Source organism: Oenanthe melanoleuca, chromosome 3 (genome assembly GCF_029582105.1).
Source record: "Oenanthe melanoleuca isolate GR-GAL-2019-014 chromosome 3, OMel1.0, whole genome shotgun sequence".
Lineage (NCBI taxonomy): Eukaryota > Metazoa > Chordata > Aves > Passeriformes > Muscicapidae > Oenanthe > Oenanthe melanoleuca.
The window spans coordinates 99004872-99147426 of record NC_079336.1 but is presented as its reverse complement, the minus strand read 5'-3'; the positions used below and the strand labels follow the sequence as shown (position 1 = coordinate 99147426).

General features: G+C 43.2%; 4 protein-coding genes across 6 annotated transcripts; 3 read left to right on the top strand and 1 right to left on the bottom strand.

Moving 5' to 3' along the window:
• Positions 1 to 25511: 25511 nt before the first annotated feature.
• Positions 25512 to 71572, top strand: EFEMP1 (EGF containing fibulin extracellular matrix protein 1). Of its 2 annotated transcripts, none has more exons than XM_056486643.1 (11): positions 25512 to 25867; positions 26293 to 26380; positions 29260 to 29308; positions 29486 to 29746; positions 58283 to 58405; positions 61720 to 61839; positions 65006 to 65125; positions 66501 to 66620; positions 68226 to 68349; positions 68469 to 68664; positions 70377 to 71572. In XM_056486643.1, the coding sequence occupies exons 2-11, from the start codon at positions 26300 to 26302 to the stop codon at positions 70533 to 70535; spliced, it is 1353 nt and encodes a 450-aa protein (XP_056342618.1). In that variant the 5' UTR covers positions 25512 to 25867; positions 26293 to 26299; the 3' UTR covers positions 70536 to 71572. The 2 variants fall into 2 exon arrangements, with proteins under 2 accessions (XP_056342618.1, XP_056342619.1); XM_056486644.1 differs by lacking the exon at positions 25512 to 25867 and adding an exon at positions 25997 to 26181.
• A 16969-nt stretch (positions 71573 to 88541) lies between these two features.
• PNPT1 (polyribonucleotide nucleotidyltransferase 1) lies at positions 88542 to 101914 on the top strand. Its single transcript, XM_056486356.1, has 28 exons — positions 88542 to 88742; positions 89904 to 89964; positions 90271 to 90345; positions 90742 to 90847; positions 91192 to 91241; positions 91727 to 91790; positions 91879 to 91926; positions 92675 to 92788; positions 93003 to 93189; positions 93368 to 93419; positions 94140 to 94197; positions 94346 to 94442; positions 94538 to 94640; positions 95328 to 95398; positions 96012 to 96048; positions 96787 to 96853; positions 96955 to 97044; positions 97367 to 97420; positions 97518 to 97624; positions 98136 to 98207; positions 98302 to 98365; positions 98900 to 98983; positions 99457 to 99540; positions 100146 to 100252; positions 100341 to 100396; positions 100940 to 101018; positions 101391 to 101438; positions 101756 to 101914. Exons 1-28 carry the CDS (start codon positions 88567 to 88569, stop codon positions 101909 to 101911), a joined length of 2367 nt encoding a protein of 788 aa, XP_056342331.1. The 5' UTR covers positions 88542 to 88566; the 3' UTR covers positions 101912 to 101914.
• A 4884-nt stretch (positions 101915 to 106798) lies between these two features.
• On the top strand, positions 106799 to 126512 carry PPP4R3B (protein phosphatase 4 regulatory subunit 3B). Of its 2 annotated transcripts, none has more exons than XM_056486354.1 (16): positions 106799 to 107229; positions 108495 to 108550; positions 113590 to 113688; positions 114146 to 114766; positions 117590 to 117667; positions 117818 to 117934; positions 118525 to 118641; positions 118998 to 119129; positions 119546 to 119648; positions 120250 to 120291; positions 120521 to 120679; positions 120867 to 121036; positions 121567 to 121706; positions 122129 to 122313; positions 122842 to 122966; positions 124076 to 126512. In XM_056486354.1, exons 1-16 carry the CDS (start codon positions 107088 to 107090, stop codon positions 124169 to 124171), a joined length of 2382 nt encoding a protein of 793 aa, XP_056342329.1. In that variant the 5' UTR covers positions 106799 to 107087; the 3' UTR covers positions 124172 to 126512. The 2 variants fall into 2 exon arrangements, with proteins under 2 accessions (XP_056342329.1, XP_056342328.1); XM_056486353.1 differs by having other exon boundaries at positions 106800 to 107229; positions 122764 to 122966.
• Positions 126467 to 136198, bottom strand: CFAP36 (cilia and flagella associated protein 36). The gene is made up of 10 exons (XM_056486355.1): positions 136029 to 136198; positions 132567 to 132631; positions 131574 to 131675; positions 131066 to 131180; positions 130236 to 130323; positions 129547 to 129598; positions 128573 to 128699; positions 128158 to 128327; positions 127604 to 127756; positions 126467 to 127321 (listed from the first exon to the last, which is right to left on the bottom strand). The coding sequence occupies exons 1-10, from the start codon at positions 136141 to 136143 to the stop codon at positions 127235 to 127237; spliced, it is 1074 nt and encodes a 357-aa protein (XP_056342330.1). The 5' UTR covers positions 136144 to 136198; the 3' UTR covers positions 126467 to 127234.
• Between the last annotated feature and the right edge of the window lie 6357 nt (positions 136199 to 142555).

Sequence of the window (142555 nt, the reverse complement as noted above, 5' to 3'; positions counted from 1 at the left end):
TTTAAGTTTTAGAAATCATTTTAATTACTTCTTCTTCTTGTTATCCTGCCAGAATTACCTTTCACACCTCCACCTTCAGAATGCTGCCATTGCATTAACCAAAACAAGAGAAAAACAAATTTTTCGGCAAGTTTCAAGAGTTCATTAAAAAAACCTGTAGTAATTACACCAATGACAACAATGTGCACTTATTATTTGCTGGATAAAATCCTGCCTCAGTGAAATCAAGACAAGTTTTTGCATTATCTTCCATGGGATTATTCCAGAAGCCTTTCATCCTTCCTCTAATGACCTCTTTCCATCTCCCTATTTACGAGCAAATCTTTTTAAACAAGACATACAAATGAGCACTAAGGCTAGGCAACTAGTTGGAACCCATCATGCTGCAATAGTGGAAAATTAAATAGCACAGACTAAAAAAAACCAAACCTTTTTGCAGAACAGAAAGAAAATACTTAAATACTTTCCAGCAGTAAGGAGAGTGTGCAAATTGGTAACACAAATCAGCAGCTGCAGCAAATCACCAGTGAATGGAGAGCTCTTTTCCTGGTGAGCTGCTCAGGTTTCAAACATTGATTATCTCTTAATTACTGACTTTTTTAAAAAGTCTGAATCTTTACTTTTAGCCACATGTAGAGCTGGAGCACCACCTTCTATTTATCCAACTCCAAATGTAAGCAAAACCTCATTTTGTCTGAACTTTTCATTAAAGGTTTGCACTGCAAATCACAATACAAAAAAAAAAATATAAATTGAAGATTCACAGTTTAAGTTGGAAGTTCTAAATTCTCTTTGAATCAGTCTTGCACTCATTCCGTAACCTTATTACATTCATGCAAAATAAAAGATAAAAAAAAAGCTGTGCCATGGGTTCATCAAGGCTGAAGAGCTGAAGAGTCAAGCAATGAAAAAGTCAAGTGCCAGGGCTGAGGTTGCCTGGGTGCAATTGCTCTGTGCCCTCTGTGCCTCTGCAGCATGAGACAGAGTTTAAATTACAGGATTACACGTGTTAGAGCAACATTCTTTTACCATAAGGCTTTCAGGCACCAGAGATAAGGGATAGTCCAAGCTTTCAGGAACTTGGACCACCTTCTCGCTCATAGGGAAGCTATGAGACAGAAAATGGATATCAGCCTTGGAAAAACATCTAACCTGTGCAGGGACCTTCTGTGCTCTTAATCCATTTCTATTTACCATGCTGTTGTAGGGCTTGTCTAAATTCCTGTCTAGAAATGGCCTCCTACTCCTTTGGAGCCTCTGCCTCCACAGAAGTTCCCCAATCGTACACTTGGAGGCCTAAATTGAAAAAAATCCCAATCTAACAGCCATCCTCCACCCACAGCAACCTGATTCTGTGCCAAAATGGTATTTTCCTGATAGCCAGCACTGCATGCAGGGCTGGCAGCAAGGAAAGGGCACCAAACACCACTGAACAAGAGGAGCAGCTACAGGAACTGACTGCACAGTTGTAACTCTTTTGTCACCAATGGAAAACAATTGAAGCACTACAAAAGAAACACAAAGAAATCAGAATTCTCCCCAGTGCAGGGTTTAGTAGCCTGCCACACAAGAAGCAACAGAAATGATGCATCTCCTGCTCCTTGTGCCTCCTCCTTTCCCTTCAGCTTCCCAGATTTGCAACAGATGAGGAAGTCTGGTCATGTCTGTGCTCATCTGGAGCTTTGTTGGGGACTTTCTGTACCACCTGATGCCTTCTTTTGTCTGGTAAATACTGTGGAACTGGCTGAGCAAACATAATCAGACCACCTGCCAGGCCTGCCCCTGGTTTGTTCCAGGGAAGCTCTGTGTTCCTGAGCATTTTCTGAGCAGCTCCCCTGTCAGTATGCTCCAAGGCTGCTGGGAGTTTATTCCAGAGAAAATCCAACAGCTCCCCACCAGGGATGGCCCAGGCTGTGCCCTGTGGCCTCATGGCTTTAGTGGGCAGGCTAAGGGAAGCAGCTCAACCTTGCACAAACCCAATCCCAGCACATGCCCTGTTGTTTGCTGGAGGGCTCAGGCAGGGTGAGGATTTCCCTGGAATTGCCTGTGGGTCCACAGTTGTCCCTCCAGCAGCCAGAGGCTTCCTGCAAGGAATGAACAATTGGTTCTCCTGGCGTCAGCTTGCTGCTCTTGCAGCAAACCATGAAGAAACACACAGGGAAGGATCTTGCAGGTAAACAGCCCTAGGAAACACCTTGATGTTTTATTTTATCTTCCAGAAAACTTTTGTATGGCTTTTCTCCATAACAGTCTCTCAATGCCTGCTTTTCTTCTAATTTCATCAGATGTCTCCAGCACATCCAACTTTTTTGATTCTTTTCTTGTTTGCAGTTCTGGCACTTTACCCCTAAACATTTGAGATGTAGTGCCCAACAGGAAAGCAGGGTTTGGTTAGTGCCACCCTGGCTTGAGGGCACTGCTCAGCAGAGTTCCAGGAGCAGCAAAGGAGGTAAGTGAAGGAGCTGAAGAAACTGGCACATCACTTTTAGATGTTTTACAAAAATGGTTTTTGTTCAGAAGTCAGAGAGCTCCCTGGAATGAGTATTTTATTGTATTCCTTATTATACAAGGGGAGCCAAATAAGCTGAACCAGAAAGAACAAGTCTGCTTTATCAGTTCACACCCAGACTGGGGCATGCCAAAGATCACCAAATAAACCAGGTTTATTCAGCAAGTTGCTTAATAATAGTTCTCTCAGAGAAGATGCAGAGAGAACCTAAATGTTTTAATGACAGATATCCACAGCACCAGGTGTTGTCTGTGGAATTATGCCATTTTTTTCTGTATAGGACATTCAGGGAAGAAATTTAGCTGACATGAACCCACTTGCAGGCCTAACCTGGATGGCTGTGAGTTGGCTTAATCTCAGCTGGCAACTGTGAGCAGTTAATAACTCTCTCACAGTTGTAGCTGGGATTATGCTAAACACAGCAATTTCTTTGCTCTAATGGATTAGCAGACCTGCATGGCACCTTCATTCCAGACCCAAGAGACACCTCTGCAGTGCACAAAGGCCAAACATGCCACGCACACAGGATGAACCCCATGGACTTATCCTGACCATACTCCAGGCTTTGCCTTGCTGCCTCCTGCCTTTCCCACTTTCCCTGGTGCAGCACCCTGCAGCAGCAGAACAATCTCTTCATTAACTGTGTTCACAACTTTTTCTGAAGTCCCATTTCATTTCAACCACCCTGAAACTTGCCAAAATATCTCCTGAAGCCACTGAACTGTAGGGCTGATGATGACTTTTCTGTGTTTAATCCTCTGTATCTGCAATTCTTTTAGGATACACACAGTTCTGTGTCCAGAATTTTCACAAGTTCAAAGACTGTTGTTGCACCAGAACCACCCTCTATGCTGGATTTTCCATTACCCAAAACAATTGCAATCCATTTTCCCCATGTTTATGACCTTGGTAAGGTCCCAACTTAGACCAGTCAGGATTCTTGTAACTTGTCTACATTTGAAGTTCCCCAGCTCAAGAGGAAAAATCCAAAGATGCAGAAATCCATACAAGATTCCCATTAACATTAGATGGCTCTAGTCAGCCTATGGATACATAGCAGAAAGAAATATTATATATAGACAGAGCACATAAAATATATTTATTACACCCCAGTTTTGTGGCTGAAAGCTCCAGATGGCCAATCCTTAGAGATACATCTCTAAGTTTTATTTATGTGTGAGGTTCCAAGGAATCTGTAGACTGCCAGAAAATATTCCTGTTTTACACTAGGGATGAAAGGAACCTGCTAAAAGATGGCTGGCTCTGATGCTCAGGAAGTTGATGCTCAACAAGACCAGGTATGACCTGAGTTCTTTTCAGTCCTGCAGAATTTTAGAAGGAAATTGTTCTGAGATAAAATTTGCTGTCTGAAACAGCCCTGGTGAAGGGACACCATTGCTGTCTCAGAACTGCTAACAGAAATACCCCTGATGTGAAAGTGTAGCATGTGCAGGACATTTATATGGATTTAGTTCTCATTCTCATTATCACTACATGTCACCTGACACTCCCCTGACCACTGTAAGCATCTGTCTTCCATACCCAGAGTTGAAGTTAGTGAAAATATCTGTGGGAGAGAGATTGCAGAGTGTTTTAGGACAGACATGTGTGCCATGAAAGCAGGAACAAAACAAGTTACCAGTTGAATACAGCCCCTGTGGGAAGAGCAGCTCCATTAAATCAGTCAGACACACTTCACATTATTTCTTTGTCAGGTCTGAAACAGAAATACAAACCCCAGCCTTCTCCAAAATCAGTGCCCTTCAAACAGAAGTGGGTGAAAGCAGAAATCCTGATGTCTGAGGGCTGTGATGACTACTTAAGTGGGGTGTGCCATTTGCTCTCAGTACACCCAGACCTACAGCAAATGGAAAAACACCCCTGGCACACACCCATCCAGAGGACACTCAAGGCTCAGGTCTGGAACTAGATTATTCCTTTCCAATGCAGTATTTTCTCTAGGTCCAGCACAAGTGTAAGAAGTGGGACAGTGACATTAGGTCTGTAGCTCTCACTGCCAAAGTGCTGCACACATAAAACCCACCCATGCTGGCACAGGGCTGGAGCTTCCTCAGAATTTCACAACTCACACACAGTGAATTTGCAGACTCGCCCTGCTGCAAGCATACATAATTTCCTGCCCTTTGGAGAAGCACAACACACTTGCTGACTAATTTGTGTTCAACTATTCAACCAGGAAACAACAGGTTTGAAGAACTAAAAAGTAAAACTTGCACAAGATGTATAATGGTCTCCAGCAGTGCTGTCTAGAGTGATTCTTGGTAATATTTATTCTCAGCATTTCTTAGATAAAAGGTATAAATTTCCTTTAAAAACTGAGCAGTGCAATTAAGTTAGAGGTTTTTTTCTTCCTAGTACACTGACCTTGTTAAGATTCAACATGTGAAGTTTAAAATTTAAAAATGGCAACCAAAACCACTGCAGAGTTTTTGATGTCGCAGATACTGCATCAGGAACTGATTGGATAATAATCACTCACCATCAGTTCCTAATGCATTGCCTTCAGCATCTAAACAAGCATCCAGGAGTTCCTAACAGGAACAGCTGCAATATTGTGATGGTAACACAGGAGCTAAATGTCATCCCACTAAAACCTTGACAGCTCTCCTACAAAAACACAGCCTCACCTCGAGGGGGAAATCTAAAGGTACTGGTGCTGTTGGGTGGGACACCTCACTCTCCCCCAGATCAGGGTGCTGCAATTAGAACCAGACTGGGAGAAAAAAAATGGAAGAAGAAGAGTTGTGTCCTTGCCTCAGGTGGTTACTTCAACTATGTATTCTCTTCATGCAAGACTTAAATGACATATCTAAAATTTAAAGATAGTGATAATGGCAAGAGACACTTCTGTCCAAAGGATTTCAAAATTATTTGAAATTATTTGAAAGTATAACAAAATCTGCCTTGTATTATTATAAAATAAGCACAAAAATACACCTGTGGATTTGTATGTCTGATTCCATGAGAGAAATGAAAAAGCAGAGAGGAGCCCTTTGCTGATGGAGCAGAAGCCACATGGAACTGGAGCACAGTGAAGGGCAGTGTGTAATGTTAACACCCAACAATTCCCTCAGACTGAACAAAGCTATCCTGTTTTAATGGGGTGTGACACCTGGGCAAGTGCAAGATATTCATTTGACAGACCTTTATGGCTCTTTGGGTTCGGTGCCTCCAGAAGAAATCTGAGCATCACCTGCAGAGCACAGCCCTCACCAACACATTTTCTATTCATACCACAGTTTTCCAGCTAAGCATTGGCTCAGAGCAAAGCACCTGGACTCTGCAGTCCATCCATGGATATGTTGGGGATCTTTTATCTCCACTCTGAGCATCCCAGCCCACATGAATTTGTGACCTTGAAGCTGAAGGAAGCAGCAAGATGTCAGCTCTATCACAGAACCTGCTGGTATCAACTGCTCCAAAAGACAAGCTGGCAAATCTTACCTGCAGCCTGACAGACAGAACATCACCCCCACAGCTCTCTGAGGGGCAAGGGGATGCCTCAGAACATAATTAGGATATAGCAGAGTCAACTGACGTGGTTTTATTCATTATTCCTACTCAGATCTGAAGCTCAAAAACTAAATGCAACCTCCTGGCTGTCTCCATGTGAGTTTCACCCATTTCTTCTACACAGAGGTGAGTCTGGCCACAAGCTTTGAATAAGAATGAGGATCTGGAACTCATCCCCATCCCACAGATTGGCGGCATTTTTTAACCAAAGGCGTGTTTCATTATGTTCCATTGGTAGGAAGTTAAATTGGTATTCAGATCCTCAGTCCATGTATTTGGAGATGAGAAGTGCCGGCACAGGTGCACAGGTTAAATCCTTGCAGTGAACCATTCCCCAGAGAGAGGAATTTGCATATCCCAAAGCTGTCTGGAGGTGCTGCTGAACGTGCAGAGACACGGAGCACCTTCCAGAGGCAGGAATCATGGCTGGGGGCAAGAGGAATTCCAGGAGTGAGACAAGGAGCCTGAGTAAGCAGATGTTGTCTGCAAGGTTGGAAAGGTAAGTGCCAGCTTCACAGCACTGATCTCAGGCAGCAACACTGAGCTCATTCCAGCCCCTCTGGAGAATCCACACCTTGGTTTGTCTGGGAATACATGGAACTGGGACCTACAACATCCACACACAGCCTGGATTCCTGCACATGGAGATCCACACTGTCTCCAGCTGGCAATAAGGTTCTGAAGGAAACCAAAGTTGTTTCTTAACCCCATTTTTTCTCCTTCCTGGAAAAATAATTCAAGGTTACCAAGACTTAGAAACACTGGTCTTTCACTGATTTTTTTTTTCTCCTTCTATTGCCCATAATTTTTAAACAGTTGTATTAAAGGGGAAATACACCAAACATTTTTATTTATTGCTTTACTTATTTTGACCTTTACTACTGCCAAAAATACATCCAGCACATCATTCATGAGTGAATGGCATAGTTCCACAGACCAAGCACACACAAAGCATGAGAGGAGCTAGAAGTGAAAAACCTTATTACTCCTTGTAGGTTTTGTTTAAATTTACAAGACTTGAAGGTTACTATATCACTTGACAGTAGTTCTGAAGTGCCCTGAATTTTGGCTGGTTAGATAAATGCAGTTGCCTGTGCAGTTCAACATGCAGCTCTCCATACTCCTGAGTTGCCAGTCATGGGGAGGGGGACAGGCAGCTCTGGCCCTTTGGACAACAAAAGAATTAGCATTTTATTATGGATATCTGCAGATCCTGACCAGCCTAAGCAGAAATGCCGTGAGAAAGCCAATGGGTGGGAAGACTGAAGGGAGCTGATGTCATGGAGTTCATACTGTAATCTAATTCTAGATTGTTTAGGCCTCCCATCTCTCAGGCTCTTCTTCTCTTCCTGTTTCTAGGAAAGTGCAGAGCCTCCACCCTGCTAATGATCCCCCAGGGGAGGCAGTGTCAGGAGGCAGCACTTGCTGCAGCACAGAAGAGCCACGGCTGCTGCGGCACACGGCATCAGGCTGGGAGCAGCCCCAGCCCAAAGAGATCAACCCAGCCAAGGGGGAGGAAGGAAGGCTCCTCCCCTGGGAATGCAGCTGATTCAGGGAGGGAGGGGAACAGCTTTGCAGGGAAAACAAACCACTGAGCTTCTCAGAACCCCAATAATAATGTCCATGCATTCTCCAGGGAGGATTTGCAGAAAGACGGGAAGAAACATAAACAGAACGATGCGCGGTTGGAAGCACCACTTGAAAATGACATTTCACAGCGAAATGTCAGGGCAGAGTGTTTCACAAGGTGATGGGGTCCTCACACTTGGTTTTTCCATAACTTCTCTGCTTCCCTCCTCCCTGCTGAATGCTCATGGCCAGCTTCAGAGCTCCCTCACTGAAGCCTCACCAGAAAGAGGATAGAGGCAAAAAAGGGACCATTTCCTCCTCCATATTTTTCCCTCCTCTCTCCCACTTCTATCCCAGTTCAGCTACTGTCTAATCAGCCTGCAGTGAGAGCCACAAGAAAATGGCATTAACTGTATCTCTCCTCACTTCCCTTATTCCAGTGCCAAGAGAGCATTCACCAGCTCTTGCCCTGGGACTCCTTTGCCATCCCAGAGGGAAAGCTCCCTTGTCATTACTTGCTGCCACTCCCTGGTTCAGCCTCTGCCAGAGAATAGTGTGCAAATGAGGTGCTGCACTTGAACCACAGAGCACCACACTCACTTACAACATGACAACCTGGCAGACAAATGAAGAGACAACAAGGAGGAAGCATTTGATAAGGCATTAATTAAATACTCACGTGTTTAATCTCTCCTCTGCTCTCACTGCATTTGAAGCAATAGAAACCAGACTGGTATTTCCTAGAAATCTCTATACAAACAAAAAAATTATCTGAGGTAGGCATTCCCTACAAAAACACTTATCTTAATGATAACAGCCCAAAGATGCAAATAATTCATCTGACAGCAACTGAAACAAGGTGCAAGTACAAGGTAAACTCAGAGGTATTTTCCCAAATGCTCTGCAACAATCTGTGGCTCGTGAACTCCCTAGGACATATGTTTCCATGCATTCAGCATCCCTAACAAATTGGTTTTTCACAAACCTGTCCAATATCCCCCCAAACCCACCTAAGCTGCAGCATCCATAATGCCTGAGGCAAGGAGTTCTACAGCTTTACTACATGTAGTAATGGAGATTCACCTCTTCTTGTACCTCTGCTCAGTAGGAGCTCCTTTGAGCTTTACCTTAGTTGAAAATGTATTAACTGAATGTGCATATGAGAAACAGTAATTCTTTCCAAAAATCATGTAAATTTTACTACACTATTCTACAATTCCTGCTGGTAATGGGAGAAATAAAGAAACATTGGTGAGGGGAGGAAGCCTTGGCAATGAGGAAAGATAATAAGGTGACTGTGGGGAAACAGGTTATGGTATCAAAAGAGAATCTGGAATTCCTCCTTTAAGAACCCAAAGAAGACTTCCAGATAACTTTACACATCCTCTGAATTTCGGCCCAGGTATCTCAGCAAGTAAGAGATGTTTTAAATGAGAGCCCCTCTCTCCCCTGACTGCATGCCTGGAGATGTTTAGATGCCATGTTTATTCCATCAGGCTCATGCAATCAGTTACACCCAGAGCTGTGCTCCAGAGATGCCCATTGCAGGCAGCAGGCTTTGAGCAACGAGCACGGAGGTCTGTGGGCTCCCAGTTTTGGTGAATCCACCTCCCACTTGGCCCATTCCTCAGCACAGACAAGAGCACAAAGCTGTCCACCCTTCTGGATGACTCCACAGTCCTGATGGAGCAACAGCTCGGGGCACACGCTGCAGTTTAGCCACCCACACACATAGGTTAATGCACTTCTTGATGATTCATAAACCCAGATCTAACAGCAGAATCAAGGCTTTTGTTCATTATTTTGGAATGAAACATCAACTAACATTTTTTACAGATGACTGTCAAGGCAAAATCCTGGGCTGCAGAGTCCTGCTTATCTGAAATGATTTTCAGCTACGCCCTTCAAGGCAAAGCCATGTCTATTAAAAGAAATATAGAAAATCCCAAAATCATAATCCTGGAACATTCAGCCATGTACTGTACTCCATGCAGTTCATTATGTTCAGATTTTGCAAGGATCCCCCATACAGAAATGCTATTCCTGTGCTACATAATCCCTACTCACTACGGGCTTGTTAAGGATGGATTTGTACAGTCTTAACTGCAAATTCTTCTGCTTTGGGGTGTCCTTGCTGAGTCTTTAATAACAAAGCTTTGAAGTTTAATTACTCTCTTAGCAGCTGCAACCATTATACTTGAGACATATACAAGGCTAGTAATAAGGTTGTAAAGTAGGAGTTAACTTTAATCAAAAAGGGAAAACATGAGGAAAGTTTTATTCATCAATGGCTTTGACAAAATTTACTTTAGTCACACACATCAAGGCCAACTTTCAAACCAGCAGAATCTGCCCTCTTGCTCCTTCCAGCAAATTCTATTCAGTGCCCAGTTATGCGAGGCAGAGTTGCCAGCCAAGGTGGGGGGCAGGGTGCAAGAAGATTCACAAGTTCCAGTTCACTTTGCTGCTAATATAATGGAAAGAACATGTGCAGAGCAGCCACCCAGAAGAGGAGCTGCCCACAACATCCTGAGGGAAGAGTTACATCAGGAGGGAAGAGCCACACTGGCACAACTCCTGAGATGTGCAGAGCCAGAGTGAGACACCCTGGACACAGAAAACTGCTCTGACATAAAGATATATTGCCACACTCCCTTTTTCAGGGAAAGGGGAATGATTAACAACCCATGTGTCAGCTACCAAGGGAAGCACTTCCAGAATATTTTCTATGATTGATCAGCTTCTTCGACCTCCCCACCTTACTGAGATACCCTGGGAGCAAAACTGCTCATGTTTGCAAAGGGAACACAAAGAAAGGCAAAGGAAATGCAGACCCAACTAGAAATCCCCTTTTCCATCATTACTGTTGTTTGCCTGATGACACAGACACAGTTTTAGGTGATAATGTACACAGATATAAGGAATATCCCATCTGGATCAATTTTTCTTACTCTGCTTGTTTGGTATATACACAATATAAATACCAAATACAAACTCCTTTTTTTCCCTCCTCCCATTTTCCAATCTATTGTGGCAGCCATGCTATTTTTAAATATACATCACATATTCTATTGGTTCTCATCAATTTATATTATAGATGAATGCTTAGATTTATAACTACACCCCTAAAAAACAATGCTGAAAGAATATTAAAGTTGCAAAGTCCAGGCTCCAAATGTCACAAGATTCAACTTTTACATTTTACACACTTAGGAAAAAAGTTGTTTCTACCCCAATGATCTCTACAGAACATGAAAGGGAAAGACATCAAGGTTATTTAGAACCCTTTGATGCAAATAGCTGATGTAATATAATGCCTGCTATCCATTAAAAAAAAAAAAAAAAAAAAAAAAGTTCAGCACTTTTATACGTTTTTCTAACAAATTCTCCAAGTGTCAGATATTTTAAGAAAACTGGTGTGTTTTTTCTTTCTCAGTGCAGTACCTACACTTGATAGGGTACTTGTAAACTCTGAGAGACAAAACATGAGGGTAAGATGTGGTTTTAGCCAATTTACCCTGACTATCAAACTAAAACTCACCCTCTTTGCCATCTAAATACATCACGTCTGCTCTCTCACCAGAAGAAAACACTGACAGAATTTAGAAACTGCTGCCATCCAAATATTTCTGCAGAAAAATCACAAAGATCATATTCTCATTATTTGATAACTTGATTTTTCTACCTTCAATCTCCCTTCACATCAAGATACTACAGAGAGGTTCCAAACTTGCTGATTGAGGAGCAGAATTTATTATCTCCCCAAACAATCAATTTTAGGCTCCAATAAAAGTACAAGGTCATTAGAGATGTGCTAGATTATATCCCATCCCTGAATTGCTAAATCAACAGGAGGGACACGCTCCAAATCCCCCTGGCCAGAGAGCACCAGGTTTAGAAGCTGTGCAAGAGCTCCAAGATCTGCCTGTGCACTGTGCTGGCTGTGACTGCAGCCACGGAAAGCTCCGGCTGCCTGTGCCAAAGCTCTTTACGCAGATGCACAACTGGAACTTGTAAATGACATGGAGAAACAGCTAAAGCTCATGAAACTCCAAAACACTGCTGCTTCCACCAGTGTGGTCAGCAGGGTTGTAATTTCTGTGAATCCAGTATCTGGGCTTCTTGGAATTTACCAGCCCTGCTGGCAGAGCAGTCACATCTTGTAACTTCCATGCGGGCAGGAATGAGGCTCAAGGAACTTGCGAGCTCCCCAGGGCAGCTGGAGGAGCTGGCAAACTCAGTTCAGCAGATACTTGGTGTGTGTGGGGATGTGCCAAGGGCCTGGAAAGCAGCTCCTGCTCCTGCCGCTCGCAGCTTTGCGCTGCCGAACCGACAGAGCTCCGCCGCAGGGGTTCCGCTCCCTCCCCCTGGAGCGGGAGAGGGAATGGCTGTGCTGGGAAGCCAAGTCATGTTCCTGGCTCTGCAGCTACAGGGCAGCAGGAGCTTCCTGAGACATCAACTGCTCTGTCTTTACTCGATGCCTGAAGGATGCTGCCAGTGCGGTTCTCACACAAATTAACCCGCGCAGGTAGTCTGGGGAACATCCTTGTCACAGACTGCATCCACACAAAATCAAACAGACACCAGAGGAGCCAGCAGCTACTTCTCATTCCAGCCTCAGAGCAGCTCTGCAAGGCTTGATGAAAGGTGAAGATGTCCCTAAGCACAGAGCAGTTGTTTGCTCCTCTGTTGAGTGTTTTTCTTCTGTTTAAGATATCCCAGACTATCTGCTGAACTAAAATCAATGAGAAGCACTGAACCAAAGTACCACAGGGGCAACACTGAACCCTGGAGAGCCAGGTGGGGTCAGGGGGATGGACAGATGGGAAAAGTAAGGAAAACAACACCTACTCCAGGATGTGTTATACTGTGTGATGTGGGACAAAACATCCACATGGAGGGACAGATGTAACAAAATATTAACAAATTACCATTTCACTCTTGTTTCATATGTAGTATCTTCAGCTGTCATGCACTTGAGTCTAATCTTTTATGCTCAGTAGTCTGATAAGGTTTAAAGCCTCAGGCTGTCATTATCAGAGTATTACATGTACATCAGTGTAGTGAATTATGAGTTAGCATCTCTATGAATTAACATCTATATGAATTGACATGATATTTTACTCCCTGCCCGTAACTGGATAACTGGACTTAGTTATCCCTGGAAGTTTCCATCCAACTTACCTCCAAGAGTCTATAAAATCACTAAGCAGTTTCTGCAGAGCATCTGCATCTCTCTGCATCAACAATCAGCCTCAGCTACTACAGTCAGCCTCTGAATCAACAAGATTCAGGACAGGCCAAAGAATACCCTGACCAATGGAACTGAGCCACAATGTCTAATCTTACCTTAACAGAAAAGAGTGTCCCTTGGAGGAGAACAGTCATGGATATGAGTCAAAGGTCAGCCCATAGAAGGAAAAGATTTTGCCTCATTCACTGCAACTTAGAGAAAGTCAGGATTTTCTGGAGGGAGGTCTTTGACTGTGGCCTCCAGCACCATGTTCTGACTTCCTGGTCCTCTTCTCAAAGGGGCTCCTCCTAACTCCTAACCCCAGAGATTACCTGCAGCATCTGCTCTGTGTAGCTTACAGGGAAGCCTCTGCAGAAGCCATGGAAACAGAGCAGGGGCCACCAGAAAGGCTCTCACACAGCTGCAATTGCTCTGTGTGTGTGTGTATGTGTGTGTGTGCAGGTATGTGTATGTTCATAGGTCTGTCCATGCTTCCAGGGCTTCTGCACCCACAGAAACTGTTTTTTTGTCCTCCAAGCAGCATTGTTCTCATTAAGAGCAGATCAGGAGACTGTAGGAAACATGAACAGGAAGGAGATGTGCCCTATAAGCATAGATAAAGGGAAGCCTGATTCATCAGTGCTCCTTAGAGTCTGCCTGTTACACTGACTTTCCCAGCAGAAGTCCCCCGTCTCATTTGGGTCTTTGAAGACTCCACACAGGCAACAAACACTGATAAAAGTCTTTGCCATCAATGCCATCTTTACTCCTCCTTTTATCTACACTGACATTAATACACACAAAGAAACTTTTCAACAAGACCCCTACATACCCCTCCCCTCTGGATCTCACTCCTTCCCCTCACGGGTATACAGTAATCTAAAACACACAGTGGAGTAACACAGCCCCTTCCCAGATTCCCTTGTGGTGCACTCTGTGAATCTGAAACCAGTCTGGTATTCCCAGAACCTGAAGCTTAAGACAAATGGCTGTATTTGGGATTCCCATCTTGCCGGGCTCAGATTCATTGCTTGAATTTTGTCTTACACAACTTTAACCAAATGGAAACAGAAACCATATTTTGCACAGAAGATGAAGATAGAGCAGCAGCCTCAGGAAACACCATATCAGGACAGAAAATTTAACACTCAGTAAACAGCCCTGCTGCTAAGATCACAGCATTCCCTAATACTGTGCTACCTATGCTTTCCCTAATATCATAGAGGGACTGCAACAGCTGAAGCCTCACACAGGACACAATATTTGTATGCAGCAGCTTGCCACATCACTTATATAACTTATTCTTCTCTCTTTCATGCCATGTTAAAGAGGCAAACTGACTTAAGGGGTGTGGAGGGGAGTTATTACCACAGTTTAAACAAGAGGAAAATTAGTTTAATTGCATATGTTAGACTATGCTGGCATTCTCCACAAAGACATTATCTCCCTTTTTAAGGTGAGTCTGCTCAGACGATTCATAATTTTGGCTCATTTCATCCATGAACACTCCTTTCTTCACGAACTAGAGCAGAAGACTTTGCAAACTTGAAGTGAAGAGGATTAATGTAGCATGCAGGGAAGAGTTCTTTCCTCTGGCTGAGAATGCCCTTGGACAAAGCCACCAATCCAGCACTTCCAGACTAGGGCAAGTTCGGCTGTGTATCCCCTCCTCTCCGCTGCTGCCCTGACCTTTGAGCTGTAACTACCCAGTCCTTTCGGAAACACTCGCACGTTCCTGTTTGCCTTCCCGCCGACATCCTGCGGGCACAGGACACAAACCCCCTCACGCCGCCACTGGAGGGCAGCACTACATTTCTACATCCCTTTCCTTATCTCCCAGAGGAATTAATTTCATCTCATTCCAGCACAATGGATCCACAACTTACCACTTCTGCTCAAGACTCTCATAAAAGCCTCCTTTGTTTTACAGCAAAGCACGGTGATACCATTTAATTCCCCACTTCGCTGTGCATTGCTCTTTAAGAAGTTTGGAGCATCCCTGCGTGCAGGGTTCAGAAGGAACTCTGCTGAGCCTTTTAATGGACATCCATTGAGGAAACATCTCTTTATTTTGCCAGGGTGCTGTTTGTTTCCATGGTGCCTTCCCAGGTTTATGGTATTTTCTGCTGCCTGTAAGTGCATATGCTTTAACCAGCAACAACAGCAAATCATCTAAACTCACGATCTTAAAGGTCAGCATTCTTTTAATGTGCACGTTCAGTTAAAACCACAAATCTAAGTTAAGCAATTTTCACCCGAGAACTGGATGGTTCAAATTTCCTCGTTTTTTTCTTCTTTTTCATTTTCTTGCTATCAACTCCCCTATCATTTGGATAAATCTCCACCAGTGCTGGACGTGAACATTTGCATTTAGATTTGCCTGTTTGCACGTTCTCCCCCGATTGCTGCCAGCAGGGAGCACGGTCCCATTCACCACATCCTCAGTGGTACTCCCTGGACAAGGATCCAGGGACAGCAGCTCCCAGTACCCTCACATATGGCTTGAAGTGTTTCCACGGAGGGGTAGCCACAGATGTGCATGGACAGAGCCCAAAACATCACCAAACAAGCCCCACACAGAGGTTTTGTATTCCACTTTTTCGATCGAAATGACTAAACAGACAATGCATCACAATAACACATCTCTCATTTACCTTAGCTGATAAATTCCCCTAATTCTGGTCTCTCATTCCTCAGAAAACTCTGCCAGGGGCTGCAAGGATTACTGGGGCTCCAAAGCCAGCTGTTAGTACTATGCCACCACAATCTTGGGAAGCAGGGATTGAATTTCCAGCCCCATTCTGGTCCCACTTCTGACCCCGTGCATACCCATCTCACACAACTGCATGGCACTTGGTGCAAGGCAAAAGGGATTTCTTTCTGGCACTGCCATATTAAATTGCTATGAGAACACCCCACTAATAAAAACAATATGTTGTACAAGTTCCTTTTCCTATTAGAAGCCCTACAAGTCAAGCCCCATAACTAAATACTTGTACTGGAAATCTTCCAACCATGACTGGAAAAACACGCTGACACGAAAGTTTATTTTATAAGACACCAGAGGGGTCACTTCCAGATTAGACCAGATTGAATTCTCCTCACATTTAGTGAAACTCTTCAGGAGACTTGTTGTGGCATTCCACAGTTCTGCAGGCAAAAAAAAAAAAAAAAAAAAAAAAAAAAAAAAAGCCAAACATACTGTATAGAGGTTGCAGATGCAAGAGTTGAACACTTCTTTTTAGAGAATACCAACCTACAATAACAAATAATTTTGCTATTCACAAGAGAATCATTGAGTATTGCAAAACTTGATAATTACTGATTCATGACAGATTTAGGAAAAACATCAGCTTAAGTAATCAGGTCAGGGCACTGCTGTTGACCACAGTGTTGGCAAAAGAAACACTTTCTGTCTTTGTATCTTTCATCAAAGTTCAACATTTTACAGTATTTAGTTTTTAGCACTTCATTGGTCCAGACCAGTAAACAACTGATAGCTTGAGAAGTAAAGTTCAATTGTGAGCAAACATCTCTAGTTACTATTATCTTGCAATTCACTTACACCATTCATGTTTTTAAATTCAAGCTAATAAAATCACTGAGGATCCCTGAGAGCTCTAATTTATTACTGCTGTTAATAAATTCACCAGATGATTAATCTCTTTTGCAGCCTGTCACCAAAAGTATGCTTTGTCACACATTGCCAACTGAGAATAAAGATTTCATTCAGATCTCAAGGTGGACAAAAAAACAACCCTACCTTTTTGTGAAGGAAATCTGTGTGAGCTTTGTTTCCTCCTGGAAAATTAGGAGTTTTTCTCTAAAAAGGATTACTGCAAATAAATCCATTCCACTTTCTTCCATGCCTCCCTGATATTTTTGCCTGACACTGGGAGTCATTCTGAAAAGGCAGCAGTGCAGTGAAAGAAGGCCTCCTGACTCCAAATGAAGTATTGTAATAGCACTTTTTTCCCTTCCTAAGGTACACTCTAAAAACCCCAAATTTCTAACACTGAGAAACTGTTAATCCACACCAAGAAAAGATTTGTTTTGCAGTGGAGAGGATCCTGTCCTTCCCCTTCACCTATCAATGCTAACTGTGGCACAGTGAAGTGTGTGCTACACCTTGAACACCACACCCTGCCACACTTGGGGCCTCCCTCACAGGTACATTTCCTGCACTGCAGAAGGCTTTTACTAAATAATGACAGCCCTGCTGGAGATGAAAGTCAACTGAATAAAGAATCTGGAGTAATTCTATCCAAAAAATCCCACAGACATTCTCTACATGGAAGCTTTTTGCATGCATATTATGTGATTGTTAACTTTGAATCATTATTAGCTCCAAAGGAATGTTGTAAACCCCCTCAATCCTCCACCTTCAGAGAAACAAAATTGCATTTCTCTTGTGCTTTTAGCTGATGTCCTTTTGAATCCACTGAAGGAGAGCATGGGAAAAACACAGAAAGGCCCTTCTTAATAACTGCAGTGCCACAGTCCTGAGGCCAAAGCCATCTCCTCTGGTTTTGTGCCCTTCCTTTTAAAGCAGCAAGGAATTCACCAGCAATTACAGGACCTGTCCCCAAAAGCCACATGCACAGCTACCCACAAAAATGGAACAGGCTCCCAACCCACTGCAGGCAGACCACACAAGTTTTGATGCATCTCCAGTGCAAGGCAGAGAAAGAATCTGACCCTTAGTCCTACAGCAATAAGTGCCAAAAAAGCTATTTTACAATCACATAATCAAACAATCTGCTTCAACAGACTTAAATCATCCGTCTTCAGGATGACACATTTCCACAGCTTCCTCTGAGATACCAGTCAGGAGCACCAGCAACATGCAGTGATTTGTATATTAAAGGCCTTCCTGAAAGATTTACAGATTCCAGGTACTTAAAAACTGAGACAGATAATTAATAACTCAGCCACAATTTGCTGACAAAATGTTGAACCAAGAGCTCTCCTTTGATTTAAGCTCAATCAATTCTGCTTTTTCTGCTCCAGTGTTTTCTTGCAGAGGTGGAATTTCTATGGTAAAAGCTCTATTAAGAGATCTACATCTGAAAAATGAAGGATGAATGTGAGCAGAAATGACCAAGCCCTAAAACTCTGACACATTCTAAGTGCTGCCTCTAGAAGTCAAAATTTCTACCGGCACAGCTCACTGTTTAAAGTGCTGTCAAACATTACACTGAGAAAGGCACTTTTTTCCAAGTGCAAGGGAGCTGAAAATCAAAAACCTTTTCTACATAAAACGGGATAAAAACTAATAAATAGGAAGTCTGGAAGTGAGTGCTGGTAAGGCACTGAGTAGGTAAATGCTCTCCCCTCCTCTGCACTGATACAAGTGGCTCTTGCTCTTTCAGTTGGGATTTCATTAAAGCCACGAGGACAGAGCAGTGCTCCAACTGCAGCTTGGTCTGCACAAAGCATCCAGTGCTTTTCTTAAAGCACCTACACCTCCTCTGCCTGATGTTCACTGAACTCCTGCTCAGCAAACCTTTGCCACCAACCTTGTGGAGCCTTGTGCAGGAAGTGGGAGCCTGGAGCAGCAAACACCCCCTGGCTGGCAGAGGAAAGGCAAACCACGCCTTTGCTGAGGACAAATGCTCCTGTGGGAAGCTCTCCAAGCAGCACCTGACATCCCTGGGAGCCACCAGGCTGCCCTGGGGACACGAGGAACACCTCAGGCCTTGTTGTGCAGCCCCCAAGAGGCACATTTTAATATCTTAATCTCCAGAACCGTGTTTACGACCTGCAGCTGTGGTGCCAAAGAGGCCCATGGCCCCTGACACACTGAGACTATTGTTGGCCAGGGAGAGCTCTGGGGTTTCTGGAGTGACATAACAGACAGAACTGAACTGCACTGGGCTGGAGAGGGGGATTGGGGGTTTTTTGTATCCATCAGGTTATTTTGGGCCTTTATCACTTCTAAGTCATAACAGTTCAAGCACAGTAATGGCTGAATGAGCAGGAATTAATTTGCCAGGGCTTTGAGCCCTTTCAGGGAATGATAACTTGAAGTGATTAATTAAAAGAAGAATCCCTGTGTTACACGTGACTTCAAACGAATCTGTAGTAAGTGATGTGTTAGTCTGTGACACAAATGACATGTTGGGGTTGTTCTGCAGCCTCTCCACCTCCATGACTTGGAGATGTGGTGCTCCCACTGCCTCACTCCCAGAACTGAATTTTTCCCTGATGTGGTTAAACTCCTACAGAGAGTATTTTGGGAGCATACAGGGTTATGGGCGTTTCTGTGCCAGCTCTTTGTGGTATCATCTTCCAGCCTTTTCCAGAATTCTGATCCCTTTCAACCACAGGTATCTGCAAAGAGGGGTGAGAGGATAACCCCATCAATCTCACAAAGAGGAAAATCCCCACTGGTATTTGGATTCTGCTTTCTGTATGACAGCTTAAAGACAAGCACTAAGCTTATTATTCCAGGGAATTCAAATGCTCTGATATACATCCTGTGGTATTAACATGCTGATATGGAGCAGAAAAGTTGAGTCTCTGGACAGTAATTAATAGGTTAACTGGGCAGGTTGCTTGCCAAGTTCACCCCCCACACAATATAAACAAGAAATGTTTCTGCTTTTCCCCTATTACTAATTTTTTTTTTTTTTTTTCTCCTCAAAAGAGAAGGAAAGGAAAATTCAGAAAGTTCAGAAGATGCTTCTGGAACCAAATTATTGTTTAATATATCTACTGACCCTGATGTTCCTGAATTGTAAAAAGCAAAACAGTCCTTAGCAAGAGCTCTGCCCACAAATCTGTTCCTCTAAGGTTCTCTTTCACCACAGCATTTCCAAGAGGTCTCAGGTTGGTTGTGCTGAAAGATCCTAAGTCCTCTTAAGAAAGAGGAAATTCCCAAAATCTGGAGCTAAATACAAAGCTGGAAAATTGTTAAAAAATGAGAACTAGGGCCTGAACAACATGCTGGAGTTGAGCTGCCAGTCAGAAATCCATGCTAGTGATGCACAGGTATTCCATTCATATCAACCCACATTCACCCTTCTCAGAAGTGACAGAGGAAAGGAAAGGGATTTCCTACATGGAGGGAGGATAAAGAGAGGGCACAAAGTTTTTACTAATTCACACCCATGAATGCTGCAGGAGATGAGTTCAGCCTGATTCTCCTTTCAGCTGAGGGGATACTGAGTGTCCACAGCAGGCCTGAAGGCAGCCTCACAGACAAGCATCCAAACTCCTGGACTTGGAATGGGATCTGAGTATCCAAGACAATGAACTGGCTTTGGAAATCCTAGACAGGTAAGTGAATGCACCCACCCCACTGCCCTGGGCAAGAGTGACATCTTTTCCTCACTTCATAGAGAGTGTACCAAGAAATAGATTCAATGATTTGCACAAAGCTTCACAGGAAGCCAAAACTAGAATTGAAAGCTGTCTCCAACATATTCTGGGTGATACTGGATTTGAATTCTGGCATTTCTATGTTGCCTCTTAGCCAGAGCAAGGCACTGCACTGACACAGTTTAATCAGAACAACAGTATATATTCCAGCTAGGATTTTCAATATCAGAAAGGCAGTCTGCTCCTCAGATGGGTTATATTTCTGGGAAAAAGTTCTCATTTTAACCAAATTGGTTGAAACCTAGTACAGTATCAGACTTCAAGTCCCATGTACAGCAAGGCTGGTTTTCCAGAGGAAAAAGGAGAAGAAATGACAACTCTAGTGTCACAAAAACCACACGTCTACACTGATGAATGTTTTCTGGGCTGTTGTTTCTCTTATCTGGCATGAGAAAGAGAAAAAAAGACAAGGAAAATCACTGATAGAGAACAGAAAAGAGTTGCTGCACAGTATAAAAAGATGGAAGAAGTCAGAAATACAAGCTAAAGAGAGGAGGAATATTTAAATTGCAAATACAATTTCTTAGCAAAAGCAAATCATCCCAGTGCAATTAAAGCTACAGCCCAGATTTGCCATATCTGAAATTCTCACCACATCAAAGGGTCTTTACCTGTATGGTTAATCCATAAAAACAAATATTCTGGGGTTGTGAATAAACTTGTGTAAGTTACAGCCTTAAAAACACTGACAAAACACTCACTAACCATATTTTCTCATTTTCCAGAGGGGAGCATAAAATCAACATCACCCCAGAGTATCACCAGGAAAGGTTTGCAGCTCTGGAAAATCCTTATTCCCTGAGATGCAAGAGGTGATGAACCACACATGGAAAGTGAAATGGGCTCATCATCCCCCACACCATCACACCCTCACACCCTCATTTCTTGTGCTGTTTTCAGCTGTTTCTGAAAAACACTCACTCTTCCAAAGCCCTTCAATTCCCAATTTACTAGGGTTGCACAACTGCACCAACAAAAAAGATGGACAACCTCTGGGAGATGCCTTTCCCACTCACTCACTCTCCCTCATGTTTCTTTTACTGACAAAGGACTCCAGTGGGAATAGTCACCACCTTATCTGGGCATCCAGATTTCTGCTGGAGTCCACAGAAACACACAAAACACAGGATCACATCCCCATAAATTGCAGCAGACAGGCAAATTGTATGCTTGACAAATTGCATGCAGACCACAGGCTTGATCTTTAGCAAAAATCAAAATAAAAAATGGCAACAACGTTGTACTTTAATATCCTCAGAGCATTGTTAGACATTTAAAAATGAAAGCACGGGTTAGCCCAAGTTAGCCAGAGGCCTCAGCATAACAAAACTCATGAAAGAGCTCTCATACAGGAGATAACTTGAAAATAAAGGCTGAAATATTACTACTAGATTTTTCTAATCCTGCTCTCATGCCTTTTCTTTGTCAGTTTTCTCTAATTCTGTGTTTGCATCATCTGTTACCTATGAACTCCACTGCAAAGCAATAAACAAAGAATAACAACAAATATATGTTTAGATTGAATGGGAGGATTAAGCAGAAGGAGAGAATTTGTTCTCTGTCCCTTGCAACTGACATTTTGGTCCTTATTAACATTTTGTCATTTCAACACCTGTGATAAGAAACTGATATGGTGAATTTTTACCTCTATGTCAGCTCTTTATGAAAACTGAGAGTAACTTCCTAACATAGACTTTCTTTCAAATTAAGTTAAGTTCACAGTACAGTAACACCTCATGACACATAGAATATGCTCAGGATACCTCCCTTGAAGATAAATAAACTTGTATAATATTACCTCAAATAAAAGTTTAACATTTGTCATGTTTAATCAGCAATAAAAAATCAGACATCTAATTCTTCACAATTTATCCTTCACCATCACTATGTCATTTCCAAGTAGAAACATGGAAAAAAAATTGACATTTGCAGGCAGCGTGGCAGAAAGGCAGCCTGCCATGTTATCAAAATAATTTATGTTCTAAAATTCCTGCGAGTCCAACATGAAAATAACATCTCCACCATTCCAGCTCTGAGTTTAGACAACTCCAGTGTTTCTGGATATGACACACTCAGGGACAGAAATCATCTTAAACTGACACCCATGGTCCCCTGAGCTGACAAACACGAGTTGCTTAAATTCTCCATGTGCTTCATTTTCTGTTCTAGGGAGTGATGTTTGAAACAGGAAAAGGGGGTCAGATCTGGGAGTAGAAGAGATTAAACTGCAATTTTGTTTTCCTCCTCTTCCAGCTAGCCTCTAGTATCAATCTCAGCCTGCTCTAAATTATGTCCAGCTGTCTGTTGCCCCCAGGGACAATTCTAGCAGCCAGAATTAGTTGGGAGTGCAGTGACATTTTAACCACACACAGTCTTCCTTCAGCCTACCTATCCTTGGGTTTTTGAGGACAATGGGGGGTGGCAACACATCCTGCCAGGAGGAAAAAATGCGAACATTGAAGTCATAAACACATTCAAGCTAAAGAATTTATGAAAACTGTGGGGTTTGAAGAAAGCAAAAACTGAGATGTGACAAAGAGTTCACTAAAGCAGTAGGGAATAGAGTGCACAATTTTCAGAAGGAGCCAAAAGTGAGGAAAAAAGGAAAATTAGGGACCAGCCAACAGGGCTTCTTCAATTGTTGTGGGGGTGGCCTCAGCAGTGCCAAGCTGCTCGAGGTCAGCACGGAAGGAGGGATGGTTTGGCCACTGGGACATCTTCAGACACCTCAGATATGTAAATAAGTTGTCCTTCAGCTCGTTCACATACCTCACACTCCCATCAGCAATTCCAAGTGTTTAAGTTCTGCTCTCCCACACCAGGCAAGTTTCCAGTTGTCTCAGCAGGGAATATCTGAGCTACCAAATCATGGACTGAGCCTCCTACCTCCATTTAAAGGACTGACAACGGTCCTTGGCAGAACAGGGCACTTCAGCAAATGTGTAACGCTGGCTGAAGCCAAGGGAAGGGGGTCCCTGCTCAGCCAGCACTCACACACCCTCCAAAATGATGTTCCTGCTGTTCTCTGCTTTGCAGAACATCTTTCCAGAGGGAAAAAAAACAGTTGCAGTCATGTAATACAGGCAGTGTTTTCCTATGTGGTAGCTTAAGACAAGAGTTTTAAAAATTTTTACTTAAACAACTTATATCCTTTTCTCTTTGTGTTACATGGATGACAATGCCACAATTCAAATGACAATTCAAAACTCACTAATTAGTGTTGCCAAGTAGATAAAAGCAATTGTGATGCTATTTTTGCATTCATTAGGTTATTAGAAATACCCACATTTCTTTCTATGAGCAAGAAACAGTAAAGTTGAAAATATATGAGGGACCACATCACAAAAAGGAATCAAATTTACACCAACAGAAGTGAACAACTCAGAACCAATCTATCACTGTGAAGCTGTATTCCTAAATAATGAAATGCAGGATTTAAAGCAATCATTTTGGAGCAGGAGAACACGTGTCAAAAGGCAGTCTGTTAAATATGAAATAAATATGCACATGAAAGTACATGTAAAATGTCCTATAATGTAGTGAACTTAGATTTTCTTTATTGCACCATGTTGTTGCTTCTGTTCTTTATTTACCAGTGAGGTGTGTGGATTGTAAGTACATTTTCAGGAGTCCCACTTACCTGTAAGTACAGAAACTGCAGTGAGGGAGGGAAAATCCTGCCTTCTCTCACAACCACCTAAAAAAAATAAAAGATAGGCAACATATGGTTGCAGCTACAAGTATTCTAAAACTACCAGCTTGGCTGATTCTAGAACAGATAAGATGCAGAGAACAAAATTAATGAGCACTGCATGGCTGTCCAAAAAAGAACTCATGCTTTATGTAAGATCAGCTATAATTTAATGTTAAGAATTTAAGGGATTGTATAGGAAAGGCATTCTCTAGGCCAGCAGCCTAGGGGGGCATTTTTTCAGATTTCCAGTTCTCCAGGCCCTTCAAGGTCTACATTAAGGAGGCAAAAACTTCTTTTAAAACTAAATACCTCCTGTTGAATAACAGGAAGAGAATAGAGTTGCTCTATTGTGTCACAGGCCTCTCAGAAGAAAAATTTGGGTATTAAATAAATATTTAAAGCAGTGAACACATTCGTGGACACCTTTTCCCCACCCAGACCTGCCAAACCCCTGCAATGTCACCTCATCCTTCCTTCTGTCCATGAACTTGCCCTCTGGAAATTGCAGCGTTTCATTGCCTGAAAAGGTTGTTTTTTTTTTTAAAGTGATGATTGCTGAACTTAGGTGGTGTCTGAGGAACAGGCATTGCCCTGTGGAAGGCTCCTCATGGCTTGGATCTACCAAATTTTTAATGGCCACAACACATCGGTTCTACTATTTTAAATTTCCAGGGGAAGTTTAGATTAGAAATCTCCGAAAAAAAATTTCAAGGAAAGGGTTGCAAAGCACTGAAAGGGGCTGCCCAAAGCAGTTGGAGTCACCACCCACAGAAATGTTCAAAAATGTGTGGATGTGGGACTTGAGGGCGAGAATATTGGAAATAAATTCTGTTTACAACCAAGCGAAGGGCAAGAGATCTAAAGGCCTTTTTGAAAGTTTATTGTATTATAAATCTGCTCACGTTCAGTGTTTGGCTTGCATAATGCATGTCATGGAAGGAGAGGGAATTACACAAGCTTGGCCTGGGGAAAATCCCTCTTTTCCAGTCTCATTTCCACATCTGGCTGCGGTTGTCATTGAGAACATGGTAGTGATGGTCCCGATAACCTTCAAGTTCTTTTTTCCCAACCTTAACGATTCTACAACTGCGTGACTCACGACGCATCCCGGAACGACGGTCGGGCCGCGCTCCCTCGAAGATCCCAACTGGGACACGGCCACCGCACCGGCGTGAGGGAGCGGCTACCGGGGCCGCGGCCGCCTTGCCCTCACGGCTTTCCCGCGGTGCCGGTGCCGGTGCCGGTGTCAGTGCCGGTGCCGGTGTCGGTGTTGTGCCCTCACGGCCGCCCTAGGTGCGGCGCCCGGCGCTGCCCTCACGGGTCCCCTCACGGCCACACCCGGTGCGCTGCCCTCACTGCTGCCCTCACGGCTGCCCTGGGTGCGCTGCCCTCACGGCTGCCCTCACTGCTGCCCTCACTGCTGCCCTGGGTGCGCTGCCCTCACGGCTGCTCTCACTGCTGCCCTCACTGCTGCCCTCGGTGCGCTGCCCTCACGGCCCCAACATGGCGGCGGGGCCGCACCTGCCCTTGCGCGGCCGCGGGGCCGGCAGGGGGCGCGCGCGGCGCCGGCGGGACAGGCGGCCCGTTCTATTTAGCCCGGGGCCGGCACCGGGCGCGCTCCGACAGCGGCGGGACAGCGGCGGCCGCCGGGCACGGACGGACAGCGCTGCCGGCAGCGGCGCAACGGGCACGGACCGACAGACGGCTGCCGGCGCCGCACGGCAGCGGTGGGGAAGGAAGGACAGCGAGCGGCCGTCGGCACCGCACGGACACCGCGGGAAAGCGAACGAGCGGCCGCACCGGCACCGGGGAAAGGGCAGGAGCAGCCGCCGGCACCGCACGGGCAGCGGGGCAAGGCGAGCGAGCGGAGCGGGCAGCACAGCACAGCGCAGCGGAGCGGGGCGGCAGCGGACGGAGAGCGGCCGGCGCCCGCCCGGCCCCGCAGGTAGGAGCGGGCAGCGCCGGCGGCTCCGCGCCCGCCGCCCCCCGGTCCCGGCAGGTGCGGGGTGTCCCCACGCCTCGCTGTGACCCGAAAATCACTTTTCCGCCCCAAAGCGTGCGCCGGGCCGGCAGTGCCGCTGCCCGCGCCTCGTCCGGCGCTGCTGCTGGTGAGCGCTGGGGTGTTTTAAACTCCATTGCCTGGTTATTTCCGCCCCTCTCTCTCTCCCAGCTGGATAAAATCCCCGGGCTGGGAAGCGCGGCCAAGCCTCACCCTCTCCTTGCGGGAGCGAGCGGGCAGAGCCCGGCCGCCTCTCCCAGGTAGGGGCTGGGTGGGCTCTCCGCTCCGGGTCCCGGGGGTGCTGCAGCCTCTCCCAGAGAAGGAGCCCGCTAAAAGCGTTCCTGCTTCATTTGCCTTTCCTTTCTTTCAAGGTTCACGATGTTGACAGCTATGTTCTTGGCTGCGCTCATTCTTATTACAGTACATTCGCAGGAAACTGAGGAAACCATAACGTACACGGTAAGGTTTAATAGACTTGGAGATAATTGCTGCTTTGCGGGGATTCTTTGCTAAATGACCCCTAAGAAAAAGCGAATTTCTTGCCAGTGTATAACGTGCTACAGAGGTCGCTGGGTTCGAATGTTAACCATAAAATAAGCTGTTCCTGCACTTAAACAGTATTTAAAAGTTTGAGTTGACAAGATTGAGCAAAATACATTACAACTGCTTATTTGGTGAAGTTTTTCTAGGTACTCAGTTTGAGGGACTGGACAAAATTAAGTGGTCTTAATATTTGTTTTAATCCATTTTCACAAAGGCAGAGTCCCTAGGACCTTGATTTGAAATATATGGAGTTTGACAAATAATTAGGTCAAACATTCTTTTGTGTTTTCTTATGGATGTTTCAAGCTGTTTTTAACAAAATGTAAGTACTTCCAAATTTGGGGCTCTTAATGAAGCATCTGAATCCTGCAGTGATCATGGGACTGTTCTTTTCTGAACTGGTTTTAAGCAGTGGTTTTGCATGGCTTGATAAAATTGTTCAAGAATTCTGAAAATAGGTCCTGCTTGCAAGCAAGTGACAGGCTAAGAGATTTAAAGGGCTTTTTGTCAGGCTTTTTCTTTTCAATCTGCTTGTGTTCAGTGCTTGGCTTGCATAATGCCTGTCATGGAAGGAGTGGCAATTACCCCGGCTCAGGCTGGGGGAAAACCCGCATTTTCACATCTGATTACAGTTGTAATCCCTGCAACTTGCTTCATATGGGTGGACCTCTGGATATGTGCACACACATCAGCCCAATGCCACACAAGCAGAAAATTCTGCACACATGCAAAAAGTTAGAGAACCACAGCCAAAGCCCGGGATTGTGTCTTATACAAGTAATCCCACTGAAGTCAGTGGGATGGCTCAAGCAAGTAAATATTGCAGAGTTGGACCTTCTTGTAGAAGTCAGGGCTTAAAGAAGCCTCAAGTGAGCATCAGGAAGTCAGTAATAAAATACTTTAACACTGGGCTTTAGAAGCATTAGGGTTTTGAAGGCTGGGAGGCTTCTGTGATTTTTTTTTTTTTTTTTTTTTTTTAAGTTCCTATATATAAGTGGAAACTGAAGATATAAGTACATTTTGAAAACCTGGACTAAACAGAGATCCCACCCTCGTCCTTTCCCACTGTTATATGAGGGGGGGTTAATTATGTAGCATTTCACATAATTCTGATTATACCAGCTGAACATTTCTAGCAAGCCTAGGTGACTTGGGCACCTATGTTCTATTTTCAAGGAGGTCTCAGCCTTTAGGTGCTTCATTGATCCTTAAACGCTGCTCATGTAAAATGACACAAAAAAAACCAGCTTTGGGAGATTTTGCTCTTGGGATGCTACTGTTTCTCATGCACACATTGTATCCATGGAGGGCCAAATCCTTTGCTATTGTAAAAGCCTTTGGCTGCAGTAATAGATGGACTTGGCTCCTTGCAGTTAAACAGACAGTACTTCTGTTGTGCATTAACAGGAATTGGGTGATTCAGTAAATGCATGAATTAGCTGTTTTCCTTTGGGTTTGCCTTTTCATGGCTACAGTAACTTTGGAGTTGTCAACTCAGCATGTAGTCAAGCCTTTAAAGAGTATCCACTTACCCCTTGAGGAGAAAAACCCTTCCAAGCTACAACTCGCTGCCACATTTGACAAATCGCTGGTGTCACCTGCAAGAGAGCAAAATATTTTCAATTCTCCTGCTGAGTCAGAGTCCATCAGTAACAAGTCCCTCAAAATAACTTGAGGATGGGACCTGCAGCAAGTGGATCTTCTTGGCATCAGAAAGCCAAGGTTGTTTCTTGCAAGTCCCTCAGCAGCAGAGGAGTTGCAATAAGATTTAGCTTGCTTGACTGTGACTAATTACATTAGTCAACTCCATTCTTTTTTGTATGGGGCCATTAAAGTAATACCCTGAGCAGCCCAAGATGCACCTACACGGCACAGCCTGCTTGATTCAATGATATTTTAATATTTAAATGTTTCTGCTGCAGTTGGTAGCACCGTGATACTTTGCTTAATCAGTCTCTGTAACTGTGACCTGCAATTAAAATGACTGCCCTCTGGATAATTTCATGTTTTTGGGCACAGAAGTAATGTCTTCATTCATAGATGCAGAGCAGACTATTTAAAATCTTTCCTGAACTTGCTGGTGTGCATTGATATGAATAGTTGCTGAGTATAGCCTTGTTTGAATTTTGCAAAGCCTTGTATAAATAAGTAGTCCTGCTATTATAAACTCCAACCATTTATTGTGTGTCTCACGGTATAAATTGTCCTTCCTAGACTGCAGTTCCTGGAGTCATGTGATTAAAAAGCATGTGAATGAATTTCCAGCTGTCATGGGATCCTTCCCCATTGCAAGAGTGCTAATGGGAGAGAGGATGAAGTCCAGGGGCACAGAGTCCTCTTAGTCCCTCTGGCAAACAGAGCCTGGGAAAGAGATTCACCTGTTGGAAGGCAGGCGATGAGATCCAAATTCAGAAAAAAATTGTTGCTTTTCATAAGAAGGTTTTCATTCTGGTCAGCTTGGCCACACTAAGGAGAGATGGTACAACACTAGGCAAGGAGAAAGCAAGGTTTTCTCACTTTGCTCCCCAGCCTTCTCACAACAAACAATACTTTGGGAACTTCCTGAGACAGGAGTGCTCTCTGTGTATTGTAGAGTCATAGAGCATTCCTGGTGGGAAGGGACCCACAAGTTCTGCTGCTCCTGCACAGCAGTGCTGTACCAGTTGCCATTTCTCTAGCCTACCAACTATTGCATTTCCCTTTGTGCCACACTTTGACTTCACTGAACACACCCGACTGTTTTTCCAAAACAAAGAATCCCCAGTAACCAAATTTATTTCTCTTTTTCTCCACAGCAATGCACAGATGGCTATGAATGGGATCCTGTTAGGCAACGGTGCAAAGGTACAGTAAATAATTTTCAAAGACAGACTTGCCACTGGTATTCTTTAAGTATTCTCACTGCACACCCCTGTTTTGGACACGGAGGTGTGCGTGCATGTCTCGTCGTGTTTTTGTGTTAATGGCTGTTGCAGGAGGTTCGACTGTTAAAAGCATGACTTGTGTTGTTGCTAACCACAGATATTGATGAATGTGAAATAGTCCCAGATGCATGTAAAGGTGGGATGAAATGTGTTAACCACTATGGAGGATACCTCTGTCTACCCAGAACAGCGCAAATTATTGTAAATGAGCGAGAAGAAGCAGCAGCTGAATCCACAAGTGGTCGAAACAACGTCATTCGCCGGACCCCGGCCGACCCCCAGCGCGCCCCTCCCAACCCAACCCACCAAATCCAGTGTGCAGCTGGGTATGAGCAAAGTGACCACAACGTGTGCCAAGGTAAGCCAGCGCCTGCCTCGTGCTGCTGCTGCAGTGGGGGTGAGCACAGCCACAGCCTGCAGCCCTGGCACTCACTGGGAGGGGCTGCAGCTCCACTGACACCTTTAGAGATACAAAAATAAAACACGTGAGTGTCACTGCTGCAGTTCAAGGCATCAGAATGTGCAGTTTGTTGCAGCCTGTTCCATCTATTTTGGGCTAACGTGTTGAATTTATTCTGTTGTCTGTAGCTCCTTAAAAAAAGTCTTGAAACAACTCTAGTGAAGCATTTTGTGTTGTATTAAGTATGTCTAGGAAAGAAAGTGCTCTGAAAAGAGTGGGCAAGGCAGCAAGGCATAAACAATTTGGAAAGGTTTGCAGAAGTCGGTATTTCTCAGTAAGTGAATGCTGAATGAACAAAAAATAACCACAGGATGAATTTTAGCTTAGAGCAGGCTGCAGTGCAGAAGGCTCCTGTATTTTTATTGTGGATAAGGAATATTCCTCCAGCTGTAGGAACCCAACTTCTGAACAGCCTGTGCTCTTCTGATCTCTGTGGAAGTAGCCCTAGGCAGACCCTGCCAGTTTACTTCCAGCCCTAGCCTGGCCACTCTTGGAAACTATGGCAATGAAGAGCTTTCATCTGAGTGTACATGCACCACACACAGTGCCAAAAATTCTCAGGGCATTAGCAATGTTAATTGTATGCATTCAGGAACCAGCCTCACAAGCACTACTGTAAACTAAGACTGTTTCATTTATTATTTTATATAAATAGTTTACTCTTCTACTTGCTGAAGTAACAAATGTTTCAGCCATTGTTTTGTTTTCTTTCATAGAAATATATTCTACCCCCCTTGCTCACAAACTTGCTTTTCAAGCACATTGGAGGGACACCCATGCAAAGAGAGGGCAAAACTTGACCCCAATGGTTCATCTTTTCCACTTTGTGGCCTGTAACTGTATAATCACATAAAATGGTACTTCAGGGACTGTAATCAGGGCAGGCTGTAATACACAGTGGTAGTTTCCTTCTCCCTGGTATTCATGTACACAGGACATTATTTATCACTAGTAAGTAAATTCCCTGTCATTGTGGAGCACAGTAATCATCATGGAGGCTGGAGGAGTTATTTTTGTAGGCAAAGCCTCAGAGTTGCATTTCTGGCTTATCTGCTCATGTCCAACATTTCTGTCACTCTGATCCAAGAATGTCGAGTACAGAACCTACCACAGCAGGTCAGATCTCTTTAACCCTGGACATTCACTGGGGGTCATCAGGGGAAAATCAATGCTAAGGATGGAAAATTGGCCTTTTCCTTAGTTTAACTTGGCAAAGCAGCAGCAGAACCAGGAACAGAGCTGCTGGGCTGGGCCTGGCACTCCCTCCTTCAGGTGATGCTGCTGGCACTACTCTTCACTGGTGAGCTGTAATAAACTTTTCCAACTTCAGCACATAACATTTTTATTTGATAAAAAATGCAGGTCATGCTAGAAAATTTTGAAACATGACCATCCCTTTTGCTAAAATTTGGGATACAATAAGGCAGCTGACAGCATTTAGTACCCATAGTTTGTGCCCCAAATAAAGGTTGCAGGTTAGGTTTAGCTTAGAGACTGACGACTGGTGGAGGTTCCTGTGTTGTTGAGGAGAAAGTGGTGGTGATACATTGCTATTAATTTTCTTTCTGCTCTGGCTTCCTGGAACTTGCAACTAAATATTTATATTCAATTCCCAAAACTTTGGTTAATTTATAACAACAACTAAGTGTTGGTACGGTACCAGAAGTTTTAACCAGCAGGCACACAAACTATGGTGAAATCTTGGGCCTAACTGAATCAAGCTACTCATTTCCTCATGCCAAAATTTCAATCTAAATGCAGAAAGCATGGAAATATTAGTGTTTAAAAGCTGAAATGTATTGTACTGAATGCATTCCAGCTGGAAGGGTAGTGGACAGTGTGCTTGAAATGAAGGATAAAAGAGTTTTGGAGCACTTAAAGCATGCCTTCAACCTCATGATCTTCATGCTTTTCACTGCTGAAAATATCTTATAAAAGATAATCTTGATCAGCAATGGTCCCGCTGCGGATTTATTTAATTATGGTTAAAAGACTTTGCTATGATAACTGCTCGAGGCTCCTAGGGAGTGTAACTTACAGATATAGTCACACTTAAGCTTGTTTTATTGTTTAGTAAATCAAATATGAAGTCCAGCTCCTTCTAATTGTTTGCAGATGTATGACATTTTCCTTCCAGTCCAGCAGCACTAAGTATTTTATAACCAATGTGAAAGTGTGGAGACCTCTGTTTCAAACAATAACATGCTCTGAGGAGCTGAATTACTGACATCATGCTGCAGTGTGAGGGGCCTTCTGTTTTAACACAAATGTCCACTCCCTTTTTAAGCATGGAATAGTGGGGGAGTGACAGGCCAAACACACTCCAGTGGTTCCTGTGCTTGGAATAAATGCCCCTGAAGGACACTGGTGAGCAGAAACCTGTCCTATTGTGACCACACTGATGGTAGCAAACATTTCCTGGGCCATTCTTAAGGTACTCTTTATGAGCAGTGATGCCAGGAACCCCCAAACTGAAGCAAAGGATGAGGGAGGTTATTCTGGAGGAAGAACTCTGATGTGGAAAAAGTTGTGCTTCAATGCAAACACTTGAACTGTACTTTAAATTCTGAGTTGATGACCTTACCTAATCCCTTCCCTCCCCATCCCAATTAGTTCCCACTTCACTGTCACTCCTAAATTTGGTCCCTAAGGGACATTCCCATATGTGGCACCTGGTCAGACTTTCAGGAAGCCACTTGGATGTTCAGCCCTGCCACTGTGAGGGTATCACTGTAATGGGAAAGAAAAAAAAAAAAGAAAAAAAAAGGTCATGTTCCCAGACATGTTTTTCCTGGTAGAAACCATAAAAAGCTGTAGTCTGTGCCTGCAAACAGAAATGAGTTGTATTTTGCTTTGTTGTTAGGCTCTCTGTGATTTGAGTCTGCTCCTGTTGAATTCAAAAGAAAATCACCCAATTAATTCAATTTTGTCAAATCTGGTCTGCAAGAAAGTACTGGCTTCTCCTAGATTGTTAATGACACTTGAATGAAAAAAAGGGACCAAAAAAGGTACCAAATAACCTGTAAACTTGAGAAGGGAAAAGAACTTATTTTCCTTAATTCCTATCATGCTGGTAATACAAGCAATAAAGTAAGCAAACATTTTTCCTCCTCAGCTAGATTAGGTTTTGATATTTCTCCAGCCTGATGTAACCCTTTGTGCTGCTGCACTATCAAGTACAGGAGGGAGACAGATTGCAATACAAGAGATCAGTGTTTGCTTATGAGGGAGAAAGACATTTTTCCAGAGTTCTGCCCAGACTTGGTGGACATTGGTTGCTTTTTCCTCCTCTGTGGAAGTGGGGAAAAAAAGAATTTGTTTTCTGTGCTGTGGTTATTTTTCCTCCTGCAAAATCATTTTAGTTATCTTTACACTGGTTGTTTTGTTTTCTGGTACTTTTCATATTCAAGTTACACTTTAAACTGAGTAAGTTAATTGTGAATAAGTCAAATAAGGCTAAACTTTGCACCTGTAGAATCCTTTTTGTTGTTGTCCTGTTAAGGAGGGAGGGGACAAGGGGGAGAAGTTAATGATGTTTTCCATAGAAAAATCACTTGGTATTACATATATTTACCTGTGTCAGGGATGTGGAGCTGGCACACACAGGACATAAAAGGTGTGTGAGTGCAGGTGCACTTGGCTGCCCTCAGCAGAGCCTGGCTGTGCTCTGGCAGGAGGCTCCTCCCTGGCATTTTGGCTGGGGGCACTGCAGCTCCTAATGAGCTCCACTCACTGTGCTTTGATTCCTGAGCTCCTGGAACGTGCAGCCACATCCAGCCTAGCTGAAACTCAACCTGAAATGCACCCCAGGGGTGCATCTAATGTGCCACAAGCACTAATGAGCACTCAGCCTTCAGGGCCAGACTCCAGGGAGCCTCAGAAGTGCATGGCCTGGGATTCTGGAGCCTCTCACCAAGCTGGGATCTACTCCTATGGGCTCAGCCTATTTTCTAATACAGACATGGCCTAAAACACTGCTAGAGAAGTGCCTTAGCCATGGAGATGTTTTTGAGAGCTTTTTGTAGAATATTGTACCATGCCAAGTTTTTGCCCTTCCTGTAGGTAAGGAGTACTTTTAAAAATGCTTCAGGGCTACTTGTGAAAGAGCCTGAGGTGTGACAGGTTTAGTTCCAGAGTTATTCCTCTCAGGGCAAGACTATGCAGTGACAGGACAAGGGGGAATGGGTTTAAATTGAAAGAGAGTAGGTTTAGATTAGGTATTAGGAAAAAATTCTTTGCTGTGGTGGTGGTGAGGCCCTGGCATTGGGAAGCTGTGGCTGCCCCATCCCTGGAAGTGTCCAGGGCCAGGCTGGATGGGGCTTGGAGCAATCTGGGGTAGTGGGAGGTGTCCCTGCCCATGGCAGGGGTGGAATGAGATGATTCTCAAGGTCCCCTTCCAACCCAAACAATTTTATGACTCTGTGAACAGCACTAGGCCTGTTGAGTTTGAGGACAGGGTGAGGGCAGAGCCTATGGCAGGAAAAAGAAGGCCTGGCTGTGTGGTTTAGGATGGCAGTAGCTCAAAGTGCCCCCTCAGGCCATGTGTTTGTGCAGCTCTCCAGCAAGTGGGGAACACTTGTTGCCAGCTGCAGCCACCCTAGGAGACTGACCTGCTTCCATGTGCCACTTCAATACTCATTACTGGGACAAGGCACAGGAATTCTGCAGGTCTAAGAGGATCCACACAAGGACACAAGCTGACACTTGCACAGCTCTTTGTTCATGGCTTCCAATTAACTCCTTGCACATTTGGATACATCATGCAGAGATCATCTTTCATCAGCCCATCCAGAACCAACAGCTCAAGATGTTAATCTGTGAAACTGCTGCATCCTGCTGCAAAGCAGCATCTCTTTAGTGGCCCTGAGGGTCCAGAGGGGCGTTCACAAAAACCCATCTTGCTCTGAGGGCCTGGTTTTGGGCATTTTTGAAATCTGGCCACTCTGAATCATCTTCCCATCTGTGCTATTTGCACAGCTGTGGGTGTCAAGTCAAGACCTTGGAGAGATATCCTCTGTTCTGTCTGACCATTTTACTGTGAACATCCATCACAAGCATAAATACTAGCAGCTGCTTTCCTTCCCTGAGTTAGTTGCTGCTTTCCCATTGTCCTGACCCCTGCAGGAATACTCTCAGTGTGCTGCAGCTAAAGATTCCTCCCATTTGCTCATTGTGCTAAGAGTGCTAGAGGCAAGCAAGCTTCCCCAAGTTGTATTTACCTTAGCTTCCTGAACTGGGATTATGCAGACAAGCACTGGGCTTCAAGTTTAAGTAAACTCATTAGCAGTTCTCATGGCTTCTTGCAGCAGAAGAATGGGATCACACAGTAGTCACCTCAGCTGTCATCCTTGTGGGCTGCATTTGTTGATTTTAAAGCCTGTTGCCTTAGTAGCTCGGAGGAGGCTCATGTTTTGACAGACAAAACACAGCAAATGGATTCAGAAAGCACATGGCCACAAACCCCAGCCATCTGTCCTCCTTCAGAATTCCTCTCTCTAAGCTGGAGGTCTTTTCCACCATGCAATCAGGAATAACACCAGATAGCAAAGGGGAAGAATGTGCTTATGCCTGATCCTGACTTGGCATCCCAGAGTACTTGGCACCCCATTAAACAGCTCAGAGCACTTCTTTCTCTCTTGGAGGAATTCCCTGTACCTGTTGCAGACACTCAGACCTGAGCATCCTATAAAGTCAGGAAAGCCCCCCAGGAGTGAGGGCTGTCACCTGCTGCACTCAGCAGCACCAGAGGGCACAAAAAGGGCTGTGCTCCCTCTGTTCCCTGTGCCAAAACCTGCTCTCAAAGGAATCTATTCCACAGCACCACACTGGCACAGGCACTTCCCCCAGCAGTGCCAGGGCAGCTGCTTTTAGCACCTCTCAGGTAATTTTATAGTGACACAGGGATGTTCTCATTGTGCTTGCTCTGAGCAGTTGTTTCCTCCCAGTCCCCTGCACTGTCACTCCTCAGCCTCCTGAGAAAGGCTCTGTGCTCTTCTTCTCCCCAGTTTTTTGCTCAGGATGATTTTCTCTCAACCACTTTTTTCTTCCATTTTCAAACCTGAGTCCTACTTGAGATTAATTAGTGTATAAAGGAAATGCTCTTACCTGTGTTTTATTTTCACTCTTGCAGTCTGGGTTACTGAGTCACCTTTGCTAGAATGTCTCTATAGGAGCTCATCATTTCAGATACATTTTTCAAAGGTCCAAAAGTTTTCTTCAGCATCTGCAGTCATGAGACACAAATTTAGGAAGCTAGAAAACTTGTTCAAGAGCTGAAACTTGAAACTTATTTTCCTCATTTTATTCTCTTTCCAAGTGATATCTCCCTTCCCTTGCTGGCCAGGGAAGATGATAGCTGCTGTTTCTGTGTGCCAAAACAGCCCTACAGGAAGAACAAAGCTTCCTGCAAAGGCAGCAGAGGCCTGTTGGATTCTCCCTGCACCAGCCAGGGATGCCTGTGTTGCTGCCCTGCCCTTTGCTAGGGAATCCCATCTGCTGCCCCACACTGTCCCACACTCCAGCACTGTGGGAATTCATCCAGAGTGCTGCTCAGGCTTGCTGGTTTGCCATTTTCCTACTGTCAGAGACAGTGGGAGTGTTACAGGACTCCCTTCCAGCAAGATATTTTTGGTCTGGTAGAAACCACAAGGAGAGTATAATTTTGGAGCTCACCTACCAGGTTGCATCTTCAACATTCCACATTTTTTGTGGTGTAGTCAACTCCTGTTGTGCAGCACTTTGTCATGGCAACCCCTTTGTGCTGTGTCTCTGTTAACTGGGATTAATGTAAGCTGAGCTTGACCACCCCCTTTCATTACAATCACATTCTTTTTTTTTCCCCTCTGTGATGCTTTTTGAGCTGCCTTTTCTGGGCTATCATCATTTATGCATGGTCTAGAATAAGTCACAAGAAATTTAAGCCTCTTTTGTGCTGAAGGGTTCTTATGAAAGAGAATTTTGCCACATACCTGTCAAAGTTTAGGTGCTTCTGTCCACAAGGTTGGGAGATCTGAACAGGGCTTGTAAGATCTGTGTTCTCTGTATGACAAGGGTATCTGGAATAGGTAATCAGACATATAAAGTTCATGGGTAAAAAGTACAAAATTCCACAAAGAAATCTCTGTTTCACCTTTGATTTGCTAAGTTTTGTTTTCATAGCAGTCAGAAAGCAACAGTGTTAGAGAGAAAGTTATTTGTCATAATTTAACAGACAGCAAAATGTAACCTGAAAAAAAAAAAACCCTATACTAAATACACAAGAATACTCTTGTACCTTCTTTCATCTACCTTTTAACTTTACTAAAAATACAAGAGGGATTTGCTAATTACAGAGCTCTGAAGTATTTTAGCACACACATAGTTATTATAAAATACCTTTAATGCTCATTCCCATTTGTGTCTCATTTGTTAATCTGAAATCATCTTAAAGGTTGGTCCTGTTGTAAGCAGAGTGGAGAAATGTCTAATTTTTGTTAGGTATAATTATATGATCAAAGCTGAAAAAAGTGACTAAGAAAACATTGGTTACACACTCTTTTATAAGCTACAGTGCTGAGAAAAATTCTTGAGGCTCAGAAATGAATTAGACCTTTTCTGATAAAATGAGAGCTTGGGATACAATTAAGCATTTTTAAAATTAGATATTCAGTAGCCCCTTTGTTGCTATTACTGAAAGGCTTAAATAAATAACTTTAAAGGAGAATTCTTCAAGGGAATGATAAAAGATTCAGTGTGTGAAGGGATGTTTACTTTGGGAAGCTCCAAATCTGACTTTATTAACTCCTGATTTTAAAAATCCATGCTTTGAGTGGACATATTAATTAATTAAGCCTGTTTTGATCAGCTCTGATGAGAAGATGTTGCTGAGCCTTCCTTTACAAGATGAATTGAACCTGAAGGGAACTCCTGGTTGGTGCATGAGCTGGTGTGAGGTGATTTAAGCAAATCTGACCCTGCACTTGAGCATGTCCAGCCTGTGCCTGCACAGATGTTCCATGGAGATTCCTGAGCACAGTCAGAGCTTGTTCCAGGGTTTTTATGTGCATCTGCCTGCATGGGTGGGGTTGCTGTGAACAGGTAACTGGGCAGAACATGTGCCATCAAACCAATCCCACTATCAGATGGAAGCCAAAGACAAACTCTGACAAGGCAGATTGCTCTGCAAAACTGGGCATTACCCAAGAGTTAAGTTTGGGTTTCAATTTCAATTAAAATTCACCAGAGCTAAAGAAATTCAAGCAGGGGAAAAAAAAAGTATCTCATGAGATATAAACCCCCCTAATTTCAGAAAAGCAGTAATGTGGACAATCAGTTCCTGAATATCTTGAAGCATCATAAATTTAGAAAGAAATCTTTATCAATACTGTAACAGCTGCCAGTTGTCAGGAGTACTTAAAATTGGGAAATGCAAGGACTTTTGACATGTAACAGTGTTCTGTGTGGTTTTAGAGAGGTTGACAATAAGGTAACATTTAATAACAGTCCTGCACGGAGCAAATTAATCAAACATGACAAAGTGAGCAGAAATTTAAGTGTGGTTTTAGCTGATATGACCTATCTTATAAAAATAAAAACCAGGAGAAACAATCTCTCTCTTGTCTAAACTTACTCTGGAGTGAATTTTGAGTATCTGAGATACAGAGTAAGTGGAATTAAATATACTTTTAGAAGCAACAAATACTTGCTTGTAGGTTTTAAAGCACTTTCTTCCTAAATGAATTTGTTCTCAAGGGACTTTCTTATCAGGAGCCAGTTCTCCACAGAACTCTGAACTGATAAAAGTGACCTGGGTAAAACAAGGATTTGTGTGTCATGCCTGCAGTGAGTTAAAGCAGGAATACAGGAATATTTCACAGGGCAGTGAGCACAGAATCACATCAGAAATTAGTGCTTTGGAGCAACCCCTGCTCTGCCCCTGTGGGCTGTGGATGACACCTGACTTCATTCCTCCCAGAAGTTGTTGGAGACTAAATCAGGAAAAAGTGCAGAATCCAAAAGTCATTCCCACTTCCCAAGGGGAAAGAAAAAACATGTTCTCTGACATCATCCTGCCTGTATGTACTCTGCATCCAGACCTTCCTCAGTCTTATCTGGCTTCACTTGAAGCATCAGGACAAATTTTCTTTCCCACTCTCTCCTTATGTGTCACTGGAGTAGAGTAGAAAATAATTTGAGGATGGTTGCAATACCCAAAGATATTGCTGAAATTTCCTGCACTTTTTCCCTGGAGAGGAAAGCACTATACAAGCAGATAAAAATGATAGAATTAACACTTCTGGTGCTTGCAGGAGCAGAACTTTACAGCTTGAATTAACCTGAAGTGGAAGAGAGTTAGAACCACACTCCTGATAGCATTTGTGCAAGAAAAGTTGGGTGCAGGAATAAAACCCACCTATTTTCCCCACTGTAAACACTGACCATTATTTAAACAATCCAGAAACTATTCACAGATTTTAATCTATTAATCAGCACGTGAAAAAGGATGATTTTGGGGAAGGGAAAACTTTTCTCTGTGTGTTCCAAGACAAAGTATTTCTCTGTTAGCAAATGTGTCTCTTTATGCCTATAAAAAGAAAAATTCCCCATTTCTAGACAAGATATTTTTATGAAAAGGTTGCTTCATTATGTATTTAAATCAAAACATTCTCTCCATTCTGGTTACACTCAGAGCTCAGTATCCACTGTGAGGAGAATCTCTTCCTTACTATGTATGCAGATTTACAAGGCTCCAGGCACCTTTGAAATAAATTGAAAGCACAGCCATGTAATAGAGCCAAACCCCAAAACCAGCCAAGGGGATCCACCCAGCAACACCCTCGAACACCCTCAGCACAGCTTTAGAGAGCTGGTCTTGATCTTGTCTCTGCTTTCTCCACCCTCCTAAAAGCTTCCTGGGGGATTCCCCAGCTCCAGAGCCGTGCAGGGGCTGTTTGGGATGCAGGAATAGTTCACTTGCTTGGTTTCCTTCCCTCTCAAACAGATCAGGAGCAGGGCAGCTGTTTGCACAGCCTGGGACAGGGGGACACTGAAAAACAGGAGCAGCAGGAGAAAGCAGCAGCTTGGGGATGAAGAGAGGTTTTAACAGCAGATTAAAGTGTAGCAAGAGCATACAGAAATAATCAAGGCAGGTTTGTAACTTCTTTTTCCCACTGTGAAATTCACAGTTTGACTATTTGTGGTGTTGAAGGTGGCATGGTGGGAGAAGCCCCCAAAAGGAAAAGCTGCTTTCCCCCAAAAGGAAAACCTGTGCCATGGGATAGGAGTGAGGCCAACAGTTTAGGAACTTGATCAAACAAAGGTCTGGATATTTTATACAGTGGGAGCAGAAGTGAAAAATCAGCATCTTTTGAAAAGGTTAACAAACCTAATTTATGCTTAGGGCAGTCCTCAATTTGTAAGGAATGTCAGGATGGGGTTGATTGTTGAAGAACAGATTGGTGATGTCTGTACTTTCCTGAGGTATCTCCCAGTGCCCAGTTTGAGGAAGCAGAGTCTGTGTTTTCCATCTTTCTGGATTTGGTGGCTGTTACCTGTGGCTTGAGCACAAAGCCAAATCCTCAAAGCTCTGGTTAATCAGTCTGGTGGACTGATGTCCAGTCCCATAATGGAACCATTCCTGGCCCTACAGGCTGCAGAAGGTTCATCCTCTTTTGGGAGAGCACAGACCAGTGTAGTTCTGTTAAAAAATTAAAACCATTGGGAAATTCAGACAAAAGTTTTTGTAATTCTGACAAAGTGGTGTGTAAATAATCTGATTGTTAGCTGTCAAATACAGTTTTTATATCAAAAAGAAATCAGAACACTGTCATCATAGGAATCAGGGTTTGTTTCCGTGGGGCAGAGCATGCAGCACTGAAATTCAGTGACACTGAGTACTGGCACAGCTTCCAGAGCCCTCCAAGGCCCCATTCTCCTGCACAACATGTGCATGGAGAAGGAACTGTCCTGCTCTGAACAGCCCTGTGGGGCACACACTTCCCTACCTTTAGGGCTGGGCTCCATGGTCCCTTTCAACTCGGGATATTCTGTGATGTGTGACCTAACCAGCACATCACACCCCTCAATTCCTGTGCTCAGTGGTGCATTTGGGACAAAAGCAGCAGCGGGAGCAGCTTGTATCATTCCTTGCATTTGATTCTTTGTTTTAGTATCTGTCACGTCCAAGCCAGCCAAAAAGTGGCCTCAGCACATTTTGGCTGGTGGAGGCTGAGGGAGCCCCGGGGGCTCCATTCACATGCCTCAAGTGTGACCAAGCAGGGGCTGGGGAGCCACTGCACAGCCTGGTCCTCAGGGTGGGGTCCCACTCCTGCTGCCCCGAGCAGCGAGCAAAGCACTAAAGAGAGCAAAGGGAGCGGCTGGGAGTCTCACATCTCCGCGGCCATCGGGGGCTTCAGCCAGCGAGAACAGCCCCGGGGGTGTCAGAGCAGGCAAGGCAGCGAGAAGGCAGCACAGAGCGAGGAAGGTTTGAGGTTTGGCTGCAGCTCTGAGCAGGAGCTGCCTGCCTGGAGCCCATCCCCGCGGAACAGCGCACACGCACTCGGCTCCGCGGCCCCCAGCTCCAGAGCTGCTCTGTCACACACAGCCAGCTTCCAGACAGCATTACCGTCCCTCTGGGATCCACTTGGGATGGGCTGCACAGACAACAGCCCTTGAAAACTGCAGTGATAATATGCAGGTTTTTCCGTTCCTATCATTTGTCCTTAATTTGAGAAATCAAATGCTTGTGTCCCATTGTTAACTATTCTTAGCACTAATTTCACAAGTTAGCCCAGTGGTGACCAGCTGGTTTCCTTACAGTTCTTCTCTTTAATTCACAGCTGGGCTGAATTTATTTAGATTGCTGCACAGGTTGCATTAAAAAAAGAAGTGTGACAGCATCCACAATCAGAATTTTAATCAGAAACCTCACTGCACTCAATTCCTGCCTGAAGAAAAGTCAGAGGAAAGAAAGGTGGTAGAGTTCTCCATGCTGGTTTATAGCTTAGAGTACATTCACAGCAGCCCAGAATAATTCAAGTGAGAAGTGGCCTTGGGAGGTCTCCAGCCCAACATCCTGCTCAGCTCTGAGATCAGACCTGGGAGATTTATCCAGTCAGGGCTTGAAAAACCTTACAGAAGGAGAGCACAGAATTTTTCTGGGCACCTGTTTCACACCTTGACTGCCCTAATGGTAAAAAAGGTTTTTCCTATATCCAGAATCCCTCCTTACAATTCACAGACAAAAGATGTGCTAAAAATGCAGGCTTGGGGGGAAATGGGTTTGTTTTCTTACAAATGTGCAGGTGAGGAAGTGTTCTCCATAAGAGGAGGTAACAATTCTGGGCAGCCCTAGGTTTGAATGAAAACATTTTCCTGAGGAGCAGACTGGCTGAACGTCATTCCCAACCTCCCAGGATCCAACTCCTGCTACAAGTGTATCTCTGCAGTTTTTTCATTTCCAGTTAAAAACAACAAAAAAAATTAATACTAGCAATGTGTATCCACAAACAAGGAAAGACATGAAGATTCACTGACCTGTGACTGTGCTTACTTGAACTCTGAATAACTGCAGATATTTTCAAAACTAGTGCCCACCAAGCTTCAAAGTACTGAGAGTGCACCAAGACTGATTTTAATAAACAAAACCCCTGTTTGTGATTTGAAGTGTCATATTAAGACACCTTCAGCTGCACTCCAGCATTTAAAGCACACACTTAGATCCCAGTATTTTCCTTTGCACGTGCCTGGGTTTACACCACTGCTCACTGCTGGCCTCAATCAGCCCTTCACCTTGTTGCTAGGAACTTTTATTTTAAAACCCCTCACTACAAAACTTGCCAGAGCAAGCCTGCAATACCAGGCACAGGCTGATCCTACTCATGGGTGGGTAGGAAATGCTTGAGAGTATGGGAGGGAGTAGCCTTGATCTGGAGGAATTGGCTGTTTACTCAGCTTGCACTTGCACTGCCGGGATGGTTTTCAGATCCCTCTGCTGAATATCCCAGCTTGTCTCATAGTGCTGCCCCTTCTAGATAGCCTTCAGTTCTTGTTTCTCTTTAATCCCTGACTCTCCATTCCTCTTTTCTTTACTTAAACTCTTGGCAGGGAGGGCCAAAACCTGACTGAAAACAGCAGTTCACACTGTGCTCCTGGATAAATTAGGGTACAATTAGCAACGTCACTTTCAAAATGTTAATGGAATAAAGCTGCTCCTTTAGGAAAGCAGATACTTTACAGCTGATGATTTATGGTGACTCCAAACAGGACTGTGAATTTGCAGTGCCAGATGAGGCCATGCTGTCACTTTTACTCACTAAATACTTCGTGCCACTTCTCTAGGAAATGAGGCCAGGCTTGGTTACAAGAACCATGTCCTCAGTATCTTCTCTGTAAAATCTCATCCCTCCTGGAAGTTGAACTTCCAACTTGTTGATGATCTGCAAACCAGATCCATTCTGTCCCTTCTGGAGCAGATGAATGCAGGGGCTGCTTTGGGACACAATGACACGTAACTGCATCCACAGAGATCTTTCCAGGAACCTCAGATTCCTTTTCTGGCTCAAGGGGCCTTGCTCTCCACCACTGGACATTTTGGGCAAGCACATGTACATGCAATAAGTGTGAACCTTGTGGGGTAAATAAAAATTCCTGCACAAATAAGGGGAATAATAAATCAAGCCCAAGAGTTTTAAGACAATATGAAGAATTAACCTATTTGTTGAACCTTCTGTAGATAAGAGGTCATTGTTCTTTGCTTTGAAAAGATTTTTGTTTTTAATATGTATTTAGCCTTACTTATCTATTATACTTTGCTTCCTTTTTATTTTCCTTTCATTGAAAACAAGACCTAACTCCTTAAAAATTGTTTGGACTTGATCCTAAAACACACTGAACACTTCCCAGTCCAGAAAATAACAGGGTACTAGAACCTTCATGACTTGGATTTCATTTGTCAGAGGTGTTTTTGAATCTCTGAAATCCTTTCAGAAGACCCTGTGGTTATTTAGCTGAGTTGTTATTTATTTTCTTTTGTGCTGATTTTTTTTTGCCTGTCCATGAAATCTCCAAAGCAAACTAACAGTGTGTTAGATCCTAAATAAATTTAGATACAGATCTCACTACAGAGGATGTTCAATTAACTGCTAGAAAGCAATCTTGTCATTAGCCTTCCACTAATGCATATTGTGTTTTGCATATTTATTGGTAGCATCTGATTAATTAAATCCAGCCTCTAAATCAAGGCAGTTGGTTAAATGCTATCTATGAAAGTTTTCAATCAACTGAAGCCCAAATGTTTTCAAGGCTGCTAAAAAACCTTCCCTCCTCTTCAGCAGTCCCTGCCTGGAAACCTTATCTCTTGAAAAAGCTTTAAAAAACATCTCTACAACCCACAATTTTTATTACCTGGTTCTTGCTGTCCTTTGAAATGTCCCCTCTCTCCTCTGTTTGCTGTTTGAACATGGTGCTGGTTTTGGTTCAGGGTTTGCAGCAGCACAAGGGAATCCTTCTCCACAGCCAGAGCTTCTGAAACCCAAGAGTACAGAGAAATCCAGGTCAGATCTCCCAAATTTACACAATGAATTTGAGTTTGATTAGCTTGGGGGAATGGTTAATGTTGCACACATTGGTTTGGGTTATTCCAGCTAACAAGTATAATTGCATAGATAATAGGATTAGTAAATGACTTTAAAAAAATACTTAAAAACACTTTAGCTTTAGAATTTGAAGTGATTCCCTCCTTTATACTATAGATAAGAAATGAATGTGCCAGTAGATATTTATTCTTTCTCCACTACAAACAAACCATCTTCCTAATACTCAGCTGCATCTCTCCTTGCTTCACCTCTTCATTCTATTCTTCGCTCTTGGCATTAATTACTTGGATATAATTAGCCTTCCCTAGATTCATCTTCTGCCAGTTCACCTCTTGCTTCATCAGTTCCTGGAAGACAGCACTTCCACGAGGAAGGAGCCACCAGTCAATTTTGTTGCCATGCAGAGCTCAGTGAGGATGGCATGGACTTGCCCTGACCTGCTCCCCTGCAAAGCCAAGTGGACAATCAATGCACTGGAATTAAATCCATCTGGAAGGCACTTGAGGCAGCAAGAGAACCTAAGTGTGATGGACAGCTTTTTCCAATAGCTTTGATGAAAGTCTAAATTGAGAAATCTCTTCTCCCATCCTGCAAGAATTTATGAGCAGAATTTCTTTTGACCAGCCACCATTGGCCTGTGTTCAGCAGCATCTGAGGCCCTCATGTTTCCCTGTGGATCCTGCCCAGCCATGAACCTCTGCAGTGGATTTTAATCACACATTCATGGCTGTCTGCTTAAAGCTCCAGCCAGCCAGGCAGTGCCAAACAATGTACTGACGATGTCCTGGGCATCCCTCAGATGTGCCAGGATGCAGACAGGCATCCCTGGCACTTGGCTCATACATTCCATTTGCAAGAGCAGAAAGATCTGGGATCTCATGCCTTTTAAAGTGGGGAATGGAACACAAAGAGACCCAAGCAAAAAATCTTTGAGAGGAAAAGAAAAAAAATTGATGGAAAAGGTCCTCAATGCTTTTTCAGGAAGGATGGCTACAAGAAAGAGAGGGAGTTTTTTCAGTTTTTTTTTTTTTTTTTTGCATTAGCGAGGTTTACATTGGATATTAGGGAAAAAAAATCTTGGCTGTCAGGGTGGTGAGGCCCTGGCACAGATTACCTAGAGAACTTGTGGCTGCCCCATCCCTGGAAATGTTCCAGGCCAGGTTGCACAGGGCTTGGAGCAACCTGGGATAGTGGAAGGTGTCCCTGCCCACGACATGGGGCTGGAATTGGATGAGCTTTAACACTCCTTCCAACCCAGACCATTCTATGATTCTAAAGCTTCCCCACTCATCTTTCTTCCTGGGGCCAGAAGCAAGAGAAACCTCCCAAGCCACAAAGCATTAAAAAACTTGTCCAGTGAATCTGTCAGGGCCTGTTCCTCCCTTCCCCCTGGTAGCTGCAAAGCCAATTGCTTTTATTCCTGCCGTTCTCCGGAGGCAAAAGGCTCGGTTTGGACAGGCATCAGTGCTAATGATTGTCCCACAGATCTCCTCCCTGTGTCCTGGGCTGCGTGCTGCTGGAGCTTTCCAGCCCCTGACAGAGATCCAGGACTCTCCTGAGCTGGAGCAATGGCCCAGACCAATGTTCCCTCCTTGGAGGGCTTCATTTCTCCCTGTCCTTGGCTCACGGAGCATCAACACGTTCTGGGGAGCGCCCGCACTCGGTCACAACCACAAATGGCTTCAAAAGCAACAATTTTCTTCAATTTGGTTCTGAAGTGCTCTTTCAGGAATTTCATAGACTTACAGGGAGCAGCAGGGATTGTTGGAGGAGCTGCTTCCCCTCTCACCACCACCTTGCAAAAGCTGAATTTCTGCCCGGGCTGTGTCCTGACAAAGCCTGGTTGTCTCCCCCTGCTCCCTCACCTGTGTTCTGCACACTTGAAGATCATCTGGAGACTTGCACAGGGCTGTATCTATTTTAGACTGTTTTTATTGGCAGCTGGTATATACTACCATGCACCCACGTGAACAAAATTACAGAGCCCGGACAACTTTTGTACAGAATTCCTTTGGCCACACTTTCTCTGTGGGTTTCATTTGGCAGAAGTGATATCAAGCAGAAGTCTTTGCCTCAGCTTCTGATGTAAACTAAAATGCACCTTATAAATAGAAAACACAGGCATTAGAGCAGTGCCTTTGGGCAATCAGCCACCTTTGGGCTATGGGAAAAATTCAGTTAGATATGATTCATAAATATAATGAATAGGGTGCCATAAACTCGCCTTGCTCTTCACAAACAAAGGCACATTCTCTGCCTTGAAAAATTAGAACAGCAGAACCCAGAGGAACAGGGAAAGAAAAACAGGAGAAGAGTGGGGGATTTAGGGGAGAGAAGGAAAAATGGGGCTTCAGTTGTCAGTGGAAAGTACAATTTTGAAGCCCACCAAACAATCCCTCCACGCCCCGCTCCTGCTGAGCTGCAGCTCTGCCTTACAGAACTCACCGTGCAAGACATTTCAAAAAGCAGCCAGTTTGCTCTTCAGGCTCTGGTTGAGCTGAAGGCTCCTATTGATTACAGCTGGAGCTGGATCAAGCTGGGGCTGCCTGTGTTCTGCTGGCAGCCTCTGGTTTGTAAATACCTTTCATCTCATCCAGCAGTGATGATGATGTGCTGGGATGATGTGGCAGCAATTATTTATCTGCTGCCTTGGGTTTTCTCCTCCACGCTTGCCAAGAGCCCTAAAGTCAGGCCATAGAGAGGGATGCTGACATCTTTACATTTCCATTAAATCTTCCTGCTTCTTCTGAAGGAACTCTAACAGCTCTATTGTCATTTCTTTCCTCACTCTCACACTGATAGATTTGGATCTATCCCACCAGATCTAGCAAATTTTAACTTGTTACAAGTACCCTTGGTATCTGATAGCACTCCCCAAAGGAAAACCCCCTGCAAGCCTCCCTCTTCCCAGGTTTCTGAGCATCCTGTCTCTATCCAAAGATGAGGCAGGAAAAGCAGGCCTTGGTTACCCTCAGAATGGATTTACACACTTGCTTAATATCATGTAAATACTGACAAATAAAGCATGGATCTTGTCAAACTTAAGAACTTAGCAAATAGGGAGCATTAGAAACAGCAAATAGAGCTGAAGTGTCTACTGCCAAGTCAGTGAGAGATCCCACGTCCTGCCTGGCAATCACTCTAAATACATCCTTTCTCCCACTTCATGTGACCTTTCCAGGTCAGCAATGTTGTGTGTTAGTTTAATATTTTAAAACTGGAACTTTACTGGTATTTGGCCTACTTTTTGCTATTTATTTTCTAAACAAATGATAGCCACTCCCTTCTCAAACTAACCTTTTAAGCTTTGCCAGGAGTCTGTGAAGATCACAAGGTATTTAGAAAAAAAATAAAAAAGAAAAAGAAAAAATAAATCACATGCTCAGGCAAACAAAGCAGGTTGCTGCACTTCCCCCTCCCACCAGCCCTGCAGCTGGATGTTCAGGATGCTTCAGGAGTTCTCCACTTACTCTAGGAAACACTGCTGAAATCTCATTTTCAGTGAAAAGTGCCAGGATTATGGTAGCACAGCATCTATTCTGAGGCAAACCCATGTAACTTCCCAGCCAAACACCAGGGGGAAGAAAAAAGAAAAAAAATAAAAGAAAGGAGCAAAGCTGTCCCAATTGCTGCTTCTACTTGATTGCTTAAAGGCAGCTGGGAAGGCAGATCCTCAGCCTGAGAGCAGAGCACATCCCAATTTTAAGGCAAAGGAAATTTGGAAGAGAAAATAGCTCTCTCTTCCCAAGGAAACTTCTGGTTTTTAGAATGTTCATTTTTATTTATTACTGACTCATTGAAAGAACAAAGTATTTTTTGGTGTCTTTTTTTTTTCTTTTTTTTTTTTTTTTGTTCCCAAACACGGAAAAAAAATGTGGCTAAACCCCAGAAAAATCTTAGAATGGGGCCAAAAATAATAATAATTTTCAGTTTTCAGAATTTTTTGTCAGGTTTTTGAAAGAACAACAAATACTTCCCAAGCAGTGCTCTAACTTACAAACTTCAGTGGACTGCACACCCTCAGCTTATTTCAGTTACCCCTCTCATCCATCTCCCCTTTTCCACAACCTCCCCTGGGCTCCTGACTTGCTCTTCCCATGTTCATTCTCCTTCCTTCATTAAGTATCCATTCTGTTTTTCCTTTTTTTTTTTTTTTTTTTATTTTATTTTATCTTTAAAGGATTGATTTCTTTTCCCCTGCTCTGCCTCCCTTTTGATCCTGCCTGGCTTCACTTCTTGTATCTATTCTCTTGTAAACAAAGAATTTTTAAAACTTCCAACTCAATTTTAAGCCCTCTTCATGTGAAGAATTACATGGAAAATTGAATTTTCCACTTAAGTTCTAAGGAGGAGGCAGTTAATAAGAATTCTTAGGGCAAAACAGACAAACAAGAATTTATCAGATCCAGAACCTGATGGTTTTGTAAGATCAGAACTAACTCTGCTTGGTTTTGGCATAATCAAATTTATATTGCCACAGAAACCTTAACTTTTGCACATCCTCTCACTTCACTTGAACTGTGCAACCTGAACATTGTGTTTTTCTATCCCAGCTCTTCCAGTCCCCTCCCATCCCTAGAGTATATTTTGGATGAAATCAACTGATGTGTCTTTTTTTTAAGTACTATTTCCATCATTTGCTTTTATTCTTCTATCATTCAGAAGTTGTAGAAGGCATGAAAGTGGGAATTTCTTTTAACCATTTCTATTTCACAGCCCAGTGCCTGCCCATAACATTTTAAAATGTTTTAGATACATTTATTCAAAACAAGGCAGCTGTGGGTACCTCCACATGCTAAAAGCATCCCATAAACCACATAGGAAAAATTCAGACCTAAATAATGCCTTCAAAGGCATTTCTGAGGCTGGAACAGCATCAGGAATCTGCTTATTTACATGGGGAGCTGTGGAGATTGCAGCATGTTGGTACTGCCAACAGATAGGATGATTAGTGCTAAAAACAATATCATCATTTAGATAAGCCCTCTCCTTCAGAGAGCTGCTACTGAACTCAGCTTGAACTTCAATGTTCTCAGCTTGGAAACTGGAATTCCTAAAAAGGCTCATTCAGCCTGCAAAAGCTGCAGGGGAAGGAGATGGTATGGATAAACTGGTCACATATCAAATATTCTAAGTCACTTGTCCTGCAAGTGAAGTTCTTTCTAAAGCTCACTTGTTTCTTGTGTCCACTACCAAAAAGCCCCAAAACCAGGTTCCTGTGCTTCTGCCTGGGACTAAACCAGTAGAAGACAAACAACACTTTTTTCAGGAGCTGATTTCTGAGCTGTATCAATGAAAGTTGATTTTTGAAGTGTGCCCTGAATTCACTTTTTTGGGTAGATATTTATATTTTCCTTTGCAGGGATCCAGCAGCTGCCAGTGTAAGTGCTGTGAAAAGGCTTGCAAAGCTTTAATGAGCTTCAACTTCCTAATTAAAAACCACAGTGAGCTTTCAGGCCTTCATTTCCCCAATGTTGCAGGTTGTAGCAGTGATATTTTGTTCAGTCAAGCCTAGCTAAAGGAAAATGCTTGTGAGGTTTCCAAGGAGAGAAATAAACAAAATGGAAATGAAGAGGGAACTTGGAACTTTTAAGTGTACATAATTAAGAAAAAAATACATCCTTCAGATAATTCTGGAAAGTATTAGGAGATATTCATAATTCATAAGCAGTTGTTTGGTTTTCTTTCAAGCAAGGGGGCAGCTTTACATCAAACACTGACTAGCTTTTCCATTAACTTAAGTAAACAAACCAGTATGCTTCAAGTTAAGTGATCATCCTTTTTTTTTTTTTTTCAACTTTTTTAATAACTGTGTGAATTAGAAATAAGAACAAGACATTTACTTTCAAATAGGAAATTAGTTTGCATGCTATTTCTTCATGTTAAAAATACTTTGGAACACTCACAAAAACAATGTTAAGCTGAATTTATGGAGATGTTCCATATCAGTTTTGAAGATGATATGCCAGATGTCGGGGAGAACTCTTTCATCTGCAATAATGGAATAGTTTAATCCACCCTTGTTGTTTTTGAGCACAGGCCAAGTGTATTGGTCATCATGGGTGGGTGATCCTCACTTGGGCAGGCATGAACCAAAAAGCACAAGTTGTTAGACCTCTAGCATAAAATCACAAGAAAGCAACAGCAGGAAATACTCTACTGAAAGTAAAAATAAGCTATTGCAAAATGCAAATCAAAAAGTTTACCATTCTGGCAACTCATGCTTTGAAGCACTCAGACTCAGAGATCCATTGCTCTCAATTAGGGGATGGTAATGACTCCATTTATGGCTCCAGCAAAAATGAAGCAAATCATACAAATTTAAATGGATCTAGGTCCATGAAAAGCAGGGAACACTTTTCATTTTGATGAGTGGGAAGACTGATAGTTTACAACGTGGTCTTCTAATGAGGCACTTCTAAAGTGCTTTTCCCTTTGAGAAACTTTAGACACAAGGACAAATTACTGTCCATGTTCTTACTTTAACAATACACATTGAAGTAACATTGGGTAGAAAATCCTTTGGGGAATGATTTGTGGCCTTGTATCAGACTAACACCGTATCAGCCATACCACTCTCACTTGCAGTGATCATTTTAATCCCTGTGTTACCTGACCAATGGTTTATGTCACATTCATTTAATTTGCTGTGATTGGATAATGAGGTGTATCCATCCAATTCCAAAGGATCTTGGAATTAAGAGCCAAATCCTGTGTGCAATGCACCTTTCAGAGTGCTTGGTGTGTGCTGGAGAGGGAAGGAGCATCTCACAGGGAGGGAAAGAGCAGGAGAAAGTAAGAAATGCATTTTTAAATGCTTCAGTTCGAAGCTTCATTCATTTTTTCCTCCCTTCTCAGCTGCCTGCTGCTCACAAGCACGTGGGAGATGTTCTAGTGCTGAAAGCTATGGCTCACTCCTCATTGAGCTCTTCTGTGGGATAAGTCAATTTGCTTTGGACATACCAGAGACAATAGATAATGGTGACAGAAAACTGCAGGGCAGGCTCACTTACAACAGCTTGGTAACTCTGTTCTGTTAATAGAAAGATGCTTTTCCTGTACCTTCCTGTTCCTGGAATCACCGTGCTTGGGTAACTTGTCCAAATACAAATTTCAATTTGCATTCAATTCTCTTTTTGCACATTTACCACATCACTGCTTTGCTTCTCTTGTGTTGTTCCATGACATCCAGGAGCAGTAAAGAGATGAATCCACGAGGAACTTGCTTTGCTGCACTCTCAAACTGCAGAGGGAAAATGTTTCAGCTCAGCAAAGGAGTCGTGCCATTTTTCAGGAAAATCTCATTAATTTAAACATTCTACCTCACCTATTTGCTTAAATGTAGGTCTTGGCTCTCACATCTCTTTTTCCTGTGCAAACAAGTATTTGTGCAGGTTACCTTCTCTCAACTGTGAAAACTTGTTACCAGGGCAATCAGGCCAATATACCTCACATGAAAGGGCAAAGGAAAATTTAAAAGGGAAAAACCAGCAAAAAGGGGGAGGTTCTGGGCTGCTGCAGAGCTGTGCAGAATTAGAGAGGATCTCTCATGATACAATGGATAGGGACAGCACTTGGAGGGAAGCTCTCTGCATTAGCAGGTTTTGCCACTCCAGGAATGGGAAACCTCTCCAGATATTTCATCTCCTGCTGCCTCCTGCCCTGATGTTATGTAACAGGTTTTGTGCTGGGCTCTACCACCACCAAGCACAACCTCCCAACACCAAGGAGTTAAAAGCTGTCTGGGCATCCAGCCCAGATGAATAACATTGCAAATGTTGAAGGAAGTAGCAAGGGAAATAGAAAAGCCTTTGACAGAAATTGTTGATAGCTTGCTAAGGCTGGGGAGGGAACCAGGGAATTTGGAGGTTGCTAATGTTGTTCCTATGTGTAAGAAAGGATCAGGGAGGATCCAGGAAACGACATAGCAGTGAGCTTGGCTTCAGTTGCAAGAACAATATAAGAAACATAAATAAGGGACAGAATACTTAATTTGGACAAATAAAATAAGCCCATACTCATGGATGAACGATAGAGGTGTAATTTCTCCAAGTGTGTTATCTTCAGGTGGTTCTTTCTGAAAGAGGCCAGCATAAAACCTCTCACAGACAGAATAGAAGTTAATGAAGTGGGCAGAAGGGGAAAGTTTAGACAGAACCCTGAGGTTAAGTAAATTGTCAGTGATGCTGCAGCACTGTGCAGATCACTGTGTGTCTGATATCAGACTGACTGGTGCCATTGCTGACGTAGGAGCTCGTGTTTGCTCTTCAGATGAATCCATTAGAAAAACAGACCAAGTCACTTTCTGGCCTACTCACACCAAGAACTCAAAAAATTTAAACCCATTAAGTAAAATATTTATGGTTTACATTCAAAACAAATTGAGAACAGGTTCTCTGCAGTCCATGACAAGTGCAACTCTGACAGTGGTGGGACAGTCATGGATCTGGATTTCTGTGAACCATTCAGCTGCTCCACCAGTGCAGTGGGGACAGAAATAGGAATTTCAATTTTAATTTTTTTTTTTTTTTAATGTGGTGGAATATTAAGATTGCTATGGACCAGGATAGAGAAAAGCAACCTGGAAACATTTTATTTGGACAGAGGAGGATGCACACAGAGAGCAAGAAGTTGCTGTAATACATTGCAATATTTTGAGAGCCAGTGAGCAGCAAGGAGCTGCACACTTCAGTCACAGGAGCAAGACACACTTGAGTTAGTTAAGAAAACATTTCTTCAGCTCTGAGCACAACATACAGGTATGTGCTGGAAAGGAGGAGAAAAGCTTCAAGTGGCTAAAATAAGATGAAGGTGGATGTGGACAGCATTTTTTCTCTAAAAGTCCAAAGCCCTGGTGAAGTGCATCTCCTGGTTTTATGTGCTGCTCCTAATGATAGGAAGCAAATTGCAGAGATTAAGCTGTTGCATAAGTGAGTGAGCAGCATGAGTCAGGGGGTTTGGGAAAAGTGAGTCACAGCAGGAAGGGAACAGAGCCAGGGTTGTAGCTCAGAAAGAGAGACTAGCAAGAAAATGGTAAGGATCTAGATAAGAGCCTGAGAGAATGGAGTGCAGGAGAGAAGCAGAAAAACTGCCTCTAAAAGTGGGAGCCATACGTGAGGCTTAGGGAAAGCTATAGCTAAAAAGCAGGTCAGGCAAAATTCCTGTACACAACTGTGGTTGAAATACAGAGCAGGCTGCCAAAGTCAGCAGTGGAGGGACAGAATTGTGTAAATCACTTCAAGAGGCAGTGCGGGCACATTTTTGGAAAATGAGGGAATCACTGGGTACAGCCATTAGTGAGGCTTGTGGAATTAAAACTATGAAAGGCAAGTTGATTTATATGTTGAAGGAATACAGGAGCAGACTCTGCTGCCCTCCATGGTTCTCACACTATGGCTGTAGCACCCTGCAAGCCCCAGACACTTGCCTGTGCAACTCAGAGCATTCTCTGAACTTGCAGAGAGCTATGGATGGCAAAGTCTTCCAACAGGCACCTTCTAGAACAGCCCTGGAAATTGCTGCAAAAGCCAGTGTTTACAGCAGGGTGTCACTGGGGTCTGAAGGCCCTGTTTACCACAGCATAGTTGAGGATTTCCATCCACATTTCTGGAAGAGCAGTAGAGCTCACATGTCATTTAATTGAGACATGGTATCCTTAATTTTTGTGTTTCTCCCCACTTCTCCTTAGACTCTGACCTTGACATGTGTTCAAGGATTTTATTCAGCAGCTTGATAGAGGCCCACATCACCCAAGCCAGTCTGGGCACAGCAAGGTTTGACCAAGCACAAGCCTGCAGAGAAAACAGAGTGAGATTAAAGACTCTGTCATGTCATGATGCTCAATGGATCTGAATTCAAAGTGTTCAGGGAACCTGAACTCTGTGCTTTGCAAATCCTCAACCTCAGAACTGTCACATCCTTATTCTGGATGTAACACTTAGAAGCAACAGACAGAAATTGAAGTACTCAATCCAAACCCATTTTGCAAATATCTTTTCTAACCAAAGTACAAATAAATCCCTTGATAAGTTTGACTTTGAGTGGCCTACTGAAAGTCTACATAATTTACCTGAGTTCAGTTATTACAATGATCAAAACACTGAAGGTAACCCAGCTCCATTTTCAAGTAAGATTGATCTGCAGAAGGATTGTTAAAGACACCCAGACCATGTCAAAGGAATTTTCCACCCCTACAGGATGTATCTGTCTGGGATAAAAATGTGAGCAGCATCATTGATCAGTCCCAGAGACACAGAGAGTTTAAGAACTAATCTATATTTTACAGGTTGCATGAATCAATAATCAAACACCATTCAGGTTTTTAAACTACCTAATACAAACTTACAGCCCTTTTTCATGTGCAATGAACAACACAAGCTTTAGAAATATTAGCTGAGATTAGAAAATATATTAAAAAAAAAAAAAAATCATTTTCATTACTTGTTACTGGTATAATTTACATACCTTACCTAGACAAACAAATGCTTGTACAACATCTAGAAATGAAATTTAAACAAAGCTGATGAGGAGTGATTTGGGAGTGTTTTCTTATCAGGCAAGATATTTGTTTAAGGCAGAAGCCTGAGCTATGGAACAAGCTGCTAAAAGAGTTCTGGAGATGAACTTATCATGATGACACTAAATTTGGAAAAAAGGATGTAGAGGCAAGATGCTCAAGAATGAGTTTGTAAAAGCCCCACATTTTCTTTCTAGATCTGTTTCTTATACTGCACTCATCACTGTGGTATCTTGAGTGCTTTCCAGTAGTGCATTAAGCAACATGACAAACATCTGTCACATGTTTGTTCTCTCACCCTCTCCCCAGAGGGACAAGTGTGTGCAGTGGAGAGCCTTGTTTTAATTTTTTTAATTATTATAAATACACATGCACGTAACACATTATTCAACATTCATGCTGGAGAGGAAAGGTCAGATAAATTTATCTTGCTCTCAGGATTAGAGCTGGTGAGCTCTGTGATGTTCCTGTATCCCACCCTTGCCCCAGATTGCAGTGGCTTCTCAGAGACCAAATCATGGCCATGGGTGTCTGCACCAGGCAGAAACCAAGAGTTTGTATTCCCAGTGCCTCATTTACTGTTCACACTTAAGCCCAGGGATTGTGTCAAGAAACATCAAATGGAATGATGTGGCAGAATTTAGGGAAGAATATGTGCTTTGTATAATTACCATCTCATTCCCTTATTTGATACAGACTAAAAGCAGGATTTGATGGAACCTCAAAATTGCTGTCAGGGTCACTGAGAGGGCACTGTGAGAGACATGGTAAATCTAGGAATCTCATGGAGTGGAAAACTGGAAAAATAAGTCCTTAAAGACCTGGGAGTGAATGATTTCCCTACAGGGGGAACATAACTGAGAAAACAATTTGGAAACCTGAGTTTGGTCAGACCCTGAAGAACTGCAGATAGACAATCTACTCACTCAAGAGCCACAAATACAAGGTGGGAATCCTAAATCAATCCCCAGTCCCCAGTGTGGGATGGTTCCATTTCCCATGGGAAGAGAAGTAGGTGTGCATTGGTAAATTAATAACTCTGCCTCTGCCACCTCAGAGAGAAATGGAGCTGCTCTGCCACATGCCAAGGAAACTCCAGTGCTGCTGTTGCTTCCTTCAGATGGCTCCCACACCTGTATTTCTCCAGTAACTCTCTGGACAGCTAGCAAACAGGCTGTTTCTGTAATGGCCAGTGATCTGGGTCACACTGAGTGCCAAGAGCTGGAGCCTCCTCTCTGGCCTCTGGCTGATGCTGCAGCATCACTGCTAACTCCTTCCCATACTCCACGAGGGCTGGGCTGGGATTGCAGCAGCACAATCCATGTTTGGCAGTGCCTTCAGCACAGAAACCTTCACTCCTTTCCTCACCCCTGTGTCAGCCACAGCAGTAGGACACCTCTGTGACTACTGCAGCACTGGAGATGCCAGCACTGAAACCCTGCCAGGTGCCTGTTGTTCTCCTGCTGCTGCATTTCCCTCAAACACCAGCCCTGATTTCCCTGCACAGCTGGGAGCAGACCCACTCCAAGCATGGCAGCCTTACCACCCTTCCCTAGGGAAAGCAGAGGCTGCTCTCCTGCCCACCCTCACTTCCCACCTTGAACAAACCCAGAACATCAAAACTCTCCAAGGGTTTCCAGATGGGGAGGCAATAATTGGGAATAATTGTTTTTCTGTCCAGCTGAACTTACCATCAGGAACAGCCAAAGACCATAAGTAAATCTATGAATCATTTTAGCTGGAGTAGCTTATTATTCAATGCATTTTAACTAATCCATCTTAAAAGGCAACTCATGTTTACTCATATATGAAGCTCCTAAAAATCAAATAAGCTTTCTTTGTCCCAGCACAGTCTACAACAAAAAGAACTGGAATTGTACAAGTAATTTATTTCCAGTTTGTAGGAACCAGGAGTACAAAGCTCACGAGCTCCCTGCAAAGACTTGCCTTCAGCTGCCCCATGTTGGGGTGGCAGGAGGCAGCCAGTTGTAGTCCCCAAAACCCTTCACACCTGGGAAGGTGCTTTTCAGTGCCAGGACACAAGAGTGAGCTCAGCAAATCCTGCACCAGCTCAGCAGCCTCAGCCCTGACACTCTGCAGAAATGCAAAGAGCAGCCTAACATAAAAGGCCTTCAGCTTCCCTGTTGAATAATGGGAAGATGTATGTAAAATATTTGGACACTTGGGGAAAAGGGTAAATGGTGAGAATTAATTCAAACTGTTGATGGTTTATTTTTTATTGAATCTTGTGGTTGAAATTGTTTTCATTTGTTATGAGAAAGAATCCATCATTTTTTCCAAAGCACCACCCAGAATCTGCCACTGGTGATGTTCTAACATCCCCAGTGCCTATACAAATAGAGAGGTCAGCTGAGATTTGTAAACTAGAGATCATAAGTTTTAAGGAATTTGTTTATTCAGCCTAGAGTCTCCAAATTGTGTATGATGCCAAAATCAAAAAGTCATTTCACTGTACTGTGTCATGTTACAATAAAAAGCTCTCCAACATTTTGGATGTTCAGATGAGAAAGCAAATTGTAATTCATTTGTCAGCACATGCAGTTTAATTATAATTAAGTACCTCCAGCAGTCATAATGAGCAGGCAGAATGGAAATGCTGTTTTTATACTTGTATAAACCTGCACTGAGTGCAAACTAAAAGCTGCCTGAATTACTCTGAAAAGTATCGGGCTAGAACTTGCAGTTTTAGCTGCACTGTGCTAATACAAACATACATAAACTGTTTCCAGAGACTCCAACAGATTGACTGAATTAGGGGAATTTTCATGGGAATGACAAGAGGCAGATCTCTTCCTGATGAGAAGGCACCACATACCAAGCTCTGAGTCCCTGTCCAAAGCATGGAGCACGGGAACCATGCAAGAGATCAGCAGAGTCTTTTCAGTACCAGCAAAACAACATATTTCTAACTCCTCTCCTTCTTGAGAAAGAGCTGAACTGCATTTGCTGAAATTATCTGGAGTAATTCAGCATGAAACATCCAACCAGTGTGGGAAAAAAAAGGAGCAAAACAAAACAGGCAAACCATTCAAATTTGATGAAGCTGGAAGAAGTTTACAGAAAATTCTAGACTGACAAGTACAAAATATTAATGGCATTTGACAAACAAATGTTTAAAATAACCATATGTGAAAATATCCACGAGAATTCAAACATGACCAGATTTCTGATAGCTGCAAGTGTTGGGAGGATATCTTGGGAGTGCCTTTGAACCTTTCTGCCTGCACTCATAGGTAGCTTGAAGATGTGTAAAGCATTTCCACAGGTTAAAGTCTTTAAGTACATTTAATGACTAATATTGCACTTGTTTTCTTTTTTATAAAGACATAGATGAATGTGCAACTGGAACCCACAGTTGTAGAGCTGACCAAGTGTGTGTCAATTTAAGAGGGTCCTTCAGCTGCCAGTGCCCTCCAGGCTACCAGAAGCGAGGGGAGCAGTGTGTTGGTGAGTGCTGCTTTCCATTCCATGGCTTTCCTTCACTGTCTGCAGTTGCAAACGTCGTGTTGGTCACAAAGCAGATGGGTGTGTGTGGTGTGAAACAGCTGACTCCCTTTGGAACGCAATGGAATAGTCACTTTACCACAGCAATTCATCACTAAACACGGGATGAGGACTATTTTAAGGATAATCAACACTCGGAGTTCACAAGCTGAGTTTTGCTAATAGTTCCCATTGTGTGATTGTTTGTGTTGGGGCATTGCCCAGGGTCCCAGATATTGCCACGATGGCAGCAGAGCACATCTTTTCCCCTGAGATCCAACTCCAGGTCCATGGGACACAGCACTCTCTCCCCAGCCCTGCTCCAGGACTCAGCTTTATGAGCACAAATGAAGGAGAAGGAAACTCTGAATGCAGGTACAGGAGAGCTGCAGCCCCTAAAACCCCCCAGGCTTTATTCCCCGTGCCAAGATAAGCTGCTGGCACCTTTGGGAACCCTGCAAGCACGGCATGGAATTAAATCCAAGTGCAGGACAAACACTGCACCTCTCCTATCCCATCCTCAGGTGGGGACACCATGCCAAAGTGCCATCACCCTGTTCCTTCTGCCTGCCTTTCACACCTCTTTAATCACCATCTCGATGGACAAATCACTTCTAGAGGCACTCCAGCCTTAAGCCTTGGCTTTGTCAGATAATAAAAACAGCCCTGAAGGAGGAGAGTCACATCTACACAGGAGGAGATATTCAAAACAGCCTCTTTAAGACACTGGTTTAATGCAGCTGAGGAGAAAAGGGGTTGGGGTTTTCTCCTCAACAGGACTCAAAGTTTTCCTCTCTCAGGGATCCTGCATTTCAAGGTGTATAAGAATTCTACAATTTTTGTTCTTAATCTCTTCAAAAAGCCTTGCTAAGGCCATAGGTAAGAAACTGAGGAGATTTTAGTACACACCTAGAATAACTTCAATTTCTGGGCATGGCTCTTTCTTCGGGATTCCAATCCATGGGCTGTAGAAATAAACCCAAAAATTCTTATCTCTTTCCTAAGAGATGTAGATCAGGCCCTGAACTGTCAAATTGGTGTAAACACAGGTGCATCTGAGTTTTCTCAATTCTCTGTGCAGGAGTAGGATGACTAATTTGGAATGCAGATAGAGGAATGTCTTTGGAAGGTCATGGATTTCTTTTAATATCTGGGGTTTCTTTGGATTTTTCATATAGCAGGTAAATTATATTACTGCCATGCAACAGCACTTTTGATATCAAGACCCATGGTCCTAAATGAAAGTCTCACTGGAAATAGAACAGAACTGAGAAGAAATGAGAGTCATAGATCCTTATATCTAAATGTGAGCACATTTATGCATCTAAATCTATCCATGGAGATGTCTGCAAAGGGAAATTTCCCCTCTCCTATTTAGGTCAAAACCAAGAATAACACCTGTGTTACATATTACATACTGACCTAAATTACAAGTACATCCCAACAGTTAGTACTGTCAGCATTTCAGAATAAAGCCTGTCTTTGGGGATTTTATAACAGCTTAGCCAGAAAATGTTCTTGGGGCCAGATCTTGATAGAGGTTCTCCATATGGGAGGAAATGTTTCTCAAATTTGAAAGAAATTTTTCCAGACTATTTTGGCTTGAAAGTAGAGGGAGAAAAGGACACATTTTTAACAATTGGTTGATTTTTATCTAAATTCACTAACAATTTCTGATGTTTTTTCTAATTTTTTTAAATTTTCCTGTTCATATATTGCCAAATGAGTCTTTTCTGAAATGCATGACTGCAGAGAGAATTGTTTTCCAGCATCCCTTCAAACAGATTTGGCCCAATTGATCAGATGAATCTCAGCCCTTAGATCTGCCCAGAGCTGATGTGCCTAATCCCACAAGGAAAATTCCCACTGAATAAGAGACAGATCCTGAAAGCATTTATGTGTATAAATGTACCAAAGCATTGCTTGTATGGATAATCCTATTTTTTTCATAGTTACTTATAAGAGCTTAGTCCTGTAAAAGTCAAGGATGGAAATCTACTGTGCCTCCTTAATTTATTCCATTTCCACTTCCAAATTTCTCTCTGCAACAAGAATTACAGTGACAATTGCTACTGTATGGATAGCCAGGAATTTTCCAGCATAAGCCTTTTCATTCAGAATAATCCAAAACACTCCACTAAATTCAGCCCTAAATTTGACATAGAAAGAGTTAACTTCTAAAGATTATTTTTTCACTTGATATTAAAACAAACACTTTCCTCATTATAAAAAAAAAAAAGTCTTGGCCTCTTTTTAAACACATCTATGGTGGAAACAGCTGGAGGTAGGAAACTCAAGATCTGGCATGGATGTGGGAAGTGCCTTTCTTTGTTCCAGTGAATACTGGTGTGATTTGTGTGAGTGTTGATCCTTTGAAATGTCCCATTGTGTACGAGCCTGGAGCACTGCCGTGGATTTCTTCACCGAGCTCAAGGCAGCCACTACACACACAGATGATGATGGGATAACAAAACATGTTTTCCAGGCAAAACCAGAGCCACTCTCTCCTGCAGAACGCAGGGAAGCCTTTTAAAAGGCAGAGGGGTAGGGGATGGTGTGGTGCAGGTTTGAGGTGGAAGCCCTGCTCTGATGCACAGCAGGAATGCTGACTCTGGGAAAGGCAGACTGCTGCACCTCAGGAGCAGGGCTGACCTGCAGGGAGAGGCTGCCAAGGGCAGCACAAGGGATGCACAGGCAGGTGAGTGCTGTCCAGCACAGGCACCAGGGCAGTGGGAGCAATGGGAAACCCCTGGGGAGCAAGGCAGGCTCTGGGGATCCCTGTGGAAGCACAACCATCTGTTTCCTTTCCAGGCCCATTCATTCTCTAGCCTTGCCATTCCCCTGGACTTGCACAGAAAATCTGGACTGTTCTTAATGGAGCTGAAAAGATTTAGGACGTGCCAGGTGTGCTGCATGCGAGTTTTTGGGAAAATGAGCTCCAAGCCACACTGGCTGTGTTGGTCAGCGCCTGAGGGAGATCCTGAGGGATCAGGGAAAGCTGAACAAAACACCGAGTTTTACCTGCACAAAATAAACCAGACTAAGCACTACCGCAGGACTGAGTCAATAAAATAAAGCTGGAATGCACCGCGAAGACAGGGAGCATAAAATAGTTCCAAAGGCAGGAAAAGTTAAAGCGTATCTCTCAATACCCACAGCAGCATTCCCAGCTCACATAAGCTCTCCTCCTGCTTTTAATCGAGCGCAATTAGCAGTCCTGGGGCGGGAGGGAAGCGCGGCGCTGCCGTGTGAGCTCACCGGTGTTTTCTGTGCCGCAGACATCGACGAGTGCACCCTGCCCCCGTACTGCCACCACCGCTGCGTCAACACCCCCGGCTCCTACTACTGCCAGTGCAACGCGGGCTTCCAGCTGGCGGCCAACAACCACACCTGCGTGGGTAAGGGCTGCCTGCGCTCCCGGGACACGCAGACACCTCCGGGACACGCAGACACACACCGGGACACACAGACACACACCGGGACACACAGACACACACTGGGACACGCAGACACGCACCGGGACACACAGACACGCACCGGGACACACAGACACGCACCGGGACACACAGACACACACCGGGACACGCAGACACACACCGGGACACGCAGACACGCACCGGGACACGCAGACACGCACCGGGACACACAGACACACAACGGGACACACAGACACACACCGGGACACGCAGACACACAACGGGACACACAGACACGCACCCGCACACACAGACACGCACCGGGACACACAGACACGCACCGGGACACACAGACACACTCCGGGACACACAGACACGCTCCGGGACACGCAGAAACGCACCGGGACACGCAGAAACGCACCGGGACACGCAGACACGCACCGGGACACGCAGACACGCACCGGGACACACAGAAACACACCGGGACACACAGACACGCTCCGGGACACACAGACACACACCGGGACACGCAGACACGCACCGGGACACGCAGACACGCACCGGGACACACAGACACGCACCGGGACACATAGACACACTCCGGGACACGCAGACACACTCCGGGACACACAGACACACACGGGGACACACAGACACGCACCGGGACACACAGACACGCACCCGGACACGCAGACACGCACCCGGACACGCAGACACGCACCCGGACACACAGACACACACCCGGACACGCAGACACGCACCGGGACACGCAGACACGCACCGGGACACGCAGACACGCACCGGGACACACAGACACGCACCCGGACACACAGACACACTCCGGGACACGCAGACACGCACCGGGACACGCAGACACGCACCCGGACACACAGACACACACCCGGACACACAGACACGCACCGGGACACGCAGACACACAACCAGACACGCACCCGGACACACAGACACGCACCGGGACACACAGACACACAACGGGACACACAGACACACGGCTGCCACCAGCAAACTGAAACCAAAGCAGCAGCAAGCTCAACACGCTGCACTGAGAGGCTCCCCGGAATTACAGGAGGGCTGGAGAAAAATTTACAGCTCCCTTGGACACCTGTTATTTTATTCCAAGGACAATCTAAAGCCTTATATTCAGTATTTCATCCTACACTTAATTATTCTTGCATTTCTGCTTTATTATTACTACGCTTTCCTGGTATTATTCCCAGTTCACACAACAAAAGTCAGAACTGGGAATCAAGGGAATCAATACCATACCTCTGCAGCTAAGGGCAATTAGCCTCAGCACATGGTAAACAAATCCTTTAGGGCACATTTGGATATTTAGAAAAACCTTGAAACAATGGTCACTATGAGTGACCTTTCAGCTGTGATGTTGCCCTTAGAAATAAAACACTAAGTGAAGGTGCACAGTAAAACTAGACTGTTGTAAAGTTTGAAATCATAATATCTCTTCTAGAACGATAACAGTAATAACAAATAATTACTTATTAAAAAGAAATTAGAGCAATAATTACTCTATGAGAGTAATAATAAAATATAACTGCCTGCAGAAGCACAGAGAGAATGGCTATAAAATCAGGGAGTGATGGGTATGGTCAGTTCTTTATAGATGTAATTTGTGTATATAAAATCTATATTGTGTACATATAAAAAATGAGGCTGGGTTTTCCAGCTTCCACCATCCCTTCCAAGCACTGCCAAACCTCACCAGCACCCTGGCACACTGCACAGCTCTGAAGCGAGGCAGGAATTGCTTGGTTCTCACCAAATCATGGGATTTTTAAAATTGCCCATGGACACCAGAACCACGTGACAAAAGTCACTTTTTTGTCCCTTCCATGGTTCAGATGGAAGGTGGATTCTCTCAGCACTTCAAACACCCCTTCCCTGGCTTTCCAGCCCCATCATGCACATTTCTACCAGGTGAAGGGGAGGAAAGCTTAAGGAGAAGATTTAGAAATGAGTGGTTGCTGCATCAAGACAAAGTCTCACATCTGCCACAGCAACACTTGACAGCTGTAGCATTACATTTGTGTCACAACTTCTGCCTGGATTGAAAATGGGTCAATATTTCTTGGACAATGAACAGAACTGGGGCTTTGGCCACCTAATTTATTCCTCCTGGTAGTATTGGAGGAGGAATGATGTACATCCTTTGCACTGCTGCCAGAAATGAACTCAGAGGAAAAAAAAGATTTTGTGATGAGTTTTGCCCTATTATCATTCATTTTCAGGATCAGGAGGTTCATTATGCAGAGAATTCATATCTTCTTCATTGGTTTCATTTTTCTTAGGGCCTCATCTTTGTCAGTTTTTGGTGTATCTGTAAATTTACAGTGTTGCTGACATTTATAAGCCATGAACTCAATTTTTTTTCCCAAGCACAGCGCTCCACTCATGGAGATATCTGATAAACACAAACATGAATGGAAAACATGCAGGAGGAAAATACAAGGGAAAACACTAAAATCTGCAGACTGACAGGAGCAGCAGTTAATCAACAATCTGTGCCAAACAAGGGCTATAGATTCCAGAGGTGATTAGACTTATATAAACTTCCCATTAAAAATTGCTTCTCCTCTCATACCAGCATCCTCAAAATGTTCTTGGGGATGGGCAACAGCATGGAAAATGTAGCACAGAAAAATACCTTCCCCCAATATGGTCTAGGCCTTAGAGCTCTGCAGAACTCTACTGGCCTCAAAGGCTCATGTTATAACTGCAATGGAATTTAAAAGAACAAATTTTCAGAGTAATAAATAGCTCAAATAAATCTTAACCACTGCATGCTGAGAGGCCTTATCAGTATGTGTTCCTTATATCAATTATTTATAGAGACTTGGCATTTCATACCTGAAAAAAAGAGGCTGGAATGTGGAGTTTAATAGCCACATTAAACATTTTTGGGAGAATTCATCACACATTAGAATAACTCTCATTCCTGGAAAAATACTGGTTTTTACATGGAATGTAAAGCACAGATCTAACATTGCTCCAGTGACTGCAGCTCTACATTGATAGAGCCAACTGAGCTTCTGCTGAGCCCAGCCTAAGGACTAATCCACCAAGTCTAATTACCACCTACACAAGATAAATATCTGATTTTTCCTTTCAGACATAAACGAGTGTGATGCCAACAACCCATGTGCACAGCAGTGCTACAATATCCTGGGTTCTTTCATCTGCCAGTGTAATCCAGGCTTTGAGCTAAGCAGTGACAGAATCAACTGTGAAGGTGAGACTTTTTTTGTCTTGGAAAAACTTTTTTTTTTTTTTTTTTTTTTTTTTTTTGTGTCCCTGGCAGCCTTTCTGTGAACTAAGGGACAGAATTGAAGACACTCTCAGGGTAGAGTTGTAGCCAAAAGCCTTCAGATATTTATTTTTTATGGTATAAAGGGGACTAATTCACAGCTGAGTAGCTGCACTGCTTTCAGGTACAGGTAGGAATGGGTGTCTCTACAGCAAGTGCAAAAAGGACAGAGGTTGCTGCACTTCAGGTCCCAAGTGGGAAGAAAGAGCTTTCTGAACCCTGATTGCACAAACTGCCTGGAATTGTGGGTGGTCTAACACTGATGACCATTAAATGAATTGGAAAGGAATGCACACCAAAAACAAGGGCAATTCTGTGTGTTGTTAGGCTCCTCTGAAAACAAAACCTCCAATTCCTGATTTTAAGGGAGCAGACAAGTGTGCTTTTGAGGTGCTCTGCAGCCTGTGTACACAAACAGCATTTCTCCTGCTGATTGTACAGTCAACACTTCATTTCCTCTGCCAGGGGCTCCACAGGGGTGCCCTAATCTCCTTTTGGACACACGATGAGCTCAGCCTTAGAGCCCACATCCTTTTACCAGCCTTGGAGCCAGAGAGGTCCCTGCTGCAGCACTGCCCTCCCCAAGGAGCTGGAAGGGCTGCTACAGATGCTCCCCCTGCTAAGCCAAGCTGCTGAAGCTAATCCTATTTGAACAGAACAGGCAACAGCAAGTATGCAGCCTCCAAGGACATCCCTGAGCCCAGCCCAAGAGCTGGGCTCAGCTCAGAGCTCTGTGCTTTCCAAGCCAAGCCCTGCTCTTGATGGGTTTAAATTCACCTCCTGTTGGTGGCATACACTGTTCAGCTCTGTCTCACACCAGGCTTCCCTCACAGGGACTGATGGATACACAAGAATAAAAAAAAGCAAGAGAATGGTATCCACTGATTATTATTAGAAGGCAAAGAAAGACCTTTACCTCTTTCCCAGAGAGTTACTCCATAGTGTAGGGCACAAGTACAAAGGCAACATTTTTGCCTTACTAACTAATCTCACAGCTGTGGGCTTTTTCCTCAAAGTCATCACATTTTGGAATACTGCAAGTACACACAATTTCAAGAGTTATTTTCCCAAACCTGTCCTGAAGTCTACTTTAGCTTCTTCTTCCTCAAATCCAAAATTCTTTTGGAGGATTACTAACAAAATTCCAGCAAAGCTCAGCCTTCCATTCTCAAGGTGTTAAGCAGCACATTTCAGGTTTTGGGTAATTTTTTTTTTTTGTTCCCCTCAAGCATTTAGCTATTCTGTTTAGTTCTGCAGCAAGGTAAATTTCCAAAGCCAATAACAGTTTTGCTCTCTGCAGACACTGATGAGTGCAGAACCTCGAGTTACATCTGTCAGTACCAGTGTGTCAACGAGCCAGGGAAGTTCTCCTGCGTGTGCCCCGAAGGATACCAGGTAGTGGGAGGCAGGACATGCCAAGGTAGGTGCCCTCCCCTTGGCAGGCTCAGCCCTGCATCATTTACACCACCTCAGGCAGGGCTCAGGGTGATCTAGCTAAATGGTTGTACTGCATGACAGGATTACTGTGCTGATAGCAGAAGATAAGTTGATAAAGCACTTGATGATTCATTAAATATCTTCTAATCTCATTTGAATCCTTGAGCTCAAACTCCAAGTCCTTTGGATTCCCAGGACAAAATTTCAGTTTTTGCAACCTGCTGGTAAAACTTCTCTTGGATGTCAAGGTAGTGGCTCTAAATTTGAGATAAACATCCCTGAATAAATCCAGGTCATTTTTTACAGATACATGGCTTTGTATCACGTTTCTTTTCAGAGAGATTCCTAAATCCAGTCACAGTAGAAATTCAAGATATATTTTTTCTGATAACAAGAGGGAAAGAAATGCAAGCCTTCAGCAGCTTAGATAATTCGTGTGTAGAAAAATAAATGTTTTGGCCAAGTGCCATCAAATGCCAGGATTTTCATGTTTGTGGTTTTTTTCTCAGTGGTGCTAAAAGTCTGTGCTTCTTATTAGAGAACATTGCAGAATATTGCATTAAGTGCAAGAACTATTGCTTCTGTAATGCAACAGTGGCTATTTTTAGAAATAAAGAGATGTGATGATTAGGGGCAGAAAAATGAGGAAATAACTCTTCCTTATCAGTATTTTGTCTTAGAAAATCCTGATTATCTTCTTTCTCTTCTGAAGAACAGCAGCTGACACTGAGCATTGCAGGATACTTGATTTAAGCATCTCAAAACCTGTTTGTGCCTTCCAAGAGATGACATTTGGATAAAGCCTTTCTGTGCCTGTGTGAAAGTTAGGAGACCATGTGGGTAGACAGTGAGGCTCTGGCACTGACAGCAAATGGAGCATTAATACAGTGCAAGGCTCACAGTCCCCACCTCCCTGCAGGGTTCTTCTCCCAGGCAAAAGAAGCTCTACTTTGCACAATAAATGAGCCTTTACTATTTCTTCTCAAACTGTTCTAGTGAAAATGTAGCCATTAATGAAGCACTTGAGACCATAAACCCAGGTTTTAACAACTGAGAAGCTGCAAAAGGCAGGTAATCACAATTTTTCCTTGAGACCTTTTTCCTCTGTCTCCAGGACACCTTCTGCTGTAAAATCATTCTTAGCTAATTATAAACTTGACAGCATTTCCACAGTTGCATTATATATGATTAATGTGCATCTCCAGTCAGCTAAAAACATTCAGTCTTGCTTAACACCCAAGAAGCAAGTTTATTCCTTTTCTGCAGAGAGAAAGCCTTTACAGCAGGGTCCTAGAAAACAAGACAAGGATGTGGAAAGATGTTCTTAACACCCAAGGAGCAAGTTTATTTCACTTCTGCAGAGAGAAAGCCTTTATAGCAGGGTCCCAGAAAACAAGACAAGGATGTGGAAAGATGTCCTTAACACCCAAGAAGCAAGTTTATTCCCCTCCTGCAGAGAGAAAATCTTTATAACAGGGTCCCAGAAAACAAGATGCATGGATTTAAACAGACAAGCAGGTTTTTTTGTAGTACCATTGTAGCAAGCCCATTTCCATCTGCTTTGACACAGCCCCTCCTTCCTTTTCAGATATAAATGAGTGTGAGACCACCAACGAATGCAGAGAGGACGAAATCTGCTGGAATTACCACGGAGGGTTCCGTTGTTACCCCAGAAATCCTTGTCAAGAGCCCTACGTCCTCACCTCGGAGAAGTAAGGGAAAACAATCACATCTTGTGTTTTCAGGCTCACCCTCAAGAGGGGCCAGGGTGGAGTGCCCCAGAGAATTGTGTTTTAATGCCCTTGCCTGTGCTCTCCCCCGTGCGTGGCAGCCGCTGCGTGTGCCCCGTGTCCAACGCCATCTGCCGGGAGCTGCCCTACTCGGTGGTGTACAAGTACATGAGCATCCGCTCCGACAGGACCGTGCCCTCCGACATCTTCCAGATCCAGGCCACCACCATCTACCCCAATACCATCAACACCTTCAGGATCAAGGCTGGCAACGAGAACGGGGAGTTCTACCTGAGGGTGAGTACTGGGGGCACTCCCACCCTGCCTTGGAACAGCCCCAAATGTCCTCACAAGGCTTCCACAACACCCCAAAGTTCAGCAGCTTTTTGGTGTTTCCTTACTAAGTGTGCTTGGGTTCCAGTTTTCAACAGGCTTTTCATTTCTACTGTGACTCCAACTGTTTCTTTTAACTCCGGAATATGTAGCAATCCTGGGACATCCATGTCAGATTCACCTGAAATAACTCCCTGCCCTCCCCTCTCTGTACCAGCACCTCAGATCAATCTATTCGAGACACAATTATGGAAAGACTCCTTGTACAGTTGCCTTAATTACATTTCTCATTTTGCAAGAGAAGAAATCAATACCAGCTTTCTAGAAATCTGTGCCCCACCTCAAACTAAGCTCAGGCCAACTTACAGTGCTTTTATGTTGAGACATAATTAAACTTTATTTCTCATAGTGAAACCCAAGGAAGTGCAAAATACTTGGGATAGCAGTATTTCCTGTTAGTGGGACACATGCAAATAGATGTACATGAATGGGAGTGTCTAGAACATCTGCTTTTTAACAGGTTTTTTTGGGGAAGAAAACTCATTTTCTTGAACCCCTATAATATTCACAAATTCCCAGGAAATTCTTTTTCCCTCATATGTGGCTTTACACACTGTAAATCAGATTCAGCTTTAAAATTTTCTATCAGAAATACAGCAATTGGGAGGTTTTAATGTTTAATTATTTTCCTCAAATCAGGAGATGAAGGGCTTTTGATAGTACATCCAACAAGTGTCCCAAGCTATGTTTATTTACACCATGGTTACCCAAGGTGGGAACAGGGAGCTACTCATCCATTTATCATTTGTTGTGACACCACAAATCCAGGGGAAAGCACTGGATTACAGGTTACACATCAAAACATCCTAACTAGCCCCAAAATATGAACAGCTATTTGCTTAAAATGAAAACTAGATCACTGCAGGCCCCACTTGGGTTAGACCCCAGTGTGGCCCTTGGAGTAACAAATCCCATCTCCTTTGCCACACAACAAGAAATCACAGGCCTTAAATAAGGAAGCACAAGTTTATTTCTGCCAGGGGATGGAAGTAAACAAAAGCTTACTTGGAAGTTATTCCTACTGTTGTAGTTAAATGCTGAGCCTGCTCCTGGATGCAGCAGATGGATTGGATTCATCTGTGCACCCAGCTTACATGACAGGGAGAAAATATTTGTAGTAGGCAAAGGGAGAGATATCCAGATGATAAGAATCAACTCTAAGACAAAGATGTTTGGCAAACCAGCAGCATCACCCCAGACTGGGAAAAAGGCTTTGAAGCAGAAGGAGATGGGGATAGCAACAGCCACACACCAGCAGCAAAAATTCCCAGCACTTCAAGGACAGCACAACTTCTGGAGTATGAGCCACACAGTTGAGGTTCCCTCCACTGACCAAACTGCTCCACTGTTAGAGACATTAGGGCTCTTGTTTTCCTTAATCTCTATTTCAAAAGCGGGTGGATGGGGTTAAAACAAAGGCCATCCTGGGACAGATCACTTCCCACATGCTCTGGGGGAGCCAGCGCAGCCAGGACCAGGTTTCACAGCGCGGTTGATGCCTCTGGGCGCAGCCAGGTGCGAGGTTAGTCCCGGCCCCTGGCCGGGGCTGGGCGGTGACCGCAGCTGGAGCCCTGCGCTGCGCTGAGCCGGGCTTTGCCCTGCCGCTGTCGTTGCAGCAAACGAGCGCGGTGAGCGCCATGCTGGTGCTGGTGAAGTCGCTGTCGGGCCCCAGGGAGCACATCGTGGACCTGGAGATGCTGACGGTGAACAGCCTGAACTACCGCACCAGCTCGGTGCTGCGGCTAACCATCATCGTGGGGCCCTACGCCTTCTAGTGCCCGCCGGCACCGCAGGTCATGGCAAACAAAGCACTTACTATTTTTATTTATAGATTTCGCTCTCCTGTTTAAAAGATTTTGTTTAGTAAGTTGATATCTCTTATTCACACGTTACACCTGTAATTCCAAATTAGTAGATGTGTTCCATAGTATAACATGGGCATTGTCACTTTGTGTATAAAGATTTAAATCTTTTTTTTTATTACCTTCCTTGGACTAGATACATACTATGCTTTTATATGAGAACTGTATGTTCATACTATCCTGTAAAACCTCACACACCCTTCCTAGCCAAATAGGTCATGCAATTTAAAAGTGATCTTCTGTTTTGTTTCTATTTTAAATTCTAATGCAGCTACACTGAATCTCAAAAAAGAAAAAAATTATGTAGTACAAATGATACACAAAGTAATGGTTATCTGATAAGCTAAAATATATTTCTTATTTTTAACTACTTTATAACAAAAGGTAACAGTAAATAAAAATTCCTGTTGACATTTATGTGCTATCACAGTTGGTTTTTCTAGTTTGGGTTGGAGGTAAAGTGGCATTGTGAGAAACCCTTTGCATCAGGGTTTTGTATGCAGATTGTGTTAACCATACCATGGAATAACATTATACTCTCTCCAAGAAAAATAGACCACAGGAAGAAAATATCTCCAACAAAGAAAGAAACTCCAAATAGGAAACCACCAGGCAGGGCACAAATGTCCATGAGAACACTGTTGGTAGTTACTGCTCAGAGGGATGCAGCATTTTCAGACTGAAGTTACCATACTATTTTTCCAGAAATACTATGTTGTACACTAAGAATTGAGTGCATTTCCTTATTAAGTTATATCATTTTCAGGCACTCGGTCCTGTTCTTGCTCTTACAACTCAGATGTATCATGTACAGTGTTCATAAAATTTATTTCTAATTCAAAAACTAATAACATCTTTTGTAATATGTAAAATCTTATTTCATGTTTAAAACGTAGTAGTTAATCCTCTGATGTACAAAATTTTTAATAAAGATCTCTTCCCATATTGTATTTGGTCTCTTTGAGGTAGTTTGTTACTGCTGCTGTTATTGTCACATACTGTGGGATTTGGCAAAGCCTGAACAGAGGGATCCAGATCTCAGCCTGTACAGGATGAGCTCTTGGAAGACTGGAAACACAATTCCTTTGTAGAAGGACAAACCTGCTGCCTACTGAGATTTAGTTTTACTGACAGCAAAAGTTCACTGCAGAGCAAAACTTCGAGCAGGCCACAAGCACTGCGGTTGAGGGTGACACATCCCCCTGCTTGGGCAGACTGCAGAGCAGGACCCCATTATCCAATGATCATTCCTCCAGGAAGTCATTTGTGGCTTTAAACAAACACTGCAGCTGCCAAAAGGCTGGGAGCACGTGGCTGCAGCAGAGGCCAGAAAACCGTGCTGGTGCTGGGTCACGTTCTCTTTGCCTGGGGCCCACAGCAGCAGGGTGAGACCCCTGGCTCACCAGCACTGATCCAGCTGCTCCACAGTGGGATTTAACTGGGCTTTGCCATGGGGAAAGGTCTCTGCTAGAGTGGTCTGGCTTGTAGGGAGCCCCTTCCTCCCCCCAGAGATTGCTCCCCATTCATCTGCTCAGTCTGAAAGGCAACTCCTCGTTCCACACCAGCACTGAGCAAGATGCCCCCACCTCCTGCTCCTCCGTGCAATTCCCATGGCAAACAGCACCTGCTCACCCCTACACATCCTTCAATTAAGTCTTCCTCTCAGTGTAGGCTGTGCTGCTGCTCAGGCATCCCCCCTCCACCCCCAACACTGCTCTTTTATACCAACTTTTAACTTCCAAATTGTGCAATTCAGCATTGCCCACTCCAAGAAAATCAGTTTTGGTGCTTTTAAGTTCGAAATGGGCAGCTGTCTCTTGAGAGGCACCCAGAGGAGGCTCAAGTAGCTTTGCCTCCTTAAGACCCCAGACTTGAAGGGCACCAGGCTGATCCCTGGAGCAATTAAGGAGCCACAAATCATCCCTGAAGTCCCCAAGCTGCCAGGCTCTGCCCCAGGGATTTATTCTACCTGTTTTTATATTAGTTTCACCAACAGCCCTTTTAAATCTCTGCCTGACATTGATCATTACATACAAAAATATTAATACACCTCTCAAATGGCAGGAGCAGCAGTTGTACCTCACACACGTGCCCAAGCCACCCTCAGCCTGCACAGACACTTGGCTCAATCCATTTCATTTACACACAGCTGTCCTGCTACCCTGCTCCCTGTCTGTTTGCAATATCCAAGTGTCCAGCAGAGCACTGGGAGCCCGAAGTGGCTGAGTCAGAGGTGGTCACACAGCTCAGGAGTGCAGATCCAGCCATTTGTCACTGTTCTGCAGGCTGGCTGAGCCCAGGGTGGGTCACTGGGTGTGGGCAGCACTCCCAGGAGAGCCAGGAGCTGGAATAACAGCAGCCCCTCCAAACCAAAACAGGAGCAGAGCTGAGCAGAAACTGGTAGGGGGTGGCTGGTTTTGTTTTGGGTAGGGGTGGGGTACATGACTGAGCCTGAAAGGAGCCCACAGTCAGAATGAGAAGATGATTCAGAGCCTGAACAAGGAGAGCTTTTGTACACCAAAAAAACCTGCAGAGCTTCACCTGCTCCCTGCAGATATGCAACAAGAGTTTGAAGAGCTACTTGGGTTATAAGGGACACTGAAATCCCAATAAATTCTATGAGAGCAGGGTGTTTGCTCTGCTTGGTCTATCCCACTGCCATGACCATTACCAAGAGCACACTCCAGGAAGCATTCTCATATAAACCTGTCAATGTTGGAGAGGAATCTAAATCAGCATCACATGCAAAGTTTAGTATCTTCTCACAAACAGAAAACAGGGAGAAAAGAGAAGGGGAAAATGGGACTGAGTAAACAGAACTTAAGGAAATCAAAAATGCAAGTTCATTCACTTCTCCAGGACCACCTGAACACAGTGCAGTGGGATTATTTTCCTTGGAAAGCTCACAAATGCAAGTTTGTTGTTGAATCCCGTTTCCATGGCTGCAGAGAGTTGCTTGTGTTTTGAATGATCATCCGTGTTTCTAACTTTATAAGTCTCCTAATAAAATATAGAACAGCTGCTGCCCCAGTCAGCTGTTGAGCATATGGAGCCCACCAGGGACAAAGCCCACTGTTAACACAGAGAATTATTTTTAACGCCCTCACATATCTAAACCTCCCCATCATCTCAGCAAAATGGCACAATTCCACACTTCCCAGCTGGGGGAACACCTGCGTCATGCAAAACTGAGCTGGGCTGCATCTGCTGCAAAACCCCATTTCATTTCATCTGGCCAGCAGAAAAAAGTGATCAGCCTCAGTGAATAGGGCAAAAAGTTAACTGTGTTGTATATCTGGGGAAAAGCAGATGTCTAGTTAAGATGTTTATACAGCAAACATTTCTGTATATATTAGGAGGAAAGAGAGCTGTTTAATAAAACAGGGTTGGGTTAGAGTTGCCAAAGCAAATTTGAAGGGCAGTACAACAGCTTTTGTAATTTTTGCATGGGAAAAGACATAAAATCCCGTTTTATATTGATTATGTGCATCAAACAAGTAATTTTTTTTGAGTGATCTCCAAGTTAACTCTTTAAAGCCTCACATGTGTATTTGCTCAGCAGAAAAAACTGCAAACATCATGTCACAGAAATCTCACAAGGAAGGCACACCCTATTCTCTGCTATCTCAGCTATCACCTTGATACTGGATGAGGGACCAAGACACCCAGCAGTGCTTCCTACAGACCAAAATACAGGAGTCAGGTGAGCTCCAGGTTTTCTTTGCAAACACACTCAATCACATTCTTTCTCATGAGATAAATTATTCTGCTTTCTGATCCAGAATCCCAGATGCAACATCAGCACTCTGCATCCCTGCTCCCTTCACAGAAATGCATCTGGATAATTAATACTTTTGAATGTTAATAATAGTTTTGTAATTTCTGCATAACCACATAGTACATATATATTCAAACAGGATAAAAATTCAAAAGGTGCAGCTCTCAGCTAAACACTCCAGCAGCTCCTGCCCTGCAAGCACACTCTGCTGCACTTCATTGCATTGCTGTAATAAAATATTTTTTTTCTCTCCCCCCAACCTGTAAGACACCCCCTAAAGTTCCTGCAGGTCCACAAAGACTCCCAAAGCAAAGCCATGGCCCATCCCCATCCATACACATGAACAAGCACAAGGAAAGGCTTTCAAATGGAGCAGCCTGCCAGCTGACAAAAGCAACATATTTATGCTATGAAACTAGTTTAACATAGTTAAACTATGAAACCACAGCCATGGAAGTTACACAGGCACCTCAAGGCTTAAATCCAGCCAGTGCCACTCCAGAAACATCTGAACCTGTGACCACCTCCTCTGGAGGGTCACATTCTCTTCTTGCACTGGAGTGTTTCTGGAGTATCTCTGTGCAACATACAGGAATGTTTCCTATACAGAATATATACAACAAACACCCAAGTGGGAAGTCAAAAGAGCAAAATTCCTGCAGGCGGCATGGAAACTAGGAAAACAAACAAATTTTGGAAGCTGGGAGCAAGGGCTGCAGAGGGGAAGCCAACATACCAAAACAGCAGGGTAAAAGGCATTATTAAAATCAATAAGTCATTCTCTGAGAAGCTGAGGCTGTACATGAACAAGGCAAATGGAAATGTTCCTGAGCTCTGGAAGGTCAGGGGTGAAAATAAACACGGCAGGCCAAAGGAGCAGCTTGCAAATGCCTGCACTGGCAAATCAAAACTCTCCCAATCACAGCAAAAGCAACATCCCAGGAGGTGATGGGGCCACGCATTAGGGAGACAAGCAAGTAACAGTGATGCCATGGCAAAGAAAATGAAGTGACATTTTCTATTGCATGCCTGGAGGAGGGATTTGGCACAGCAGCACTGTGCCAGAGCTGCTCTTACAGGCAATGTATCAAAGGACCTGCCCTGGAGCAAGAAGTGGATAAAAGAAGGGGAACAGAACATTTTGCTAATGATATCCAGTTGTTCAGGTAAAGATGAGCATCCTCTGGAAAACAGAGCCCTTACAGCACTCTGAATATCAAGCAGGAAATGCCAAATAAAACCAAAGGGGATAAATGCAAAGGGATGCACATGCAGGAAGTGATCCCAGCTTTATTTGAACAGCAAAGGCCTCTGGACTGACCACCACCTCCCAGGAGAGCATCAGGGTTATGGCAGACCATGCAAAGAGGAAACCACAACTCCACAGAGCTAATCCAGCACCAGGAATAACAGGGGATCAGAGCAGGGAATGAAGCTGAACCTTTGCACACTTGTGCAAATGCACCAGAGCATAAACACAGCTTGGAGCTGGAGCCCTGTCCCCCTCCTACAGCAGGATGCTGGGAATGCTAAAGCCCAGAGCAGGCTGAGATTTAAAGCTGGTTTTTGCATCGTTGCTGCCAGCACCAGGTTTGGTGCCCAAATATCACAGCCAGCTCAGCAGTGGCCACAACTGCATCAAAGCCAACTCAGCCAGCAGCAAATGTTTGCTAAAAAAGTCACCCTCGAGATAGAAAAAAACTCACTCTGCCCAGTTTAAAGGCACTGCCTGGGGGAAGGCAGCAGGAACCAGAGCACTGCACAAAGTGGTGCTTCCAGGAAAGCTGTTTGTTCACACACTAATCAGGCATGAATTGATCCTTGGAGTGATTAAAACAGATTTGCATTTGCTGCTTTTTCTCCTCAAAATAAACCTGGTTTCAGACAATTTTGCAACCCAGGGTCAGTCCAGAGGCTGCCCCCAATATTTAGTAGGGCTGTTTTGTTTGAGGAGAGCTCTACAAGCTGGCAGAGGTAGGTAGGCAGAGGAACATGAACCAGCACACCAAGAGCTTTCTGCAAGGTCTGAGATTTTTATACTAAAAACCAAATCATGAGGATCAAAATAGTAACATGAAACTTAAATGGGGTCAGGAGATTTCTGCCTCTGCTCTGGTATGCTGAGGAGGAAAGATCAGATGCAGATAAAGCTCTCCTGAAGGATTACTCACACATACCCCTACAGGTGTATGATACACAAAGAAATGAGGATCCAATCAGTCCCAAATCCACCTGCCTGCAGGTACCCAGGTAATGGAAATACTTCTCTAAGCTGGCAGCTTGTTGGCACAAAAGAAAGCACTTAAGTCACTATTCATCTTGTCAGAATTTGATGCCTGTACCTAGGCCAAAATCCCTAACCCAAGCTAGTTGCAAATGTGAAGTTCAGTAGCTTGGTATGTTTCTCTTCCCCAGACTGGGAAAAGCATTACCCAGCTCAGGAAAAAACACAAAACACATACAGAAAACTTCCAGATTCTGGTTTTTAGCCTCTGTTACTGAATTTACAAGATTACTTTGAATTTGAGCACTGAGTGTTCAAGCACATTTTGGAGAAGGATGGAACACTCCCAGCCCTTCTTTACTCTGCCTCTTCAATGGGCTTTGGGCAGCACCACAACATATCCTCCTCTACCACACCATTTTCCTATTTGAATTTAACACTTCCACTGCTGCAGGGATATCTTTTAGCTCTGCACAGCAGAATATTTCTTCACCTCGGGTATCACCTGAATTTGCACACACTCAAACCCTTGGGATCAAGGCTTTTGGTCTGCTTGCTCCTGACCACCACCCAAAATTAAAATACTGTGCTTTGGGGGCGTGGGGGAAATACCTTCTAGAAATTTAGAGTGATGAGCCTGGCCTTGAAAATTAGGCAGTGCTTTCAAGCAGTGGAAGGTATTTGGTGATGAGGGGGTGCTGCCTCACACCACAGGCCCCAAACCCCCTCTGATCAGCTATTTAACCTGGGGTATTTCAACAGCTGTCCCCAGCAGAAGCCTCCTGATGTTGCCTGGAGTCTCCAAAAGGATGTAAAGTATCTGTAGCAATTCCCTGAACAAACCCAAGAGGCTTCCTCGAAGCAGAGCCCTCAGCTCTGTTGACTTGCTTTTTTAAAAGGTAATATAAATTCCACTTACTCTGGTTTGTTTTGATGTTGAAAATTGGTCTCCATAGACATGGTTGAAATCATGCCCTGCAGCACCAAGGCTGGAGCCAACAACCACACAATCCTTCTCCAGTGCAGAGCTCAGGAGGCTTCAGAGGTGGAAATGTCATCCCACCCAGCACAGCAGCACCAGCAGAGGGACAGGGTGCCCCATCCCACAGGGAAAACACACAGCTCTGCACACCCAGCCACTGGGAGAAGTCTGGGGGATGCCCCTTATATCACTCTCAACCCATTGCTCACACATTTCCTTCACCAGGTACTGACAAGCCTTAAAGAGGGCATGGGAAGCCTAAAATATTCATTTTTGTTAATTTTTAAAGCTCTATTGCCCTGCAGGAGCTCCCTCATGCAGCTAGGACCATAGCAGTGTTTGCCAAGCAGAAACTGCAATAAAAAGAAATCAGGGTGAGACAAACAGGGGGAATATATGGAGAAATGACAAGTTGAGGTTTTTATATGGAAATTTATATCGAGGGTAACATTCCTGTCTAACACAAGCATTTTAATACTTCCGGATGCAAGCCTCAAGCCAAAATCCAGTGAGGTCTGATGTTACCATAGTGTTTAAGCTCAGGGATGCTGAACATTTTGCAAGAGCTACAGGTTTGCCCAGTGCCAAAAAAACCATGCAGAAGAACAACAGAGAAGCTTTTAATTCTGCCCCAATAACCTCTCCACACTGTCCCAGCACGGAGCAATTGCAGAGCAGAGATGAGTCACCAAACTGACCAAGTGGATTTGAGCACAGAGGTGCTGCCCACCCCATCCCCAAAAACACAGGGAATGTGATTTGGGAAAGTATTATTCCCATGGCACTTTTCTTCCCTTCTGCAGCTCTCAGGCTGTTTCAGCCACCTCCTGCACCATCCCGAGGTGGTTTTGCAGAGCTCCCCAGCACTGCAAATCCCTGGCAGCAGGGAGGAATTCCCTGGAAAGCTGGCTCAGGCTGGGATGGAGCAGAGGATGGCCTGGTTGAGGGGGATATCAGGCCAAGATCAAACCAGGAGACGTTGCCCAGGTCAGCAGTGCAGGGAGCGTGAGCCCCACGAGCGATAAAGTGTTCAGAACAGCTTGTGCTCCACAGCTGCCAAGGCCCATTTCTGCTTGGTTTATGCACCATGCCAATTCCTCCCCTATAAGATTAAGCTGCCTCCAGGCAATTTCAACTTACACATCTGATATTTGGAGCATTTGCTATGCTCTGCAGCTCAGGAGAAGGCCCAGCCCCTGCGCTGCCACTTCTCCTTTTCACCTCACGTCACCCTTGCAAAGGCACTTGCTCCCATTTAAGGGCTCACACACCTTTTCTGGGATTTTTAGTCAGCAAGGGAATGGTATTTTGCTGAGGAGCAGGACAGAGCCATCAGTGCCATAGAGATCAACATTTCAGGGGCACCAACCTGCCAGAAAAGTGTGCAGGATGTGTTAGCTTGGATATATCCATCATGCTGGGGAAGAGTTTCCCCCTCTTAAAACTATTCTGAGCTCATGAAATCCATTAATTAATCCCAAATACCAGCCCTAGAAACAAATAAATGCTGTTTGAAGCCTAAAAGCTTGGTTTCAAGGCCATTCTGAGTGGTTCCAAGTTAAAAAAGGCAGATACCAAATTACAAATATTCGATAATCTTGAAGTCTCCAAATTCCTTATTTGTTTACTTATCCAACTGCACATGAATAATTTTAGTCTAGCACAGGCCTGTTTGGGTGCCAGATCGTGTTTGCAAGTCTGCCCTGTGAAAGGCAAATGTACAGTTGAACTTGGATGCTATGCAAGTATCAGCCAGCTATTAGCAGTGATTGCTAAACAATTTCTCCAAAAATTAGATCAAACAAAGCTCAATGCCTGTGGTTGTTGCTGTGAGGAAAACAGTTACTAATACACAACTAGTTGGGCTCAATTTATAAATGCAATTAAAACACTGCATTTATCTTGCTAGAACAGCAACTCTACTTTATGGAGATTTAATCCAGCATTAAACCAAATTTCTGGATGCACAGACCTAAAGGGACAGTTGTGTGCACAAGAACCACCTGATTCAGCTCACAAAACACCAGAAAATTTTGCAGCTGCACTTCCAAAACCATTGGTTCAACCATTCAGATGAAACAGTTGTGTAACAGTTATAAAGAAGACCATGGAAAAGCAGGAGAGGAAAGAAACTTCCTGAGTGTTTGGCATTGTTACTATTAGTGATGGCTGAATTCATTTTGCCTCATTTCCAATGCAGTCAGATATTCAAATAAAACTTGAACACCATCTGTTTGCCATGATCCAGAGACAACAAGGGTTGGAGACCAGGAATCATGATGAATCAAGATTTTGCCTACCAGATCCAGCCTGGGACCTGTGAGAAAGGCTCTACCTGGAACAAGGGAAAAAGTTTCCTCTAAATGCAAAGCCATTTCTAACTGAATCAGCATTGGATGTGTGGAAAGAATATATTTACAAGGGAAAGATTTTACAAGAAAATTTTGCAAATGTAATCAACTCCTGCATGGAAAGAGTCTCTGGAACAGCAGGGCAGAAAGCACTGGCTTTACAGCAACTGGGGAAGAATGGCTTGCAAAACCCCTGCACCTCAATCTGTGCCATAATTACACAGCTCATTAGATTAATCACTAACAACTCCAGACTCTTCATGATGAAATCAAGAGTGCTGTTTCTCTGATTTGGGAAGCTCTCAAATAAATTTTTTTTTAAGCTGAATTTTTTTTAGAAGGTTGACAAAACCAGGAACGTTAAAACTCTGTATGTTCAGGAACTGAAGTAATTCAACTAAATAAAACATCCAGCAAAAGCACCAAGAAAAAAAACCCTAGAGCAAACTTAATTGTGATAACTGAGTTTAATGATGTTAAATGGCAAAGCTCATCATAAAAAAATTACAACTGAAACTTCCCCCCAGTATTACTCAGGGCAGGTTTCACTCCACTTAACTCGGACAACAGGAACAGGATTCACAATTCATTTAGTCAAGGGAAACCTGTGGGGAGCAGGAGGGCTGAGGAAGCACATCCATAATTAACTCCATTTGGAGGCACAGTTATGATATGAGTGTGCACTAATCCTTCATTTACCTTCCCTGAGACATTTGTGCTCGAGATTTGCAGCCAAGAGTTGAATGAGAATAAATCTGTGCAAGCTTTGCTCTGACATTTGCCCTGTGTTAAGGCCACTCTGTCCCAGGCTGGCACACTCAGGGTATCCCACTCTCCTTCTGCCAGGGGACACAGACAGGCTTCCCCCAGGAATTCAGGGATTGCAGCATGGCCATGCCAAGCTCCAGGGATCAGCCTAGGAGGTGTCATGGGCAGGATACAGAAGGAAAAGCCACTTTAAGAAGCTTTAATTAATTAAACTCCCACCTAGTTACAGGCAGGTGCTGAACAGACCCCAGATTCCCACAAAGGCACCCTCAGCAGTATTTTACTGCAATCCTCAAAAGCAGATTCTCTCTTTCATGTAACCAGGGCCACTGGTGCTCAGGGCCAGCCCTGGCCAGGGATCCCAATGCAGAAGCCAACAAACCCCAAACCTTGCAGAGTCAGCCAAGAAATTGGGTTTGATTCCAGCTCAGCCACTCAGGACCAGAGGCTCACAAACCTCAGAGGCTTCAAATTCTTCCCAGGGTTAAAAAAACCAGCCCTGGCCTCAAAATTTTGTGGCATGGCAAGTGAAGAGAGGATTTTCTTGGCATTGCCTTTTTGGTTTTTTTTGCACAGCCTCCTTAGAGGTTGTGAATTTGCTGGTGCCCATGAGCATCTTGTACTGTACCTCTGTTTTAGTAGAAATTGCTGTGCAAGTCCAGCCATGTGCCATTGCTCTCAGAAGTATCAGGGTCAAGAAAAAAATATAAGATTTAGAGATGAGAGATTTTTGTTGCTCATGGCAGGGGCAGAATTACATCTGCTTGAAGATTTCACAAGTAGGAACTACTCAACATTTGCTTAAAATTGGAAAATAGGTACAATCCTAAAGCAAAAAAGTCACTGAGAGAAGATTCAGCAAAGAGCCCACAGTTAATGATACCCTGGATATTGGTGCCCTGGCTTTGTGTTTCTATTTGCCTGTTCACACAATCAGTTTTAATATCCTGAAAACACCAGTAACAATTTTAAAAAATAATTTATTCAAAGGTTTGGTTTTTTTCATAACTATGTTGGAACATCTGAAGCCAGAAAGAGTTCCACCTGTACTGGGAATAATATGCTGGGAGTTGTTGATAAAGATCATTCCAGTGGCACAGCTAAAAGTCAGGGTGTACCACTGAGAAACTCCTGATTTCTTTCAGATGCTCTTTGCACCTGAAAAATGTACAAAAATCAGGTTTGGCATGCTCTGAAGAGAACACCTGAAATAAGATCAAGGCCAAGCACACAGTATGAAGTTATGACACAATAAAGTAAATCAAAGGCTGCAGCTGCATCACTGAACTGTTACCAGCTGTGGAGCAAATACCTGTTACTGGGAGCAGCTGCTACTACCCTATAAAAATTTTACATGTTCTGCAAATTTCAGACCTCAAAACAGGGCTGACTTTAGTTTTAAAAGGCAGATACCCCTATTAATATAAACAATTACCACTCTTCTCCTAGTTTTACTACCACTGGCATTTTTCAAGCCAGTTGAAACTTGTGCAGGTAACTATATGAATTAAACACCACACTCTGAATTCTTTACTAGCTTTTCTTTCAACAAGGTAGCAATGTCTAAGCATAGCTATAGTAAGTGGTGATGGGATTTATAACTGGGTCCTGACTATAAATCATATTTTTATCAGCCTTAAACTTTAAATTGTTGTTTTTTTCCTTCATTTTATATATCACCTCTCATCAAGAGGACCTATATCAAGGCCTATAGTTCCCCCAAAAATAATATAGATATTTTCCCAAGGAAAAAAAAGAATAATGTAAGCATTTAGAGATTCCAAGGAGTCATTTTGAAGAAATAACTACTTGCATTCATGGTAAAATTTAAAGTCTCCATACAAAGGGCTTGACCCAGCCCTGGTGAAACCAGTGGCATTTGTCACAGCAAAAAAACACTGGAAATGGGTCAAGAACATGGCATGGGGTGACAAGCTGCTCCATCATTGGCTTTTAATTTAAGCTTAAACCTCCTTTACAAGGCAAGAGGGTGAGAACAGAAAAAAAAAACCCACATCAATCACCACATCCACACAGTTCCCAACTCCTATTTATAGTTTTGCTTGGAAATTGAGGAGAAAAATGCAAAGCACCATGCCAAAGGGGAACCAGCCATGATCCACAGGACTCTGAGCTGCAAGGCTGCTGCTTTATTTCAAGTGTTCTGTCCACCACACTCAGCACTGCTGCAAGTCCAGGCCTCATCAACATCCAACTCTGAACAAGCCTTCCAAGGCTTTTTCCTGGAGTTTCTCAGAGAGCAAAGATAAAAAGGATTCAGTGGCCCAGATGCTTTAATGATGGGCAAGTTGTGGTCAAGCAAACCTCTCCTGTCTTTCTCCATTACCTGGACCTCTCTGCTTGGCACCTGCAGCAGCTTGGAGCTCCCAGAGCCTTGTTCTTTGTTAGAGAGGCTCTATGAATCACTGTCTTGCTTTTGCTTATCTTGCTTGGAAATGCCTCTTAAAATTAACACACTCAGTTTTAAAATAGCCCAAGTAACCACTAAACAGCTATTTTAAAATGTCACATCCACAGGTAAGCAATTAGGAGCAGCATTTCAACTTGGGATTTAAAGAGCTCCAAATTCACCTTTTTGGACTGATTTTGTGCCATCACCCACCACACCACAGATCAATCATGCTTTGCCCTTCAATCACTCAAGGAATTCAAGGCCTTGAGTCATCTCAGACCTTCTTGTATTCCTTGGTATGTACCATAGTTCCCATCATAAACACTTAAAATTAGAGCTTTGGCTCTTCACAGCCTCTCAGGGTGACACAGAGGAACGCTGAGCAGTGCTCAGCCCTCAGATGAGATTTTTGGAGTGTTTTCTAGACTACAAATCATTTTAACTTGGGCACCCAAAACCTAACTTGACAGAGAGCAAGCACACAGATCAGGAAGCTCACACACATGATGTTCACTTATATTTTTTACACTACAGGTCAAAGTCATTTGTAGTGTTAGAAGTGGTGCTAATTCAGTTCAGAAAACAAATTTAAACATCAGCCCACACATGCAGAGTCCCTTGCACTTAGCTTTGCTCACCTTCTTTGTTAAAGGCACAGCATTGAGTGGTCAGAGTTCACAGAAATGCCTGGAAAAGCTTAAGAGTTGAACCTCTAGGTGCTCCTCTGTAATCCATGATTTTCTGGCCCCTCCACTCCCACTGCACACAAAAAGGGAAGAGCACTGTCCATAGTAAATTCTGCAAAATTTACTATATCTGTACATTATCTCTTTGCCTCAAAAAATACTTTCTCTGCCAATCACTCACCCATGCAAACTAAAGCCTGAAATGAAAACCAAGCTGCTGTTTCCTATTATCCCATAAATATTCAGGGTATCCTTGGAAGTTTCCGAGCTAGCCACGGAGGAGTTGCGTGGGCAGAAGCTGCGCCCTGCAGGCACCGGCAGGAAGCGGCGGGGACAGAGCCTGGACCAGCACAGCCCGTGCTCAGCTCACCAGTGCCACCGCACGGCAAATGTCCTTTTCAGTAAAGACACACCAAACCGCGCGTTCCAGGGTTTTACTCTGCCCAGAGAGCTTCCTGCCACCACGGGCACGGTATTCTCAATTTCTCTACTACAGAAAAGCCGCGGCATGGTGAAGACCCCCGAGAAAAGGGCTAGACTCGGGAATTAAAATAAGATGTTTTCATACTGCCTTGGAGCTGCTGTTAATCAGTGAACTGGCTGGGAAAAAAATTAAGTCTCACTGTGGTTGCTCATCCCTCTGATTCTCTGGTGAAGCCAGTGTTCCAAGCCCAGATACTCATTTCTTCCCTGTGTTTAATGCCAGGAGCAGCCCCCAGCTCAACACCCACTGCCAGAGTACATTAACCACTTCAAATAAAGCACTTTCACTTCAAAGACACGCTGCAAATACAAGAAACATTTACAGAATCTCACCTGCTACAACAAACAGCTCTATGTATTCAGTAAGTAAATATATACAAGCAGAACCTCCACATGGTACCTGTCCCACTGACCTGGAATGTTCCTGGGGAGCTGGTGAAAGAGAAAGCAGCTCAGTAAAGAGTATAAAACACAAACTTTAAAACTGCAGTTTGTTAGAGGGAAGAGTTTCCCTTTCATTAGATGGAAATACACATTGATCCCACTTTGCAGCACACACACATAATTATTTCAGCACAATCCAGACTGAGCAAGTGAGTTCAGGTGGCTTTAAGTGCCAAAGAACCCAAATCCACAGCTCCCAGAAACCAGTGCAGCTTTAATTTAGTACCTGGCCAAGGACATTGAAAACTCCTGGAAAGAAGAATGGCAGTCTCTGTTTCCAAGTATTACAGAGGGGTTTCTCTCAGAATATAGAATCACTGCCCACTACCCTGCAGAACTGCCTTTGCCAGCTCAATAACAGGTTTGAGTCCAGTCCCCTGCCCCTGAATACAGGATTTCCCACTACAGCCCCTCAGCTTTAGAGGCTGCTCCCACCCTTTGCAGCTGCTGAGCCTGTTTTTAACCTGCCACAAGTTCCAATTGCCCAGGTCTGGGTTTTTCCCTCATGTGGAACGCCTAAGTGCTGGCCTGTGGAGACACATTACATCCCATACATCAGCAGCAATGAAAACCAGGACTCAAATTGTTTTAAAGTCTGCCCCTCAAAAGAAAAAAAAAATAACACTTCACGTGTCTATTACACTGTAGGCATGACACACAAGTTTCATGTACACATGTACTTTGACTACTGACATATCCAAATAAAATCTTCTAGAAAATAAAAGTTTGCTCTGACAATTACTCAATCCTCTGCCTTACCTGCTCCTTACAGAGTGCAAAAATAAAATTTAAAAAAACTCAACAAAGCCAGCTCACTTTAGAAACCACAGCACTGGTTTGGGAAAGGGGATTTGCATCTTCAACTCTTTCTCATTTGTTCAAGCAGTCCTATAAGAGAAATAGTTGTAGAAAACTGACTTACTTGGCAGGACAGGATGGCTTAGGATGAGCACAGACTTCAGTTTGCTCTCATACACCTTCTGTTTGAATCCACCTTCCATTCCAGGGCACAGGGAATGCTGCATTTCACACCTCCTGCTCAGGGAGCAGCACAGCACAGAGCCCTCAAAAACCTGGGAGAAGAAAGAAAGAGAAAAGGTAGTGCTACCCTAAAATAGAATGAGATACCAACAAGGTCCAGGGGCAGATGGGCAATTTATTTAATGCAATCAACTCCCCTTTTTATTTCACTCAAATCAAAGATTACACCCAGCTGCCACAAATATTGTGATTGCAAAGTTCACCCACATGAGTTTTCTGAGGAACACACTCCAGTTATACCAGCTAAGCAAATGTAGTAACACCTGAAAGCCATCACAAGAGAGACAGCAAGAAATTAAATTAAAGTAGAAGCAAACATGACAAGAATAAGGAGAGGAAACCAAGTGAAGTAGAAAATAAAGTGGTTTAAAGTCATGCAATTTAAATGGATTCTCCTGAGGCTTCTTCAGAAAGTTTGGATGAGAGACCTGTATCCTGCTAAAACAAGTTTCTCAGTTCCAAAGAAGTTACATGCTCAGGTGCAGCATCCCAGGGCTCCCAGGACTATGTAATGATGCCATCATTCCTCTTCACAGTTTGCAATAAAGCCAGAATGGGACACCCCACCTGGGCATGGTGGAATGGCTGGAACACTACTGGGAATCTTTCCTGGAAGAGCAGGTACAATTCCTTATCAGCATTGGCACTGGTGGAAAAAAGGGGGAAACATTGTCAGGCTGTTTATTTGTTGGGTTTGTTTTTAATTTAAATTCTATATTGAGCTGCTTTTCTAGAGCTGGGTCTGTACAATGGGTTCCACTTTAAAATAAAATTATATCAAAGTGTGTAGAGCTTTATGCCAAAATTATGTGAGGGGCTCAATTTAATCTTGTTTAGCATATAAACTTGAGCCCAGGAGAAAAACAGCCATGAGAAGCCATCTAGTGCAGGAGTGGATGATAACTAATTCCCTCAAGGAACTTGGAAAAGTTTAATGCAGAGCTCTCTGCTGCACCAGCACACTCAGTGAGCAGGAGAGGCTGGGGCACAAAGTGGCCAAAAGGAAGGTGCTCCTAAATAAATCCCCTACTCTTATTAACAACCACAGGATAAATATCAGTAGAGCCCATACAGCATAAAAACCTGGAATAATGTCACAGGGTTTATTTCATATAGATGCTAGAAAAGGCTCAAAAACCACTGCTCTTCTCCTGGAAGCTTTAATTTTTTTTTTCTTTTATTGCTTGTTCTGGGGTTTTTGTTTGAATTTCCAACAGCGAAATTTCAAAAAAACAGAGAAAATTTAATGGCCATAGTTTGTGAGTCCATGACAGCAATGAAATATTCACTTATCACCTTGGTGAGTGCACGAATAGCAATTATAATAATTACATAAAAACCATTCCAAACAATTCTCTGTTTGTCAGCAGCAAAGTGAATGTGAATTCAAGAGAATATGGGGAACATTTCTGTTTGCCACCTAATATATTCTTGTATCAAATAAAACCATACCAATAAATTGTAAATCTGGATAAAGTTAGCAGCCCTTTTGCCCAGGCCAAATCTCAAGTTTCTGATCATTTTACTTCTCTGTTTTGTGTCTTGCCAAAAAGATAAGAAACATGCTGGCACAAAAGAAAAATTATTGCTTGGACTGTTCTCCCAGCAAATCTGTTTCCCATAAAAGCAGCTTGGACAGAAAACTCCAATTAAGTAAGCAAGCAACATCAAAATAGCTTGAGAAATAAAATAGTAGTAAATTATTAAGTCTCTTTGTTAATTACTTGCCAAATTTAAATTGTTAATTGAGATGGCAGATGAGTTTAAGGTGATGTGTGACAGATACAAGTGGGATTAAACGAATATAAATTATCTCACTGTTAATGTGATCAGATCTCCACAACCACATTATTGTTCACTCACCTTAGTGACATGACTAACACTAATTACTAATCTATTCTGCATTGCACCGAGGAATAATTAATAAAGTAACAAACCTGTGTCCTGAGAGACATTCTGATGTACTCTGGGCATGTAATAGCATTTGAAGTTTGTGATAAGCAGTATCTGTGTTCTAACCTTCTTCTTGCACATTGCAGATTATTTTGGTGGTCCTGGCTGGTTTTTTTTTTTTTTTTTTTTTTTTTTTTTTTGGGGGGGGGTCGTTTGTTTATTTTTGTGGAGTTTTGTTTGGTTTTTTTGTGGTTTTTTTTTTTTTTTTGTTAGTTTTTTTTGGTTGGTTGGTTTTGGAGGTTTTTTTGTTAGGTTTGGGGGGGCTTGAGGGGCTGGTTTGTGGCGGAGGCGCGTTGTAGCTTGGTTTTATCTTTTTATGATATTTTTTGTTGGGGTTTTTTTGGTTTTTTTTTGGTAGATGTATTACAGAAGGAGGTCTGGGGGGTAAATTAACTCAATTAACTCCAAAAACCGATATTTTTCCCCTCACGAATTGAGGCCGCCCTTCGGGCCCGCCCCTCAGGCAGGGCCGGGAGCTCTCCCAGGCGCTGCCGGGGCTCCTGAGGCGGGAAGAGGCGGCGGCCCGGTGCAGTGTCCTCTTCCTCGCTCCGAGCCCTCTCTCGAGCGGCTTTTCCTCAGATTCCAGCCCCAGGTGGCTCCAAGGCCGCCCGGGACTTTTTTTCTGTCGCTTTTTACCTCAGGATTTGAGAGTGGCGGAGCCACAGGAGCGCCCTGCGCGGCCTGACCCTCCTCAGCCTCCGTAGCGCCCGTACGGAACCGAAAGCGGCGCGGCGGCGCCTCGGCCAATCCGCTTGGCTCTTACTGCGCGGCGCCGCTGCCCGCAGCCAATGGCGCGGCCGCCCTTCCCTGCCGCGGGCGCTATGGCGGCCGCCACGAGCTGCGGCCGGGCGGCGCTGGGCGCGCTGCGCCGGGATGGCGGCGGGGCCGCGGCGCCGTGGCGGCGGCTCCTGCCCCCGGTTCGCCCCGCCCTGCCCCGGGTGCCCGCCCGCGGCAAAGCCGGGCCCGGGCGGGTCGTGACGGTGGAGGTGGGCGGCAGGTGAGGGGTTGAGGGGTGTGGGGGGGCGGCAGGGCAGAGCGCTGTCCGGGCTGGAGAGGAAGGCAAAGGCGAGGAAAAACTAAATGTGGGGTGTATCGAGGTTGTCCTTTGATGTCGGATCTTGGTGTGCTGCCAAGTATAACCGGCAAGGAGGGAGAATCAGCCTTGCCATCGCTTAGTCAGGGAAATAAGGAGCCCTAAGGATGTAGTAACTCGAGATGCTGAGGGATGTCTGTGTGAAAAGTCTTATGAAAGTGTAGACTGACAGGACAAGGGGGAATGAGTAAAAGTTGGAAGACAATAATTTTAGATGGGTTGCTAGGGAAAAAATCTTCCCAGTGAGGCCCTGGCACAGGTTGCCCAGAGAAGCTTTGCATCCCTGGAAGTGTTTAAAGCCAGGTTGGATGGGGCTTGGAGCAGCCTGGGATTGTGGAGGGGTGGAACTCAATGATCTTTAGGATGTCTTCCCACCCAAACCATTCTGTGATTCTACAGTGAACTGTGCTCATTACAACAGTAAAAATCATACCTACAGGTCATAAGGGCTTTGCCCAGGTGTTCCTCTGAGCAGGTGAACAAGTTACCTGGGATAACTTGTATAGAAATTACTAACTAGTCATAACACTAATTTGTGCTTGTGAAGGGACCAGCTCTGGATTTCTGTGTGTAAATAATGGCATGGAAAATCAGGAGTGTGTGCTGGGCTTGTGCAATAGCACTGAGCACAACTCTGGAATAAATAATACAAATCTCACTCTTGAGTGTGTCATCATTGTCTTGCTGCTCTCCATCCTCTGCCACAAAGAAGGGAATATTCTGCAGCTGTGGGAGGATGTTTTCCACTGGTTAAACCCCAGCTGGAACAGGTGGTGATTCACCTTTGCCTCCAAGGCATGCATGTAACTCCTGGGGATGGCTGATGTGCTATAAGGCTTTGCTTTCAAGGTGAAAAAAGCAGGACACTTGATGCTAAAGCACTTAAAAATTAAGAGGATTTGGTCACTTTTGCTCCAAGAGTTTCAATTTTCATATCTAAGGAGGGTTTTTATATCCCTTGTGAAGCATAGGCTCTATTCTGTGCAGCTGAATGCAGAAATTGCTGGAAAATGTACATTAATTCACTATGAACTCATTTAAACTCATGTTGTTTCTTTCCTTTAGAAAGATGGAGCTGTCTTCTGGAAAACTTGCCAAGTTTGCTGATGGATCTGCTGTTGTTCAGGTAAAAACAAAAGAGTTAAAATTTGTGCAGCTTCAAAATTCCTTTGTCTTAAAAGTCATTGTTTGGGCATCAGAGCCTGTGGGATATAGAGCCTCAAGTGGCAATTTCATCCCTAATGGAGGGACAGCTGTATTTTATAGGAAGAAATTATGTTTGAAAAGCAAAAACAGTGGCATGAAGTGTGGATTTATGTGGTGGTTTTCTGCAGAGTATAATTTTTAAGAATTACTGGTTTGTGAAGAAGTTTAGAATGTTGGAGGGTTTTTTTCAGGTGACTTCAATTTTTACCTATTTTTCTGAACCCAGCTAGGTGACACAGCAGTGATGGTCACAGCAGTCAGCAAAACCAAGCCCTCTCCATCTCAGTTTATGCCATTAGTGGTAAGTACTAATGACAGAATTATTTTTGTGCTAATCAGTGCTCAACTTAGCAGCCTTAACTCCTTAAATAGTGGAGTTCAGGAGGCTGGGGAGAGCAGGGAATGCAAACAGCAGGTGACAGACCCTGGACTTCAGAACTGCAGTTGATAAAATCCAGGATCCCTGTGTGGGTGAGGAATGAGCCTTGGATGTTTTCTGCCTTGGCACAAGCCCTTGGGAATTTTTCCATGGAAGACTGGTTGGTTTGTGAGGCTCAAAGGGCTGAGATTGTTAAGAGTGGGAAGTAAATAATTTGGGGTTGGAACTGGGTGATCCCAAAGGTCCCCTGTGAGGGTTTCTGTGGCTCTGCAGTAAATAATTAGCTTTAATTAATAATCCCTGACTTGTTTTTGGAAGGTTGACTACCGTCAGAAAGCTGCTGCAGCAGGAAGAATTCCTACAAACTATCTAAGAAGAGAGCTTGGCTCCACTGACAAAGAAATTCTTACAAGCAGAGTAATAGGTAGGCTGAAATTTATCATTTGAGAAAGTTGTAACATTCTCAGGAATGTTGGAAAATAATAGTAGTTTACAACTGCTGTTTGCAGAGTTGTTTCTGTAGTAATGCCAGAAAATGAACTTTTAATTTGTTGTTTATCAATACAATTGACATTTTAAGGTTATGTATATCATGCTAAATATCTTGCTGGGTTCTCTGCCTTTTATTTTTTTGGGGGGCTTTTTTGGTTTGGTTATTTGTTTAAAAAACCCTATTTTGTCACTTTCTTTTGGGATTCTTCCATGGCAAACTGAATATTAACTACTGAAAACCAACTTTTCTTTAGAGTTTGATTATTTGCTTTGCAGATCGGTCAATCAGGCCACTCTTCCCAGCAGGCTACTTTTATGATACACAGGTAGGTCATGCTACCTTCAAAACAGAAAACTTGGATGTGGCCAAGGAAAACTTCATTATCCAGGACCTGTTTTAAGAAAAACTATTTTTGTTAACATCAAGGAGGGGTTTGCATTTCGCAAACAAGTGTAATGATTTTTTAATCTGTCATCTGCTTATCTTGAATTATTTTTCTTACATCCTGCTTTCCAAATTTTGTTGTCAAGATGCAGAAACAAAATTAAAATCTCCTCTGTACAACAAAGGAAAGATGCTAATATAAATATCTTATATATGATGTGATATAATATTAGTATTAGTGGGGGTTTATTGTCAGCTTTGTATTTTAAATACCTGAAAAAATTTCCATGTCCAGTGTAGGGTTTTGTAGATATGGAATGTAGGGGGTTTAGTGTCCTTAGCTTTGTATAAAAATGGTAATAAAAATATAAAAGGTAATAAAAATGTATAGGTCAAAATTATTCATTGTCTTTTATCTTATGCCAGATCCTTTGTAATCTTTTAGCAGTAGATGGTGTCAATGATCCTGACATTCTGGCAATTAATGGAGGTAAGAGCACTGTGAGAAATGAGTGCTTTGGTGGGATTTAATGAAATCAGGTTTTTTTTCTAATCCAGGTTTTTTTACTTCCTTTCAGCTTCTGCAGCACTTGCCTTGTCTGATATCCCCTGGAATGGTCCTATTGGTGAGTATACATTCTGAAATTATGGGTGATTTTAATGTAATGGAAGACTTAGACCACAGGTGGTACTTTGCTTTTTTAACTAGAAGCTGAATCTAAACATTGAATTTCAAGCAGTAGAAATAATTTTAAAATGGATAGAATTATTGCACTTCAAGGGATTATTTATTGTGGACTAAATGCACTTCTGGGAGAAATTATAATACAGAAATAGTGTAGTATGGGGAGCAATAAATTAATTTTCTCTTAAGAGAAACATATTTATTGAAAAGCATTATTTGGAAAATAGCTGGTTCAGAATACTTTTCCTCAAGGAACTCAAAAAGAGATTTGTTTCATTGTGAGTATTTTCTGGGAAGAGAAAAGGTCTACCCAAGAATAAATATTAAACAAGTATCTTCCTTTCAGCTGACTTTTTCATGTGCTGAATGACAAAAAACTCCCACTATACTCACAGCACTGTGTGTAATACTATTTGACATTATTTGCCCTACCCAGTACTAGAAAAAATAGATAAAAAAAGAAAAATAGAATAGGTAATTTTGTTTTCTAGATTTGTTTTTAATATCCAATCAATGTGCTGATATTTTAAAATTAGTCTGTAGCTTTAATTATTAATTTACATAATATAAATTAATGATTTAACAAAATATAATATATAATTTAATTTATTAATTATATATTCTTATAGTCATGCCTTTAAGAACTTGCTTATTATAATAATAAATAACTTTGTGGAGTTTCTTTGCAGGTGCAGTAAGAGTAGGGCTAGTGGATGGAGAGACTGTTATCAACCCAACTCGAAAAGAAATGGCCTCTAGTGCTCTGAATTTAATTGTTGCTGGAGCTCCACACAGCCAAGTTGGTGAGTAGGTTAATTGTTATCTGATGAGGGCTTGGAAATCTTAGCACATGTTTTTCTTATATTTGAAATCTGGATTTTTATAAAATAGTAGGAGCAAACAGCAGTGGTAACTTTTGGTTAAGTAAGGTAGATTCCCTCATATTCCCCAGTTGAGTTAGATTACTATTGAACAATGAAACAGGAATTTAATTCATTTTTATCTTCCCATTGCTAGTTATGCTGGAAGCAACTGCTGAGAACATCTTGCAGCAAGATTTCTGCCATGCCATCAAAGTGGGGGTGAAGCAGAGCCAGCAGATCATCCAGGGCATTCAGCAGCTGGTGAAGGAGCAGGGTGTGGTCAAGAGAACTGTCCAGAAATTATTTATTGCTCCTGAAGAGATCGTGGAGCTTGCAAAGAAGTAAGTTCACAACAAATAATTCAGGTGTAGGAATGTTGAGAAATACCAATCTGGTGCTTTCACCAGGCTGGTATGTCACTAAATACTTCTCAAATATTTAATCCTCAAAGAAACCCCTCTAATTGTAGAAGTGGATTTTAAGCTGTATTTTCAAAAGTTCTTCCTTTTCTCCCTAAAGACTTGCTTCTAACAAGATCTATGCAGTGTTCACAGATTCAAGCCACGATAAAGTAAGTAATCAATCATGATATAATTATTTTTTTAATTAATATCATAATAAAATTCTAGTAGGATTGAGTTCTTTAAGCTTTTAGCTTTTTTAGTTCTGTCCCTGGAGGTGTTTTAAGGAAAGTCTTGGATGTGCCATGGTCTGATTGACAAGGTGGTGATCATAGATTGGCCTTGATGATCTCAGAAGTCTTTTCCAAGCTCAGTGATTCTGTAATTTAAGCTTGTCTCCTCCCCTGCATCTATCTGTAATAGTAATAATAAATTGTTCTCTAAGTTCTTACCTACCAGAATATTTGGTTTATGTGGAGGTGGAGATTCCTTTTTCCCAAGGAGTCACATGGAAAAGATAAGGGGAAATGGGTGCAGGTTACTCCTGAGAGGTTCTGATTGGGCACAAAAGCAATGTTCTCCTTGGGAAAAATTATCATTCACTGAGATCATCTCCCCAGGGAAGTGGTGGGCTCCCCAGTGTGGGACATTTTTAGGATTTAGATGGAGAAGATGCTGGGCCATCTTGTTTAGATGCTGCTTTTGCCAAGAAGGGTTGGACCACACAACCCTTGAGGTCTCTTCCCAGCTGATTATTGATTTTTGAATTGGTGTGACAGTTCTGTTTCTCATTCCCTAAATTTTTGAAGATCTTTAAACCAAGCACAGCCCTAAACCTCTGCAGTTGTTCTGCCCTGTAGAGTTAACTGCTTGCAAATCCTGTGTTCTAGATTTCCAGAGATGAGGCAATCAACAAAATAAGGCTTGAAACAGAAGAACAGCTGAAAGGTATTAATTTTTGTCAATATTTAGAGAATACTTCAATGCAGGTAGCACTGCTTGGAGTTAGAATATGCTCTTTGTTGGAAGCTATTTTAGTAAAAGTTCTATAAAATTGATTTCCCAACTTCAGATGCAATTTCTTTTCTGTACCCAGAAAAATTTCCGGAGGCTGAGCCTTACGAAATCATGGAATCTTTCAATGTGGTTTCAAAGGATATTTTTAGAAATCTTGTGCTAAATGAATATAGAAGGTGGGTGTGTCAAACTCCTACTGATAATATTTCTGTCAGCTTTTAATCCAGGACTGTGATTTAACTGATCTCTTAATTTCTCTTTGTCACTTCAGGTGCGATGGGAGAGATTTGACTTCCCTCAGAGACATTAAATGTGAAGTGAACATGTTCAAAATGCTTCATGGATCAGCCTTATTTCAAAGAGGTCAAACACAGGTAGTGTCACTTAAGCATCAGAAATGATCAATGAATTATCAAAAGCTGAAAGATTTGGGACTTTCATTTACATGCCAGGTTTCTTTTTTTAGTCACATTTAAATAGTAATAAGCAGAAGTGGTGTGTAGGTTGGTGACTACATTGCACTGCTAAACTGTGCACATCATGAGAAATCTTTTAAAAGCAGCTTCAAATAGGGAAATTTTACCCAAAAAATTGCAGTAATGAGAGGATCTTTTTTTCCTCTTTGCCAGAAGTGTCAGCTGTTGGGTGGATTGAATTAAGATTGTACTCAAGACTTGGTCTTCTGTACTTTTATAGCTCCTTTTGCTGCAGCACTGTCAGATTCATCTGACTCCTTATTACACTGACTTAGGCACAAACAGCATTGACTGCAGCTGGGCCCTGTCTCTTAAAGGTTTCTTAGGGAAAAAACTGCTCTTGGCTCCTACCTGAGAAGCATTAAATTAGTATTTTTAAGTGGGATTGCTTGTGAGATTGTGATTTCACAGATTATTACTAAATTTGTGTGATGGAGATAAATAAGTGTACAAGTGATAGGTGTTGGCATCTCACTTGCTGCTGAACTGATAATTCTTTTTGATTCTTCTTAAACAGTAACATTTGTGAAGGCTGGAAGGGTTTAAGAGGGGTTTATTTTTTATTTTATCTCATTTTTGTTTTAGGTTCTGTGTACAGTTACATTTGACTCCCTGGAATCAAGTGTAAAATCAGATGTTATCTCCACAGCAGTGAGGTATGTACATCTGGGTGCTCTGGCAGTAGTGACAAGAGGGTGAGCATTTGATAAAATTCCCTTGAACTTCGACAAAGATACTTTTTTAGGATTGAAAAAGGTGTAAAATGAGATTTTGAAGTGGCCTGTTTTCCAGAGATCCTGGCAGTGGGTTTGTGTTGGGGTGACATTAATTCCGTAGCACACGTTTGAAACTGGAGGGTTTTACAAGTAACATCCAGTATGGTTTGTATATTTAAAATATTTGTGGAAAATCTAATTTAGGATGTAGCAAGCAGGTCCTTGTGCTTTTAACACTTTACTGCTGGGGGCTAAAGTGAAATTCATTCCCTTTAAAGCCACATTTCAGTGATGTCACCCCAGTGATTTCATCCTAATGTGGGAGCTTTTACATTTTAATGTCTCAACCTTACTGTAGTTAAATCTTTGTTAACCTGGAAGAATTTGTCCATATTTTCTAATTTTGGTAACTGGAGGAGATCAGCAAATGTATTGATTTGTTGGGTTTGGCTGGGTCCATTTGTAAGCATAAAAATATTAGTTTGAATTATTGTTGTGTGTAAAACACATTTGGTTGCTTCTGTTCTAACATGGTCTTGTTTTTAATTAATAGTGGAATAAAAGAAAAGAACTTCATGCTGCATTATGAGGTGAGAGTTTTCCTGTGTCACAGCTTTCTGCATGATTCACTGAAGGGCTTCATGTCTTGCTTTTAAAGGTGCAGTTGATCCCTTCCAAGGTTATCAATTAGCTCTAGATTTGCTAAAATGTATTTATGCTAATTCATGCATGGATTTATATGAGCAGAAGTGCTGGTTTCCTGAAAAGCAGTAGATAATTTGTAAATTGCCATTTTATACAGCCTTTTCAATGCCCTAACATTAGGTGAGCTCCTTCAGAGCAGGTTCTTACTGAAAGCAGGATGAACCTGTGCTATTATTCTTAGTAAACCCTATTAATATGTGCAGCTGACGTGGCACAGGAGTAGTAAATAAATGCTTTTACTTCTTGCATCCCTCTCAGCCTTTGGAGCTGGCCCAAAGCATTTCCTACAGGCAACAGGCAGATCTTGTTCCATTATCTCTGTGACAGAAATAACATTTCTGCTAGGTTGTCTGACAAGTTTATTTGGAGGAAGCTTCTTGTGTTCTCTCTTAACTACCTTGCTATTCTTTTATTCTCTTTAATCCTGTGGAAGTAAAACATTTACTAAACATTACCTAAACTGGTCCTGTGACTGATAGAAGTTATGTGGTGGTTTGATTATTTTATTCTTCATGTATTTTTTACCTTGAGATGCACCAAAACTTCAAAGATGTTTTTCTAAGTGTATGTTTTAAAATGGAAAAGCAAGTTAATTTTCTGTGTACACTTTTTTTGCTTCATAGTTTCCACCTTATGCAACCAATGAGATTGGCAAAGTTACTGGGGTGAACAGAAGAGAGCTTGGACATGGTAAGTCCAGATTAGAGAAATCCCTGGAAGTTCCAATATTTTGTCTGATTTTTATTTATGGAACACTTAGTGGTTGTTTTGGTTTGTTTTTTTTTAAACAGGTGCACTGGCAGAACGAGCTTTGAAACCAGTTATACCCCAGGATTTCCCATTCACAATCAGAGTTACTTCTGAAGTCTTAGAATCAAATGGTATTAGAATTTTCTTGTTTTTGACCTAGTGCTGGAGACTAAATTTGGTTCTTAAAAAGCTTTGATAAGCTTGATGTGTAGGCATGCTAAAGAGTAGATTTCAGTTTAAATATTTTTAATAACTATTACCTGAAATATTTAAAATAAAAAGTGTGTACATGTTCATGAAAAATGGGCCTTTCTTGACTTAATAAAATGATATTTGGGGCCATTTTTATGCTACAGGATGAGGAAAATAATTCTGGCTTATTTGCTTATTTCAAGACCTATTTTTCATTCTTTAATAACTGTTTTTTTTTTTTTTCCTGTATTCCAACTCCAGGGTCCTCCTCAATGGCTTCTGCATGTGGTGGAAGTTTAGCATTAATGGATGCAGGTACAAAATAAAGCACTTAAAACGATAAATGGCAGTGTGTTACAGGATCTGGAAACAACCAAAGGCTTCAAAAATGTGATTTTTTTGCCACTCCTAGGAGTTCCAGTGTCAAATGCAGTGGCAGGGGTAGCCATAGGCCTGGTTACCAAGTGCAGCCAGGGGAAGGGGGATATCGAGGACTATCGCGTGCTGACAGACATCCTGGTGAGTGTTCCTCACTTTGTTCCTGTTGCTGCTTAAAATACCTGCTTTGGCCTTCTCCTGAGACCTTCCACCCAGTTAATTCTACAACATCACTCCTGGAAAAATTACTTTCATCTTTTCTGTTTGATGTCCCAAATTCCCCCCTTATTTTGTATGAAACTTCCAGTCGTGTTTCTTATTTTTCATGTTATTAGTTCTTTAAGCATTCATAGATTTGTCTTTCCAATTAATGTTGTCTTTCCTCATGGGAGAAAAAGATGAATAATGTACTGAAATTAAATTGGGTGGAGAATGAGCACTTGGAAGAGTGGCTGGGAAGGAAAATGTGCAGCCACTGACAGCACAGGATGAGCAGTGGATCAGCTTTTTTTTGTCCACAAAATCTCTAAATTTCCAAGGACAGAGAGGAACAGTGTTAGTCCTGAGCAGCAAAATAAAGCAGAAGAAAACTTGGAAGTCTTTTGGTGTATTGGGATGACTCCAGCTGGGTTTTGTCTGTCTGTGCTGGCAGGGAATTGAAGATTACTATGGGGATATGGATTTCAAGATGGCAGGCACCAGCAAAGGGATAACAGCACTGCAGGTATTGTGACATGAAATCTTCCTCAAGTGAAACTCTGAGAGTATTAGAAGAGCTTTACTGACATGGTGATGGCACTTAATTCTTCTCATGTCAGGTTGATCTCAAGTTGCCAGGAATACCAATAAAAATTGTGGTGGAAGCTATTCAGCAAGCTACAGGTAGGTCTGTGCTTGGATTTACGTATTACATGATAAATGGTATTAAGTTTTATGAAACTAAATACTAAACTATTTTTTTTTTGTTCTCATTGTGGAAAAAACCAAGCTTCTATCTTTATGAAATGGGTTTGGCTTAATAAGCTCCAAACTAACTTCAAAGTAACTTCAGCTGTTGCATGATTTGGACTAACACACGTTACATGACTTTGTTTAAATCCAGCAGGATGATGTTATAAAAATAACACCAAACTCTCTCATTTCACATAAATTCAGCTATATTTACATGTGAAACTTGCTACCATCTGTATTCTGACATGTGCAGCTAAAATATTCTTGAAGCACATGAGGAGATGAAGCTACGTGGTTTAATAAGGATTTAATGGGTTGGAAAATTTGCAGCTTGACATTCTCCAGCTAGGCAGGAGACAGGTTTTGACAAAGAATGTTTTTCTACTGTATAACAAAAACTTCATATATTTCTTTTTATCATATACAAAAATATTGATTTATTATTATTATTATTCTTTCCTCTAGCTGCAAAGAGGGAGATTCTACAAATTATGAACCAAACACTGGCAAAACCCAGACCTAACAGGAAAGAAAGTGGACCAGTTGTAGGTAATGTTATTGTGTGAATTCATAACTTTCATAATTACCTTTTTAACAATTAACTTCCACTTAAAATAGCTTTTTTTGGTTTTTTAATGATTGATTGTTATATATTATTGCCCTGTGAGGATAATTTGTGGAGGGGTTTTGGTTATTCTTAATTATTTTGGGGGGATTTTTATTGCCACGTGGGGCAGCACTTCTATATCAGTGTACACCAGAAAATAGAATTTAAGTGAAGCTCTCACAAAATCAGAATAAATATAAATGAGAGTATCAGTATGGCTTAAGCTAATTTCCAGTCATCAGAGTGTATTCTGTGTCTTCATTTATTTCAGTTTTTACCTGTAATTACATCCCTGTTCAGCAAATACACCAGGTAGCTGGAAGAGATTAAAAGCTAAAGGAATGTGCCTTTTTGTGTGATGGCTTTCAAGATTATTGTATTTAGCACTTCAAAGGATTTCTAAATGTTCTTTCAGAAACTATCCACGTTCCCTTATCAAAAAGATTAAGATTTGTTGGTCCTGGGGCTTACAATTTGAAAAAACTTCAAGCACAGACTGGTGAGACATTCTTGATCCCTGTGATAATTTCTCCTCATATGTTTCCCTTTGTTTCAATGCTCATTGCAAACTGAAAATGAAAAAATCTGTAGAGTACAGGTAGATGCTCTGCTTTGGACCTGAGACCCTTAATGCTCTGGTTAATTAATCTTGATTAATGCTTCTCAGGGGATTGGGGTGGAGAAAAGGAGGAAAAATCTTATTTCCCTGTGGTTGCTAACCTGTGTGGTCTGGCCACAGAACTCTAGGAGGAAATTTTAAAGCAATTTTACCATTCTGGCTCCAAAACACTTTAATTTCCCTCAGCTAGTAATGCAAGTTTTATTAAAAATCTCTGGGAGATTGATTTATAACCCTCAACATTTATTCAGGATTTTTTTTTCCCTGCCTTTAAAGGATAATAAAAATAATTTTGTGTTCCTTTATGACCCACAAGTACTGAGGTATTTGCAAGGAAGTGGTGGCCATGTGCAGTTGTTTAATGGCTAAACTGAGCAAGATGAAATAATGATCAGAAGTCTGAAGTGTTAATGAGTGTGCAAAACCATTCTGCTCTGAGCAAGTCTTTACTGAGTGGGACTTCCCTCCTAAATCTCCATTTTCAGGTGTGACTGTGAGTCAGCTGGATGAAGAGACATATTCAGTGTTTGCCCCCACACCAGGGGCAATGCATGAAGCCAGGGAATTCATTGGGGAAATCTGCAAAGATGATGTAAGGACACACTTCTGCCTTTAACTTTTCCACTTTGCTCTTTGTGACTTTGTGTCTTACTGGTTTCTGTTTTATTTTTCTTCTACAGCAAGAAGTTAATTTGGAATTTGGGGCAATTTATACAGCCACAATTACTGAACTAAGGTATAAAAAGTGCTTTGGAGTTGAAATTAACTTATTTTCATAGCTGTATTCCTGATACCTAAATGTGATGTAAACTAATCATTGTTTTCATAAGAGTGCCAAACTTATGCTGGGAATATTGGCACCTGCATAATTTCTGATGAAAATATTTTGTTTCCTGATAAAGCTGGGGTGTTTTTTGTTGTTTATTTCGTTTTTAGAATGTCTCTAAATTGTAAAATTTAAGGCCTTTTTCATCTTGGAATCTGAAAGTGATGGCATGAATTTGCTTTCCACTTTTCATCACAATATTTGTCTTGTAAAAATTACACTTTGGATGGTACCTGTTACTGAAATACTGCCCTGAAATAAGAAATTCTCATCCACTTTCAGTTAAGGAGAAATGAGTGGATGTGTTATGGTGGAGAAAAGATTTTTAAAAAGAGATGAGTAAAATTTTATTTGTGAGAAGTTTATAAATGCTTGCTTTGGGGTCCATATGCAGAGTGAAATGTGGACTTTTCATGATGCACTTTGAATTAATTGTGCTGTTTCCTGCTGCAGAGATTCTGGAGTGATGGTAAAACTGTACCCAAACATGACCCCAGTATTACTTCATAATTCACAGCTGGATCAAAGAAAGGTAACCCATCCTTAACCAGGAATAAAAATGGATATTAGATTTATTTTTAACCAGTTGGAATGGCTGTAACAGACTTCCTGCTGTTCCACAGTCCATTTCCAGGTTAAAAGCTCTTAATTAGCAGCACTCTGGTGTTCTAATTCTACCTGCCCTGTACTTAAAACTGCAGAGAATCAGCTGTGTGACTGCTGCAGTTGTTTTTACACCAAGTTCTTTGGCTCTGCAATACCCTTTTCCATGTCATATTCAGAAACCTGTTGTTCCTAAAGTTTAACCTGAGCCACTGGGTTGAAGTGCAGCATGTATCCCTGAAAGAAGGGATTTTTATAACCAACTCTGCTAATTTTATTTCTAAAATACACTGTGTTCTAGATTAAACACCCTAGTGCCCTGGGATTAGAAGTTGGACAAGAAATTCAGGTAATTATTTTTTACAACTTAAAAATGCTGTTGGTGTTTTAAATTTTTTTTAATTACTTATTTAGTGGTTATGAAGAAAATTGGATTCCATAATGGATTCCCTTTTTGTGCTAGTTAAAGACCTGATCATTCAAATTGGATTTATTTAATGTCATACTCTTGTTATCTATGCACCACATTATTTGACAGCAAAATAGGCTAAAGGATGGCTATTTATGACTTTCCAAATTGATAAAATCTCAAGCCCATCTTTGAAGGAGAATGCTGTTTGCAGCTGTTGGAGTTGCTCAGTGTGAAGGTGCTGTGTTTCCTCACAGGTTAAGTACTTTGGCCGTGACCCCACGGATGGCAGAATGAGGCTGTCACGGAAAATCCTGCAGGCCCCAGCCAGCAGCACCCTGAAAACCCTGACAGACAAAAACAGCATTGTCCTGGGAGGGGCTGTTCCACAGACATCCACCTCATCCCAGTGACAGGTAAGGCCAGCAGAGCAGCTCCAGCTGACTCAGGGCTGCACCTGACAGCTCTGCTGAGGAATTGTGGCACTCTGGCTTTGTGCTGCAGCCCCCTCTGTCCAAAACCATCTCCAACATCTTTTTCATCTACCTTTTAAAGAAAAAAAACCAAACAAGGTACTGAAAAAGAAAAAAAAAATAAAAATAAGTTGCTTTCTTGATGAAGTCAATAATGGAGAAGATTTCAGTCCATTAATGAAATGACAAAAGCTCTTCCTTAGTGGTTTCCAGAAGGCTTACACCTCAACTTTTCCCAAAATTTCTGTGGCTTTTGTTGTTCTTAGAAAGCTACTGGAACAGGAAGATGCCTGATGTTAAAATCAGGAGCAGTTACACAGCAAGATTGGCAAATGCACAGTGCACCAGTTGGAACTCGAGGCAATCTGTGGCAACCTTCTAGGAATGATTGGCAGCACAAAAAGAAGGGAAAATTCACTGAGGAAATCTTGGTTTTAAGGAACATTTTTGAATCTCATAACTTGATGCAATGAGATGGTTACAAAGTGTTTTTCTCTCCTTCAGGAAAAAAGGTGTAATAGCTGGTGAAAATGCAAGTGACCTTTGTTAGAAGCTCTACATGTCCTCACAAGAATCTGCAGGTGGATGGTAGTGAATCATATTTATAAAACAGACACTATTTATGCTTAAAGGTGATGTAGAACTTCAAAGCCTTCAAATTGATTAAAAACTTGAAAGCAAAACCAGAAATAAGCAATGCCCTCATCCTGTGTAGCAAGGTTGAGATAAGAATACAAGAACATGGAATTTATAGACTGAGAAGATGATATTTCAGATTATTCTCTTTGGAGTTATCCACTCAAAATAAAACTGTGAATATGAGAAGTAAGAACTGAACTACTCTTTTGTGGGAGAAGGAATTATCCTGTACACTTTGGCCAAAGTTTTACTGGCTTTTCAGAGTACAAGAATGTTGAGCAAGACATAAAGACTTAGAAGAATCACCTTTAACATGATGGATGCTGTTTTTTAGATCAATACATTGCTCTCAAAAGGTTCAGACCTGCTACAATATCTGAGCAGAACTTGGCTGAAACATCACCCCTTATCACCTGGGTTCATTAGCACTGACTTTTAAAATACATAATTAAAACATTAAAATACTTTTTTTGGACTGAACAATTGGTGTGATAAATCTTCCCCCCTAAAATACTCTCATTAAGAGTGTCTTAATCCCTCTATTAATTATGTTGCATCAGTGAGTTCACTGATCTCTTTTAGGCTTCAAAACATTTGCCAGGGGCTCACGAGAATTACTTGTTTTTCTGCTGTGAGGTACAGACTTTGAAAATCAAACAGAGTCCTTCTGATTTTGCATACCAGTTTGTATGCAGAACTAATCAGAAAATCAACTTCCCATCTGATGGCAAGTGGGCTCTGAACCACCTGAAAGAAAAAGCAAAGCATTGGGGAGAGGAGAAATAGGAATGTACAGTAAAAATTACTCCTTTTTTTATTCTAAGTTAAAGTATTAAAGAAGGAAAAAAATTACTGGTATGCTGTTCTGTAATTGTCTCTGTCTTTCATCATGTAAGATTGAAAAATTGGAAAAAGTTTAGAAAGATTGCCAAGGGATCTTTCTTCAATCTTTTCCTCCTCTTTGAGGGCTGAGTCTTATTATTTCTTAGTAATAATTTGGATGTCACTTGTTACTGTGACAGTTGACTGATACATGATTGCTACACACGAATAGTGTTAATAAAATTATGTAGGTCAAGGTTAAAAGTCCCTGAACAGAAGCTCAGATGTTGCCATTTCTGGTAACACTTCCCAGAAATGGACCTCCCCAATCTAAGTGGTTTTCCAGGGTTTATATCCTTTATCGTACACTGATTTCTGAGAGGCCATGCTGTGGAGCTGGTCCCAGTAAAGCAGCTACTGCAGTGCTGGGGCATTGTCTGTTTGCTAGATGATGATAAAGGAGCAGAATGACTTTCATGTTGCTGTGGCAGAACCTGTACAGTCAGCCTGACTTTCTGCATCTGGAACCAGCTTCAGGCCCTGTGGGAAGGGGCGGGGGAAGAACACACTCGGGAGCTGGCTGGGAGGAGCAGAAAGCAGCTGCTCTCACCTGGGGAGAGAAGCTCCATGGGAGCCAAGAGTTGAGTGAGTGTGTGCTGCTCTGACCCTTCCTGGAGGGAAGGACATCCCTGGCTCTCAGGTGGGCTCAGCTATGATCAGAAACCAGGTGGGTCCAAAGTGCTCGAGAGAACAAGCTCAGTCCTTTTGGAGCAGATGGGTTTTGGTGTTTGAAATAGTGATTTATTTCTTCTTTCTTACTGCTCAGCATAATTAGCTTTGGTAGTGACCTGTCTTAAGTGGAGCCATTGGAAGGAGTTGCCTTGGAGAGTGAGGCTGGGCAGGTGCAGCATTGCAGGAGCTCAGGAGGGCCAGAAATGCCTTTATTGGACAAGCCTGAGCTTTTTGTGCAGGTGCAAAGAGTCAAGAGCTGGGGTATCTTTAAATGGCAGCAATAAATATTACAAGTGCTATCATAAAAGTGTAAGAGCTGGCCTAATTGTTCTTCTGGGATTACCTGCCACAGGGAATGATACGGTCTCTTAATTTCACTCCAAGAAATTTTAAGTGATTTGGGAATGAGTAGTCTGTCTTGCTTGGGAGAACACAGAAAAAAAAAAAAAGTAATTTTCTGCTGCTCATGTTGTGACACTTGGGTTGCTCTGTCTGCTGTCTACCCTAATGAAATCCTGTGTTTTGATGAAGAACAGAATTCTCAACAATGCTAACTTGATAGTGGTAGTGGGGAAGGATGAGCTGCTGGCAGGTGCAACACCACAGTGGAAAATGTTGATTTGCTTTCTTAAAGAGCAGGATGCTTTCCTGATCTTAGCCTGGGTTTAAATCCAGTCTGTAACATTTGCTGGGGCAAACATTTGTGTGTCTTGTCCAGACAAAGCCCCCAGACTTCCCTTGCTGCTTGTGGGTACCCATGGCAGGGTCATGCTGGGCTTTACAACCCCTGGATGCTGTTTTGGGCAAAGAGAAGTTCCACATCCCAGTGAGTGCAACCCCAGTGTGTTCTGGAGTGATTTTTTTTTTTTCCCACAGAGGTCATTGAGTTCATGCCTGGAGAGATCATGGATTTATTTCACAGCTGAAGCATGAGAAATAGGTTTTCATGCCAATTCTAATTCACATATCTCCTTTCTGTAGCTATTCACTGTAAGAACTTGCTCCAAAATACTCTGCTGTGGTTTCTTGCTGTTTTATATATCCTGAGAAGTGCTGCATTTAATCATGAGTAGAAGTCATGCTTTTATTTTTGTGCATTTGGTTTGAAGAGCTAAAAAGCACGCACAGAAGTCGTGCAGAGGGGAAGGCAGAGTTCATGAGGAGCAGATGTCCTGAGGCAGAAATATGCTGTGGCCATTGGGGTTTGTGTTTCTTTTTGTGTCTTTGCTTTTTAATGAGCTTTCTCTAAGGTAGAAATATACTCAGTGTGTAATACCTTGTGAGGAAAGGCACTAAAATGTAGCAAGGCTGGTGTGGAACCTGACTGTAAACTGGTTTGTGTGACTCCCAATCCAGGGTTTTGAAATATGATCTTTTTATAGTTACTGACTCACTTATCCATAAGGATGCACATGTCCCAATGTGTGCTCCCATCCTGCTAAATATAAGTAGATGATAATTCTCAGAGGTGTATCTTGGATTTTCTTGGTGACTGAACGATGAGTCTTAGAGGCCTGCTACAATGAACATCAGTGCAAAAGCTGAGACTTGAATGTTACTTACACCTTGAGTTTTCTAAATCTGCCCAGAGAACGCTGGCAAAGTTGCACATTGTTGCTTAGAGCGGCTCAGTTGGTTGGAAACACTTTCCTCGGCTTCCTCTGGAGGACTCTGGAAGCTGCGAGCGGAGCGATGGCACGGCTGTGAATCAGAGCCATACCGGTGTGGCTGCTTTCCGTGAGGCCAGAGCCAGGGAAGTCTGGCTTTGTCTGGGAACGGGGCACGCCCTGGCCTCGGGAGCATCGCCCTGCCTCCCTCCCTCCACCTCAAATTTGGGTTTGGAGACGCATCCAAACCTTCCCTGGTCCCCGCTGTTCACACAGCTCCACTCCTTGAACGCTTTGGGGTCCTTTTCCCCTATTCCCACACAAGCACGGAGATGTAATATTTTTTTTATTCCTAGTACAGAGGAAACGTGTAGATGGTGTTTAGTGTGGAAAACTCAGGATTTACAGACTCTACGGTGCTTGGCAAGTGGTCTGTCTTAAATTGTACGCTGTGTGTAAGGGCTAATTAAGCACGTTTCTCTCATTTTTGAAGCTTTAAGTTCAGTTTTGCTTTCGAGCCTTCTGTGGGGATGCACAAAGCAGGCACAAGACCGCATGTTACACTATGGCTGTTGTGTAAGGAGACGCCGCTCACTAACCTTTCTGCCGTTTTGTGATGCACGAGACTCCTTTTCGTCCTTAAAATGCAAACTCTGTCTCAGTTGCGTGTGCTGTTTAAATTTACCCTGGCCGGGGTGTGGAGCTGGCCCGTCATTTTGTGTGACGGCGGTGGGTGGCACTCTCTGCGCCGTGAGGGGGGGAGGCGTGAGTTTCGTCCGCGGTGGCACCGGCTTTTAGACAAGCCTTTATAAAGAAACAGAAAACAAAAAGAAAATAAAAATCACTTTTTTTCGGAGGAACACGCGAGCCATCTCCCCCCTTTACACGCTTTGGGCGTTAAAAGGCAGCGATGCTCCCACCCCCTCCGTGCGTGAGGGCGGCCGCCATTTTGTCCCCCCCTCCCGGTTCCCGCCTCGGCGCCGTGAGGGAGCGGCCGGGCCCGCCCCGCCCCGCGCCCCGCCCTGCGGCCGCCGTCCCGTCGGCGGCGCGGCGGCAGCGGGCGGCCGCCGTAGCCCCTGCGAGGGGAGCCCGTGCCCGGGCGGGGACGAAGAGAAAGGCGGCCCGAGCCGGGTTACAAGATGGCGGCGGCGCTGTGGTAGCTGCCGAGGCGGAGCGGCGCCAGCGAGGCCCCGGCGCCGACTCGCCATGGGAAGCGGCGCGCTGAAGGCCCCGCGGTGCCCCTGAGCGGCCCGGCCGCCCCGCTTGCTCCTCGCTCCATCGCCCCCGCGGAGGCGGAGCGGGCCCGGGGCCGCACCATGTCGGACACCCGCCGGCGGGTGAAGGTCTACACGCTCAACGAGGATCGGCAATGGGACGACAGGGGCACCGGGCACGTCTCCTCCAGCTACGTGGAGCGGCTGAAGGGGATGTCGCTGCTGGTGCGCGCCGAGTCGGACGGTGAGAGCGTGGCCGGGGCTGCCCAGGCCCCTTCCCCTCGGCCCCCGCCATCGCCGGGCTCGGCTGGGGTGCCCTCCCCGGGAGACCCCAGAGGATTATTGTTGCTATTATTATTGTTATTTCCGCCCTCCGTGCCTTCCCTTATCTCGCGGCTCGCGTGAAGTTTCCTCACCCCACAGGCCACAGCAGCGTTTGCTACCGTGGTCCTGGACTTTTCCCCTCATGGAATTATGGAATATGCTAGGCTGGATCCCATCAGGATCATCCAGTGCTGCTCCTGGCCCTGCACAGACACCCCAACAATCCCACCTTGTGCATCCCTGGGAGCGTTGTCCAAGGGCTCCAGGAGCTCTGGCAGCCGTGCCCGCTCCCTGGGCAGTGCCAGCACCTCTGGGAAAGAACCTTTCTTTCCCTAAAATCCACCCTACACCTCCCCTGACTCAGCTCCATGCAGTTACCCCAGCTCCCCAGCCCGAGCAGAGCTCAGGCTGGGACACGTGAGGACATTTTGTTCTCGTTCACAGCAATACCCTTTGCTTTTGAGGTGCTCTTTTCCTCCCTTTCTTACTGCTGAAAAAAAAAAATGTTTGTTGGTTGCTCTTGTTCTCCTCAGGACCTTACTGGTTGTGTTCCACTCGGGTGGCATCCCGTGTTTTATTACACTTTAAAGTCACCTCCGAGGGTCTTTTTTAGCGGGGGGAGGATCGTGCTCCCCACTTTGGCAGCCGACAGGTGCTAATGTGCTAAATAAACCACCTAAGAGTGGTATAAATTGCTCCGGAGCTGTTGCCAGGAGACATACACTACTTGCATACACTAGATAAAGTCCCTGCGTTTATAGTAGCTGCATGATTCACTTCTGAAGGGCAGCTGAAGGGAATAAAAGCAAGTGGCCCACGTGGCTTCTCTGGGCAAAAATATTTTTATGCTGGCCAGCACAGTTACCTGCTGGAATTTGTATAGTTGGCCTAAAAGACCACTAAACAAGCTGGTTCTTGCACCAAATTTCAGGAGAAGAGTGCTACAGTGGCTTTTGGACTAAATTAGAAGAGAAAAATTTATTTTAATAGAGATATTCCTGTTGAATTTTGTTCTTACTTGGTTTATTTTAGGAAATTATATTTAAAGGAGGCGGTTCTTGTGGATTTTCTGTGAGATTTGGATTAGGCTGAGAGTCTGCTGGCTGGCACGTGGGCAGTGGTGTGAGATGTGTGGAGATATTTGTTTTGTTGGATTCAGTAAATCTCTCTTCATACCTTTTTCAGGTTCACTACTGTTAGAATCGAAGATAAATCCAAATACTGCATATCAAAAACAGCAGGCAAGTATTACTGCTAGGCTTTACTTTCTCTGGTTGCTGATGCTGTGGAATTGTTTTGTGCTTGGAGCAATTGCATTTTTCAGGAAAAAAAAAGGAAAAGCAGGACGACATGGAATTGTTGATGATGTTTTTTATAGAGGTGAAAACTTGTTTAGAAGCCTGTGGGTGCTAAACACTTCACATTCTTGAAATCCACATATAAATTTCTAGAAAATCCACATGTTAGTATTAATTTTTAGAAAAATGCATTTTGGAGTTCAGGCTTTGAAGATAAGGTATGCAATTTGGATAAATATTGAAATCATTATAGGAAATTTTGTCTCCCATGCCAGGCCATCTGAAATAATTCCAAAATTAGGGAGGCAAAACTTTGGCCAGCTCTGTTGAAGTATATTTATTTATTTATTCATTTTTTTGAGTTCTTTTTCTGGAAATAACACGAAGGAATTTGTCTTTGTGGCTTTTCTTCCTTTGTTTTCGCTGTTTAGTTTTTATTTTAAACCCTGAAAGCTCCTGTTGTCCTAGGTAAAGCCATGGTGAGAGTTATATTTTCTTGGGGTAAACCTCCTGCAAGACACAGAATTAAAACTTTGGTAGCTGTTAATAGGTTATTTTTATTTCATCCACTGAAAAAATCAGCTTACTGAATCTCTTCTTGCATTTATTGTTTTCCCTTTTTCAGCGTGAATTTTTCATGTCTCTGCCTGCATTGTTCTCATGGGTTTTCTGGAGTTTTTTCTGTTCCTTTGTTCTATAGTAGAGAGACTGTTCCTTTCATTCAGTGTTTGATACTGTTTTTTATCATTGTGGTATCCAGAAGTGTTTCAGCACTAGAAAATAGTAATTTTGTTCTTCCTAAGTCACAGAGGGACACATCTTTGAGGGATTTGTTATAGTGACAAGTTACAGCATAAGAACTGGGGAAAGAGACTTTGTTATCTGCTGAGCTGGTTGGCTCGCTCCAGGTTGGGGGTGAGTGGGGTTTTGGCCAGCTTTTCCAGGGGGCTGTTTGCCGTGGTTCCTGCTTTTCGCTCTGAGGGATGGGCTGCAGGCTTTCCTTGGGGGGGCCCTGCTGAGGGAGGAGCTCTGCAGAGCTCCAGAAGCCAAGAGTCTTGAGCTGCTTCCTGTTTACTACAGCAAAACTATACATAGTGGAATGCAAATGCAGATTTTGTTGCTTTAAAGGTTTAAAATGCTTCCTTTCACACCCTGTTTCCTGAAACTACAACTGATTATTGTAGGCCTTTTTTTACTTAATTGGTAGCAAAGTTTCAAGTGACTCAAGTAGCTTTTGTTACCATTTTTCTTGTGGAAAAGGTAGATCATAGTTTAGAAAAGCACAAGCTTTATTTTGGCTGGCTTTTATTTCTGACACTACTGCTTTTGTGTCCTTGTGGCAGAAAGGATTTTCTTCACTGCTCACTCTTTAAGGTTGGTATAACCTCGTGCAGCTTTTGGTTGACACCGAGCATTGTCCTTGTTGATGGTCTTGGATTTGGGGAAAGCCTCAGGGTGGTGCAGCTGGATGGAAAAGAAACGGTGCCCTGCCTCTACATCTGTCCTCATGTAAATGACCTGAGTGGACTTAGAGGGTGCTTAACGCTTAATTGTGGTTTGCATAACAGCATCGTGAAAAAAGGAAACCAGCCACTGATTCTTCTGTGCTGTGCATCAGTCTGTGAGCTGCAGTGTTACACTGTCGGTGCTGCAGCTATTGACTAACCCCAAACAGGACAGGCCTGTTACCTCCCTGCTCCCGTGTGTTTGTGGTTCCTGGAGAATCCATTCTGTCCAGGTGCTTTCTCAAGGGAAATTGGGCTTGGGTGGGTGGGACTGGGTGCCAAGCTGCTCGGCCTGCAATGTAAAATTATCTCTAGTTAAATGATTGCAAAGAGCACGAGAGCCTGGAGAGCTTTAGGTCCCCCTGGATTGTGGGGTGTAGGTTTTGAGAGTTGCACAGCTCTGCTGGACACCCCACATTAGCCAGAGGGCAGGGTCAGATGTGTTCTGGAGGCTCTGGCAGGAGTTTTGAGTGTTGGCACCACACCCATTTGTTGTTTCAGCCTCTGCTTGAGGTTACTGTTCCCTGGCAGAGCTGGCAGAAGAGCGAGTCCATGGAACTGCTGCAGAAATCCTTGCTGGGAGTGCTGCCTTGTGGTGTTACCTTTCCTTTGGGTGTGCTGTTTGCAGCTCTGATATGAAGCTCGTGTGCAGATCCTGTCTTTTGCCCAAGTGTGACAACAGAGCTCTTTGCTCGAGGCAAAATACGAGTTCCTGGTGGTGGGGATTTCACACACTGGCAGGGGTGCTGTTGGAGCAGCTGCCAGAGGCTTCTTCAGCCCTGTTTGATGCCAGCAGGAGCGTTCACCTGACCGGGTGGCAGGTTGGATGTGGGACTGAGTCAGTGGAAACACTTCTTCCCTCTGGATTGGTTTTTGTCAGCACGGTGGGGTCGTGGTGCAGCGCAGGAGCACGGAGAGGTGGAGTAGCAGGCCCTGTGCAAACCATACCAGACACTGCTCTGAGTGTCAGTTTTTGTTCAGAAATAATCTTTTTTGTCTTTACGTGGTGCTTGAGTGAGTTAAGGAACGCTGCTGTGGCTCGTGGATGGAGCAGCATGGCCTCTAAGCAGGTGGGAGTGGTAGAGCCAGGCCTGGAAGGTGTCTGTCTGTCTGTCTGTGGGTTGTCTGAGGTCATGCAGGAAGTGTGTGCCAGATGAGCACGTCTTATATTGGTATTGGACAATTATTTTCTGTTGAAACCATCTTTCAGTCTTTCTGAAATATTTTTGGAAAAGCTTATATAACTTCTGCTTTGTGTGGGCAGTGCAGATTGTAATGAGTACCATTCAGTAACTCGACAATCTTCACAAATTTTTGACTGCAGTCCCTGGGTGCCTGGAGTCATTTTAAGTTCCTGCATTAATTCTCTTATTTGAATCATCCTGAGCTATGAATAGGGCTGCTGAGTATGTGTGTCCTTCTTTGTTCAGTGAAGCACCTCTGGGGCTCAGCTTACCTGGGAGTGCTTTGATTTTTTCAGTGTCAGGGCATCAGTACTTGCACAGAATGTTTCAAGATAAACCTTTCAGATTTGGAATTCTGTAGCAGCCATAAAATCGTCTAATATTTGTCTCTGTAGGAGAAAAGTGCAAGTGTAATATAAATAAACAACTCACAACAGTGCTGAAACCACAGTGCATTGAACTCCTTTCTTTCCACAACAGGGAAACTTTGTTTCTCTAAAGGAATGTGTAAAAATTACTAAGAAAGGGGAAAAAAAAGTGCCTGTGCAAATTCCATTGTTTTTAGTGTGGCCTTAGATTATTTTGGGAGAAGGAGGTGGATCTATTGGTAGGCATTTGTCAACTCTGATATGATGTTATTCTGAACTTTATTTTCAAAGAAAAAAAAGGTAAAGACAAAACCTCCAAGATATACAACTCCCTGTGGATGCTGAGGGATTAAGATTGCTGGAGGAATGAAGGATGAATGCTGCTGATGTTCTTTCATGTTCCAGTGATAGTTGTAGCAGCTGAGTTGTGTTTGTTGAGCCAGATGTGTGTTTTCCAAATAACTGCTGATGGAAAATAGAACCTACTGTCCCATTCCAGGAGTCCTTCCCAAATGTCAGTCCCCTCACTCAGGAGTGCTCCCTGACCTGTGTAAGCCCCGATAACTGCATTTACTAAGGTCTGTTTAAACCTTACTGCCCCAAAGCTTCCCAAGGAATATCATCAGGTGTTTCTTTGGGTTTCCTTGCTGAGCTTAAACTCTTAATATTTTGTGTTCACTAAAAGTGATGCATAAGCTGCAGACCTAACCAGCCTTGATGAGTTCTGTGGTGAATATTGAACATTCTAAATGTGGAAATTAAATTACCTTAGTGACCATTGAGCAAGTGTTTAAAAAACACTTCAGTGTTTAAAAAACTGTGGTAACAGCTCAGGAAGTCAATAAACTTGGAATGTTGAGCAGTTTTGCTGGAGCTCATCAAATAGACTGGGGATTTAGCAGAGAGCTGCTCAGTTTGGATATTTTGGTATGAAGACGAGTTTGCTGTAGGATGGGGAGCTATTCTCCTGGTTTTGTCTGGGATAGAGTTGATTTTGATCCCAGCAGCTGGTGCAGTGCTGGGGTTTGGATTTAGGATGAGAATTGATAGCACAGGGATGTTTTTGTTGGTTTTTTTTTGCTGTAACTATTATATTTACTCATTATGTTCTACTTTATTTCATTTTTGAAACAGATCTTTCACCTTGTCCTGATGCTCCTTCCCATCCCAGTGGTGGGAGGAAGAGAGTGATCAGCTGTGTGATACTTCCTTGGTAGCTGGCTTAAACCACAACCACTCTAAAGTGCAGGCTTGCATTCCATACAGGACAGCAGCAAGTGCCCTAATAAAACCTCTTCAAAAAACATTTTAGCCTGTTCAGAAATTCCATTGAAACTTCCAGGTCTGCTGTGCAAGTGAACAAATTGAATTGATGGAGACAATAGTAACAGAGAAGGAAAACCTGGCTCAAATGAAAATAACTTTTGTGTTGTTCAGGCTGCATGGCTTTTAATTCAGAAAGGGATATTTGAACATTAGCTAGACATTATATCTCACTTAGCTAGGCTTGTCTTAAACTCTTTCTGAGGGGAAACCTGAAATCCTAGGGGATTTGTTTCTACCTTACTAAATATGAAAGTACTTAACCTGTTATACTGTAGATTTTCTTAATCTAATGTGTGCATTCCCATTTCAAGACTGTTGGCTCAAGAAATGTATCTTGCAGAAAAATGCCATCATAAGTGGCTTGAATATGAAAAATAATCTTTTTAAATATGTTTTGTGTAAGGTAGGGGTCATAAAATAACAAGAAAGAAAGTTGGTGTTCCCTATGTTAGAAGAGGTGTTTTATGTTCTTTTTTTGACAAGTGTAGCTTTAATTAAAATGATTTATTCTGTAGACATTGGCTGTAAAGGAATAGAGATTAATATGCAGTGCAGAGCTGTTTCAGAAACAATTACTTTCTTGGTTTTACCTCAAACAGGACACCCTGATTGTTTGGTCAGAAGCAGAGAACTATGATTTAGCACTGAGTTTTCAAGAAAAAGCTGGCTGTGATGAAATTTGGGAGAAAATCTGCCAGGTACAGTAAATTGAAACATGCTGGTTTTCCCAGGTATTTTAGTATCTTGTGTGACTTGATGTATTTGTGCATCCTTTCTAAACCTGCTTGTAAAGTAAGCAAATCATTGTTCTTTTCTGTGTAAGGTTTTTAATTGCCCCTGTTTAGAGCAGCAGTTGTTCTTTTCCTAATTGAATGTCAGGCTTTTGAAAAATTACTGTAATGGTGGGACTCAGGTGTTTTGGGAGGGGATTGCTGTTTGTGTGATTGTTTATTAAAAAGGGACTGCCAGAGTTCCATGTTTTAATTGTCCCTCTCCCAGTTGGCTCAGGAACAGCTTGTGGAGTGCAGTGGAACTGTAAATGTGCTGTGAGGAGCCAGAGCTGCCTGGGGACACCCTGGTGTTATTTCAGTTAGTGACCTGCTCACTTTTGGGTACTTTTTGGGATCAGGCAGTAACTGTGCTCTCTTCCCTCAGGTTCAGGGCAAGGATCCTTCAGTGGAAGTCACACAGGACCTTATTGAGTCAGAAGAGGAGCACATAGAGGAGATGCCTGAAACCAGTCCTCTGATTGACCTTCCTACTTGTGAACTCAACAAACTTGAAGAGATTGCTGACCTAGTTACCTCTGTTCTTTCCTCACCCATCCGTAGGGAAAAGCTGGCTCTGGCCTTGGAGAATGAAGGCTACATCAAAAAATTGCTGCAGCTTTTCCAAGTCTGTGAGAATTTAGAGAACACTGAAGGCTTGCATCATTTGTATGAAATTATCAGAGGGATTTTGTTCCTCAACAAAGCAACTCTGTTTGAGGTGATGTTCTCTGATGAGTGTATTATGGATGTGGTTGGATGCCTCGAGTATGATCCTTCTTTGGCTCAGCCAAAACGGCACAGGGAGTTCTTGACCAAAACAGCAAAATTTAAGGAGGTTATTCCTATTACAGACTCTGAACTCAGGCAAAAAATCCACCAGACTTACAGGGTACAGTATATTCAGGACATCATCTTGCCGACACCATCTGTTTTTGAAGAGAATTTTCTTTCTACCCTCACTTCCTTTATTTTCTTCAACAAAGTTGAGATTGTCAGTATGTTGCAGGTAAGTGGTTTTTCATATGGTCTAGATGGATTGTGTGTATATACCTGTAGCTATAGTTTCAGAATGGATTACAGTTAATCACACACATCATTTGCACAGTGTTTTGAATGCTTCCCCTGCTCTCTGATAGCTGTGATTTAGTATTTTGAAAAAGTCCATTTCAGGTGAGTATTTTAATATTTTTTAATGGGTCATAAAGCTGAAGATTTTTCTCCTTGATTCCCAAGCAACATACAATTTTTGGTCAAGTTTGTGTAGGTATTCAGGGAACAGACAACTTGTTATATTCTGTATTAGGGACGTTGTGCTGTTTATGTAACAAATTCTGTGATTCAAAAGAGCATGTTCAGAACCACTACTGTTGGATCATGGTACTAATTTCAAATGTTCCTGTTGTCCTAAAGATGAAGTAATTAGTTGCTGGGTTTTTCATGCTGATATCCAGAACTAATAATTAATAAATAACCAAGCTGTCACTTTATGAAAAGCTGTCCTGCACACTTTGTAGTCAGAAGAGGCTCCAAGGTGGTTGGGACCCTGGAAGGAGCCTCAGTGAAGAGCTGTGTCAATTTATGACATTTTGGGGTTTTCAGCTGGTGCTGTGTTGTGCAAACCTGTGGGTACCCAAGTGGCTTTGTTCTGTTTATCTGTGTACAAAAATAGACACATCACAGACCTCTTGAAGTGAGTGTGGAGAGCCTCTGTGAAACACCAGGAGTTGAGGAGAGGAGGAAGGGAGTAAAAATGGTGGAAAGAAAGGGGCACTGGAGACATAGAATATCCATATGCTGATGAGTTCAGGTATAGGTGAAATATGGTAGAGTTCAATAGAGGACTGGAAAATAAAACTAGAGAATTGCATGAGTATGCTATATGGCTTCTTTCTGCTGTTTTCTTTGTGGCTCAATAGCAGAAATAAACAAAAAATTAAATCCCTTGTGCAAAATGAATGGCTTTGTGTTAAACGGAGATTCTCCTTTAAATTATGTTGCATATATTTTCAAAAACTAAAAATAAATTCAATATTATGCTCCTGAGGCCACAGTGCTGTTGGCATTTAGAGATTTTTAAGTCTATAGAGTTGTTTATTTTTCATTGAAGCTGTACAGCACTGAGTATTTAATTGTGCAGTAGCAGAGAACTCTGATTTGCTGTCACCTCGAGTGCTCCTTGCAGGAGGTTCTGAAATCCTCTGACAGTTCCTTGCTGGTTCTGCCATGGCTGTCTTTGCCATCATAGGTGGAGTATGTGGCACACAGGTTTGCCTGCTTGTTCTAAAGTCTGTAACTGAGAAATGTGGTGATGTACAGATCATGTTGGTCCTTGAGAATTGCAGGTTGAGAAGAAAGCACACGTGGAAAAGATGTTGAGGAAAATTCCCTGGTAGTGGGGACCTCAGGTCCAGGGCTGCTTTCAGAGGCTGTGGTGTAAATCAGCTTGTTGGGCACAAGGACTGTAAAGCTCCTTTGGGTTTGGGGAGCACATGGGACGTCCTGTTACCCTAAATACACTGGCAAAGCTCCCTGGGAGGAGGCAGTTTAGAGGAGCAGCAGATTGTGTTTGCAAAGCTCCTTCCTACGTGCCATGGAGCCCTAGATCCCAGTGCTGCTGCAAGGAGCCTCCATCCATCCATCCCCTGCTCCAGGACACATTCCTGGGCTGAGCAGCAGCCTCAGACAAGCAGATGTTTCTGTGCTCAGGTGTTCTGCAGCAGGGCTTTTCTACTCTGTCTGCCTTTGACTGTAGTTTGGTTTGGGTTTTATTTGTAACAGGCTTAATTAAGCTGTTTAAGCCAGCAAAGCTTAAAATAAACTGTTAAATCTGTGTGTGTTGCACTCCCTGTGATATTGGTTCCAGGTATCCTTTGTTTGTAAAGCACTTCTATCCCCACATCTTAAAATTGTCAGGAAAACATTTGCCAGTCTTTGGCTGGCATTGCTGTGACTCTAAAAACTCTGTATTAATTTACTTTAATAAAGCACAGAGATTTTAGTGACAGCACTCAGCAAAATAGAGAGGTAAGCACACTCTGTCATGCAATGCAAAGTTCATGTATTATTGGAATGCTGCTGTTCTGTTTGTTTTTGTTCAATGCACAAATTGATTGAGTTGAATTGGTACAGTAATGCAGAATTTTGTAAAGCTGTAGCATGTTACTGTTTGCTGTCAGATTTACATTGTTTTTAAAAGGTAACAGAAACATTTGAGTTTGAGAGATTGCCAACACTGTTTTCAATAACAATAATAATAATAATAATAATAATAATAATAATAATAATCAGAATAATCACAGGGCAGGAAGTGCCCAAACCCTTGAGAGATGCTGATATTCACCCTGATTTTTGGGTACCTCTTCATCTTATGGGGTGACTGGAATGCTTTGCAAGGAGTGAGATGTTGTCCTGTATATACCTAAATATCTCTTGGTAACAGAGGATGTGAATATGAAAAACCAGCAGTAGCACATGAAGTTTCCCAGCTTGGCAGAGCAGAGCATGTACAAGTGGGAGAGGTTTTGTTGTGAGTAAGGTAATGGGGTCATGGCTGCACAGTTGTTCCTTGGCACTTTGTAGTTGTAGTTTTAGGGACCATCAGTGAGCTCAGCTTCACCTGGCTCTGCTCTCCTGGAGCTGCTGCTGCTGCTCAGAGGGAATGCTGAAACAGTGCCCTGGGAAAGATCCTGCTGGATGTGTGCTCTGGCACTTGTCTTCCTTGGGATGAACTGGATGCAGAGCTGGAATTTCTGCAGGGCTGGATCCTGTAAGGATGAAGTTGTTTTCCAGAGGCTCTGTGTAAGGTGTGTTCCTTTTGTGTGTTGCACAGGAGGACGAGAAGTTTTTATCAGAGGTTTTTGCACAGTTGACCGACGAAGCTACAGACGACGACAAACGGTGTGAACTGGTAAGTGAGGGATGGAGAAGAAACAGGGAAGCTTCTGCACTCACTGAGGCATTTCTGTAGATTCAGCCAGCACACAAACTCTGCACAACCTCTAACTTCAGAGAGTTTTTTTCTGACCCACACCTGTCATTCTTTTTTCCTGTGCACCAGGTGAACTTCTTCAAGGAATTCTGCGCCTTTTCTCAGACGTTACAACCTCAGAACAGAGATGCGTTTTTCAAAACTTTGGCAAAGCTGGGAATTCTTCCTGCTCTTGAAATTGTAATGGTGAGTGAAACCTCGAGGTGATTTTAAGGCAGGGAGAAGAGGCACAGCCACTGAAGCAGGTTTGGCCCTGCTGAGCCCCTGTGTGTCAGTCTGGCTGTGCTGGCAGTGGGAGCTGAGAGGAGCCTGACCCCGTGCTCTGGGCATTGTGACTCTGTGTGAGCCCGTGGGCAGCACAGGCCTTGGGACACGGGGCTGGCAAAACTGGCAGAGGCTCTCTGTGCAGTGGCAGCTGGATTGTTGTTGTGGTTGCTGGCCCAGGGCCAGAGAAGTATTTTTAGATAATCTTGAACTGTTGGCTGGTTCCTCCCAAAAGATCCCGTAATCCTGTCGTTAGCAGAGTAATCTGTCCTAATCAGCAGTGGGAAAATGGAATTTCTTTCACTCCTCTGTGAGCAGCTGTTGCTGCCTGAGCATTGCAATTGATTTTGCTGGTTTATTGTTGTTTTTCTGTAACCCTGTTACTGTGTTTCTCATAGAAACTCTTGCAATGAGACATTCTCAGAACTTAAAGCTACCTATGGTTTGTAGCTTTACTTGATAAAAAATACCAACTTAATTTGTTCTTGCTAATCAATTTCTCTCTTCATTAGGGAATGGATGATCTGCAAGTTAGATCTGCTGCTACAGATATATTTTCTTATCTAGTAGAATTTAGCCCATCCATGGTCCGAGAATTTGTGATGCAAGAGGCCCAGCAGAGTGATGATGTAAGTCACAGTGGTTTGCAGTTTGCTGAGTGTGCCAATCTTTGGGCAAGCAAGATACAAACAAAGCAGCAAAAAAAACCTCTAGAAATACAGGAAAAAGTGGATTTAATACACAAACATTTCTGAGCCTGTTGGTGTATGAGCTGACAGTTTTGGAAATCTGACTAACAAGGGTTGTAGGTGTGGAGGGGTGCACTTGCCAGAATTTCTGTATCCAAATGCAGCTCTCAATTCTTCAGTTTCATTAAAATTTGTCTTGGAAAAATTACAGAGGATACAGAGACTATGGAAATTACCTTCTGCACTTGAAATTGTCTGATTGTTGGGTGGTGTGTTTGTTTGGGATTTTCCTGCAGGACATCCTCCTCATCAATGTGGTGATTGAGCAGATGATCTGCGACACGGATCCCGAGCTGGGGGGAGCTGTTCAGCTCATGGGGCTGCTGAGGACTCTGATTGACCCAGAGAACATGCTGGCCACAGCCAATGTAAGGAGGTGTGGGGTACAGGTCCTGCACTCCCTCAGCAGAGCTGCAAACATGACATTCTCTATTTGCTCTGATAATCAGTTTAAACAAGCCAAAAATAAGCTGAGCGTTTCCATTTTGGGGCATTGTGCAGGTGTTTATTAAAAAAGTTTTGTCAGACTTTGAGCTGTTGATGTTTTTTCAGTAGATGCTTGCATGGTGGGGATTTTTTGGTGATGGTGAGCTTGGTTAGTTGTCCCAAAATGCAAAAACCAATTTTCCTTGAGCAAAGACTGTCCTGCAGGCCCAGCAAATATACAGGCAGACCTGAAGGAGCCAGTAGAATTCTGTGGGGGCTGTTTCCTATGTTATTGTTCTTTATTATTTAAAAGCCTGTGTAGAAATCCCAGTGTTTAATCAAGTTATTTTTGTTTCAGAAAACAGAAAAGAGTGAATTTCTCAATTTCTTCTACAACCATTGTATGCACGTTCTCACTGCTCCGCTTCTGGCCAACACATCAGAAGATAAATGTGAAAAAGGTACTGAATATTTCCATTTCCTTTCTCCTCCTCTCAGGCCTGTGCTGATCCAGGGATCAGCTGGGAATGTGCTTGTGGAAAAGTGCTGCTTCCCCAGGACAGGGCTCTCAGCTCTTCCTGCAGCTCTGGGTGCTGCTGGAGCTTTGTGCTGTGCTTTATGGAAGATGCACTTCCTTTATGTTAATCATGCTAATATACACTTGTTAATTGCATTTTAAAAATAGTTCCTGTAAAGCCTGTAGGTCTCAAATGTTGAGTAAAATAAAGGTTTTATTTTATACAAAAATAAAACTTGTAAAATATCTGTAGTACTCATTTGAATGCATTGTTTGAAAAATTTAGGATTGGTGCTTTTGTTCTATATCATATTCCTAAGTTTTAGGTTATACATTTTCACCTAGATGGATTTAAAACTTTATAAGGTAAATTAAATACAGAAATCTCACCTGACTACCTTCTTGCTGTGTGTTAATGTCCCTGTAGCTCACAAATGTTTGATTTGATGAAAAATCTAGAATTTATTGTTTATCCCTATCTTTTAAATCTTGACAGTACTTTGAAAACCTTCTTCTGATTTTTGTTTTTATTTTCACTTTATCAGATGCAGTAGTTGGATCCACTAAGAGTAATACAATTTGTCCTGGTAAGTCTGAATTGACTTGGAGTATTGTGTATGGTATTCTATTTAAAAAGGAAAAAAAAAAGGCAGTTGTGCCTATATTTTCTTTAATACTTTTTACTGAAATAGATGCAGGGGCTTTTCTTGAGATGACCAGAAGCTGAAGGAACATTTTAATGTTTTTTTAGTAGGGTTTTTTTTTTCTCTAGTCAGTCTTGCTACTGGAAGTTTAAATTGTTGATTTTTCTTGCAGATAATTACCAAACAGCACAACTACTTGCCTTAATTTTGGAGCTGCTTACTTTTTGTGTGGAACACCACACATATCACATCAAGAATTACATTATGAACAAAGATTTGCTAAGAAGAGTGCTGGTCTTGATGAATTCAAAACACACCTTTCTGGCCTTGTGTGAGTATGGAGCTGTTGTGATTTCCTTCCTCCGGGCGTGGTGTGCAGCGTGTGGAGGGTTGAGCTTGGAATTTGTGTTAATGACTGTGGAGGTGTGGGAATGCTCTGGGTTTGGGGGTGCACCTTCCTCTGGGTGACACCAGGGTTTCAGCTGTGACTATTAACTCTTGAATTGTTGTGCCCACAGGTGCTCTTCGCTTTATGAGGAGGATCATTGGGCTGAAGGACGAGTTTTATAACCGCTACATCACCAAGGGGAACCTCTTTGAGCCAGTCATCAACGCCCTGCTGGACAATGGCACTCGCTACAACCTGCTCAACTCTGCTGTGATCGAGCTCTTTGAGTTCATCAGAGTGGTGAGTGCAGCTGCAGCTCCTCAGCAGCACCCAGCTCCTTGGAGAAAGGAATTCCAGCAGCTCCTGAGCTGCTCCAGGGCCTTCGTGTGTGGGAATCTCTGTGGTCTGGGAAAGGGAAGGGGGGCTTTTAGTTGTAGGATATGGTAGCTGCTGTCTTTTCCAGCAATATTAGGAATTGTAGGATTTGCCTGACGTAGGGAGAGACTTGGTAGAGGGGAACTGACCAAAAAGTTCTACATGAGCTGCTGCAGTTGCTACATAAAAGATCTTTGTTTGACAGAAGTATGACAAATACAATTGGCACACTGCTGGGTCCATTGTCTGTTTCTATGGGAAGCCTAATAATTATTTCTCGATCTCATCTCTTTTATTAGGGATAAATCTGATTTCATACTTCACCATTTGTATAATATTGTACAGTAATGCTTTAGCTCTAGGCAAGAAATCAGTTACTTTCCAAACTAAACTCAAAAGCTTTCTGAACTTCTGCCTGTGCCCATTTGAGGCTGAAACCCTGTTTTGTTTTGCAGGAAGATATTAAGTCCCTTATTGCACACATAGTTGAAAACTTCTACAATGCACTTGAATCTATTGAGTATGTTCAAACATTCAAGGGACTGAAGACAAAATATGAGCAGGAGAAGGACCGACAAAGCCAGAAGCTGAACAGGTAGGGCCCAGTTTGTGTGCTCTGAGCCTGCCAGGGGCTGCTCTTGCTTTTCTCCTTCCCAGAGGACAGCAGCCCCATGGGACTGGGGCTGGGTTTCATTCTTGGTGAAAACTCCTCAGATTGGAGGAAAGCCCCACCTGCCTTTCCTTGTGGCCACATGTAGTAGAGCTGATGTTGGCCAGTGGACTAAATGTCATGTTCAGAAAGCTCTCAGCTTGAGAAGAGCAGAACGATGCTCTGTCACTCTGATTTGGGGTTCAGTCTGGCTCATCATCAGCTGGGGTGTGGGTGAGTCTTGGGGTGAGGGCAGAGCCAGGGCTGGAGCTGGAGCTGCATTGCCTGAATTCCCTCTAGAGCTCTGGAAGGAGTTTCTGATCCTGAAGCAGCAGCCGAGCTGGAATCCCTGTGTGTGTCTCTTACAGTGTCCCATCCATATTGCGTAGCAATAGATTCCGCAGGGATGCCAGAGCCTTGGAGGAGGATGAAGAGATGTGGTTCAATGAAGATGAAGAGGAAGAAGGCGAAGCTGTTGTACCTCCAGTTGAGAAGTCAAAACAGGAGGATGATTTTCCTGATAGCTATGAGAAATTTATGGAAACTAAAAAAGGTATTTACTCCGTTTGAGCTTGTTGGCACTGGAAGTGCTCCATGGCAGATACGTGGAGTCTCAGCTAAACTAACCTGTGGTTTGTGCTCTGTGCCTTCAGCAGCAGTACAGGGTATTCCATGTAATTGAGTCATGAGATCCATGAGTGTCTTTGCAAGCCAGTTTAGGATTAAAGTAACGAGTTAAACTGCATCTGGTTTAAGTGCTGTTCAAAAGCAGGACTTTGAGTGTGCCTGTGTGCTCCAGGTGAGCCGTGTCCCCGTGCCCTCAGCATCCAGGCCCTGCTCAGTTTGCTGCTGGGCTCAGGATGGGCTTGGTTGGGGAACTGAGAATTGCAGCAGAATTGGAACCACAATACCTGCTGGCTCTGGCCCTGCGATTGCACTGTGATGTGGATTGTACTCCTTGCTGTGCAGCTGATACCTAAGTGTGACAATGTTTGTCCCTCAGCTAAGGAGAGTGAAGACAAAGAGAATCTTCCAAAAAGGACTTCAGCTGGGGGATTCAAATTCACTTTTTCCCACTCAGCCAGCGCAGCCAACGGTGCGAACGGTGCAAACAGCAAATCTGTGGCAGCTCAGACATCACCAGCGAGCTCCAACGGCTCCTCCTCCAAGAGCACGGCCCTGAGCCCAGCACTGCCGGCCCCCAAGGTGGGAGAGCTGGGGGGGCTGTCCTGCACAGGGGAGCACACACACACAGCTGTGGGCAGCAGGGCTGGGCTGGGGAAACTCACCCTGAGCCCCCCGGGGAATCCCTCACTGCTCTGAGTGGGGCTGGGCTGGGGAATTCACCCTGAGCCCTGCAGGGGAATCAATCCCTGACTGCTCTGAGTGGGGCTGAGCTGGGGGAATTCACCCTGAGCCCCTCAGGGAATCCCTGACTGCTCTGAGTGGGGCTGGGCTGGGGAAACTCACCCTGAGCCCTGCAGGGGAATCAATCCCTCACTGCTCTGAGTGGGGCTGGGCTGGGGAATTCACGTGAGCCCCCCGGGGAATCCCTCACTGCTCTAAGTGGGGCTGGGCTGGGGAATTCACCCTGAGCCCCTCAGGGAATCCCTGACTGCTCTGAGTGGGGCTGGGCTGGGGAAACTCACCCTGAGCCCTGCAGGGAATCCCTGACTGCTCTGAGTGGGGCTGGGCTGGGGAATTCACCCTGAGCCCTGCAGGGAATCCCTGACTGCTCTGAGTGGGGCTGGGCTGGGGGAATTCACCCTCAGCCCTGCAGGGAATCCCTCACTCCCTGGGGAAGGTCTCAGTGGGGCTGGACTCTGCTGGAATCTCGTGGGCACAGTCTCATTCCACATCCTCTGCATCACTTCACTGCTGCTGCTTTTTTTTTTCTGCTCTGTGTATCTGATGTACAAAGCAAATTGGGGTTTTGGGAACTCTGTTAGAGCCCCATTGGCTGGGAATTACTGCAGAGACAAACGCAGTGAGTGACCCCTCTGTGGTGCCTGACTCAGCCATGCATTGTTGGAATCCTCAGCCACTGAGCTGAGCAGTCAGTGGGATGGCAGCCTGCACACTAGAGTTCATCTGTCCTGCTGGGCTGAAAGTGGTTTTTAAACAATTCTCAGTCCAGACCCAGAGGAGTGAGAGAGCTCCAGGACACTTTGCAGCTTGAGGTTCAAACCCATTTTCCAGAAAAATGGAACTTGGAATGCCAAGTGAACCTCCAGCCAAACTGTCCAGGGCATTGTTCAAAATTTGCACCTTTCTAGGCACTTCAATATAAAAATTTCCTTTTTTCTGATTTGCAGGGAAGTCTAGTTGGGCTAGTGGATTATCCTGATGATGAAGATGATGATGAAGAGGAGGAGACATCTCCAAGGAAAAGACCTCGTCTGGGTTCATAAAAGAAACCAAAAGTTTGGAATAAGAACTTTTATTATGGGGTTTCAAATGCTGCAACTGTTTTAAGAGCTAAAAAGGATCTGATTCAGAAAGCTTTCTCCCATGAGTATATAAGATAATACAAGGAGTAGCAAAAGAAACTCGGTGTATCAGCTAGAAAGGGTTAGTTCTGTAAACACAAGCTTCCAAGGAACTTAATGTCTTTCTAGAAGGTAAGGAGTCTGCCATTCAGGCTGTCAAAAAAAAGAAAAATGTAAAAAAAAAGGTGGGTTAGTATTCTCAGAACCTGGATGATGGCTTCTCAGCAAGGAAAGTCTCAGGTGTCGGGAGGGAAAGGGGGAGGGAAAGGTATGGTAACACTTTTATAAAATATTGCAGGGTTTCCCCAGTGTTTAACAGAACTAGGAAAAAAAATCAAGCTTAAATTTTGAACCCAGTAATCTTAATTTTGTAATGGTGCTGTCAGTTGTGTTCTTTTAGCAATGCCTCTTTTAAAAAAGTTTTAAGGGAAAACTAACTCCGTTTGCATAAGAACAATCCATATTTTGGGACCATTTATTACCAACTAAACTGCATTTCTCATGGTTGGAGGGAGGGGGCACTGCAGTTATAGTGCATGTTGAGTTGTTTAAAACAGTTCAAAGAAGTTTTAATTTGTATTTTCCAAGAGGAGAGAATGGAAGCTGGATTCAAAATGGAAAGTTTTGCTTGTTTTGTCAGTTAGACGTCCAGAGATAGCTATGCCAAGGAGCAGTGGCTTCCCAGGAGCTGCTTGTGTCATGGTGGGGACATCCCTCAGCTGCTGGCTCCAGCTTGGGAAGAGCCCGGATTCCAATGGTGTTCCAAGGGCTGCCTCCCTGTTTGGGAGCTGAAATTGCAGGGTTGAGGTGGGAATGGTGATGGGCTGAGCAGCATTTAACACCAAAGTCACTTTGGACCCAGAGAACACCTTGAGGGCTTGGAGGCAGAATCCACAGGGAGCACCTGAACCTGGGGGTGGGACAAAGCTGCTTTTTAAAACACAAGAGCACATTCCACATAGGTGAGCGAGCTGTGACAGGAATAGGGGAGCTCATGGCAAGGTGGCAAACAGTCCAGGTTTTCTTTCCAAGAGCAGCACATGAACTGTAAATATTTCAATGTTAGTTTGCCCATATGTGATCTGAGATCATAACTCAGTGAGAGGAGATTTCCCAGCGACTGTGTCAGAGATGTTCAAGATGGAACCAGCTGCAATCCACCACATAGATCACTCTTGTAATATGTGTTATGGGTCCATTTCTCCTGGAATAGTTTAAACTGAAGCAGTTTCTCTGTTTTGGAGATTTTTGTAGTTAGTTTTAATTTTAGCTCTTGTTTGGAAAAAGATGGGCTGTCTGTGTAGATATGAAGTATAGTTTTTTCCATAAAACAGAAGTTTATTTTGTATTAAAGATACCACTGTACTTGTTTTACACCATTTGTATACATGTGGTGATATTAATGCTGAACTGTAAAATTCAGGAATTAAAATGTGACCCTGTAATTCCATAATTATTGCTTTTGTTTGGTTTGTTACACATGGTAAGTGAACTCGGGCTTTTCACTGTGGATGTTGTTTAAGGTTAGTTATCCATGCAGGTTTCCAGGGATGGAATCCCAGAGGGAAGGGTGTGTAAGCAAGACACAGGTGCTCTGATGGCCCTGGGGACAGAGGTCACCCAGCACAGGACTGAGGGAACAGCTCCAGAGCCAAGGAACTGTTTGCCAGGGACGAGAAGCTGCAGCACCACCCTTGTGAGCTCACTCCTGAGCTGCTGTGCTTCCCAGTGGCTCTTTGTCTCCATCACCAAAGATTCACAGGCCATGAGAGCAGCAGGTGCCTGGGAAGTGCCTTCACTCACCTGAGAAGTGGCAGCACCTGGAGTGTGGACCTGCATTCCTCATTCTCAACAGCCTCCCACGTTCTCCAGGGACTCCTGAGCCGTGCCAGTCCTTGCCCTGCTCACCACACCACCTGCTGCAGTATGGCTGGAGCTCTAAAAACACACTCCAACAGCAGCTTGTTTCACAGCAAAGCCAGAATGTCATCAGTTTGATGGTTCCTAGGAAAGGACTGGGTGAAGTGGCAGCAGATCTGTTCAACACCAGCCTGCAATGCTGGCAGAAGGTGACACCCAGCACTCTCTGGCTTCTCCCTGGGGCTGTCACCCCTGGGTGCTGGTTCCCTGTCTGCCCTCGAGGGCAGCTGTGTTTGTTCCCTGCCTGGGCCCTTCCACTGCCACTCCTCTGGGGAAAACAGGACATCTGCCAACGTGTACCAGTTATAAATGCTATTTTAATAAAAATTCCATGGAACTCGAATGGGTGGGTTTGTGTCTTTTCCTGGGAGTTGCTGTGGCAGTGAGGTGATGCCCTGGGCACAGGGCAACCTCTTTCTCCTCAAATTGGTCACAGCCAAACCAGCAAAGGACTTGAACTGCTTTCTGCTGCTGTGGCAGTGAATTGCTGGGAACAGCCTCAGCTTTGCACTAAAGCAACTCCTGTTATTTAAAGCTGCATTTATTGCAAACTGGGACCTGGGCACTGTCACCTGGAGTTAATTTGTGAATGTCTTCACTCCCAAGGTACATTGGCTTTTCACAAATGAGGTGGTTGAGGGTGCACTTCCTTGTGAAACCAGACTTTATTGCACTGCACAGCTGGAAAAGAGCCATGTGTTTGCAATGGGCTAATGAAAGGAACCAAGTTGTGCACTGTTCCAACGAAGAAGTTCAAGTGCTGGGCTGGGAGCTGTTGCCACAGGGATTCCCTTCCCAGCTCTCCATGGCTCCTCTGCTCTGCAGGCTCAGGGCTGGAGCAGGACTGTGCCCTGCAGTGGGACAGAGCCAGGGAATTTCCAGCACTCTGCAAAACCAGTGTCCATGGAGTGTTCAGTGGCATTTGCAATAGGGAGTTAGCAGGAACTGAGCTGCTTGGCTGGAAGTTCTCTAAAGCCCAGGGCAAGGTTGGAAATCCCTGCACTTACTGAGAACTTACTCTAAAACATCCCTCTGTTCTTGGGGTCAGCAGTGAGCCTCTTCAAACTACCGCTTGTTAATGACTTCTTCTTTCAGCTTTTCTGCAAGCATCTTCCTCTTCTGCAGCAGCCTCTGCTTCTCTTCTGACACTTCCTGAAAACAGGCAGAACAACACTGCACTGAGCACCCACTGCATGGAGCAGAGGGGTGCAACTGCAGTTAATCAGAGGGTTTGATGATGCTGAAGCCAACCCAACCAATGCCAAGTTCATCACTGGAACTCCCAGCCCAAAGCTTCTGCAAAACCAGTAACTTGGAAATATTTTCCCCCCTTGTTCTTTTTAACCCATTCCCACTATTCAGCAGCCACATGGACACCTGCACTGAAAGCAGGTGGGTTTATATGAAATATAATTTTATGTTTATATCCTTCACCTCTTTGGGAGGGGACTCCTCCTCTTTCTGCTCAGTGTTTGGTGCTGGTGCATTATTTTTTGACTCTTTCTTTGTAGCCAGCAGCAGGTCTCGTTTTTTCTTTAGGTAATCCTCACGTTGCTTCAGCTGCTGCTTTTCAGCTTCTGATAAACTCTGCGGGAAAAAAAAATAAAATTTTCAAATTAATTCTTTTGTTTCAATGTGCAAGAAAAAGCACATTGACATCCTATTTGCCTCCAAAATTACCAGGTGAAAAAAAAGTTGAGGCTTCAAGTCAGAGCTGTCTCCTAAGAAATTACCCAAGGACTGAATGCTGAATTCTACTCTGAAAACAGAAATCATGAGCTGAACTTTGTGCTAATTAAACTGTGAATAATATGAAAGAGTTTTTACAGGTTTGTTTTAAAAAACCCAAAATAACCCAAACCTACCTGATTACAATAACAGAAATTCTGTATTTAAATATAATGCTATTTAAAATACATATTCTACATGTAATCCTCTCCTTTTGTATTTTATGTTTGGCTTTTTTTTCTTATTTGTTTTTAACTTACAGGTCCTTTCACCCCAGCTTTTTGCACTGTGTTCTCTGAACCTTTCCCAGCAGACCTTTTCTTAGTGTCTTCTTTCCCCTTGGTGCAAGAGGGCTGGGGTAAGTTTTCAGCTCCTTTTTGTACTGGGCAAACTGGTTTGGGGTCTTCTTTTGTAGATTTATGAGATCCCTCTAAGTAATTTTACATAGAAAACAATTAGGAAGAATAAAAATACATCAGATAAAAATCATCAATCAGAACAGAACATCATGGAATAGTAAAACACCCCATGTTGGAAGGCATTCCTGCAGGGCAAATACACTTTACTCACAGCCTTATCCAGCCAAGTTCTTAAAATCTTGATACAAGTGGATCTTGAATCCTTTAAAACCAGCATCATGTCGCCCACTCAGCACTGCACTCCCCCTAAAATTACCTAATGGGCATTTGGGAGTTTCTTCAGAATGCTCAGCTCCCTCAGTGGATTCCTTAACTTCACCAGCCTCTCTCGAATCTCCTGGAGAACTGTGGCTGACATCTGGAGCTTTGAGTTTAGCACGTGCCTTGAATTAGAAAACAAAGAAACCCAGGTGTTACATTTCCTGGCACTGGAGCTCAGGCACTGAACTGTCCACACAAAGGAATCTCCCAGCAGGACTTCCAGTTAAAACTGCATTGTTTCCACTACAGACAATCCAACCCTTCTCTCAGAATTTCTGCCTAGAAATTGTCTGTGCTGATCATCAATCGTGTAATTCATGTCAGAACCCCACACCACTCATTAAAATATGAAATTATTTTGTGTTAAAACATTCTTTTAACAAAAAATGTATCACTGAGCACCATGACCTTCTCTGGCCAGGTGAACTTGCCTGGGGGCTCTGCAATCTGGCTTCTTCATCAAGAATATTGATATTCTTGGTGATCTATAGAAATTTGGGTAACCCTGCCTGTTTTCCCAGTCAAGGGGAGGTTTATTGCCATGACTCCACTATTTGGCCAGGCCCCATTTACATGCAGTTTCCTTTCTCTGTGGTTTACTCTGATGGACACCAAGGATGGTCTCTTGGAGAGGATCTCTGGGTGCTGGTGATTAGTTCTGTCTTGTGAACACTTAATGAGTAGCTGCTCTGTGTATCAAGTGATGCTGAGGGTAATTCCTGCAGGATTATGAGTGCTGTCATCTCCCAGCAGCTTACACTTGGAAGGCTCTTTGATCCTGACAATATCAGCAATCCAGCTGCTCTCTGGGTCTGAAAGGTTGACACCCTTTTTTCAGGATTTCAGATCCAGGTGCTGAGCAGGGAATGTGCTTCTTGTGGGATACTGAACTGATGGAACACACAGCCAGGACAGAAAATCAGGGCATTTCTTAACCATCCCCATAACTTACAAAGGTAAGATACTCACTTCTTCAGTCCTCTTTCTCTCTTGCTCTATTTCATACTCTTCCTTAGATTTTCTGTAACAATAAACATGAGTAAATATTCAAAACTCCTTTACTGGCAGTGATTTTCAAGGAAGTTTAACACTGCTTAAGTATTTGAGATTTATCAAAGCAATTACAAGGTAATGTGAATTTGTCAATATCCAAAATATTTCCATGATTTAAGTCTTAATAGAAATAAATAATTGGGATAAACACACAAGAACCCACTGTTCCCAATTATCTTTGTGCTAAAATAATTGTGTAAGAATTTCCAGGACTTATCTATCCCTTTGTTTCATTTGCTGATTTAAAGACAGGAAGGGAAGCATTTCCAGAATCCAGAGAGAAAACAGCATTATCTAATAAAACCTGGATGGATTCACTAGCTGTTCTTTGTTTATGTGTCTGTCAACTGGGGGTGGGGAAGAATCTGCACAAGTTGTAGAGGTCTCACACATCTCAGATCACAGAACAGCTCTCACTCACTATTTTGATATTCCTGAGCACACCCACGGCCCAGCACCACCCATTCTCTCTCAGCTGGGATTTGAAAAGAATATTCCTGGTACCTGTATGATGAAGGCAGTTCCCTGGAAAAGGCTGGAAGAGTTAGATCCCACAGACTTCTGTTTTAAAATAATGCACAAAGTGGGACTGATTGATTTCTTACCTTAGAACCTCCCTGAGTATTTTCATTTCTTCCTGTTCAATTTCAGTGAATACATCAGAACCCTCTGTCAAACACTCAGGCAATATACCTGGAAAAAAACAAGATTTATGCATTATTCTAAGGAAAACTATTTTGTGCCAATTGGCAGAAAAGAAAATTAAAAAAAACAACAAATCCAAACACTAGAAAATCACATTCACAAAACCAAAACTGTTTCCACAAAGGTCCTAGATCCTACTGGAAAAGGCCTGAAATCCTGGTAGGAAAAAGGCAAAGATTTCTTGCAATGAAAAAGGTTAAGCCAAACTCTGCATTGACCATTATGTGGCATTTCTTGTAGGCTGCAATTCAGCCATGGCCACCTGAACCACTCCCAAATTTACCTGTTATATGAAAGGTGACATTTAAACATAATCCTCTGAAAAACACACATAGAGTAAGAAGATAAAATGAAAGTAAAACTAAGGACATGGAAGACAGTAGTGGGATTAAAATCCTTTCAGAAGCAGCAGAGTTGGGTGTGGATTATTTTCTCCATGATGAAGGCACTAACTTGTGCTTTCTAAGTGGATTTTTCAGTGTGAATTGCAGAGCAAGCACAGCAGACACTCACACCAAATTCTGTTAACTTTAAAGTACTGACAGCTGTCACTGAGAGTGCAAGCCAAGGACTAGGTAATGAAACCCCTGTCCCAGTAACATCAGCTGGATGTTTCCCAGGAACCTGGACTGGAGCAGAACCAGCATTCCACTCTCATTTATGAATGGCTTAGCATCATCAAAAGAACACTAAAAACCTGCAGTGAACCCCTCTGCTCATCATTCCTCACCATTTCTCTCTTTGATGATTCGAATTGCTTGCAGTTGCATTTCAATATTTTTCTGTACCATCATTTTTTTAAATAGTCTAAAATCTTCTGCTGCCAACACTGTTTGCAGGATGGCCTGTGGGAGGAAAGACATGCACAAAATTAAACCCCCACAGAAACCCTAATCAGCTTGGTCTGTTTGAAATTAGCTTGATTTTTCAGTTCTGGGGAGCATGTTTTTAATAGTTATATTTCATTCTCCTATCTGTCTGCTTTTCCAGATATAAGAAGAGCTCATGGTCAGGAAAATAACTTGGTGGGTTATGTCTTTAGATCAACATGCCTGCAGTAACATTATGGCAATGTTATGACAAAATTGAGTTTCCCAGTGTAAGTTTACAGCTGCAGCTCAATAGAAAATTCCAGTTTCACCATGAAAACTTTTCCAAGTTCCATCTCCTGGCAGCTGTGTTAGGGAAAACATTAAGCCAAGAATGAAATCCATACATTCCCTAATGAAGGCAAATACCTGGGAGGTGTGGGTCTTTGCAAGAGGAGAAGAAAAAGCCTCTTGAAATTTCTCCTCATTAATTCCAACTTCTTTAAGGTAGTCCTCTAGTAATCTCTCCACCTGTAAGAAAATACAAGCCTTACCTTGTAAGGTTTTTCCCTGAGAATCATAGGAATTTTTGTCATGCTTGTCTATTCTTTTCTGCTGATGCTGTGGTTTGTCAACTCAAAGGAAAATCACTACAATAGCACAACTGACTTTTCTGATGTCAAGCTTTATTTGCTTTCATGAACTGTTCAAAATGAGCCTTGTTATTCCTAAATTTGATTACTCCTTTGTATATCTTCTCCAGTTTCCAGGACTCTCACTTGTGTATCTTTTTCCCAGAGTCCTGGCTAACATTCCTCAGAGCTTTTTGATGTAAGTAAAAGGCTTTTTGCCAGTCTGTGCCTGAAAGCCTTTAGGGTCAGAGGAGAAATGAATGTTGGTTTGTATTTATTCAATCAAAGCTTTTTAATATCATGTATTCCCCAGCCTCATTACAGAAAGAGTGTGTTAGAAAGCTGCATGTCATGTTTCATAGATATTTAAACTCCAAAAATGTCCTGCAGTTTTTTTCTGATAATTTAAAGATAATTCCAAATATTTCCCAGACTCATTAGTGAACAAAATACAAGCTGTGAGTGTTCTCAGACATCCTGCTGGTTGTCATTTTAACTTGACAGAAAATAACATTATCAAGCTTATAGATACAGTCTTGAAGGTAGTGGATACATTAATTTTAATGAAAAATATGTAAAACAGCCTAAGAGCTATGACTGTGTCACAGTTTCTTTTCTCTCTACGTGATCTTCAGGCATAAAAATGTACATGATAACTACAACTCATGGGATTTCTAAATAACATGGAAAAATTCTAAATTACAATAATAACCCAATTAGAAGCTCATCTAAATAGTCATTTAACATTTTAAATTGTTTAGCTTTACCACAAAGTGTGAATAATGCTCACCAGAGCTTGGTACTCCTGATAAATTTCTGTGTAAGACAACTTGCTTTCCTCTTCATCATCAAAAACTGAGGAGGGGGAAGAAGAAACATTTTGCAGTCAGTGTACAAACCACCACAAATTAACTTACAACCTAAATAGCAAGATTAATCTTTATAGGGTAATATATTTAATCAATGAAAATACAGGCCATGATTTATAAAAGTCCTGTGTTTTTCCACACACTCAGAATAAATGTGTGCTTTTGATAATTGAAAGTAATTAGCTGTATAATTTAATACTGGGGAAATGTATCTTCACAAAAGAGTTGTAAGGAAGTTGAGGATTCAGCAGATATATTCACTAAAAAGTAAGTTTTAATTTAAAAACTTGTGTAAGATTGTTCTATGGTGGCAGAGGACACAGCAAGCAGGAAATTCCTCTCTCCATGTATTTACATGGAAAATGTATTTATTAATGACTTAAACAATATTTTAAAAGATGTCATTCATGTAGTGAGAAGCCAAAGTGATGCAAGAAAATGAGTCTCTGCCTGCAAAACCAGATAAACCCAAAGAGGAAACATGGTGCAGTTAAGTTATATTTTAATTATATCCATCCTGATTTAGGAAAAATGGACATTCCTATACTATAGGCCACATTAATCATATTCATGTAAATTCTTATGAAAATCCCTGACTGGAACTACTCAAGCTCATGATCCCTATGCTGCAGAATATGTGGAAGAAGCAGAAAATAAAAGGAATTGAAAACTAAGGGGGGGTTTAATTTACATTTTTTTTTCACACCAGCAACTGAGAGAGGTAATGTAAAACCTGGCAATTAAAGAAGAGGCTTAGAAACAAATCTGCCTCAATCCCCTTCAAGATTAGCCACTTGGACAAGTCACTCCCAGGAGCATCCTTTGAAGTCATGTGAAGAATGGGAATTGTGCTTGAATTGGTGAAGAGTGTGATTTACTCTCCATGTACATGTGGCATCTCTGGTGGAGGTGGTGCCTGTGGAACCTTCACACAAATTCAGAGGCACTTTTTGGAGGCATCCAACATCTTTTCCCAGCTGTGGCAGCCCTGGAGCCACATCATGCACACCTGGACATGGTGTGGATGCTTCCTAAAGCAGCAGCACTTTCTAACACAGCAGTGCAATGACAGAAATCCAATCAGAGGAAAATCTGCTTTTGAATCATCATTTGGAAAGCCAACATTGCTTGTTGGTTTTGCACAAGGCAAAATTTTTAATGAAGAAACTAAAACAAAAGGTTTTAGGATACATCTAGGATTGTATATCAAATAGTATATACATACAAATATATTTATCAAATCTCTAGGATTAAATTCAAATGGCAGGGAAGGTGTTACAGGTATCAGTTCTATGGCAACCACCTTGTTACCAAACTCAGGGGGGGCTGAGTTGTCTCCTCCTGCCTGGGGATCCCTCCCAGCTCCTGCACACCCAAACTTCCACCTTGGCTTCTCTTTTTCCCCACCTCCCATTCCTGTGTCACCCCTGGGTGACAAGCTGGCACACAGCAGGCTCAGGACACAACAGGATGAGGTTCAGTGCCAAGTAAAGCAAGCTGCAGTCAGCATCTCCTCTCAGCTAAGTGGCTTTAAGGAGGCCTTGGAACAGAGACCTTGGATTCCCTTGAGTCAGGGCTCCTGAATCACGTAGTCATTATTCCTTAAGGCTTTGGCACCCAACAGGAAAAAAGATCTGAAGAACCACAGCATGAAGACAAGCCAGGGGACACTCATTATCTTCCTTAAAACTGAAAATCTTGGATAGGACCCCTCAAATGGGATGATAAACATCTGCCTATTTAACTTCAGCTTGATGTAAAAGGAAAGTAATCAAACTAGAAAAAATTAATCAAGTTCCCAGCAAGAGGGAGAGAAAGCAAACACCGTAACAGACAAAAAACCATAAGTTTACAAGCTGAAGCACAAGGACTTGGCCTAAGTAACTACAGTTCTAAAATAAATTCCTCACATACCAATTACCAAAATCCAAACTGTATTTTTGAGGAATCACAAATTATTGTCAGTTAATCAGAGACTTGCTAACTTGCTTGTCCAGATTAGATTAAATGTTTTGGGAAAGCAGAGGATTCTGTCTGACAAAGTGTGTCAGTACAAACCCAGCAATGGGATCAGCACAGCAGTGCCTGCCTTACACAAGGTGGAAATTTACAGCGGTTCCACAAATCTGCTTACTGTCAGTAAATTCCCCTCAACCTTCTCAGGAGAAGGGATCATTGCTCCTGAGAGGGATAAATCAATTCCCTCGATAGCTAAACCCAGCCCCCTTTGCATGGCAACCAGAATGGCCCAGCCCAAGTTCAGGCAGCCTTCCCAGGAGAAAACTTCCAGCCTAGCTTTCTCTAACCCTTCCTAGCTGGGAAGGCTCCAGCAGCTTTCCCTTCTTCCTCTTTTCCCAGCTTTAAGAGGGAAAGGTATACAGACTCATGTGCCTCATGCAAAGTTTGGGGGGGTAGAAACGATGAGAAACTGAGAAGCAATTTTTTTTTCCAAGAATCACAAACAAAAGCTGCCTTTGTTTTTCCAAAGGGCTTAGGCCCTCCTTTCAGACTTGCCCACGTTGCCATTACTTTTTTACACTGTAAGGATCCAGGTGTTTTTTGGCGGCTGAAGTTGTTCTGTAAGCAGCAGATGTAATTTAGGCCAATCTCTACACCAGAAAGTCTTTTTTCCTCCTTCCCTCTCTGCAGATACAAACCTGCACAGGTCTCCCCTGGCTGCAGGGCAATCCTGCCCCCCTCACCTGTACTTCCATTTTACCCAGGCTGCTCCCCAAATTTTGCCTTGATTGTCTCAACAAAACGAAGGAAGAAGTGGAAGTTTTAACTGGAGTTACTTCCGAGCTAAACTCATACACAGGATCACCTACAAAACATTGCAGCAGCCACTGCTAGTGCTATCATTTTTGCGAGGTACTAAAACTCAGGGTTTTCACCTCTTAACTGACAACATTCACATAACAGCAGGAATTTAACTTCGGGCCTCCTCCTCCTCTGTCGCATTGGCCAGACCAGTTTCCTAAGGAAAACTCGCGGCTCTGGCAGAGCTTTGGAGGCCGTGCCGGGGTCCGCGGCGCTCGGCCGGTGTCAGCCGTAAGCCATAATCCCAGGCGAGCGAATGGATGCAAACGGGTGCCAGGATGCAAGTCCTGAGGCACGGCTCGCCCGGGGAGCGCCGCGGGCCCTCACGGCCGGGGGCGCGCTCCCCCACGGCCGGGGGCGCGCTGCCTCACGGCCGGGTACGCGCTCCCCCACGGCCAGGTACGCGCTCCCCCACGGCCGGGTACGCGCTCCCTCACGGCCGGGGGCGCGCTCCCTCACGGCCGGGGGCGCGCTCCCTCACAGCCGCGGGGACACCGCGCACCGGGACAGGCCCGGCCTGGGAACACCCGCCCTGCCCGGCCCGGCCCGGCTCCCCCGCTCACCCTCGCAGTTGTGCTCCATGAACTCCAGGATGGGGATGGACCAGGCGGGCCCCCGCAGGAAGCCGGCGATGGTGTCCACCACCCACTCCACGTCGTCCTCCTCCTCGGCCGCCATGGCCGGCGGCGCGGCCGCTATGGCAACCGGCGTCACGGGGCGGGGCCGCACCGGGAGCCGCCCTCGCGGCATTCCCGGGAATCCCTGGGCTGCGGTGGGAGCCGCCCTCACGGCATTCCCGGGAATCGCGGGGTTGCGCCCTCACGGCATTCCCGGGAATCGCGGCCGCCTGACGCGCGGGTCCTGCACTGCAATGAAACGAAATTAATACCTGCAGTGGTTGTAATTTAGTAATACTGGAAAAACTCTGCAGAGCCAGAGTTAGGAAACAATTTACAAAGCAATGAAGGTTTACATTAACGCTTAATCGTTTGGGTATTTCTTAGGGCCGGTGGTTGCGGCTTATTCCTTTTCTTCACTAAAATTAAGGTAATTTCTCTCACTGTCCTCATCTATTGCACTGCTGGCAAACTGAAAAGTTTTTCCCAGTGTTTTCCCAAAAAGAACCTCTTCATCCTTTTTGGAAGGTTTTAATGCCCACAAGCAGTGGCAGTTCCAGGTTGTTACATCAGGCTCGGGCTTGGTTTTCAAGAACTCTTGTAGCCCGTTAATGAGATTTTACCTGCACAAAGTTTCAGTGCTAGGTGAAAGCGAATTCATTTCCTCACTATTTTTCCTCAAAGGTAACAATTCAGAACTACAGAGAAGTACCTGATCATCGTTTAAATAATGGGAAAACTTCAGATTTTCCTTTTGCAGGCCACTTTTTTCACCATCAGCACTTCAATTTCTACAGCACCTTTTGTGGTCCGATAGCATCACAAGTATGACAGAAATTTGTTGCATAAAAGTTAAAGCATTTCATCACAGTTACAAGGAAAACTGCTGCAGTGATGAGCATGAGGCAATTCTGTCCTCTGTAATCAAATCTATTTTATCACCTTCCAGGAAACTGCCTGATGTGATCTGTCCACAGATATCAGGGGAAACATTGGAGTTGGTGATTTAGTTGTTAATAATTCAAAAGATGGAGCAGGAAATGCTCCCTTGTCTGAGTCACAAAAAGCATTTATTGCTTGATTTTCTGTCTTCTCTGAGCAAGTATATATTTTGAGCAAGTATATATATTTTTAAAAATACATACATATATATATATGCATATATATATATATATATATATATATATATGCATATATATATACACATTTACACACTGAAAGGCAAATTTTGTCAAGCCTTTCCAGTCTCTGTGTTCTACTTTATGTCAGAAGAAGTTTGAAATTCCAGAATCTTGAGAATATCTGACTTCTTTTTGCTGAATGCTGTTTTTGATCTCTTGCTGAAATTATAAATTTATTTATCTATTTATAAATTTAGAGGCAAGAAGTAAAGCAGATGAGCTTCTTAGCTATTGACAGAGGTGGTTTTTACATTGCTTCTAATTTCTTCAATGTGGATAATTTTGTAGCTTTTGAGCAATTTGAGGGATGCTGGCAAAAATGCAATTATCAGATTAACAGTTAAACAGTATTATTTTTAATTACTCTTTTGTTTAGGCTTTAATTCTCCCATCCACCTAGTTTGTAATAGTCTTACTACTGCAACAATAAATATTTTTTACCTTAGTAAACTTGATGCAACTTTTCCAGTTTGTTTCTATAGATTTTAGCTTGGGAGGGATTTTTTTTTAATAAATCTGACCTCAAAGAGAACACTGAGAACCTGTGGTGCAAAGGCCTTTTCTTTCAGTCTAGTAGACAGAATTAAATGTGACTTCTGTATTAAAGGCTGAAAATTAAAATACTAATCAGTTTGGGTTTATTGGCAACAATTTATTGTGGAGATTTCTTGGTTAAATATGTTTTACTTCAGGGACCTCACTGTACTTTAGTCAAAGCTACAGTAGGAGAGAAATTGGTTCTGAGCAATGCATTGAAGAAGTGCTTTAAGTCAAGTAAGGAATTGTGAATTATTTTCATTTTCCTCCCCTCTGGGATATTGAGCTCCTGCAGGAACTTCTAAAGATCTTCCTATTTAGGTCATTTTCTTTCACTTTATAAAGCTGTTCTTTTCTCTTGTGACTTGAAGGTTTTATACAAATGTGAGGCTGTTTCAGAGAACCCATTCTGCCTGAGAGGCCATTCTTAATATAATTATCTAATAATAAGCATGTGCCATTGCTTTTCCTATAATAATGCTTCTTAGCTAAATTATCTAATCTTAAAAGCATCTCAAGTGTCCAACATCTAATGCTTTCTCTTTACAGCTTGTGAAAATAGGAGATACTAGAACTACAAGAACATTATTTCTTTTTTAGATTTTTTTCATTTATATACTTGCCACAAACCACGCACATTTTACTCACACATTTATCTGAAAGTCTACCCATAAACCTGATTTCATGTATTTTCCTGAAGCAAATTTTGTTCTTTATTCAGCAGCAATAGGATTTATTCCTATATATACTTTTCACAGGGATTTTTTCCACCCACCTTGACCTGCTGTTTTTAGTAATTGCTGCAATGCTTTTACCATTGTCTTTACTGTGGTGTGTGTACCTCTTGAATTCTAAAAAGCCTTGTAGCAATTTGGATTTTTCTGTCCAATTTCAGCTGATTGTTATTGATGGAAGATGAACTACAGCAAGGTGAAGTGTTTGGTTTGATCTGAAGCCTGTGAGCTTTGTTATTCTAATCTCTTCTGGCATGGAGTTCTGCAGCCATGAGCAGGTTAAAAAAGGAAAAAGAAAAGCCCTGTGACCATTCTTTGGAAGTGGAGAGTTTCACTGAAGCAGCAAAGGCAGCATCTGTGGAGTGTGAAATGGTATCAATAAGGTATGAGATGGTTAGAAAGAGTAAAATAATAAATTGCCAGATACGTGGCCATTTTATTCATTGGAGAATGAGAGTGGGAGAAAGTCAGGGAACATGGTTGCCACAAGTCCATGATAATATTAATTTAAAAAGAAAAAAATATAACCTTCAGTTGTTTATGGATTCTGGGGAAAGATCTTTATTTCTGAGCTTAGGAGACTTTCTCCACAAGTCCAGCTTCTAACACCTTCAGCAAGAGTCATGAAACCTATGCAGAAATACTTCTACACATAAACTTGTTTCACTTCAGTTTTTACAACTGGGAGAATGATGCATTTTTAATTTCTTTGTAGAACTTCCCTTAAAAAGGACTCCTCAATATTAGGATTACTGAAGTGTTACCTGGGGCTGTGTGGGGAGTGGGACTAGAAGAGGGCTGAAGGCTGCCCAGCCTTGGAGTTTCCTCGACTGCACAGTGCAAAACAGAATTTATTTGAGACATGAGTTTGGTTTGAGTCATTTAGTGCTACCTCAGGGCTTGGCTTTCAACAAGGCATTTACAGACAAAGTGCTGGTTCTGGGGGCTCTGGGGAAGAGCTGGAGTTTGCATTTCTGAGTTTTATTACCCACATGTCTCAGTTGCCCCCAAGAACTTTGGCTAATTGCATGGTATTGTTGATTATAAAAGCCAAAGAGAAACCCCAAGGAGGAGAATGCACTGGAGTGCCTCACAGAAACTGGGCTTTCTACTGCTGAAACAGAAAAACCAATTAGATGTACAAGAAAGAAATACTCACTGAGCTGTATGTCCCTGAATATCTGGATGCAGCTGCCACACCAGTGGGTGTGACCTCAGGAAGGCATAAAAACCTGAAACACAAGAGCTGTGAGATGAAGAGTGCAGCTTTTCACAGCTTCATGAACAGGTTAAATGATAGCAGCATAAGCAGGGCTGCTCCTGTTCCTACTTGGAGGACACCCTGTAGGACTCCAGTGTGTGCAAGGTTTTCATTAAGCTCTGTAACATTTAATAGTTGATTTTTATGAAAGCACCATGAGTTATTTATTAGTTTGTATTTGCGGACTTGTGCTTTAATGTCATGATTAAAAAAAACCCCAATTTGGCAACTATGCTTGTGTAGAATTTTCATTATCAAACGATGCTGTGTGTGACTGTGGGTTATTTTGTGACTGAATCATGGATTACCTCACAGCAGAGCTCAGAGCTGGGGGCTATGCTGTCATTGCAGAGGATTTGCTCATGCTTTTTAACCTTGGAAAACTTGCCGAATATACCAAATGTATGAAACTTGTCACCAGTTTGTCTCACCACAGGTGTGGACAAGCAGGCTAGTTAGATTTTGTAGGAAACAAAGACAAGGAATGAGGTGAAATGAGTAGTACAAAAAATTGTGGTTTCAAATTAGTTTGACAATAGTAGGTGGACAGTGGGAAGTTAGCACTGCACAAAGCTTTTTGCCCTGGCTTTTTGTGTCCAGTCCTAGTTTTCTGGAGAGGAGTGAAAGCCACTCATGCTTTCAGCTAAAGGGGTCAGTAGTCAGCCATGAACTTGTGTTTTCAGTAGCCTGCAGGGAGAAAGGCTGAGTGGCCAGCCTCGGGGATAAACCACTGTCCCCAAAATGAAGGAGCTTGGCAGACCAGGATTATCACTCCCTGTGTGTTTGTGGTTCAGGTTCTTGGAGTCTTATTGTCTTGGGGCTGGAGTGATGATTATGTTTTCCTAGGCAGTTCCTGGTACTGGTTCCTCAGGCCTCAGTGTCTGTTCTGAAGGGTCTGCCCTGATGTTTCTCTGCGAGGTTTTATGGAGCTCTGCTGGTTTGCATATGCCCACGGTGGGCTGGCAAACGGGGCTCTGAGGCTCATGGGGTGAAGCTAATCCCTGCTTCTGCACTCTTGGCAGAAATCCTGGCAGGACTTTAGGCCATGAGGGGAGCTGGATGGAGGACAAGGGTCGGGGGGAGGTTGGAAATTGCATTTAAGACTCTGCTGGGAGTCTTAATGCTGGTAATGTGTTCACTGTGATAAAGTAGGAGAAGTGCTCATTGGGAAAGCTGACAAGAGAACAGCCAGATCCATTTTGGATCCATTTTGGAGCTAGGGATCAGAAGGCTCCTTCCTGACACTTTGCTTGGCTGGACAGGCTTAGTTTAGTATTTTAGAGCAAACAACGAAGCAGCTCTGCATTGTGGTGCCAGAGTAGTAATAGAGCACTTCCTGTACTTGAAATTCAATTTTACATTCCCTGCAGAAATACACATGGTTTTCACTGAAATAAATAGACTTTAGCATGTTTGGTATTAATATTACTGGCTCCTTGCTGTTTGTATGCATTTTTGTGCCAGAATGCTTTTGTGTGAGAAAAATATGTCCTGAAAGCTTTTGTAGGGATGAAACACCATACTTTTTACTTGGAAAATGCCTCCAGAAGGTCTCATGTGGTGTTATGTATTAATCTGTAATAGGATGGAGTGATTCAAACTGACCTTCACAAAGTGTTTAGCTGAGTGAACATTTTCTGTGCTAGGGTTTTCATTTGTAAATCCAGGAGGCCAGAGGGAATAATAATGGATGGGAAAGAGAAGTACTTGCAGAGTAGCACACTGAAGCTCAGCCAACGTGAAGGAGTGAGATAAGGGAGTTGTTGAGCAAAAGGTACAAGTGAATGAAGTGGGTTTTTCTACCAGGCCTTCACTGTTTAGCACAGAATACATGAGTGAGGGGATCTGACACAAATCAGGACAGAGAGCTTTCAAGGACAAGGTGACATTTGTGACAGGCTGAGTGGTGTTTGGGTTGGTTAGAAGCAGGTGGCTGGAGATACACAGAGCAAGGGTTATTTTTTTTCAGGTGCATAGTGAGTGAAGTGTACAGCTGACGCCATACAGCCACAAGGCAATCACCAACATCTCAACTGCAGGTCTGCATCTTTGGGTGTGCACAGGAGTCAAGAGCTGGCAGATAAAAGGGCTGAGAGATTTGGTATCAGGGCCCACCCAGCCAGTCCCTTGCATAAGGCTCTTTGAGTCTAATGCCAGCCCTGTAAGCACAAAGGACATGGGGGCTCTGAGGGTGACAGCAGATCCCAGAGCAGGCTGGGTGGCAAAGCACCAGGAGATGCAAACTCAAGTGCAGCTCTGAGGCATCAGTATCAAAGGCAGCAGCAGCTCCCTGTTCCTCAAACCCCCATTTTGCAGAGAAGCAGCTGTGTGGTATCGTGCCAATCAGTGCCTGCATCCATCCTATGGATTCAGATCGTTTCAATCAGCAGTAACTGAGCTCAGAACAATTAATTTGTTCCATTCCCCTATGTGGGCACACCCTGGAACAGAAGCAACTCTTTGATTTTCGAATCAGCAGTTCTTTTATGAGGTTTTATACATGACATTTCCAGAATTTCTCATATGCTGTTCCTCCTATACTTTTTCCATGTCAAGGAACTTTTTTTTTTCTGCTTATAATGTGGTATATCATAACAAATCTTGTTTATTTCTGAAAACTTTCGTACCTGCCATTATTTCTGAGGATTTTTTCCCTTTTTCATCCTTTGAATCAGAGCATTTTATGTTGGTCTTTACTGCAAACCAGCACTGTTACTTTGGTTGAGATTTGGTAGACTTTTTTATTGCTTTGTGGAGGTG

Excerpts from the sequence above, each read along its gene's own strand:
- CFAP36 (XM_056486355.1), bottom strand. The coding sequence starts at position 136,143 with ATGGCGGCCGAGGAGGAGGACGACGTGGAGTGGGTGGTGGACACCATC. Across the intron at positions 129,599-130,235 it reads ATACTCAGGGAGGTTCTAAG|AAAATCTAAGGAAGAGTATG; the intron begins GTAAGAAATCAA and ends TTATTGTTACAG. Across the intron at positions 127,757-128,157 it reads AAGCTGGGGTGAAAGGACCT|AGTTTATCAGAAGCTGAAAA; the intron begins GTAAGTTAAAAA and ends TTTTTCCCGCAG.
- PPP4R3B (XM_056486353.1), top strand. The coding sequence starts at position 107,088 with ATGTCGGACACCCGCCGGCGGGTGAAGGTCTACACGCTCAACGAGGAT. Across the intron at positions 107,230-108,494 it reads GGTGCGCGCCGAGTCGGACG|GTTCACTACTGTTAGAATCG; the intron begins GTGAGAGCGTGG and ends TACCTTTTTCAG. Across the intron at positions 113,689-114,145 it reads TTTGGGAGAAAATCTGCCAG|GTTCAGGGCAAGGATCCTTC; the intron begins GTACAGTAAATT and ends CTCTTCCCTCAG.
- PNPT1 (XM_056486356.1), top strand. The coding sequence starts at position 88,567 with ATGGCGGCCGCCACGAGCTGCGGCCGGGCGGCGCTGGGCGCGCTGCGC. Across the intron at positions 92,789-93,002 it reads AGCTCCACACAGCCAAGTTG|TTATGCTGGAAGCAACTGCT; the intron begins GTGAGTAGGTTA and ends TCCCATTGCTAG. Across the intron at positions 98,366-98,899 it reads AGCTATTCAGCAAGCTACAG|CTGCAAAGAGGGAGATTCTA; the intron begins GTAGGTCTGTGC and ends TCTTTCCTCTAG.
- EFEMP1 (XM_056486643.1), top strand. The coding sequence starts at position 26,300 with ATGTTGACAGCTATGTTCTTGGCTGCGCTCATTCTTATTACAGTACAT. Across the intron at positions 29,747-58,282 it reads TGACCACAACGTGTGCCAAG|ACATAGATGAATGTGCAACT; the intron begins GTAAGCCAGCGC and ends TTTTTTATAAAG. Across the intron at positions 68,665-70,376 it reads ACGGGGAGTTCTACCTGAGG|CAAACGAGCGCGGTGAGCGC; the intron begins GTGAGTACTGGG and ends CTGTCGTTGCAG.